The sequence below is a fragment of the Ammodytes marinus genome, assembly GCF_949987685.1.
Source record: "Ammodytes marinus genome assembly, chromosome: 1".
NCBI classification, from domain to species: domain Eukaryota; kingdom Metazoa; phylum Chordata; class Actinopteri; order Uranoscopiformes; family Ammodytidae; genus Ammodytes; species Ammodytes marinus.
Genome location: NC_137230.1, coordinates 7521299 through 7665477, shown reverse-complemented (window position 1 = coordinate 7665477; position 144179 = coordinate 7521299). Strand labels below are relative to the sequence as shown.

The window sequence follows — 144179 nt, the reverse complement described above, 5'->3', positions numbered from 1 at the left end:
GTATAATAAGATACTGGGAGATGTCCATTTTTTCAAAGTCAAATTGCTCTTATTTACCCTGACAGGAGCGGGCCGTGATATAGATTTGTGGATACATGGTTTTGTTTGTAGCTATTTGCATTTCAGCCTCCCCCGTTTTAAATTCAATCAAAGAGGTGGGACAGAAGATAAATGACCACACTCACAAACAAACAACATTGACATTTAAACCAAGATGATGCTAAAATCTGTTGTATTGTCACAACAGGGACTGATACCATCAAATTTAACAATAGAACAAATAGAACAATTTATTACTAGCTTGATTTTGCGGAAGGTTTAGGTAAAATATTTATGTATTTATTTGAATAATTACAAATTCAATGCCGTTTCTAGGGTGCTTGTCTGATCAAATATAATGAATTATACAATATATGTTGGCAGTTCCCTTCAGGATTCATTTCAGCGTGTCCTTTAATGGATTATATTTAAGGTCAATGTAAATAAAGAACACAGAAAAAGCTTTTAATGCTCAGCTCTTCGTCAATGCCCATTCTACACTGAGTGGCAGTCAGTCATTCTCCTCCTTTGCCCACGACCCTTTGTATCACACAGAGTATAGCAACAATGCTGCTTCTCCTGTAGTTGCATCTGTATTGTATGCTGGGAGGGTAGGTTGAAGCAGAAAAAAGCAAAAGTTGTTTGTAAAACAGGGCGACTGTGGCTCAGGTGGTTAAGCTGGTTGGCCAATGATCCTAGGGTTGGCGGTTCGATCCCAGCCCGGCCACTTGTGTCATGGTCGTTGTGTCCCTGGGCAAGACACTTCACCCACCTTGCCTCGTGTGAATGTGTATGACTGCTGTATGTTTGAGGTGATGGTCGGAGGGGCCGATGGCGCTGAATGGCAGCCTCGCTTCTGTCAGTCTGCCCCAGGGCAGCTGTGGCTACTATGGTAGTTTACCACCACCGGTATGACCGTGTGTGAACAAATTGTCTGGAACCCTGTAAAGCGCTTTGAGTATCATGAAAGGCGCTATATAAATCCAAGCAATTATAATTATTAATTATAAAATGTGTTTCATTCAAAGGACACATTTAACTTAAAGGTGATGAGTTTACAGATATTAGCTCCTCTTCAGTGTGCTGAATGCTGAATTGTGATATAACGAAGGGAGATAGGATGTTTTCAAATCACACACATGCTGTTGGGAGGTAGAGGATATGTATGTGTCCATGTGCATGTGAACTCTGTATATTAAGCACGTAAGCATTGTCTTGTTTTAAACTGTTATTTTCACATCATCAGCGATGTCTCGCCCCACTCAGGATCCTTGGCCAAAGTTCAAAGCTGTCCTTCGTGTTGGGGTTGTGGGGAAAGTGTGTGTGTGTGTGTGTGGCACGTGGGTGGTGTGTGGCAGAGTGTTGACGCCACCCTCCCAGTAAGTCAGCGGTGACTCCTTCACTTGCACCGACACTGACTCCTTTTCTCATTCTTAATCTCTCTCTCTCTCTCTCTCTCTCTCTCTCTCTCTCTCTCTCTCTCTCTCTCTCTCTCTCTCTCTCTCTCATGCACACACACACACACACACACACACACACACATACACACACACACACAAAGTGAAAACATTAGAACAACCTTATCTGAGGCACACCAGCCTTCTAAAAAGCACTGCGACATGCCTAATGAATCTGCATGGATATTTATTTTTGCAGAGCCAAAACTGCTCCTACAGTACGACATCACTTTATGCGTTTTTGTATTTGCCCTGTTATATCTTGAAGCATCATCCCGACTTCAACCCAACAACTTCAATTACTAACTAATGATGACATGAAGCTTGAGGCTTTGGCACAGCTAACCTCCACAAGTGGCTTATCTATCATGCTTAACAGTAAAGATATACAACATAAAAATTCACCCCCTCTACTCTCCAACTCCTTGTCTCCCTCTTTCCCATTCTTCACAATGTACACAGCCTGATTCCCTCTGACGACTGCCGATAGAATAGAATAGAAACGGGAGCAGCGCCTAAATTATGCACAATGGGGATATCTACTTTCCTGTTTTTTCTCCACAGATAACGGCTTGTTGTTCCATCCTTTGTTATGGACGGTGCGTGCCTATGGGATGATTAGTAGAACAAAGGCTGGGGAGAAAGCAGACCTGCTTGTAGTTCAAAACAAGGTCTCCAGCACACGCCTTTGAAGATGCGCACTTACTTCAGGCAAAAAAAAAAAACTAGGCTTGGTAAGAAGTGTGCGTGATGTTTGACATACTCACACACGCACACACACACACACACACACACACACACACACACACGCACACACACACACACACATACACTTACGATGCGTAGTAGAGTGAGTACCATGACCTTTGACCGGTTTGATCCTCCGAACCTGCTGCCGGGTGACACGCACACATCAATTAAGGAAGTGCTTGAAAGGGGATACAGATAGTGCAAGACCCTCAAGTTGAATGTTACGCCAGTGTTACTGTTTAGCAAAGATATTTGATCCATTATACATTGTTTGTGTCTACAGCTGGTACAACGGGTATGATAAATATTGTATTAGCCTTGGGACCTGCATCTCCGTCTCCCAGACAAGTTCATAACATTCTCGGCAGGGGAGGGCGGGACCTCCTGTGGCTTTTTCCCAATTGTCTTCTGTTCTCTCCCCCCTCTCGCTCACCCAAGATCAGTGCTCTTTACAACATGCAACACGTGCAGCACCGCTCGGCAATGCAGTTGCATTTTTCATTTGGCCCTACGAGCAACCGGAACACCGGCATCAGCAGCTTGTTAAAAAGGGCGATCGCTTTGTCACAAATCAGATTGCTGCTGCTGCTGCTCCCGTTGCCTCTCAATCCCACTGGGGGTTTTGGCATTTGTCATGTAGACATATGGCAGTGTTGCAGTGTGAGGTGTGTACTGTACGTTGGCAATTAATTATACATAAGAAAAAGTTGAGTTGGATACGCTTAACTCTTGTACTGCTGGTTCATAGCGTGTCTTTTCTCTCTAGACTATAGTCATCATCCCAGTTCAGTAAACGGAACACACATGACCTAAGTACAGAATATGTTAATGATTGGTCGAAAAAGGTTAAAAAAAGGTCAAATCTCCATGTCAGTTAAGGTATATAGAGGATCCAGCTTTTGCAACTGTCCCTCTCTGTCAGTGTGGATTTCCTGTGTTTTTATTTTATTTTAGTGTATATGAACTGAGGTTAACATTCATACATTGGTCAGAAAACATTAGCCTTCACCAAATATAAATCAATTTGCATGAACACAGTCTCAACAGTTATACAATGAAAACCCCAAATGACCAAAATGGTCCCCAGAGGGTTACATTGTTCTCAACTCAAAACAACACATGATCAAGTTCAATATGCTAACAAGTAGAGTTAGGGTGCATTAAGATCACACCTTCTTACTACTTTATGTGTAACAGTTAGTTCATTGCCCTTATTACAGGCTATTGCTAGGCCTATGTGGGCAGGTTTAATAGGTTTGAATTCTGAAAATGTAATCTTACACTGTAATCAACAAATGAGTTCAAACGTGCCAGAACCTCACTAATATTGACTGCAACATCAGTCTGATGTTTCCTCACAAGGCAACATTTTGTGTCATGAGCATTGGACCAAAATTCTGCTAAGCAATGGCTTCAACAAGCTTCCAGTCAGTCTGCACACTATTGGCTGGTTGGGCAGTCAGAAAAAGATGGATAACATCTCCATACTGGCTTAGCATTAGGTGTATAATTGATATGTATTCATGTTGCTACGATTCAGTGCCTTGATTACCCCAATGTTACTGTGCCTACTACAACATCAATAATTATTCCTAATTAATGCAGTAGTGCTTTTGCATATGTATGCTGTCGACCTGCATCTGTGGCTAGTCACAGCTCCTACATAATGGTGGATGATATTCACCATGTGTGTGTGTGTGCAGTCGCCAGTCAGCCTTGTTTACAGGGAAACGCCATGACAAAGGTGTTGACATTGTTTTGCACCGTTGTCTCACCTATAAATGCCTTGTCATCAAGAAGCAATTTCATTGTAGATAGCAAGGAGGGAAAGTGCAACAGGCCGAACAATCAGTACGAAGTGTAAAGACCGCTTTGAGAAAAATCTTGTCATTTTTGAAAGTGGCTGTTAAACCCACGCCTTGTGAAAAGGAAATGGATAACCCTTATTTACTCTGAAATGAACCAAAATGCCAAGCAATGACACATTCGGTTTATACTATACTATTTCGCTCAGTGGCATTCAGTGCCAGCACAAGAAGTAATGCATGTACTTCTAAGAAAAGTAAGGGTGTGAAGGCCAAGATGGCAATTGGCAACCCTGTCTGCTACAAAATATGGCAAGATGTATGTTGTGAATCTATCAAGTTTAATGCAATACTGGCATACTGCACATACATCATACTGAGGGGGAGGCAGGTTATCCACCATGTATTCCTTATAATAGCAATAGTGAGTTTGACAATCCTGACATTTTATTTCCAAAACACTGAGTTTGATTCAACTTACACATTTCCTACGAGGAAGTTTTAAATGTTTATGACACTAATTTATCCTGTGATCATCATGAATGTCTTCTCACAGCAAAACAGAACTTCAGCTAAAATAATTGTATTTGTATACAGTTATTATGAATACCTTTGTTTGGGTACGATCTCACTTGCTTCCTTAACAAATTCACGCTATGGAGCTAGAGCTGGGAGTTGATAAGCCTAGCTTGGCACGGTGGCTAAGCTAGGAAGCAAAGTGACCACTCTCTAACTCACCAAAAAAATAACTACCAAGAAGTATTTTGCTGGAGCAAAGTCCCTGCCCATGAATGAAATACAGGACTTTTTTCGTTTCACTTCTGCTAAAATACAGTTGCTGTCCGTGTGAGCAGTAGACCTGTGAAAATGATAGCACTTAGAAAATGTCCTGGGTCATGTTCATGTTTCATTATCTAAGAGGAAATCCAGGAATATGGTATTTACCTGTGGTCCTCGGCTATATACCAAATAAGATAACTAAAATGTCATTTCCCTGTGCAAATATGTGTGAAATTAAATACACAAAAAAGACAGCTTTACAGACCCTGGATTTATCCCCGACCATATTCACTTACTATTTCATTGCCTGTTCCGTTTAAGAGAGAGAAATATCACAAATGAGTTTATGACTTTTCATGTCTGGGTGGTTTTGCATTTCTGTGTTGGAGGCTGCTCAGTATAGGAGATATGGGATAAATAGTTTTCTATTGGCAGTGATATACCACTCCATCACCACCGTCCAAAGGAGGGTTGTGATTGAAACAAGCCACAAAGCTGCTAAAGTACATTTCTATATCAATGATAAGTTGTGTGTGATAAACCGGTTGGGTGCACTGCGTTTTAAATATCATCGGAGCTCGGGCATGGAGTTTTCAGAGGAGCTTACAGTCCCACGTATGCATCACAAGTTGAGCCACTTACATGCCAACTTCTCCTGGTTTCCCAATCCATTTTTAGTTAGTCTGGATCGTCTTTTCTTGCCCCAGGACGTTGCCAGCTACAATCAAAACTGCCTTGAACTTTTAACCACTCCAACTATTTTCACAAGCTCCATTTTCTATGTGAGGTGGCAGGGGCACACTCATCACTTGAACCTTCCGGGGGAGTGTTTTTCATATATACATGTTTTTTTAACAATGCCTTTCAGCTTTCATAGCCGATTCAAGTTTTTAGAGTGAAACTGGCACCCAATTCCCAACCCATCATTCGCTGAAGTCATCCCGTGGGTGGTTAAACACGAGGAAATGTAAATCACTGGCTCCAATAAATACATGTAGTTAAATGCTGCATAAATGGCAAATGGTCCTAGGCAAGCCTTCACAAGTAAATCAAACAACTGCCTGGAGTGGTGGATAAAATCAATACGCTGTATACTCTGAAGAATTTTTTCACATTACGGTGTCTCTCAGACATTTTCCCCTTGAAGGAAACGATGACCAAAAGTTGAGGCTTGCGTGCTTTTAACACATGCATGTATTCAACTCCTTAAGCCATTTATTATAACGACAAAACCTTAAGGGATCAATAAGCACAAACGAGAAAAGAAAAGAATAATAGCCTCTTGCACCAAAAAAAACAGTATGACACCGAATGAAAGAAGGTGCTATACAGCTCCAAGAAGAAGGAGAAGACAGCTCAATAAGTATTTGGCAGCTATGTATCTCTTTCCCCCAGCAAAAACTAAATTTACCAAATTAAAATCATACATCTGCACTTCCTAGATTAATGCAGTGCAATAAACAGTGATTATAGGCCCAATTTCCTCTGGGAAGCCCATGTAGCGCCGTGCATATACAATTCACTTGATTGATCAGTCTGAATAAAAGGGAAAACTAATCAAACTTTGAATAATGTCGAATAAGTCCCCTGATGGAGCCATCTATTGAATCATTCTGTGTACTTCCTAACATGCCTCGCCTTCATAGAATATATATCTCTTCGTGTGGGGGCTCTCAGCGGAGGATCTGATGCAATGGATGTAAACAGTGACAATCCTCCCCATTGCCACACACAATGGCTGTTTGATTGAATTTCAAACAAGTTTATTCGAGAAGGTTACAAAGTCAGTAACACATGTGGTATTACGTCAGCAGCCAGACAAACTTTACCAATGATCAAGAAAAGTTAGCTTTTACCGAATATGAAATGGTATGATAGCGATTTGCATGGGAGTCAGAATCTACAGTTAAAGGAGAAGTAAGTGATATGGTCCTTTAAGCTAACTTCCGGTCAATGATTGGAGTTAGCAGTCAGTCCCCTCCCTCGTCCCTATGTCACCACCACATGAACACGCAGCAGTCTTTATCAGATAGTGCCGCTCTCCACAGCGGGTAATCGTTCACGGGCACGGAGACCCGCCTCTTTATAGCGCTCTGTCTCCTGATTAAATAACAACTTTATCTCAATTTTATCTGGCAATGACTATGACTGGGAGACCTGTGTTATGAACTGTGCATACTGTTTAAGCGATTGCTGTAATAAAGAGTGATGTAACATGTATATTAACAACAAAGTTGTGTGAAGTGATGTGTTAAAGAGAACTCTTCAGTCTCCACTTTATTATCCAAACACCAAATCAGGATAAATGTTTTTTTTGTATTGTTATGTACACTGAAATAACATAGCAGCACAATACATCTACAGAACAGGAGACACAGGGGTGAAGATGTTGGGGTTCATCCTCTTGCCACATTTTGGGTATGAGTTGATCAATACACCACACTTGTTAAGTAAAGCTGTTAAGTTTAAAAACCTCCAAAGCCTCCCTTGGCAATGACTGTAAAAGCATGCCACTTGCTATTTTGGCCAGCGTCGATAAAAGGACACCATCAGCAAGCTAACATAAGCATTAGTGTAAGTGAAAAATGATTCTGGGATAAGGGGTTTTCAGCATCTTATATATGTCTGTGTGAGTGAGTGAGTGAGTGAGTGAGTGAGTGAGTGAGTGAGTGAGTGAGTGAGTGAGTGAGTGAGTGAGTGAGTGAGTGAGTGAGTGATATAGAAAGACAATGGAAGACAGACCCCAATGTGAGAGAATGGGAGGTGGGAAAAAGAGAAGCAAGAGTAAAGCAATTTGCAGGTCTCTCCGCCCACAGCGCTGCCAGCTCTGTGATGTGAGGGTCAGAGTGTGACTAACCTGCTAGCTGTGGCTGGCCTGCCCTTTCTGTCTCGCTGCACCTGTTTCACCACATTAAACACTTCACAAAGTTCCTCCGAGTCCACACTGTTCTTTATACAATCACGAATATGGCCTCCAAAAAGATGCTCATACACACACATATGTAAACACACACAAACACACACACACACACACACACACACACACACACATGCAGGGCTAATGTAGGGCTACTATAAAATGGAGTGAGAATGAAGGTCGAGAATAATAAAGATGATGTATTGAGTAAAGGTTATCCTGTCTCTAAGATGCTAATTGTTCTGTCAACAGTATTAATTTGCCAGGACTCCCAAAGGGCATGCATCCATTTTGTTTGTTCCAAGCAGATGGGTTCTCTTTTTAACTCTCTCTCTCTCTCTCTCTCTCTTTCTGTGTGTGTGTGTGATAGTGATAGTGTTAGCTCTTTGTTGATATGTGTCTTTAGTTTTGCATATGTTGTGCGTTTGTGTTTGCGCTGTGCACACATTAAAATGTGCCTCTGTGTACCAAATAATGCAAGTTTAAACTCAAGGCCTCTATATCTGAACATGTTTGTATTAAATCCATGCGTGCAGTGGAAAAAGAGTGAGGATGTGTGACACTCTGACCCCTAGTCTCCAACGGAAAGTGTCTCGCGAGTCTGTCGAATTCTACGCGCAAAAAACAATATAGCTGTAGGGAGGAAGAAAAACAGCTTGTCCCAAAAAAGGGCCACTGTCCGGCAGGTTTTAAAGCTCCATTATTATACACTTTTCGGTTCTATTATACACCATATTATATGGTCTTAGTGGTCCCTAATACGTTGTTCTTTAATTGTTTGCTGAAAAAAACTTTCAGATAATTTATTGTACTATGCTGATGTTCAGCTAATCTCACAATGGCCTATTTTTGAAAAAGAGCTGCAGCTCCCCTCGTAAATATACAATCTTTGAGCTCCCCCCGCCCCCTGTCCGGAAGCGAAGCCAGATACGCCTCGCCCTCTGTCTGTTTGTAAACAATGATGACGTATTTGCTGAGCCTGTTAGCACAGTTAGGTTTAGCCTGGTTGAGAAGAACCAAGTCTAGTGACGCACTTTGAACAGTTTAACATGACCTATCCTTGTCTACATGAAAGACTATGTTCATACAGATGCACTGACAGCCACATGCTAATGGAACGGCATGTTCACAATAAAAATGCTGCAAAAGATAGTGGCTACTGCGAAGCTAGCTCGGGAGCTAGCTGGGGAGCTAGCTGCTAAAAATACCACTAAAATCACTGAAAAAATTATCTTCAGAGTCAGACTTCTTCAGTATACCTTCCAATCCTTTGTCCTGTTAAAAACGAGGCATTTCCAGACTGGTGTGGGGAATAGAAATATGTTTTTATGAGCAAAAGCTGAATGCTTGTCCCAAAGCTAATAGCTATACACCAGTCAGGCAAAAATACCAATAAAAACATTTATTTCAGTTTCACTGTTTGAAAAAAAGCACAAGTAGCTTCCTATCCGTTGTGTTATTAAAAATGAGGCTGCTGTGGTTAAGATAAATTAGTGGATTATGCAACATTCATCATGCTTTGCCGTACTACAGGCATCTTGTCGCTTAGCAACAAGCAAACAACATGGGGGTGAAGGAATATTTTTCGAGAGGATCTCGGGGCCGTGGACCAATAAGAAATAGGGGGGTGGACTGCACAGTGGAAGCTTCTGGCTTTCCAGTTTTTGACGTCAGAAACGGGGAGAATTCTGACTGGAGTATATTGGGGGGAGAGGTGGAGGGTTTCAGAAAAGGGGAGAGTGAGAAAAGGAGAGAGCTTTCTTTTTTTTGATACTTTGGCAGTCTGTAGGCACACCGTAGACCCATAATTATGTTCAAAAACATCGGAAAAGTGCATTTGCACAATATGGGAGCTTTAAGCAATCACATCATTTGGAGAAAAATAAGTTACAGATGTGGAAAAAAGAAAGAGGCGAGAATGAAAGCACTCAACACCCAATTTGCTGGCCATGTTGGTTTTAATGTTGGAGTGTGCCGTGGGTTTTCTGGCCAAATAAGCTACTGTAACATACGTAATACTGAAAGAGATGAATTGCTCTTACATGAACAGATTGTGTGAAGTGGTAGTGTACAGGGGAAAACTAGATAGATAGATAAACTAGATAGATAGATAGATAGATAGATAGATAGATAGATAGATAGATAGATAGATAGATTGCAATTCTTCTTTTCCGTTCATCAACTGTTCTGGAGACTGGTGGAGGCCTTATTATTTCTATGCAAAAAGGCAGATAGTTGAAATCCTTTATGGCTGCCAGCGGGAGAATAACTTTTAACCCTATGTCCGGTCACTGGTTGCCTGTTCCCATTGCTTGGCATGTTTAAAGCAGGATCTTGGTTTGCATGACTTTACATATTTGATGAAAAGAGTGTGTATGCATATTCCCATCAGATTTAAAAGGCAGAGTGAAAGGCATATACTGAGTACTGAATACTACTGAATGAAGAAATGATTTTGTGTGAAGTGTGCATGCTTTTGGGTTGCTTTTTGTGAAGTGTCACATACATTACAACTAGCTCAGGTGTTATACTGTGACGGTCGTAAAAAAAACAATTGATTTTTCACAACACTTTTTTATTGCATTGTTCACACTAGCCAAGTCTAAGCAAGCCCCATCCCTTTATATTCAGTATTAGCCAGACATTTTTGTGGCTTTTTCTTCACTGCATTTCCTAAAGATCACTTGTCAATCCAACAGATGAGTGTGTGATGTCTTATTCCTGGCTTCTCTGTTGAGTTTTTCTCACACTTTTCTTGGTCAGATTACTCCAAAATATATCCAAATTGATTCAATCAATTGTATCTCAAATTAATTCACTTGTGCTTTAAGTAACAAATATTGCAATTAAAATACCGCAACCAAACAATTTACGTCGAAAAGGTCGCCGTGGTATATACAAGTGCTGCCTGCTGTGCATGTAGCTAAATGTCATGCATAGGAGAAGTGTCCAGATGAATGCCAACTAGATACAGGGCCTATAGTCTTCAATTCGGTGGCAGTGTGTTCAGAGGCAGGGTTGGAAGTAATGGCTTTTGGGAACAGTAGGTTAGTCCCTTTGCCACCGGCTTGCTTTCAGTTAAAGAGGGCACTCTGTCAGAGTGTGGACGGTAATGAGGGGGCACACAGTGACACAGCTCACACTTACACTGTACAGTCCTAAGGTTAAATGATATGACAGGCTCTAACTAAGTCTTTTTTGCCTTAAAGGTCAGCTGAATATTTTATTGCCAGCCGGGGCCTGGCAGTGTATTGAAATGGTAATGTAAATATCACTACAGGACAGCTTCAGTGAGGGAGGTCCCCCGAAAGGTCAGCCAGTCTCCGCATACTAGCTCCCTCATATTCATACACACAGAAAGCCACACACACTTTCACACAAGCACGCTGAAACCATCACAAACACACTCATTAAAACCTCTGGAAACCTGGTCTAAAATAGTCAAAAAATCAGTATACAATATCTAAGTTGGGTGTCTCAATAATATTTTACAAAAATCTGATTCATTATAAATCCATGAATATTATACAAGTTATTTTAACCCTTTGGTGCTCTTGGGGACGTTTTTGTCCTTTCGCACTTTTTTTACGCTCTTTTTTGTGTATAACTTTGGCTGTGCTTATGTTAGCTGAAATATTTTTGGCCAGGGATTTTTTTTTTTCAAATATTTTGTTTATTTCTACTCAGCAACTTTGTACCATCTATTATAAAGGCTGTACACTTTTTTGTTCCTCTCAGCTCCCTAAGGACGTTTTTGTCCCCTATTGACTCCCATTCAAAATGGCCTTTTTTCACCAATTTGATCCTGCTGTCATTACAGCATAAAATATTTTTTTCAATGATTTTATGCTTTCATCCTAGACACAAAGCATCAAAATTGATCATTTTCAACACCATCAAAATTTTGAGCCATTTCCCTATATTTGGCATAGGGTTGAATTACAAGCAATTTTCCAGGTTTTCGGTCCTGCCCCCCACAGTGCAATAGAAAAAAAAATTCAACCTAAATGGTGTGAGTGTGATGGTAGGGATGTTAGTGTGTGGTGCATATGTGTGTATTGAGAAAATATAATGTGTGTGTTTGTGTACACACAGCCAAACTTTACAAACTCAAACGTGTATGGAAAAAATGGCCCAATTTAAACTTTATTTTTTCAAACCATAGCCATGATGACAAACACATGTAAATGTGATGATATTAGGCAATAATCCAACACTTAAGACACCAAAATTGCTTTTTTAGCCCTATCTAGCTCAATCATTTATTTCCTCCAGTTTTTTTTGAGGATCAAATATGCTCCCTAAAACCATTTTTGTACTTTTTTGTAATTTTTTAGAGTTGCAGGCCTAAACATAAGAAATATGAGAAATTAATGGAAAGTGTGGATCCATATGGATACCTTAGGGTTGTGTCTGTGTGTGTGTTGTGAAATTACTGTGTGTGTATGTGTGTGTGTCTTTGTGCGTATGCATATGTGTGCAGCTGTAATGTGCAATTTGTGGGTTTTCAGGTGGCTGCAGGTTTACTTTGTTACTTTGTTGACATCATCAAAGAAACTGGAATTAAAAGGTCAAAAGCAACTAACAATGAATTAATATTTGATATGTATGTAAAGAGGTCAAGTGGGATAAAAGGTTTTAAAAAAAAAGTAGAAAAAAATATTACTGTATAATGTGTTTAGGGCAGTTTATAGGGAGAGGATGAGAGGGAGTACTTATTTGCATCTGTGACTGCACAAATACTAAACATGTATCAAAAGCAGTTTTATTGCAAATCATTAACATATCCTAGAGTCTAATTATCCCACTCAAAAAAATCCACTTTGCATCTATTATATGAGAAATTTTTCAATTATTGTGTTTTTTTTTAATAAAAATGGCTCACGTCATCACATAAGCATGCATGTAAAGGGTTAAAAGCAATTACAAATGAATGAATATTTGATATGTATGTGAAGAGGTCAAGTGGGATAAAAGGTTTTTAAAAAAAAAAGTAGAAAAAAATATTAATATATAATGTTTTTATGGCAGTTTATAGGGAGAGGACGTTTTTGTCCTCTAAGGTCATGAGAGGGAGTATTTATTTGCATCTGTGACTGCACAAATACTAAACATATATCAAAAGCAGTTTTATTGCAAATCATTAACATATCCTAGAGTCTAATTATCCCACTCAAAAAAATCCACTTTGCATCTATTATATGAGAAATTTTTCAATTATTGTGTTTTTTTTAAATAAAAATGGCTCACGTCATCACATAAGCTTGCATGTAAAGGGTTAAAAGCAATTACAAATTAATGAATATTTGATATGTATGTGAAGAGGTCAAGTGGGATAAAAGGTTTGTAAAAAAAAAAGTAGAAAAAAATATTAATGTATAATGTTTTTATGGCAGTTTATAGGGAGAGGACGTTTTTGTCCTCTAAGGTCATGAGAGGGAGTATTTATTTGCATCTGTGACTGCACAAATACTAAACATATATCAAAAGCAGTTTTATTGCAAATCATTAACATATCCTAGAGTCTAATTATCCCACTCAAAAAAATCCACTTTGCATCTATTATATGAGACATTTTTCAATTATTGTGTTTTTTTTAAATAAAAATGGCTCACGTCGTCACATAAACTTGCATGTAAAGGGTTAAAAGCAATTACAAATGAATGAATATTTGATATATATGTGAAGAGGTCAAGTGAGATAAAAGGTTTGTAAAAAAAAAAGTAGAAAAAAATATTAATGTATAATGTTTTTATGGCAGTTTATAGGGAGAGGACGTTTTTGTCCTCTAAGGTAACCAAGGCGTAGTAAAAGTTAAGGATACCCAAGGGTTAATAAAACTGCTCTATTACTGTTTAGACTGTTTGAGAGGACATTGTCGGCGTGGCGGTATCACATGGTTTCCACTGCAACAGTGATTGTTTTATAAGAGAACTGCCATGATTGGTTCAAAATGCCTATTGTGTAATAAGAACAAAAGCACAGCCCACCTCATCTAGACATGGCAATAACTTTAATTCAGATTAATAAATATGCCTAACTCATTTCAGATGCTTGCTATCAACTCCCCAAATTACATAGTGAGAAGGATTTGGTGGATGTGGGTTTACAGGGGCTTTAACTACATGTGGATACAAAGGCAGTTTCTTACTCAGATGTGTTTTATAAGGGGTACACACCAACACACAGGCCCATAGTTTTGTATTTGTGTACTTTATTAGTTTACCCCTTCTCATTTCCATTACAATCTGTTGTTTAACTTGAATGCTCTGTTTCATTTTGCTGCATCATTAGAGCACAAGACAATTTCCTGCTCAGAGTCCAGTCAGGACATGATATGAAAACGAGCGTCTGTGATTGGCTGCTGTAAAAGATGTAAGCTTAAGGGCAATATCTCAGCTCGTGACTGAAGAGACTCATTTCTCTTTTAATGCGGGAGGTGGGGGTCAGAAAGTAATCTAAAAGAAACCTCAGCTTTGATCACAGTGGGGAGATTTAAGTGGTAGACGGAGCAAGTGTAAAGTAATGCAAATATAGGCTCAAATGACTTGGCGATATAGGCGTTTCTGTACCTTTTCATTGGGGGAGCTGCTTGATCTCAATGGTACATTAAGTTTGACAGGTGAGAATGATGGTGCTTTATGTTGGATAAGGGACAGTTCAGTGGTCATCAAAACGGTGAATTCTCCAGTATGCATAGAGCCAGTAGTGCATGTATTGTCATTTTTGAATAGCAGAAATAAGGTACTGATCCTTCCTACAATGGCCACTCATCTGATGTGATTTGTATGTATATGAATGTTCCAAGGTGCTGCAAAGCAAAACAGATGTGTATTTATTGAGTGTTAAGTAAATCCACATTACACTTTAGGTGGCTATCTCTATCGTGTTAATTGATTGAAGTCATTTCAAAAGTTCTTCTCAAATTTTGGAGGTTTACACAAATAACAGAAACTTCATACAACATCTAATTTTTTAATATATTGCAACGCAAGGCATTTGAAAACGTTATCACAGTCACACTGTTGTACACAAGACTGCACTGGCTGTTATTTTCAATGCTAGCTCTTAACATGTTGTCATAGTCCTGTAAAAACCCACTTTTAATGAGGTAGAAAACACAGCTCTCCTGTGACTTCATGCACCTTTTCAGGTAATTCAAAACGTGCATTTTTCTCAAACCAAAACGGGAGCGCTTTATTCTTGTGATTATCCTATAATTCACATCACCAAATATGGACATCCACAGTTTTCAATGGACAGTGACGCTGGTGTTTTGAATGACGCTTACTTTTAGAATTTGTAAGGATATTCTTGCATTCCTATTTCATATAAAGTCAGTGGGGATTCATATTAATAATGAGAACACTCATTCGTGCTCAGGACTTCATTGCAGCGGATCACGTCTCCACTTAAGCTTTAGTTCAGATCATGTTATAATTACAACCGCTGTGGGTGATTATATGTTTTCATCATTAGACCACCTTGAAAGATAAATGGAAAAAGGTCAACCTATTCTCTAGGGTCATTAATATGCTTCCATCAAAGTTGCAATACACCATCTATATGTATTAATTTGTCTTATATAAATGTATTATGTAATTAACTCTTTAACTGTGCTTCTGAGCTTGAGTGTGTGTGATATGTGAAAAGTGTGCAGTGGAAAGAAACATGTTATTTTTTTGCGTCAACAGACAAGAAATCGTTAAAGTTTTACTGCCACATTTTAATCCTCTGAAAACGGAGGCCTACACCCACTTCACACACACACACACACACACACACACACACACACACACACACACACACACACACACACACATACACCACAGTGCTCTCTCTCCATTCTCCTCCTCTCTTCATCCCTCACCTCCCTCCATTTGATTTTGTCTGGGGTCAGCAAAGCTTCCTCTGCTCTCTTCCTCATGGATGCGTTCCAAGCTGACTTTTCACATATGCTTGGTGGTAGGGAAAGTTGCTGACGCTGGTGTAACAATGTGGAGCCCTGTAGAGCACATCTGTGATTTGAGCCCTCACTGAGACCATGCAGCGCAGCAGAAATTAACCTACTATTGTACACACTGGCGGAAAGGCTAGAACCAGAGTCAATTTTTCCCAAACACAACCACATTTTTTTCTGGCTACTATTGATTTTTTAAAGCTGCACTCATGTCCAACTGCACCAATTTAAAATATACTTGAAAGACACACCCTCCCGGCTCACACTCCATACTTGGGTTTATTTCTCAGGGTGATTCTCCAATGCTATTTATGAACACCATTTTTCTTTAATAATTGTTTAATTTGAATGTAAGAAGTGAATCTCTCGGCACGTTTCATAAATCCTTTGGTTTATGACATTGCAGAAAACTGGAAAAGTATGTGTTTTTTTTTACAGATGATGCATTGCTAAAAAATACTATTGAGAAATGAGCATGCCAAAAGTCTGGCTCATCCTTTTCACAGATCTGCATGTTTGCTACGGTACTGAGCCAAGCATATATATTTCAACGGATAGCGTGCGTAATAACATAAACAACCACCTTTGGCTTCACCACTATGTAGTACAACTTAGAAACATATAAACTGGTGACTGGACTGTTTCGTCAAGCATGTTGAATCAGAAATATTTCAAAAGCTAACTTATCAACTCTGTATTCATGATGTGAAGAGAGTTACCACCTTAAGCGAGCCCCTCCTCTCTGGTGTTTTGTGTTTTTTGCCTTAGAGCCTTCAAGGCAGCGCTGGTTAAGGTAAGGGTTAAGGTATCCTATCCCATATAGGGCCTTCCAGGCAGTGCTGCCTGGTAGGCTCCATTCAGGGCACATAACACCATCGAGCCTCCTCTCCCTGACCCATTTTTTTGTTTTTTACAGTATTCATACACTTGTACCACGCTGCTTACAGTTGCAGCCAAAAGTTTCTTTAAGGAAAAGGTTTGATACATCCACTGTTTGTTCATAAAAAAAATAAAAAAAGCAGACAGGCAAAGTTAGCGAGCAGCTGGTGAACAAAATGGAGCATTTAGCAGCTAAAGAGCCATACATTTCCCCTAATGAGTTGGCGTTCAGAGCCAACAGAGCTGAAAGGAGAGTGGAAATACTGTAGGGCTCACATAGGCAGAAAAGAAAACATGAATTACTTGCTTACAAGTTTAACCACAATCAATTTAATGAATTAATTGTGGCTATGTTTAAATTGTGCATTTACAGGTTATTCTGTTTCACCAGTCAAAAGTCAAATAACATGATATTCCCCTTTTTTCTAGCTCTGTTTTTGGTTTCTACCAAATCCAGAGGGGCAGGCCTGTGCCTTTAGCCGTTAAATGCTCACCACTTAGTTGCTCACTGTGTCTGTCTGCAGCGTTCACTGAGTTTTTTGAGAGTTTTTTTTTTAAATCTGAAAACATCTTCCTGCTGGGCGGGCACTGTACATCGATTTATCATTGCTTTTTCTGCTAAAGACAGCAGCTTCCTGTGACTGGTTGGTCAGTGCAGAGTGTGTGGGCCAAAGAAATAAAATAAACAACATGGTAAAAGCCTATGGTGTATGGCTTGTGCTTTATGGATTTGTTACTTGACATCATCTTCATCACCATCATTGATAGTACAACATGTTGACATGTGCCGCTATAAGAACAAACGTCTTACTAGTAAAATAGTAGCCATAATGAATCTGAGATAGAGCACCTGAGTATTTATTAAAGCACTAAACCTTCTTTGCACCCTTTCCTCCAAACAGCAGTCCCGTGGCCACACATATTCAGATCAATAAGACAAATAGGGACAGTCTGAAAACAAAGAGTGTGCCGCCCAAGAACTCCATGAACCTATTTATAACCGAGGCTTTGTCCATCGGAATAATGATCCCAGTGCCAGGCTCAGCCATCTCCCCAGGCCAGGATCCATAGCCCTGTTAAGGCTGCCACCGCTGCAGCCAAACACAGGAGCTAGGAGCAACAAGATAACCCCTGGGACTGGCCTTTGTCATGTCTTACACATTATTCAAACATGCACCGTGGGCTTCATCAATGATGGGAAAAAGGTTGTTTGTTATATTTGAAACTCCCCAAAGCATGACTTTTATCAAACCTTATAGCCAGAGGATTCGGTCGAGTAGAGACAGCGATTTGGTTATCGTGGAAATAAATAGCAAAATATCTAATTCACACAGCCGGGCTAAGTGAAGTAAAAAGGAAAATGCATTTGAGAGGAACGGCTCCACGCAAATGTTTCATTTATTCACCGAGTAATGTGGTTTTCAGGAAAGACGAGGCACTTAAATATTAGTAAATTCAATAGATGGTCTCATCCACTGTGGTCTCTATGAGAAAGCAAACACAGGAAAATTGAATTACATACTGTAGGTTTTTGTCTATATTTGCGTAATGTGGACCTCTAATGGAATTACTTCACTAAGAGCGGGATTTTCATTTATCATTTGGAATTCAGACGGGTGCATTGTGGGGAAACTTGCTGACAAAATTGAAACGCATAAAAATTGAAACACAAGGCAGTTTCACCCCATTTAATTAGAGACAGCACATAGGAGGACGGGAAGAGAGAGAGAGCATGAAGACATTTAGAGTGTATACTAACAGAGGAATCGTAATAATCTCTGCTTTTCTAAAAACATACTGCGGAAAATTAAGACTCAATTATTTAGCTTGATCTCTATGATGTTGGGGACAATACACTGAAACATAAAACAATTGGATGTTTAATGCAGCATCTAAAAAGATCTCATTCAGCAAATGCATATCTTTTCAAATATTTGAATTGCTGTGAATGATTTATTTTGTCAAACAAATGTTATGCCAAGGACACTCTTATTCAAGGATGAACTGGTTCGATTAAGGACGTAATAGGTCAAAGTTCAAAGTCACTGTTTATGTCGAATAAATGCAGTTTCTCAAAACGGCTTTAAGGGATTTTTGCCAAATTTGGCATAAAGTCACACTTGGACTCAAGGGTGAACTCATAGTATTTTGAAGCTCAAGGTGACTGCAATATTACATATTGTGAGGTCTCAGTGACCTTATATCATATTGTACCTTAGGAGCTTCATGTTCCTCTAATGCATTGTATCACTGTACTTTATCACTACACAATATAGCTTGTACAACAACAATGTCAGTTTTGAGAAACAGTACATGAATATAGTGAGGATTACACTTGCATGTTATTGTTATGTTTATAGTAATTATTGCAATTCCAGATTCAATACCCCATGTGTCATTTATACTATGTAAACAACATTAATTTCATACACATAGTAATAGGGTTAGCTTTTTTTCTAAGTCAAGGCAAATATTAATATTCCTTGCTTCGCTTTAAAAACAAATCAAATACACAATTCATCCCTGCTCCCCGCCCTCATCATTGTTTTACAGTCAGTGCAGTGAATGATGCGTTGTGTTCTGATCATCATCAGTGGTAATGATTACTGCAGATGCAAGCTCATCAGAAACGTGCTCCAAAGATCACTATGGTAATTATAATAACAGTGATTTTCATAAAACAACACTAGACCTTTGGAACACACACACACATGCACACGCACACACACACACACAGATGCACTATACACAAACGTGAAAACAGATTCTGCAAAGTGCTGTGTATGGAGAGCGGCACGCTGCAGAGACACAGAAGCACTTTGCACACTTAGCCAATCAGTGGACACTCACTTCAGTTCTGCTCTGCCGCCTCGCGCACCAATTCATGGCACATTCTGCAGTCATCTAAGTAATCAGTTAGTACTCACCCTCCACACACACACACACACACACACACACACACACACACACACACACTCCCCGAGCTGCATTTAGAGAGAGTGCGCTATTTAGACCCAGAAGAACACAATTAAAATGTAGATGGCAAGCTAAACTCTTTGTGCTTTCTTGTGTTACACTTAGCCTTGTGCAAAGATCCCCGATGATGAACGTTGTAATTCAGTCCAAAAAATCAAAGCATCCTGGAGTTGTTTTGCAGCTTTGGTCAAAGCATGACATTCACATGGCATTCATCAGACTGTCTTCTCAAAAGCAATCACGCTGCAATTAGCACAGCCTCATGTCATGCTGTTGGTGTCAGGAGAGTGTTAGACATGTCATTCCATTCACTCTCTATTCAGAATTTCTTTCTATATTCACAAACTAAGATGTATTGCCCACTAAGTCACAGTATGTATATGGCAGGTAATGGAAGGGACTTTAAATGGGCTCCTCCTGCTTGAACGGGGACTCCACATGGATGCAAACATATTTCAAGCAAACATCCCCACAAATTTGAGCAGCAAACGTTCCCATCAACTACTTTTTAGGGGGCCAAGCCCGAGAAGGGCTGGGACCGCGTTTTGCAGAGCAACGCGGTTCCCAAGCCCTGCGGGGCAGGGAACCCTATTGTTTTTGTAAGGATTATTCTTTATTCTTTATTCTTTATTCTTATTCTTCCATGCGTAAAAGTGGTGCTGCAGCCCAAACCGTAAAGGGTTGGGACATGCCACTTGCATGGCTTATCCAGGTCCATGGTACGTACGCAGAGGAAAAAATTCAGACATCCCGGCCACTAGGTGGCGCTACAACAAAGGAAAAGGCGTTTTGGGCTATAACTTCCGCACCGAAAGTCCGACAGTCAAAAACTTTATATCCACAGATGCACACAAGTTAGATGCATCTTTTGAGATAGGCCACGCCCATTTGCGTATATATACATTTTTCGCTATATCGCAAAAACTGTGTCAGTCACCAAAACATACTCCTCCTACAGTTTTCGCCCGATTTATACGAAACCAAAAACATTATGCTCTACCAACTCCCACGAGCAAAAGTTGGTCAAATAATTTTTCTACGACCATCGGAAGACCAAACGGTAGCGCTTTAAAGATTTGCGAAAATCCGTAAAAAAAAAAAAAAAGAGGGATTTTCTTGAAACTCAAGGGAGACTATCATGGGGCATACCTGAGTCTATAAAAAAAATATGGGCAAGAAATTCCTATGTATGCCGGACTTATTAAAAAAAAGAGTTTTTCAATTTTTTGGCCTTTTTTCGCCATTTCCTAAGTCTTTCGGCGGGAAAATGGGAAAATTCAAAAAAGTCTCTTTACAATGGAGAGGTTCACAATTTCATTTTGCTCATAACTCCCCAACCAAACATCGCACATTGAAAAATGTAACATCCACTTGTTCGGTACATTGAGCTGCATCTTTCTATCAAACACAGTTTTGCGAATGTCATCCATAGGGGGCACCAAAACCACAAAAAGCAAAGAAAACGCGTTTGGGCCTATAACTCCCACACCGAACATCGCACATTCAAAAACTTTACATCCCCGGATTCCGTGAAGCGAGGGGCCGGCGCCGCGGACGACGACGCCCGATCCCGAGTCGCGTGGGAGGCTTGGCCCCCGTTCACAACTGCTTGCAGTTCTAGTATGCAATTGTTCTTTCAGTGATATAATACAAACCTATGAAAATGCAGTCAGAAACTCTATACCTTTGTTGCATTGGTATGGTCTCTAATTAATTTTTATGATATATACTTTCTGGCAATCATTTATTTCCTCTGTCCCCACACAACATGTGGTGTTCTTTGTCTGCATGCCGCCTACTCATTGTTTATGAATTGTTCTTCCTTGTGTAGTGAAGCAAGGTAACCGTGGGGTGCAGCAAGAACATAATGCTGTGTCTGCAGTAGACGCAACTAAAGCAGGTCCAGAAACATCACTGTTAATGTAAAAAAAAGCATGTTCGTGTCCGTATTCACATGTAGTGTGTCCCTTTCTTGCAACAACACTGTCTGTGTGCGTCTACATGAGGTAGGCCTTTGATTGCGTACAGATTTGATACATTCTGCTGTACATCCAGGTTTTTTTTCCTGAGCAGTAGAATCAACAACTGTAACATTCCTCTGGCACTTCTTGTGATTTTTCTGAGCTCCTGCACGAGTAGTGTGAGGGGGTTACACCAGTTGTAAAAAGGCTGCCATACTGTGAAATACAGAGAGAGTTTTGTAGAGCTAATAGGCTTAATCAACTTTGTGTCAACTCGTTTGGTGACGGCTTAAATGTCAGATACATTACTTTTATGAAAAAGTTACGCACAATACAAAATCCTGAATATTTTCACAAGAAGGTGTAGGCTACTGAAACCCTAGGTTTAGGCTTATGGTTGTGGTCTATAACCATACTATTTAGTATAGGACTAGAAAAGGGGCTGGGGCTGTTGTTGAATGTTACAGCCTACAGGCAACACCTAGTCACCTCTGATGGTCAAAATAATTCTTGCATTGGCATTGAATGTTCTAGCTGGCTGTTTGCCCAAAACATAATCGCTGATGCAGAAGAGGTTGTGAATGTGACTTTTAGAAGAGAAAGGCTTTCCTGTTTGAGGCTACAGAAGCGGCCGTCAGCATATGCATGGTGGTACTGTAGCAGCATGTTAACATTTATAATCTGATTTGTCTTCACATTATTTCCACTATACCCCACTTTTTTCCCCCGCTGGTAATGAGTGTGTAAATAAACTCATATCCACAATAATGGCGCCAACATCAATCTGACCTTCTGCTTGTGGTGAACAAGTTAAAAGGTGGAGTCAGCAGAATGCTTGTTGTCATACAGTGTCAATACAAAGTCTAGGCTCTTTAGACTGGCATGTTGCAAGCTACGATGGCCCCCTTTTGTATATGTACCAGTTTACAGAGCCTAGGCTGTGTATTAACAGTGGATTTTCTTTTCACAAAGTATATGGCCAGGTGGCGAAACGTGAGGAAATATTCAGGGATGTTCTCGCTGAGCCAAGCATATATACAAACCTCAACACCCTACCTGACTCCAAATTTCGGAAACCAGGAACATTGTTGGGGAATGTGTTTGAGGAGAATACAGTGTTTCGCCCTCTCCTATTACTCATCACAGCATACCAAAATGGCATCTGTGGAGTTTTGGAGAACCTACTTCTAGAAGTATAGAGGAGGCCTGACTGCCTTCATGACCGCCTTGAACTGCAAAGCACAGAGAGCATGTTTTATTCAGATCTCAGACTGAGGTGGAATCGAGGTTCCTCTTCACCTCCGTCTGCAGCGGAGAGATAGCGGGGATTGATGAACAATCAAGGGAGGAGATTTTCAATGGAGTGGAAATCATTTCTCTCTCTTTCTCTTTGACTTTTTTGTGCCTTTTCTTCATCTCTTTCGCTCCCCGAAAAAACCAGCAGTGCTCAAACACACACACACACACACACACACACACACACAGCTGTAAAAAGGCTAAGGCGGACTTTGGGGGGGGGGGAGGTATCTGTGAATGCATGCTGCTTTTGTTGAACGAAAAGAGTCTATTACCTGAAAGAGAGAGAGAAAGAAAGAAAGAAAGGGGCCTAGGGGGTCGCGGGGGATAAAGAGTAAGAAAAGGAGGAGTAAGTTAAAGAAATATGAGGTTGAGAGGAGAAAAGCGGAAAAAAGGTTTTGAGCGAATATAGAGGAGAAGTGCCGTTGTCCCCAGGGACATAATTAGGTCTAAGAAGGCAAATGATTGGACATAAAATACAAGCTCTCTGCCTGTATTAACATCATAACCTCTTCCATTCAATGCCATGGGGGGGATGGAGGACTGCCTAATCATTTATCTGGTGTCACATCACTCTCAAAGAGCCTGGGCGGAGGGCGGGTGCTTTGAGGTAAAAAAAGAAGAAAAAAAAAAAAAAAAAAGATCATTGCCATCAAAAGGTTCCAAGAATCAAAATGCATTTCCAAGTGCCCCTTTCTCTTTTTTTTCTGAACTTCAGCTATTAGGAGATGTAATAAGAGGGGCGGAGGGGAACATGGTGAAAGTGTGATGAAACCTATACTGTCTGACAAATCATTGAGTCATTGCTCATATGTTCCGCCTTCCTTCCTTCCTTTCCGACGACTGTGTTTTTTTGTATCTGGCTGGCGGTTCGGTTCCTGTATAGCTTCCCTGCTGCTCCGTGTTGCGTAGGCAGGTACTAGAACATTTGCAGGCTCACCGGGGTGTCCTTATATCTCTCTCTCTCTCTCTCTATATCTCTCCCAGTGGCCACATTGGAAAAATATGAGAACATATTTGTGATGATTAAAAAATTGCAGCGGTTATAAAAGATTCAAAACATTTTCTTTTCATTTTTTTATGGAACTTTCAATGTGTTTCATCAATTCAACGTTGTTTGAGGAAATGAGTTTGTGTAAATCATGCATGGACCTGAGATGGGTCAATAATGAAACAAGCGGGCTGTTCGTTCCCTCATCATCATACTGTATGTATAGTCGGGGTCAACACACAGCAGCAAAAGTGAAAGCGTTGACAGCAACATCATCCCGACCAGCTTTTCAGTGTCTCTGGATGGCAACATTTGGCCTGCAATAACCTCAGGCTCCTATTCCCTTTCTCCCTCCGCTATCACCCCATGTCTGCCTCATTCTCTCCTTCTTCAAATACCTCTCTTTCAGGCTATATCCTTCCCCGATAAATCTCACCTCCTGCTGACTCCATCTCCCTTGGCCCCTGTCTCGTCTTTTCACTCTCTTTCTCGTAAAATACAATATTTATCTCGGTCTGTTTGAGTTCACTCACCCTTATCATTGGGTGAGCTCCCCCCTGGCTCCCGAGGTGGATTAGTCTAGGACTCATTGACATTACATTGGTCATGAAATATGCATAGCACGATCAAAGGTGATCGCAAGAGAGAGAAGGAGACGGCATCTCTACAACAGGGGGGCTCACAAACCTGGAGATGATGTCGCTCCTTGAAAACCATGAGTGGCGCTGGATCGTATTGTGGGAAGCTGCAATGCCAGAGGAAAATTAATTGAATAAAATATAACTTGAACGGATTGATGTGAGACAAAAAAGACTGAAGAGAGAGAGAGAGAGAGAGAGAGAGAGAGAGAGAGAGATAGAGAGAGAAATATATATATATATATATAGAGAGAGAGAGAAAGAGAGAGAGAGAGGGACTTTTTTAATGCTAATGGCAGCATGCTTATGTGCTCAAACTGAGAAATGTGAAGAGGAAACTTTAATGTTTACCATACATGAATCTCAAAAGTCCATTAAAGCTGGAGTCCACAATTCTGGAGAATGATTGTTGTCAAAATCACTTGTGTCACTATCTCCTCATGATCCGCTACCTGTCTGTACTGTGTGTGTGCGCTGAAAATAAAATCTGGTGTCATTACACTGCCTAGGCTCTGTAAAAGGGCATGTTGCTAGCTTGATTGTTTAACATACCAGTTTACAGAGTCTATGCTGTGTACTTATACCAGTTTTCTTTCAGCCCACATACAGTACGGACAGGTGGTGGATCATGAGGAGATATTAACTGATTCACTGATGTTGACAAAAAGTTATTTTGACAACAACAAACATTCTCCAGAATCACTGACTCCACCTTTAATTGTCGAGACGTGAAAATAAATCCACCCTGATGGTGACAGTCGAGGAAAAAGTTAGATTCATCCTCCAGTGAACATCACTGTCTGCACAACATGACACAATAATCACGCTGACAGCTGTCTAGATATTTCAGTCTGGACCAAAGTGGTGTATCGCCCAAACCGAAGGCCTATCATTTGAAACCCTCGAGCTATGCTGCAAGTGTGCCTTAAAAATATAGCCTCCAACAGTAGAACCATAAGGATGCTTTGTTGTGTGCTTCAATCTTGAACAGTGACACTTTGTTGGATGTACACATCTGTGTAGACAGCCTTTGATAGTTCGTATTGTTCCGTGTCACAGAATTTGCAATTCAGAAGATGTATTTTTGATATCATTCCCTTTGATTTGTCTAAACTTTGTCGCTGTCAAATCATTGCCCGTCATAGCAAGCTGCCCCCATCTGTCACGTAAGTTAGTTATTTGAAAAGCAAAAGTCAGTTCTAAATATTTCTGTGGCAGAGATCTTTACACAAATAGACACTCAAAAATACACTAGATCACAGAATGAATAGACAATGTGGGTCTGAGTCATGTGGCCTGACCGAAGTGGCTTCAATAATACAGTATATGTTTCGTCTATTATAACTTTGGATGCCCGAAATAATAGCAACATATATTTTAATACAGGATGTTAAAATGTCTGGTTCAGAGACCTTGTTGAAGGGGTGGTCTCTAGATCCTACCCAACTGAAGGAATAATATGTACTGTATGTGTGTACTAAACAAGTTGCCGTACCCAGCTACGCTATGCATGATGGGATGAGGGAGACCATCTACTTTTTGTGGTTTATTTCCGTAGTTTTCCCACATGGAAATTCTGACCAATTGTAGAGCAGTTCAGGATCTACATTATTCCTCCCACCCCAGACACATCTGACCAATGAGTGAAGAGAACGTTCCCACAAGGCTTATTATGGCGCTGCATTTTGGTTCACTTCATCAACTGATTTGGACCAGTGGAAAGGATAGGTGTGAAAGAGAACCAAGCCAATTTACAATACTTATATCTGGTAACAATTAAGCAGACTAAAAGCAGACTATCAGGTCTACACAAGCCCTTAAACATGGATTAAGATGGCAATCGTAAAATCCTCCATGCTCTCTTATGCTCTTATTTAGTCTTTGTATAGTGATTAAGAGTAACGTGCATTTATTATGAGAACATGCTGCATTATCAATTCATTATCCAATTAAGGCCCATTATGATAAAAGGGGGATATTTGTTTCATCTGTGTTAGATGAATGACATAACACACTTCGGAAAGCAAAACATTAGTTGAGGCCTAAGGCAGTATGACAATGAACACTGATTAACACTAATGATTGGAAGTGTACTAATTTAGCCCATCAAATAGTGAAGCGCACCTATTAACCTTGATGTTGTTCTACACACTGGGAAAAGTGCTGCAAACTGATCAAATACAGTTGTGAAGGTTATAATTGTAGATTCAACAGAGACAAACAAGATGTTAACATGTAAGGCAAAATATGTTTTGTTTCTAATTCTAATGTTTGCAGATAGATATTGACAATGTTACTTCAAGGGCAGTTTAATTAACCAACTCTCTAAGACAAAAGTATAAAATTTTAGATGACCGGACAACTAAAACATTGAGCTGTAACCAGCCAAACAGGCTCTTCAGAGCTGAGGGGGACTGTCGATTTCTTGGATTCATCACTATGAATGACCCCTTTCACATTAGCGTATTAATCTTGATCCATTGTTTACATACAGGTATTGATTATAACTGCTTAAAGGATGTGAGTGTGTTTCTGGCCACAGTGTTTATGTGTGTACCAGTAGACTTAGTCAGTCATAAAAAAAAACATTGTTGTCCCTGTACAGAGTTTTGCAGCATAATAAAATATACAAAAAACACACATTATACTAACAATGCTGTGCAATTCATAATTAATATATAGGCTTTATAATGAAGACTGTTATTCTTTGAATGCTGTTCAAGCTTAAAGAAAGGAACTGCATATGTTGCTGTTAAAGGTGGAATCAGCGCTTCTGGAGGATGCATATCATCAAAATCACTTTTTGTCAAAATCAGTAAAAATCTCTTCACAATCTGCTACCTTTCCATACTGTGTGCGTGCAGAAAAAAAGTGTTAATACATATCTTAGGCTCTGTAAACGGGCATGTTGATGGCTACGATGGGCCACCTTTGTTTACACGCCTGTTTACAGAGCCTAGGCTTAACAGTGGATTTCATTTTTCAGTGCACACACATTACGAACAAGTAGCAGATCATGAGGAGATATTAACTGATTTTGCCAAAAAAAAAAAAGATTTGTACAGCAAACATTCTCCAAAAATTCTGACTGCACCTTTAAGTAACCAATTATCACCGACAGCGTTGGGTCAAACAATGCTAATCCAAACACAGCCCCATGCATCTGCTCATGACACTCACTGTAGTCCAGCGGGGTAACACTTCCATCATCCCGTGGACAGCTGTGATAAGGGCCAGACAGCTCAGGAACTGATTGAGGTCCCAGTAGTTATTTGGCTGAAGCAGAGTCAGCGGTGCACTGCAGTAACCGCAGGACAGTACGCTGCAATTCTGCTGTCTGTGCTATCCAACAGCAGAGGTGCTAATTAATGCTAATTGCAAGAGGGGGTCAATTATACACTCCACGATGCATGATTGGTACCTCCGTGTTCGAGAGCACTGAACGAAAACAACATCAGCTTTCCTCCCATCTGCTGAAACCAGAAGACAAAAAGAACATAGTGGTGGTAAATTAAAGGTGTAGGAAGAGGGATTTCCTCCTCCACCTCGACACACAATGAGCATATTTCTCCAGGGGGGGGGGGGATAGAGGTTTAACTCAAAACCAATACTTTAACTTATTTTTTTTTTCTCTGGCTTTCAAATCTTACTTTCCAGTCCGTACACTTGTGGTTTGAAACAATATCTTTACACCCACTCCAATGCCATGAGAGTGAGGTTCATAAGTATACTAGTTCACACCCAGTATTTCCATGTGCGTGCAGGTGATGACACATTCAAACACATTGTCTATTCACTTGACACATATGATGAGTTTCTGTGTCTACATTATGAAAACATAATTACTTATATATATATATATACAGTATAGTATTTTGAGTACAGGTTTCCAAAGATCAATTGAGAGACGTGAGAGAAGGGAAGTTCTAACTGTAGCTTTACTGAATTAGCTTTGGCCACGCAGTCCTTCATGTCACCGACACTTTGAAAACTAGCTAGCAGAATGAATTAGGCCAGCAGCTGCTGCCATATGGTGTTTACGTCGTGTGGCGGTTCAGTGACCAATGGTGAATAAACACAAGATTGGTTGGACCATTAGTGTGATTCCTTTCCAGTGCAGAACTTTCAATGTTAGGCCCCCGAAGTTATTGGTCCACTTTGGAAATAAACTTTTGAGAGAGCCTGCCTTTAATCTTTGATGATTTTTAATCATCCTTTGTCCAAGTCCACCTTATCTGGCGTGTGTGTACTGTATTACCTGCACCTGATCACACTGTTTACTTTGATTTTCTTTTGTAGTGATGTTGGAGAACCTTTTTTCTCACAGCAACCTCTGAAGATGAAAGTGGACTAAATTAGATTATGTAAACACTGTTTGATGAAACTTAATTACAAAAGTTACAGTTAAGGTTATTCTGCCTGAATAAGTTCAATCATAATGAGGGGAATTAATTCATATAACACAGGAATTGGTTTATTTGTGAATTCTGTTGGGACATTGTTATTGAGAGGAAAGGTAAGAAAACTATTATATATCGAAGATAAATTGCACAGGTCTGCTCTTTTAATGTAGTTCTATGTATATGCTGGTCGGGTCTAATTAACTACTTCTAATTAATACAAAGCCTTAGAACAGTGTTGGGAATTATAATTCAGATGAATAATAACCTATAGTCGTTTCTGTATTCTAGAACACCGGAGTGGGATATGTTGTAATAATTCTCCTTTAAGCAAAAGAACGGCCCCCGAAGGCACCAGTGTGATTGTTTCACTTGGGCAGTGATCATTTAATTTGTATATATTGCTAAATACATTATACAACTAAAGTGACCCTTAAGGAACAGTAAATGCAAATCACAAACATGTAGATTGTGATGTCTATAGTCGTTGAAATGGCTTTGAGATTTTCTCCATCAAAATATTGAAACACAATATCTGAAAATTATACTTTGAATTAAGTATGACATTGGGAGTTCTATGTATACATTTAATATTTGTTTGACATAGACTCTTGGTCATCTTTATGATAACCATTTAGAATCTTCTAAACACATAATAGATTGGACGCTCAGCCATGCTGTCCAGACCAGTCCTGATTGACACAGTTTACCACCAACCTACCTCCATTCATCTTCTCAGTCACTAACTAAGTCACATGTAAACACGTAGACATCATACAGACCTTATGACTATAGACAGAGGTGTTAAGACATTATATAAAGAGAGAGAGAGCACAATGTATAACTTCATGCAGGTCGGATCATATAACTGTCACGTTTGGACAACTTTTTGTAAACCATCTGATTTATGTTGTGTGCAAATGATGCAACTGTGCCAAACATGTAATCAAATAGGCATGAGGCTAACAAAACATGGAGGTGTACTCTGGTTGTATTCAGAAATGAATCAACATATAACCTCAACATGGACGTTTCAAACAGACAACCTGCCTCTCTTATAACGGCATCTTAAAAACATTATGCAACAACAGCCATGAGCTACTGTAGCCTGTTTTCTGTCCATAACAATATAAACACTGTCATCAATTGTACTGTAGCTGATAAACAAAGAGGCTGGTGAATTATCCAGAGTAACAGTAAAAATAAATAAAACATATGGTATAACAGCAACCTGTAAAATCCATCAATTAAAACCAAGCACTGAAAGTGGTTTTCTTTGCACCAACGTTTGTTTGCAATTGACTGCATCTCTTGCTAGGCAACCGTACATTACAGTTTCTACACCACGCCAGCCCGAGCCTCAAGCCTGCCTTCTCAAAATCTGTCAGATATCAGCAAGGAAAGAACAAGTGCAAGGGTGTCACCCCGGGGACACTGCCATTACGTGACAAAAGTGAAAAGATAATTTGATTTACTTTTTTAGTTTTCCGCAGCCTCTGTCAGAGCCGCAGCCGTACACAGCAGTGGGAGGGCTGCATGAAGATTGACTACAAATGAGTGTGCTGACCTGCCGGGGTCGCACATTCCGGAAAAAAAACAATTTGTGCTATCATTTAGCGGGAGATAGCAGTCGGTAAAACGTGTTCCTTGGCTGATTTCTGACTAATGGATCAGGTGCAAAAAGATATCATGCTCCAGGTTTTAACATCACTTTACAGCTCCAGAGGGCAAACGCATTTGAAGCACAAACACCACTTTGGCAAGTTTGCGAAAAATGAAGACAATATGTTGCAATGTGGATTCAGATGATAAGATGTCTCATAGTTCAGATTTGTGACACAAAATATGTACCCAATCTTTGAGACTATACTATCCATGTTCTTTTAATTCAAGGACATTATTATTATGTACAACTGCTGTCCCCTGTTGTGTGTGTGTGTGTGTGTGTTTGTGTGAGAGAGTGTGTGTGTGTGTGTGTGTGTGTGTGTATATATATATGTGTGTGTGTGTGTGTGTGTGTGTGTGTGTGTGTGTGTGTACCATACAAGCTCTAAATATAGGCGTTCGTGCCAGTGGATTTGTGTGTTTTTGAGTTCACTGAGGCATAGCCGTTAATTGATACGATCAAAAGCTTTTGTTATTTATGAGAAACCTCAGTATCAGATAAAGCTAAACAGAAGTCTAATCTCTCAACAAGATTAAGAGGAGACAATGTTCAAATAGAAATAAAAATAAAAAGGGATATTGCATCATATCTAATCTTTTACTCTAAAATAAATAAATAACGACACCAGAAATAACATCCCAGACTAATACATATACAGTATAATCAGGGCCTTTTATCTTCCCGAATACATGCTCACTGAGGTTAGCAAATCAGGATTAATACACAATGATCTGTAAGCCTTATTTTTCTTTTTTCTTTGATAAGACATAATACAGTATATAACACAGCGAGTAGGTTGTATCATTCTAATTAAATAATATGTTAAAATAATGTTTACAATTTAATATAATGTCTTGAATGGTGACAAACTAATTGACAAGAATAAGCACCACATGTACTTGCTTGTTGGTCTCATCCTTAACTTCCTTGTGACCATATTTTAAAGCAGTGCTATGTTCTTACCACTTTGACAGAGACATGTGTTTGCCATTTCTGCAAGTTATTTGAACAGCACTGTCGCTCCATATCTTTCTGAAAGTTGCGTTGTCCCAACTTCAAAATGTCAAACAGATAAAGCACATCCCTAGGACAGTGTATTTTTTTAACAAGCAAACTGGCAACTGTTAGGGATGAAAGGTTGTCTTCAACATGACAGACTTGTTTAAGCCAAGGGAAAGCTGCAGCAAGCGAGGAATGGTTAAGCATTCAATATTTGTATGCCCTGTCTTGTCAATGTGTTGGTACTGTAGTGCGGGTTACAGTATGTCTTAAGCTATAACAATGCCATGTTGAATCAGATGGGTTAAAACTCCATCTTACATTCCACAGCAACACGAAAAACAGCTAAATTGACTTTTTCAGCATGCTGGGAGTGCATGGCCAAAATGTGCTAGGTGACACAAAGAAGAACGGTGGGGGAACTGTTAGGCTTCATGGATGCTTTTGTCTTCATCACACTGCTTAATGACAAAAAAGCCTGCAAGAAGCATGTTAAGAGACTCAACACAACCATCATGATGTTTTGTGCTTTCTGCGTTTAGGCTCTGTTGCAGGATATTATCCTTTGCATTCAAGGCTGTTTGGCAATTGTGTGATAAAATGTAGCAATGTATCTTGTTGCTGTTTATATCTGGATCCACTTTCAGTTAAACTACTTTTGCATTTCAAGAAACCACCAAACACCAAAATAGTCCAATAATTCATCGCAAGGTACGACATGGTGTATTTGTGGATTGTCACTTTTGGTGGATTGTAACTTTTGGTTGTATGGTTAATGTGTGTTTGTGATGTGTTGATTGTGATGGGGAATGTATGCTGCTAGCAAGTTAGGTCAACCTGAAAAGTCCCAATAACAAGCTAACAAGCTGAACGCTGCTGAAAGTGGGCCCATCGGCCCCTATAGTGGGGACTTAGACACACGTTGGTCATATTCCCCTCCCATGCTTGTATATTGAGACAAGGACAGTAGCCTAGTCCTACTAAATTTCAAAAGATTCAAAAGTCCCGTTCCTATGTTTCCCATAATGCAACTAGAATCATTTTGTTAGGTCCTCCATGGCTAGAAAATGCATATACAGTATATTTCAAACTTCACACCCCGAGTTTAAAGGAATTTTCCAAGCCCAAACCCAGATGACCCTAATGACATCACTGTGACATCATCAGGGTTATTTTTTCAAACTTTGTCAAAAATATGTCCCTAGTACTCATGAACAGTCTCTGTAATTGTGGTGATCCCCGTTAATAGTGTTACTGTTCTATCTGCAAATTGTGATTGCCCTTGACCTCTCTGTTTTGCAAATGAAAACCACACCCATTCAGTAATATTTATAAAAATATATTTCACAAAGTAGGAAACAATACAGGGTATCTTAGATTACAGTACAGCGAGTAAATAATTGAACATACACATTTATAAGCATTAAAGCACAGTAGAAAATATGATCTGCATGTAGGACTATTTCATATATATTTTTTAAAGTCTACCGAGAACTGCCATAATACTGTATCAATACATACTGAGTATGCACGCAGCTGAAGTGCCATTGAAATTCTCGTTATGTGCAAGAGCTAACGTGCAGAGACAAAACCTACCACCTCATTGAAAGCTAATGACGTTAGCGGTTACTCTATGTACAGTACAAGTCTTTTTTTTAATTGATATCATACAGTGTAAGCAGAATACGCACATGGTTTTGGATTTGTGTCTTCATTTTTCGTGGGCTAATGCAATCTGTGTTTCCTTGATGAGATCTGATGTTTGGAGGGAGTCACGTACTCGGGACTATTGTGCTCAGACACTCACTGGTGGTACTTCAGAATAAATTACGAGACACGTTTTTCTTTTTACAGAATTAGCATGTACAATGTCCCGTTCCTGCAGTCCTAATTGCTAAAAAAAAAACATTTGTATCGTTACAATAAATTGGAGCTCTTGTTTACCATCTTACGTGTGGTCTTTTACGAACAACTGCAATAAATTCAGGATATTGTTTGGCTGTTAGGAAATAGTGTTTTCAAGTGGTTGAAAAAACAGCGAAATGTGAAATAACCTTATCACACTCACTTCAAATATTCTGCACGGAAAAAAGGTGATTTAAGAATGAAAATACAAAAACTCAAAGAACATTAATGAAGAATCAACACTCTTTGTCAAAGAACAGTATAGATTACAATTGTATTTAAGTTGCTTCTGTAAAAAGAAGGCCTCAGAGTTTCTACATTTCTCTTTTTTGTCTTCGCGTCAGTCTTTATAGGCTAGTAACACTCACCACCCCACACCTGTAGCGTGTAAATACAAAGAGTTGTATAAAGCAAGCCTTTTCCGGGCTTTAGATAGTTTATAAATGTGTCCACCAGAGAAGATATCAAATGATAACAAATTCACTTTAAAGCCAATACTGGTTTTGTCTTTTTGCTTTTTCTCAAATCATACATACATTCATCCTTCTAATATAGACCATATATTGCTTTTTCATTGTCATTTTGTTTTCAGCTGTGTGGCTTAGGGACACGCAAAACAAGAGTCCCCTCTGCAGCGTTTGAGGTTCAGCTTGCTGTCCATCTCCAGCTTGTAGTATGGTGTCCGCTGAAGCTGATTATTAGTTCCTTTCATTGGGCCACTACCAGCAATCCCAGGGCCTGCGCTGCTACTGGCAGTAACAGCAAATGACTAACACCCAAAATACTGCTAGACACTCCACAACGCAATCTAAGATACACTCCACAAGAATCATAGATCTCCTAATAAAAGACATTGTTTGGCTCAACAGTTACAATGCGCTTGACGTAGTGTGGATGACGACTGCTAGACCTCACTCTAAGAAGAATACAAAAAGGTGGCCTTTCCCTTTGTCATTAACCGTTTATTTTATTCTCTTTTTCAAACACCTGTTTCTAAAAGCCAGCAACCCCCCCGCCGTCCCCCTCCCCCTATTGTTTAATACACAAGTATGTGGACCGAAAAAGAATGAAAAGAAATCTGAAAAGTCATTTCTTTTCCTAACACAAACCAAAGGGTCAGGTCTCGCGGTCGCTCTCGCCCACCGAGTAGAGCTCCCCAAGTCTTCTGAAGCGCGGGCCCCACTCTCTGAGATAGTCATAGTTCTGGTCTGAGTCCGACGAGGCGGTCTCCAGTGAGCTGAGGGAACCCGCGATGGAGCCCCGGCCCTCGTAGCCGTAGATCTGGATGGAGTCGTAAGGGGGCGCCGTGGGGTCGTGGTCGGCCTCGTGGAGACGTACGTTGATGAACTCGTCCACGTCCACTCCGTTGGGTCCCGAGCCCTGGCCGGCGCGGGGCATGAACTGCAGGTCGGGCTTGATGTCTTTGCGCGGCAGGAAGCCGTTGATGCCGTCGGGGTTCTGCAGCGTGGCGATGTCGAAGGCCTCCGTGTCCTCCTCGCCGCCGCCCTCGTCGTCGTAGCGGATGATGTTCTCCCGCACGTCCTCGTCGTCCTTGATGATCAGCGGCTCGTGCTTGTTTCTCCGCAGAGTCACGAATAGTACAACTATTACTGTCAGAAAGAAAGATCGGAAAGAAAAGGGGGAGGAGCAAAGAGAGGAAAGTCTAGGTCAAGCTTTGACAAGTGGATTTCCTATGGTTACGTTCACATCATGCCTTGTGCTCAGATTATTAAAAGGTCACGTATAAGGATCATTTCCAGGTTCACAATTGAAATTTAGGTTTCTACTAAAAACAGTTGTCATGGTGTAGTCTCCAAAAAAATTATTATATTTCCCACTTGCTGAATCTCCTCTTTTCTGAAACGCTCCATTTTAGGGCTAGTCTCTTTAAGACACACCTTCCAAAAAGCCCAGTCAGCTCTGATTTGCACTGAATCTAACAGTTAGATTCAAACCAGGTGTCATTGGTATTTGGGAGTGTGCTTATCAGAGGTTAGATACTGCAAAGTTTGGTTAGTAATGGTGGGGCTATCTTCTCCCCTTCTTCCGAAAGGTGGAGAAAAAGGGAAAGGCTTGTTTTTTCTCATACTTTGTGAGTCTGTAGTCACAGCAGGGACCCATAGTAATGTTGAAAAACCATGTCAGTGTGCATTTTGCATAATAGGTGACCTTTTAAACATCGCATGTCTCTCTGTGAAACCACTTAAAGCTACTACGAGTAAGTCGGCACGTTGGTGACACCTTTGAACAAAAGCGGTAGTATTTTTACGACGCCAGCTGTTTTCTAGCTCGTGCGGGGAGAGCAAGATTCAAATAATCAGGAAGCAATATGGTGCGTGTCCGTGTGTTGAAAGTGTGAGGGCACCGGACTCTTTTCGGCTTCCAGAGAGTGGTTAGTGACACAGCATCAACTAATGCCAGTAAGTGCTAAACACACACCTGATTGCAATGAGTTAATGCATTGTCACCTCTCACGTAGCTGAACGAGTCCGTGTCCGTGAGATGGCAGTTAGTTAGTAGTCTATGGATCACGATGAGGTAATGTGTTTATGTTGTTGTAAATAATGACTATTTCAGATGAATAATGGTCATCTGATGATGCTGGTGAGGCAAAGTAAACTGTGTTTTAGTAGGCTACCGCTCATTCATTTAGGAGTAAACACTGCAGTCTAGGTTCGCTCCGTGAAATTGTGTATACGTTGCTTGGCAACGCCCTCCCGCCCGCCTATCACTCTCCCTTTTAGCTTTGCTTCATTGCATTTTCTTTTTTTTCTTTGATGGTTCAGCCCCGTTATCAGTCATTATGACTACAAACAACTGTCTCAAACAAGGCTCCCGCTCCCCTTCCCTCACCTGGAGCCATAGGCTTCTCAATTCACGTTGCTGCGCCACACTGAAATCTGCGACCAATGCGGATATGTGACCATAGAGCATGCACGCGTGAACCGAAAATCGGAGTGGGTGTACGACCAGATCAAATGCAGTAATAAAAACTATATAAAAACGTCTTTCTTTGCACTGATGGTCTCGTTTGCTGTTAAAGGTAATTTATGATTATGAGAGGAAACATGAGGCTGTTTAAAAGATATTTAAATGTTACTCGTTGCCGCTTTAATGGTAACATTGTCGCAATGCAAAAAAGAGACACCTCACCTAGCAGAAGAATAATGCAGGCCAGGATGGCGATGAGAGCTCCCATACTGAGGCCAATGGGTAAGACGTAGGCTTCCACGTTGCAGGACTGGACGATGCCTTCCTTACTGCACCCGCAGACTCTGATGGTCAGGGTGTTGGTGCTACTCAACGGCGGGTTCCCATTGTCCGTCACAATGATTGGCAGGAAGTACATCTCCTGTTTCTGTCGTCTGAAGGTATCATGCTTGGCCAGAACACTGATTGAGTTGTCTGTCAAGAGAGAAGAGAGAGAGAGAGAGAGAGAGAGAGAGAGGGAGGGAGGGGTAAACCCAAATATGAATTTACAGGATGTGTGAAAAAGACATTATTATTCATGGTGGCCCCAGACTGAAGTTCTATTATTAAATTGTGTGAAGATCAGTGCAGCGTGAGGGTAAACTAATTTCACATCAATCGTCACCAGGCTTTTCTAGCACTGTCAACAATTGCAATGATGGGATTTTCAGGCACCCTCGTTGTTTTTTTTCTCAACAGTCCAATTTGGGAATTGTGAAGGAAGGCGAGCCCTGAGTTTCCTGTCCCCCCCCCCCCGCTCCCCCCCCTCCCCCTTTGAAAGGCTGAGGAAATGAAGGGGACCACGGCAGACACGACACTGACTTAGAAGATGGCACATGTCGACCCAGAAAGGTGCCAGCTGCTCTTTGATGACACTTCTGTGAAAGCTGTCTGCTCATTAGCTGGCTCTCCTTACCCTGAGCACAGTATCAAACACTCCCATTCCCATAAGAATCATCCACTACAGCTGATCTTATGGAACATGCACAAGATTTTCCTGATAGTCTAACCTTTGCCTCTCTCCTTGAGGGTGTACTGAAGAGCGAGGGGGGAAAATAGATCTGGGGATATGCCTTACTATATAGCGAGACGTGTTGAAACATCGGTGTGAACTGAATCAAAAGGTTGGAAGGCTTTGCGATAGAATTATTTGATTTGCACAGTATGTAATTGATGTGAACATATGCTCAGATTTATTCTCTTATGAATGCTGCCACAAAGTGCTACGCAGTGCTATGTGAGCACCAACTTGTCCTATTTCATTTGGATCATTCAGGAGTGCATATAGTGAGTATGCAAGTGTCTACTCTTACAGTACTGTAGTAGACAATCAGTGCCTATCTTCATATACAGGTCATCTTTATTTTCGTGGCAGGTATTGATGGTTAAAAAGCAAGACAGAATTAAACATTTACTGCCTGTCAGCCCAACCAAAGAAGACATCTTCAACTAAAAGAAAAAGACAGCTGTGTGGATAAACTTCAAAAATATTGCACTCACAATATTTGTATGATATTTTATTTATAAGCGCAAATTAAAAGTGTTTCATCTAGTGACTGATGGATTTTGATGAAAAAAAAACCTGTACATTGAAACATCAACAATTACCATAACAAAAGGAAACTCCATTTGCATTCTATTTTTCACCATAAATAACTTAATATGTGGGAAGGACCAAATGACAGCAGTGACAGCAGTCTGAAAACTTTCTGAACGGAAGTCTCTTAAGATTATGTGAGCAACACACAGCGCAGTCAAGAATGTCAAAACAGCAGCGCTTGAACGCTTTAGTATAGTAACATGATACCGAAGGATTGGTAGAAGCACAAGTGGTAACTCAATATTGTTGACAGCTTGTATCAAAATATCTCCCTCCACTTATCACTTTACGTGTGTCTTTCATTTCTTCACACTATCTAGGGCATGGTTGTTTTTATACGTGCAGTGTTATTGTGCGGAATTAAAAAAAAAGTGTCAGTTGGACTTATCTTTGTAGCATTTACTAAACAGCAGCATTTGCGGCCAAAAGCGAAATACAGTATATATTAGATAACGCTAAAGGCCAACAAACGGTGTGACATTAGCATCAGTTGAAGGGATTCATAAATTGACTCAACTAGCTCAATAATATCTGCCATGGTGGCTTCGATGCCACCACAAGGTCTGGGTGATACAGCAGACCAAGTTGAATATATGAAGCTGAATGTATTGAAGTGAGCAAGGGTGTCAAGGAGCAGGGTGTCTGCAAAAGCTTTGGCACTATTTTGAATGTATGGGAGTTTTCTCAATGACTGAGAATGGGATGCTGTGCTCTGTTGCAAGCCGTCAGAGTGCTCCAACACCTCTATAGAACTGTCCGACCAGCCTTAGCCATTTTCCACAGCGAAAAGCGAGGACGACCCCTAACCTCTTGAAACCCTGTTCAATCCCTACAATTAGACTCATCATCGCAAACAAAGGCAGCGCGCACACACACAGAGGCTCACAGGAGGCCGATGCTCTCCACTGAAGTGTCTGCCACAGCTGCCGGTTCGGATAGAAATAGTCAGTGAAGTGCACGGGGACGTGGTGAGATGGGGCTTCTTGTCTCTGTTTGGAATTAGCAATGCAACAGACAAGTGGTTGGTGCGGTATGTAATATATAGAGCTGAAGCACAACACATTTGCTTTGGTTTCAAGCAAGTGGGTAAAAATAAAGGCATTTCTTTGTCAGGGTTAACCCAGAGAGAGAGAGAGAGAGAGAGAGAGAGAGAGAGAGAGAGAGAGAGAGAGAGAGAGAGAGAGAGAGAGAGAGAGAGAGAGAGAGAGAGAGAGAGAGAGAGAGAGAGAGAGAGAGAGAGAGAGAGAGAGAGAGAGAGAGAGAGAGAGAGAGAGAGAGAGAGAGAGAGAGCTGTGCAGTGGTGATACATTTGACGAGGCCGTGCCTGTTAAACAGCCCTTTATTTTTCACTTTAACATTTCTCACAGTACTCTTGCGCATACTAACAAAAGAGAAATTAATTTATGTAGACCTGAGCCATTTTGGAATTTACTTTGATTATCACAAGTGTGCCTCAGGTTTACCTGCTGTTTAAACAATAAAGCCTTTTTATTTTCTGTCAAAAACGGCTAGTCCATTTGATGACCTAATTTTGATATTTTTTTTTTCCTCTGTCAGAAAGAGGGCTGCAGTCAGTTAGCCTGCAGCCTGTGCGTCGCAACAGAAGGCCAGTACCATATGAAGAGTTGTTTAAGCCCCGAGCTGAAAGCATTACACAATCTTATAATGAACGCAGCCTGCTCAGAGCCAGTTATGGAGGGGAGGAAAGAGAGACCAGGAATGGAATAAAAAGACGGCGAAAAAAAGTGTCAAATAAAACAAAATCAAGAGTATTTAGCAAATAAATTCAGTGCCATCTGCCACGCCGCAACAGCTTCTGAAAAAGTCACCCTACATTGAGCGGCGAGACTAGCAGGGAAAAGCCATTTAGATCCCATTCATTTAGTTTCCCTCAAAACGCACTGGGGAGTAGAGAAAGAAGCTGGTGTCCGGACAATTTCACATCTGCTAACTGTGAGCTACGCTGATCCAACACATTTCAGCTCGAGTATACGGCCAACAACGCCTTGGGGTTTTTTTTGGAAAATTAGACCGGAAAAAGTCCCATTGGAGAAATTTACAGAAACTTCAATCATGTTGCCACCAAGTATAGCTACTCCTCCTTGTGATTTCCTTTTTTTGTTACTCACCTTGATTGTTTTTGATGGTGAAATTGGGGTTGTTGAGCATCTCGGGGACTAGTCTGTAGTCAAAGTAGTGGCCCTGGATTGGGTCATCTTTGTCCACCGCGCTGACAGTCTGAATCACCTGTGTGTGTCGAAAAAACAACAAATAGACGATGAGAGATATATACAGCTAGATAGTGGGGCTCAAAGCCATTACAGGAGGCAGCCTTTTCATTACACTTTTTTTTTGTTTGTTTTGTTGCCAGCCACAGATTGCCTCAGTTCTTAATACTGGCTGGTTGGATCACACCTGATGAAATATATGCACCGTTCATTCATTGCCCGGGATTTTGAGATTATTATCAATGAGGTCCTGTCGTCTAGTCTGGCACACTCTCGAGCTGCCGGCTCTATCCGTTAATCTGTCATGGTGGGGTCTTATCGGGCCGTACGTTCTGTGTGATTGATTGGGAAATTAGAATTCAGGTCCTGCGGAATAGTTTCAATTTTTTTTCTTTTCAACACCCTCCCTCCTTTCAATAGAGCTCCCCATTGTATCAACGCAGGTCCCATGAATGAGGGGTTGATTGGTGAGTAGGAGAATGCTAAGTACTTGTCCAGATATTATAATTTTCTTTTTGTTGGCCAAGGGGCAAAGCATTATGCCATCTGGAGGAGCACATGAAAGACAAGTCTTGAATTATGATCCACTCTGATCAATCCTGACTGCTTCTCATTTCCCCTCCTTTGCAGTGCACACACACACACACACGCACACAGACACACACACACACACACACACACACACACACACACACACACACACACACACACACACCACAGTGTCAAGGGAGGACTGCAAAGGATAAAAGGACTGGTATACTCCCACCTCTGTAGTCTCCCGTTGAAATAAATAGGAGAGAAAGAGAGAGAGAGAGAGAGAGAGACATACATACAAAAAGAAAGGGAGAGAGATTGAGAGAGAGACAGATCACTGGTTTGATGAATGAGGCATTAGATTCCTTACCTGTCCAGGCTTTCCATTTTCACACAGAAAGGCCTCGTACTCGGTGGCAAATTCTGGGGCATTGTCATTGATGTCCATTACTCTGATGGCCACAACTGCCCTGGATATCTGGCTGTGGTTTCCTAAGATAGATAGATAGATAGATAGATAGATAGATAGATAGATAGATAGATAGATAGATAGATAGATAGATAGATAGATAGATAGATAGATAGATAGATAGATAGATAGATAGATAGATAGATAGATAGATAGATAGGAAATCAAGAGGGGAGACAAGAGATAAATTAACTGGAGGAAATACAGCGCACCAACAGGTAAATGCAGTGACCTAGTTTGAATTTCCTTAATTTTTTCCTCCTATTATGCTCCATTCATTCATTTCCTGAGCTGATGGGGAGGACAGTTGATAAAGTCACATCAATCTACATATTGGCTGGTATCAGTGATGCAAAACAGGATTCCAGCTCGGCAAGAAAAAAAAGAAAAAGAAAATCCCATTCAAAGTGCTTTTGAAAATCCCCTGTACACTGTAATGTTTAAAACATGAGGGTTAAGGCATGCATATTAATGAGCCATTGGTAACTCAAGTCTAAAAAAGACAATAAAAGGCAGTTTAATTAGATTAGGCCTCCATTGGAATTATTCATCGGCGGTAATTGACAGTCCCTTTCGAGAGTCCCTCCCTAACGCTTGTATTTATTAATCAGTAGCGCAAATGGCAACTTTAAAAAGCAATTATCTATTAATGTGGACCCAGTAGGGCTCTATCGCCGTGGCCAATGACACTGGTGTGTTTTTCTTTCTTTAACTTATTGTTACATTTATTTATTAGGATACAGCTTTATGAAAGGTGCGCATGCAAAGGACAGTGAGTATTTACTGATGTTTTGGGCATGAAAATAAGATGTATTAAGCAGAAAAGTTCTCTCACCATCGGCAAGAAATAAGACTCTTGGGGACTTTTCTCCTTCTACCGAAGCAGTTGTTGGATCATGTTATTCTGGACAGTGTCAGCTATTAATTAATTTGGTTCAAAACAGCAAGTTTTAGCACAAGACAATGGCAACTTGAATGTTCTTCATTTCCCACGAATGCATTGAGTAAACTGCTTTTAAGACATTGTCATGTAATTTATGACCTGGTAAAATCTATTGTAACATGACCACAAACGGAAAAGGAAGTTCGGCAAATACACTAATTTAGTAGCTAGTAGCTTTGAAGCATACTGTATATCTACAGGTTGCTTACATTAGCTAATGGTAGCTACCGTCAGCATGTGGTCCTATGAGCACAAAAAGCTGTAGCATCACACATCCTGATACCACTGAAGCTAAGATGTGATGTAAGATTTGAGAGTGTTGTATTCCATTTATTTGTTTTAATTGTAGTCTTGAATTACATGACTAGTAAGCTACAAGAATAATCTTGTAAACATTGTATTGAATTAAATCATGTAAGGATTACTTTTCAGGCCCATGCTTGTGTGTTTATTTTGAATATCTTTATAATTCTTCCATTATAATTAGACCTTAACATAGGGGCAGTGAACAGGACACCTCAGTAATTCAAGGACACACAGGATGAGTTCAAAAAGAGGTAAGCGGTGAAGAGATTGGAAATTGACAGTCGGATAGACAGTGATAGATGGATTAGGGCAGAGGGAGACAGAACCCCCCCCCCTCTCTCTCTCTCCTCCTCCTCCTCTCTACAAAAGTGACTTTCCCCCGGCAGCAGCAGACAGGGAATAGAATCTGATTAGTCAGATGTCAACCGGTGCGAGGCGGCAGAACGCGTCGCCTCCGTTTTGGGTGGCAAATGGCATCGGGATAGAACTGGGAACACATCTATTCCTCTTCACGCCACAGAGGACACCATGCGACTCTCTCTCTCTCTCTCTCTCTCTCTCTCTCTCTCTCTCTCTCTCTCTCTCTCTCTCCCTCTCTCTCCCCTATCCACGAATAACAGCAAAACCACCATATTTATTTTGGAGCAATTCCTATTAGGTGTTCTCAGAGATGCCACTATCGCCTGCACACAGTTACTTTGCCAAGAGGCATGAAGACGCGCTTAAATGTATGGGCGTGAGAAAATGACAAGGCATGCCGGCTTATCAAATGAGGCACATTCCAATTCCTACAACGGGCTTGCTGTATTATACGATGGTTGGGATGTGTCTGTGCCGCAGCGGCCAAATACATTATAACAGCGTTCAGGCTTCCGTTTATTCCGACAATTAATGTGTGTTTCCTTTGATTAAGGGAAGAAAGGGACAGATAGGAGGATGAGACAGAGAGAGAAAGAGAAGGAGAGAGAGAGAGATAGATAGAACGGAAGAGGACCGAGAGAGAGAGAAGAAAAAAAAATAACAAGCTGTGTCAATTTCGATTCCAATAGCTTTAAGGGGTACATTAAGCTTTATCACAACATACAGCCCCCCTGAAACAATCTGTATGCAAATAAAAAGCCTTACATATGGTCGGAGCTGTTTGTAGCTCTGCCGGCAAGATTTCTTTTTTGTACGTAGTCAGTGAGTTTTTTTTTTTTTTTTTTTTTGGTTCACAGATGTTCTTTAATCTGTAATGGATGCTGGCGTTTGGAGCAATCCACTCCAGAGCATGTCTTTTAAAACTGTTTTATTTGATGCGTCTTAATGTTTCTTGCACTTCCACAAATTGACTACTGAGCTGGTTCGACTCGATCAAAACTCAGCAACAGTCAACGTATTCCAATGCCTCTTTGGATTCTAAATGTTAATTGTTTGTGCCATGTTCTTGGAGCGATTGAAAGCGCTGTCTTTTTTTTTTACAGATTATACTGTGTATAGCAGGCGAGTGATTCATTCGTCTGAGTCGGTAGAGCAAGTCAATCAGAACGAGGGGATGATGTTGTCACGTGTCTACCTGCAGTTCTCTGTTTGTGAAAGTTAAAGTGTATTTATATAGCACATTTCACAGATATGAGTGTGCTATTACTTCATGCGAAATATAACATACAAACACAATTAAAAGTATTCTTAAAATATAAAAGTAAAATTAGCAGCCAACAGAGCCACCGTTCGTATTTAAAGCCTTTAAAAGTAGTTGTTCAGTGAATATTGAATGGTGAGTTGATTTTAAGTAAAAAGGGACATTCCAATGTTACGAGGACCTCCATACACAGCGGTGGGTTGAACCAATCCGAAGAGGTTATTTACTTACGGACTTCCGTGGCGGTGACTGTGATGTTGTGCCACATGTCTGTCTCCCGGTCCAGAGGTTTGGCCAGTGTGATCTTCCCATCGTCCACGTTGATGTTGAACTGCCTCTCTAGGTCCGTGTGCCGGTCGATGAAGTACCTGCAGAAGACCAATGCATCGTCAGAAATTTGATCTGAAAGCCCTTTAGCAAAATCCTTGGGGTGTTTCGGCTAGCGTATCCATCAAAGGGGAAAACTGTAGATTAATGCAGATTAAAAACAGTAGGAAATCAATAAGTATTCAAGGAATAATTACAGTCCTCACACAAGCAGCAGGGGGGGCATTTCAAAACCTAATAATGTCCGAAAAAAACCAAAGACTACTCCCTTCTGCCAAAACAAACCCCATTAGAACATGTCATGTCAGGGTAAAATATGGGGTGTTGTTAACCCTGTTTGGGATCTGTCAACACTCAATGGCTCCCAAAGGCTTTGCATTAATGAGTTAGGTTCGGCTTTGTTTCACACACAAGCCCCCGGACAACACAGAGGGGGGGGGGGGGTGTAATGGATGTAATGGAGATGAACCAACCATGATCCTGTTATGCGTGACCTTGTCTGATCGCAGGGCAAAATGAATTAGTTTTTTCTTATGAAAGCCCCGAATGAGACTTTATTTTAGAGTCTGTCAATAAAGCAGCACAAAATGAATCACCGTTCCATCATCGTTTTTTCGTATTTCTCTGTCACCCTGCCGGTAACAGACTTTTTGAGACATGTACAGTCAAAAAAAGTGGCCGGACATAAGACTTCCCCCCCAAAAAAACCTCCAGTAGCGGGTATGAAATTGGAATGCACATAAAAGGGAATTTTCCGATAGCACTAGAGGCTGCAAAAATCCCTCTTTCATGTTGCGACACGGCGCACAGCACCAATTCCAGGGGACAGGCCCACACTAAAACGGATTGAAAGAGAATCCAGTCATCGTGGGTCATCTTTTGGTGTCACACGTTGCATTTGCCATTATGCGTGACCGTCATATAAACATCCTACTACTCACCCAAAAGACAAGGCTGCAACCATTCGCGTGAGCTCATTACACAGAGTATCGTGCAAGCGATTCCTAGCCTTCAAATCAGGACGTACTGTCCTTGGTCCTTTCTCTCTTTCTCTCCTTCCTTCTCTCTGTCTGTCTCACTCACAATATCTTCCTTTCGCTAACAGTCAGACAGTATATGTTTTCTTCTTTTCCAGCTGGGTCTCAAGCTATTCCTAATCTAATCCCCCTATCCAATGTTTTGCAGACCCCCTTTCCCCATACAGACATCCCTCGGCCACCATGCGCCCCCTCCCTGCTCACCCATGCTGTCTCCCTTCTTCCCTAACCCTGGGTCTGGTACCATCTCACAGTGCAACCGCTCATCCCTATCAGGCCAGACCTGTTTGCAGGAACCCTACAGTGGTTTGTATGACAGACAGAGGGGAGCAGAGGTGTAATGTAGTAATGTAACTAAACTACATTTACTCAAGTACACTCATAGAAAAAAAAGATGCTATATGGAACCGGGAATGGTTCTTCAAGGTACAAGTCTGAGGCACTTCTGTTCTTTTCATGCTATATTAGTCTTCTTCTCCACTCCACTTCAGTTGGAAATATTCTACTATTCTACCCCATGTATCTGATAACTTAGGTTACTAGTTACCTAACCCAATTAAGATTTCCGCTCACAAAACATATGACGAGTTTATAAAATGTTATATAGTACCCACCAGTATGTTTGCCTACAAGCACATTTGAAACATAAGTCAATAAAAACCTGCTTTTACATGAGTAATAATAATACAATATATGATAGCAGTAAGGTATGTCTCCTCATACTCGAGCAGGATTTCAGGTATTCTACACACCTCTGGAGAGGAGAGAGGGAGTAAAGAAGGGATTCAGAAGGATGGAAATAAACTAAAACAGAAGGAGCACTAGAAAAAGCCGAACACAAAGTCACAACAACACCAATTTATATGAAGGAGGATGATGCGTATACAAAGAAAAAATGGTCTGGAATGAAATAAATAAAAGGCACTGGCCCAGATTTCCAATTGTTGGGGAGATGTACCGAGCCGTGACATTTCCATTTTTGAGATGAAATGGTGTAAAATCCTCCAGACGCCGGGTGCTTGGGAGAGGTCCATGGAGAGACCCCCCCCCCCACACACACACACATACTCAACACACACACACACATAATCAACACACACCCCAGCTCCCCCCTCTTTCTCTCTCTTTGCCCCGCAGACACAGAGCACTTTCAAGACAGGCAGACAGCAGCGAGCCACCTGGGAGCAAGCCTTCTCTCTCTCTCTCTCTCTCTCTCTCTCTTCTCTCCCTCTCTCTCTCTCTCACTCTCTCTCTAACAGACTGAGTGGATCCCAGTCAAACTCTGACAGCCTCACGTGGAAAGCGGAGGAGACAGACCCTGAAATGTTCTGCCACCTGTCACTCAAACTGACAAGGTGATGTGAGAAGAATTAAAAGCAAAAACATAAGAAATAAAAATGATATCCAGCGTCACACACATACACTGCTATATCCTGAGAGTGATCTGAGAATGAGTGAGTGTGTGTGTGTGTGCGCATTGTCTCCTTATAACAGGCCTCCTAAACAGCATTGGGCTGACCCCAGTCTTACAGTTAAAACATCACACCGAGAGGCTGTTTTTGTTGCCAATTTGTTTTTTTAAAGCAGTGAAGCAATCCTTGCAATTGATGCAATTGGATGTCCGGTTATAAAACAAAGACGTTACGCTAATCAAAACGCATCACTCCGACTCAAGCTGTTCTGTGTTTAAAAAAAAAGAAGAAAGATCTATGAGCTATGTGATCAGTGGGAATCATTATTCTTTTCCCCAATCATTTATGCTCCAATTGGTGCATTGACGTGGCCTGTCCGCACTGCGTTTCTTTAACAGATCACCGTGTCAATCAAAACAGTATGGCCTGGGCATCCACTCTGTTAGAGTTTTCTGTGGGCGGCGCATCCTTTGTCTCTTTAGCCACGCTGGCTATCAATTGCTCATGCTAATTACCCCAGTGTTGTTTTTCCTCTACATCACATAAAGCGTGTCAATGAAATGATTTTCTCCAGGACGGATGTACCAGACAATACAGCCAGCAAGTGTAACAGCGTCCATCAACTATACACGCACAATAATAAGTCTCAACCGCTGAACTGAAGTGAACATGCTATAGCAACAAAGACATCTGTGATCATGAAATATGTCATTCATTTAAAGGTCACCTTTTATGCAACAAAAAACGTTTGCGTGGTTTGTCAAAATGAATACGGGTCTAGAGAGTCTAGAGACTCCCAAAGTATGAGGAAAAAACAACCCCCTCTCTTTGTCTCCACCTCCACCTTTCTGAAAAGCTGTGTTTAATAACCCCAGTAAGATTAATCTCCCCGTATGACATCATAAGGGGAGAAGCCACGCCCCCACCTTACCAACCTCACACAGCACTATCTCCACCTGTGATGCGCCATGTCCCCAGATACCCCTTAATCAAATATGGCATTTAGATTCAACCCTGCAGTTAGATTCAGGGCCAATCAGAGCAGACTGGGATTTTCTGGAAGGCTGGGCTAAAATGGAGCGTTTCAGACATAGGCTGAAAAGAGGAGATTCAACAATGGCACTATGAGAAATATGATGGGTTTTGTGGAACCCATACCATCTTACATCATAGAAGAACATTGTACTTGTGATCATGTGCATTGAACATATTATTGAGTGATCACTTGGATGCACACACAAACTGTACCAACACACTTTTTAATTCAATACTTGATTTAAAAGGGAGAATTATTGTTAATTCTTGAAGAAGTGACATAGTGTGTTGGAAAATAATTGTGACCATGACAACACTGTAGTCTGAATGAACTGAATGTCTGTGATTTCTGTACCTCACGTTCTCCATACTTAACAGCCTCATACATATGCACTATATATATATACTGTATATATAGAGTCTGACTGATAAAACGCTGTAATTAAAATGTTAGTGTGAGGTATGAATGGTAACAACTTAGGTTAAGCAGCCAAAGAGACGTTTCTGTAAATGTGTGCCTTCCTGTTTTTTCACACGTGTGTATGTGTGCAAAGTGAAGTACACTGGGTTTTATCACTATTTATTTTAGTGCAAATGTGTGTGATTTTGCGCTATTGAGCGACTGTACAAGTTGGAGAGAGATGAAGTGAACAGATCGAGAACAAATGCTTTTTTTTCTAGCGAGAACAAAACGCCTGTGTGCCATTCCTACTTCTTATTATAGGGCAGTAATTCCACTGGGACGATCACGGATAGAACTCATGCTAGCCTTATGTTTTCCGTCCCCTAAATGCTGACCAGTTGTGTTTTAACATGATTCAGGTCATATCAAAGGCTTTTTTTAAATTAGATTTTTCCCTCGAGAGCCCAAAGTAAATAAAAAACAAAGAAATACAAGGAATAGGCCTTTTTGACATTTAAATCATTTTCATTTCAAAGCCATCCCACTTTACTTGACTGTTTGTATTACATTGTGCAGCACCACAGCTGTCAGTTGTGCTCAAACAACATAAGGAACCCCCTTCAGGAAAAACAAGCCATTCATTAGGGTTCCTGCAATTTCACTCCACAATAACACAAAAACAAACAGGAAGGCAAACTCTTTTTAAAAACCCAAACCAGGTTTTGACTGTGATCGTCACACCGAGTATACACTGCTTGAAATACAAACACAGTCACAGCTATGCTATGGAATCCAGCGGTTAGTTTCGTGTCTTGCTGTGTGGTGACTGCCAGATGTCACATTGTTTTTTATTTGTGATCAGTCAGGTGGAAAATGACAGAGTAGCAGCACAGACTCCGGAGAGAGAAGCGAATACTGAAGGCACTATTTCACGGAGTGCACCTGAAAACGCTGCTGGTTGGGTGCATTAAGTACAGCTAAGGGCTTTGCTTGTCTCTGGAGTTACAGAGGACATGGCAGCCCACCTGAGCACTCTCTCCCCTCCCCCGAGTGCTTCACTCTCTAGGCTTGTTCAGTCTGGTCCAGCCGTGGGGGGGGAACCAGACAGTGTGATTCTAATCAAAGGGGGTCGAGTCAAAGCCCTCGTTCAGATGAGAATGTCTGCTGCCGTAATGCTGCTATTACTGCCGGCCACTCCTCTACCATAGATCCAGCTTCACTGACTACAGCCTTTCCTTTAAACAGAGCTTCTCTTTCTGAAAGAGAAGGTTTAATAATGATACATTAGAAGGGTACAGATGGGAGGAAAGGTGAGAATTGCAGTCTGTTAAATATAGTTTACGGGCTATTCAGGTAAACAAGATCAACAAGCTGCAACTGACACATTAACTGCTGTTTTCACAAGAATGCTGTTTGTTTCTCACTCACTTTCTGGACCAGTATTGGAATATGTACCAAAGGGTGTTTCTATAATAATCGTTCTGTCCATGTCTGTTTGATTCATCATTGTGTGTTACTTCAACCTAAATACAGACTAAAAGACTGACTTTGCATTTTAGAGCTATGACAATACGTTGATTACTGGTTCAGTCGGAGGACAGGTAAATAGACATTATTGAATTATTGCTTTTCTCAGTTGGAAACTAGTTTCTGCTCCTTCATTGTGATAATGTACTGCTCTGGCAGCTCTAAATATCTGTAGGCTTTGGTCTGGAAAAAAACAAGACATTTGAAGACGCCACCTCAGACTACAAAATGGTGACAATTATTTTCTGATGTTTGATAGAATAAAGGATCAGTGGATTGATCTAAAAAATGATACTCAAAACAATGATTAAAGCAATAGTGCGTAACTTCTGTAGAAACAACAACCGAAACACTGTCGGGTGGTGACACCAGTGTAAATGCTGCCATACTGAGAAAGACAGAGGGAGTTGTGTGCGGCTGATAGGCTTATCGACTTTTCGTCAATTTGTTTGGCAATGGCTTGAATGTAACCAACATTCATTCATATGAAAGAGTTACACACTATAGCTTTAACTTTTTTATCTACATTAACTTTCTGTCAAAGTCTTAGTTTTCTGTCCAGATTGTTCATTATTTGGAACATACTTGTGTTCTTGTACGAGGCATTATTGAGGCTACAGCCTTCTGTCAGCGAGTGTATCTGGAAGGATTAAAATCTGCCATGCTGTAATCATTTTATCAGCCCGGGGCTCAGAGTTACAGGCTAAAACATAAACCCTGGCTGGAAGGCAAATCAAATGGTCTTTGGTGAGGGATGATGCGTCATATTAAGCCCTCCGTGACAATAGTTTGTTTCATCTTGTGCCCCCACAAAGAAAAACACTTGACATCTGTGATGGATCATGCTGTTCAATACGATTTGCAGGGGAGAGGGGGGGGGGGGGTGAAAATGTATGTTTGCACTTCAAAGATAAGTCACATGTTGCTGTTTGGCAATTTGCTGTGACAAAAACACAAACTGGCAAGAAAATGTATGGCTGTGTGTGTGGTGTCTGTCTGTGTGTATGTAATCTCTGAGCACTTCTTCCCCCCCCCCCCCCCCCCTCCAACCCTCCCCCCACCCCCGCCATGATCAGGGGCCTTACAGGAGTTGTCAGATGATAGATGCATCATTATATTAGCCAACTTATCACTTCTTCTTCTCCTCCTGTCTCTACGGGAATACAATTGCAAGTTTGAGAACGATCTGTATTGAAGTAATCAAACTGTTTTTGAGAACAGGGCTACTCAGACTGAATGGTGGATTTACTTTTCTATTATTTGTTTTGGCCTGACAGTCACACAAAGCCCTCGAGCAGCAATCCATTCTGAAAATAACAACTTCTCTGCAAGAAAAAAATTGTAAAGGTTGTTAATTAAAGGCATAATGAACTCTGGGAATGTAAGTGAATGACCTCAGGACAAATGAAAAAGAAAGAAAAAGACTGCAAGAAGACAAACGACCTGGTATATAAAACATGGCGGCCTGCATGTGCAATCAAAACATGGAACAAGTGCCGACTTATCTGGACAGTTTTCACTGCAGCACATGCTCAAAGAGATCATAGGCGGTGGGGTGCTGCCATTCACGTGCACACACATTCATTATCTGGTCAGTTTTTGTCTTTCAGTAATGATGTAGCCGATGAAACATAATAACCAGGAAGTGGGCATACTTAACTAGCTATTGATTAGAATCCTTAGGATTGATGATACACTGGATTTGTATATACTTACAAAAACAAGACCAGTAACTTTCCAACTATGTCTCTCTACCATCTAATGCACAATGTAAAAGACAAGCTTGCTCAACTAACATAGCAGCACAATGACACAAACTAAGGACATTAAGATGCAAAGGTGTCATCATACATGCAATACACTCCTGTCTTTACCAGGGGAGGGACATCCCACTGCCTCATGCCTCAATTCCCACTGGCAATCACATCACAAAAACATGAGGAGGCCATCGGGACAGGAATATAAAAAAAAAATGTGAAATAAACGGGCTCTGCTCTATAGCCACCGCCAATCTATGAAAACCCTAGCCTGCCTCTCTGCACGCCAAGCAATTACACACAACCTGTTGAGTGTTGCCCCGGGAACGCGGTCAGCAAAGTCACTGGAGAATTAATGAAATGCCAAGAAGATGGAGAGAAATTGCCTGTATATCCTCAAGGTGCCCTTGTGGTGTTATTTCCAAGAAGACAAGCCACACAAGAGGGGAATATGGCATGGCTGCACACATGTTGCCTTCAACTCATGGTCTACTTTTTTTTTCCTCTTCTTTGCACCTGTGGAAATGAGAGCAATCACTGAGCCTCTTCCCCTCATTTCCAACGACACTAGCACGGCCTCCAAAGGTCACAGGCATGTGAGGATTTAATTGCATGCCTCAGTGTCAACCCTTTTATTAAAACAACTCATTATGGCCCTGAAAAGACTCATTTTTTAACCTATGCTAACCATCACTTCTTGAAACTGGACTAACGAGTCTTAACCCTCTTCAAGTTTTAGTGCCGCTTTGCTCTGTTCGGTCAGTGGTAAATGTTTAAATATTCCTCGTTTCCATTGAGCTGCACAGATCGGTTTGGCACGGCACGGTTCAGCAGGGCCGGTAACCCTAGATCTGGCTTGCTTTTCCACTGTCCACAGCACCCTTACTTGGTAGGGGGCGTTTATGCCGGATGGAGATAGACGCATTAAGAGTATATACAGTCAATGGTTCAGAGCCCTTCAGCCGTTGGGTTACAACGAGTTATCTCTAACACAGAATTTACTCTGTCGGCCAATGAACGGACTGTAGTCTGTAGCCCCACCCCTTCGGGACGCCTTGGTAGCCCAAACCAAGGGGTGACAAAAGGAGGTACAGCTTGGTTTGCTTCTTTTAGAAGGATTTCCAACATTTGACAGTGGAAACACAGGTAAATGTGTATTGAACCACACCAAAGCACACAGCTTAGTGGAAACGAGGCTAAAGTAGAGGTTGATTTTTTGTTTTCTTCAGTAGCTCACTCTTAACTGCATGCCCACTCTTACCTGACAAGGCTCCCAGAAGAGTCTGGATCCCTGGCGTTGACCGTCCCTATGACTGTGTTGATAGGGGCGTTCTCATTGATGTCCAGCAGGTACACTGGTCTGGTGAAAACAGGAGGTTCATCAGAGTCTTCCACCACAATCTTCACCGTGGCGGTGTCCTTGAAGGGCCCGCCGCTGCTGGGCTCAGAGCGGATGTTGGTGGCCTCCACTTTCAGGGTGTAGGCTCTCTTGCTTTCATGGTCCAAAGGCTGTAGGCGGGGGAAGCAAAGAGATAAGGGGTTAAGGAATGCAGGGTTGTTCTACAGAGGTGATTGTCCTGCTATCATACCTGTCCAAATCAAATGTATACAATCCAGCGGTGGAGAGAACATACTCATATGAATTAATAGAGTGCATTTGTGAGGTCCTTAGGTGAGTATTTAAAAAAAATTAAACATTTTTTTTTTATATTTGATAGTGTTCTTTAAAGAGACACAGTGGCAGACAGCAAAGCATACTACTCCTCACAATCCAACCAGGGCATTGAACTGATCTATGAGCTGACTAAGCCTCCGCACTAAGCATCCATTTCTTTTTACTGAAAATAATCATCTCATCATAACCATTTGTAATCACATAAAAAAGGTACACACACTGCAGTCTTTAATCTGAAGAGACGGTGTGTGTGTGTGTGTGTGTGTGTGTGTGTGTGTGTGTGTGTGTGACTGTGATAGTCAAACAGAATTAATTTGATCATCATTTTGATTAGAATCGATACAGTTGTGATTTTCTGTGTCGCACAACCTGAAAATATTTCCCCAACCTTTATCGGCATGAAATAACACAACGCTCCCTGATAATTCTCTCGGTGGCAGCATGTTATTAGAGCGTTCATTTCTGCTGTTATCAGATGAATACAATACATGAGAACAGGTACTGATATAAGGCTATTTAAAAGAAGGTCATTTTCCCTCAAAAATAAATGAATAAAAACTGTTATTGTCATAGTGTATTTAATTGCTCTTTTTTCACTTGCTTTAGGCATTCCCAATCCCGTTACAGATGGCGTATCATTAATATTTAAAAGGGAAAGAGGAGAGCCACAATCCGACTCTCTCGGTATCTCCGAGGGACATTCCGGACTGTCACAATTTCATTCTGAATCACTTCTGGTCCGCTCTCGTAGCTACCAGAATAATGGGATCAAGTCACTTCCACGCTCCATAACCGGGATTTATAGGGAAATCAAAACTGGGCCTATGCCGCTCCAGGGGATAGACGAGCCGGGCTTGGGGAGAAAGAGAGAGACAGGGGATGTGAACAAAACGAGAAATGTAAAATGTATTCCGTTTCAGAGTATAGGAAGGCGACAGTGAGAAGGGATTGTCCCAGCAGGGTCAGACAGGGCCGGTGCTGAGAGCTCCTGGGGCCCTGGGGGGGGGGGGGGGGGGGGGTAGGGGGCAGGGGGGCTGTCTGGGGGTCCAGCTGTAAGACACTGGAAGCTGCCTTGGGGGACCGGGGAGGTGACCCGGGGCTCTGGTAGATAGATCGAAATCCCCTGAAAGTCTTTCCCCCAAGCCCCCGGCTATGTGGAACGCTTTCATTATTAACCTTCCTTTTTCTTCTCCTTTTACTCACTCCTGACCCCCCCTCCCCCCACCATTCCATTCTATTATTTATCTCGCTCCTTCTCTCTCTTAGTACGGTCTGTGGCTGGAGGTGCTACATTTTAATTTGGAGGGTAAAAGGGAGTAGGAGCTTCTACTATGAGATTGTGGCCGGACATCCAATATGATTAAATGGAAATTGAAGGGGAGGGGAAAGGCCTTGATTAAAGTTTTAATATGAGTTATTATTTCAAAGTAATTTACTGGTTCAGACATTGGATTAACTGGTTGGTGTCCAGCAGGGGTCTAGAGCTAATTGGCCCTTTACTATGATGTAATGATTTAGAATGTTGGAAACTTTATTTTAAATTGCTCATTACTGTTACATATTGATATTGCAATCACAGTCAATCCTTTGGGTTATTGAAGTGAACCAATGTGGTGGCCGAATCCCCCATGGCGACCAAGACAAAGGGCGAGGCCTGGACAATCATCATTGTGTTTCAGAGAGGTTTATTTCAGGAGATTCATCAGGACATTTACAGAGGATTTCATGGAGCATCGAAGCAGCGGGCTGGAGGCCGCAATGGCACTACTCATTAGTTACAGAACAGTGTCTTATATTCTCATGTGTGGGGGGTATCCAGTGTATCATATCTACAAATAGACAGATACTCGTCCTTCTAGGGAGGTTCTCTACTCCTTCCCCGGGACCTTAACCTTTAGACATACACAGTCAGCAACTCTGGTGAATAGAAGCTATTCAAATATACCACACCAACTCTGGGCATTAAATTGTAAAAAAAAAGTGACTTGCTTTTCAAATTCACACTAGTATCATCTCAGGGAAGAAAAACAAGAGATATTTTTCCTTCACAAAAAAGTTGTGGGACAAGCTGTAAACACAAAACTGAAACACTATAATGAAGTTGTTTTGCCAAAAAGTGTTGGCAAACATTTACCAATACATCCAGCAGACACAAAACAACATTAAAGGCCTACTTCACCGGTTTGAATATGAAGGTGTATTGAATTCTGAGATCCTATGTAGTATAAATGTGTGAAAAAAATTAAAATCGGTTCATCCTAGCCTGAGAAAAGGCAGAAAGAGTGTTTTTTTTAACTCTATATTTCTCTTTCTCGTGACATCACAGAAAGAGAAATATAGGGTTAAAAAAAACGTACTTTGTAAATATTACTGTGATGTGTTGAGATAGGCAAGAATATTGCAACTTTTCATTGTACATATCTTGTTCTTAGGAGAATGTGAAATGTATATTTCTTGTTTTCGTAGGGAAAAGTATGATATTTTTAATAAGACAGGCAAGGTAACAAGTGACCTTTAATATTAAGGTAGAATCACTAAAAGTGTTGTATTCAAGTTATTATCCTGAACTATATACATAATTGTGAATTCCTAAGGCCTCTCTGAAAAGGCATGCCTGGGCTTGTCCTGGGACAGGTCAGGGGTGAGAGAGACAAGGGGGGCAGTGGGTCCTTGAGCTGGACACACACACCCTCATCTTCCCCCACCCTCTCTCCTCCTAATACACACACCCACTCTCTCTGTCTTCAGACTATATAAAGCCAGGGTTTTGAGCAAGAAGTTGAGTTTTTTGGAGAAGGTCTGCTGTTGGTTTTTGGGGAAGTTGACTGTTCCACTTTTTTGTTCTTTTAGCATGGACGAAAAACTTAGAAGAAAAACTCGAAAGAAACACTCTGAATCTTTTTGAGTGCAAAATACTTAGAAAAATTGAGGGGAGTTATTTTTTTCTTTTCAAAAAGGGGAAGAGGCTCGGAACCAATTCTTCCTTTTCTATTCTGAGAAGTTTGGTAAGGGACCATTTGGGTTATTGATGGGAACTAATCGATGAACCAGGTTGTAGAATAGCATGGAGTTGAGGTTGAAAAACTGTTGAACCAACTTTTCCTGATTGTTGTGTCGCAAAATCAAACTTGTCATAGCATTTGAAGATATTCAAATATATATGACAAGATTGAAAGAGTCGGCCAACACCCAGAACTATTGAAGTTGTGTAGACAGTGGACAAACTTTTACTCCTGATCTCTTGTGGATCAACCAAATAAACTGTTGAACCAACTTTTCCTGATTGTTGTGTCGCAAAATCAAACTTGTCATAGCATTTGAAGATATTCAAATATATATGACAAGATTGAAAGAGTCGGCCAACACCCAGAACTATTGAAGTTGTGTAGACAGTATAGCTTTAAAAAAAACAAACCTGAAGATGAGAATACTCCTGATCTCTTGTGGATTGGAAATAGGAGAACTCATGAACTAAATTCAATGTGAACACAAGACATACAACACATAAGTTAAGTCTTATACTTCTCTACATATATTAACCACTTAAATGGGAGTGTAGGTACTTATTTTCCTTCCTTTCATTTTATTTTATTTTTTTCTTTTTATATTGTGAAAGTATAATCTTTTTGTATTGGTTAAATAAAATTTCTTGAAAAGGCTATAACTCTTGAGTCTGAATCTTTAGTTTAGAGTTGGGAACAAGGACCTAATTAGGGTTTTTCTTTAAAGAGACCGCGGCGCCTCTGAGGTAAGCAATTCAAACCTACACTACGGCTACACTACTGATAACAAAGAATACACATCCCATAAACACACTCCTTGAATTAGGAGGGAATTGCATTTATCTATTGGCCTAAGCTCATCCAGGTGTATGGACTTAGTGAGGACTTAACGGTAGTCTTTTGAAGCTAGGGGTAAATGTGAGGTATTCATCCACCAGAAAACTTAAAAACCTATTATCTAATCTCCTCCTTTCTAAACACTTATCAAGGATAAAGGTCTGAAATCTGGACTTAACCTAGGATAAAATTAGAAGAGACAATTGTAAGGGTCGTTAGGGGATCAACACAGGGGGAGATTTGTAGATAGGCAGGGGTCAAAGGGTAACATGCTTTAAAACCAGAGCCTTTAAGGTAATATATGGTGTGAAGGTTTTTGGTGAAAAGTAAAACCTTTTGGGAATTGTGTAAATCAGCTTTTGGTCTTTGTTTGCCATAAATAAAGAGCAGGGGTCGATGAACACATAAACTTTATAGTGGAACAGGTTCAAACCAGGAACAAACGAACCTGGCAGGCTATATATACACACAAACGTCCTGATATTAATTTAGGGGTGTTTAAATCTGGTGAAGGGAATACCGGCATAATCTTTAGATGTCACAGTAAAAGACATCACAGTAATATTTACAAAGTAAGTTTTTTTTTAACCCTATATTTCTCGTTCTGTGATGTCACGAGAAAGAGAAATATAGGGTTGAAACGATTTCAATTTTTTTCGCACATTTATACTACATAGGATCTCAGAATTCAATACACCTTCATATTCAAACCGGTGAAGTAGGCCTTTAACTTCCATTTGAACTCTTGTTGTGGCCACCTGGTGAATGCAAGTCAAGCAATAATTTCCTCTTCAAATGTATTTTGTTTTGATCAATTCCTGACAAAAAAAATGCTAAAACACTCTGTGGGATATATCCTGGGCTGGGCGTAATCAGCCACACATAAGAGATGGATTTGGAATTGTAAATTGCTTGTATAAAATGAATTATTGCAGCTTAGAGTTGACTAGTTTTTTGTGAGCTGCTTTTCACTTTATTAATTAAGGAAATATAGTTCTCCACATTACATGTATAGTATAAGGAGGTGTGGGGGGTCCTCTTATTGCTTTGCTACTCCCATACCAAAACATTTCAGTGTTATTCCCCCATTACAGCATGTAGAAACAACTCACTACATTAGCTTCCAGTGTCCTAACAGAGAATTGGAGAGCAGGGAGAAGGTATATCCCTGCTGTTGGCAAATTTAATTACACCAAGTAAAACATGATGCTAAACAGCTTAGCTGATGAACCTACTTAAGTTTGATTAATTATTTTCAATATCAATTTCAAAATAATAAAAAAAACATCCATGCAAGCTACTGTTTTAAATAGTGTTTAATATTGCATCCAATTATTAATTCAATACACGCACATTGCACTTTGACTGAGTAATCCAGGAAGGTTTTTGGTTTTTATTAGCATGCATGTTGGTTTACAGAATGTTGTACAGCTATGGTTGACTATCAGGACATTCATAAGTGCAAATAGATAACAGTGGACCTATAGTATGTCATGGATATTTTAAGAGTCAAAGTTGCATATTTTTATTTTTTTTTTAAGTTCCCAGTAAACACAATGGCCTAAGTGAATGAGGCTACATTTCTGAATGGGATGCAGCAGACTTAAACTGATGAACAAAGAGATATTTTGGTTTCTCCTGTGTAAACTCTCCCTTCAAACCGCTGTGTCCCAACACCCCAACCCTCCCATGTTTGGGTCCCTCTCAAGCGTTAGCATCAAATCATTATGTACACACAGGCCTTTTTAGAGGCTTCAGAAGTTGGTGCGTGGGGCTGCAGGGGTGAAAGCTCAGCATCCCGCTAACATCCCCTCGACAGGCCTGGGGGCTGGCAGATAAAAAGCTTAAGACCCAAACAGCAAAGAATCTCTCCCCTGGTTTGTTCCTCTCTAGCCCCAGTCAGATCAATGTGTCTTTAACCTTGCCTGAAAAAATATCTTCAGTAATTTGAATTTCACGTGTGATGCAAGTTTATAGACCCATACAGCTGTTTTTGACGGGGACAGGGTGTGTGAGGGAAAAGAGATAAACAGTCCCTTACGTTCCAAATCACATACTTTTTTCCGTTCACTATAGTAAATACGGTACTATAGCATGAAGGTTTGCATACTGCAAATTACAAATGTGATGTATTAGGGCATCCAGGTATTTTTTAGCATTCTACATTTCACATGCATGTATTTGGCCATCCTAAATCTTTTTTTTTTCTGGCATACTTAACAGTATGGAAGTAAAGGAATTGGAACGCAGGGTGGATCTTTTTTTTCCCCCATCAACCTGGTTTGAGGAAAACACTGGTGGGACTACAGAACTAAAGAGCTAAAAGCATGTCAACTGTTTCTTTTAACGCATCCCCAAGTTGCATCCCTGCCGCCTGGAGGGAAAGCAAAAAACAGTAACAGTGTGCAAATGCCTTTGCTACTTCACCCAAACTCATTAGCATCTATCTTGCTTTAGTGAAGGAGGCAGCCCCTCTGACTCAGTGCTGCAGAGAAAAGCTGAGCAGACATGGGGGCAAAGCTAGGACTCTCTGCGGGACACGGAAGTGCAGGTTTGCCTAAAGGACTAACACATTTGACATTTGCTTTGTCAACACTTAGAGATTTTATGACTTTGCGTCGTTTGTTCTCTCCCCTACTGTAGCACTGATATTTTCTTTAGTGGCAGCGAATTGAAGTCCCTGCAGATTTGCCTCGGCTCTTATACATCCCACCTTCCAACGCGGTTCATTGTGTTCACCATTTTGACAAAGTCCCAGCGTGCGTCCTTGGGGGTAATGTCATTTGAACATCACAAACACAATGGCATTACGCATTGTGAGTGACGTATAGCTTTTCTCGACTGACACTGAACCAACCGTGACTTTAAGACTCGAGAACGCCCCATCCATCAGTCATGTGTACCATTCAATACATGCAGACACACGCAGAGTTGTATTATACAGAATGTGTATATGCATGAATAGTGTGTGCCTTGCCTTCATAGCTCAGTTGTCAGATGTCCCTGAGTCTAAACTAACTTGCAAATCAATGTGTGAGGAAAATGCATTGCGTTTTTTTGAGTGAACATTTCACACACTTTTTTTAATAAAGCAAAAAGGCTAAGTATGTGGGTTGATTGCTCCAAATGCCTACAGGCAAGCAGTGATATCCAGTCTCAAACCGCTACAGCTTTTATCCTGGAGGAAATATATTATTTCTGCATGTACACTTCTGCCTTTGCCATACTACATAATTCTCTGATGATAACAATGCTATTGATGGGAGCACATGCTGTACCAACATCACATTGTACCATGCCATTATACGCTAATGCGATTGCCTCAAGGTTAGATATTCAGGTGTTGTGACAGGGATGTTGCTAGCTTGCTTTCCTCAGAACGATACTTCTGGGATTATCTTGATGAAAAAGTTTAATGAGCATTGTCTTTTCTTCTCTGAACAACCTCTGCTAACGTTCCCTCGAGCAAGGCAATTAACCAGCAACGGCTTTACTGAAGTTGCCTAGGGGCCAGCGGTAGAAGACTGCAGCTCTCACGTTTGGATGCAAAAAAATCAACTGGCAACTTTAGGTTAAGTCCATCTGCTCTTCTGTTGATGGTAACGTGGGTGTCATCAAAACAGAATGTAATCAAAGCTAGAATGAAGACTGAAACCATTTACAACATTGTAGCAATGTGCCTTCAGCTAAGACAGCGACAGCTAAACGAGCAAGACGAGCTGTCATTTTAAAATATGGTTTTCTTGTGATATTATTCAGACCTAATAGTTTCAACAAAGTTGCTGTATTGGTTTAAACATATACAGTAGGCCTACAGTATATCAACAGGTAAGTCTTCTTTAGCCTCCAAGATACTCCAGTTGCTTAACATTAAATGGTATACTTCTGTAATGCCTTGTCTTAAAAGTTATGGCAGATAATAGTGGTTCTTATGTTAGCAAGCCACTTTGAATTATTATTCATTTCTAATACTGTATGTATACTATAATCTGTGTCTTTAAGCCATTTACTGCAGCAGCTTGATGGGTCAGATGAGGTACGGGTTTTAGCCCTGAAATCTTTAAAGTAATCTGGGGTCATTTGTTGATCGATATATATATTGCAATATGAGTAAGTGCTAAGTCAATAAACAATTATGATTATTGTTATTGTAAGTACTTCACTCAAACTGTTAACTGTCAATTGTCTATTGTCTCCTTTATTGCCGCCTTATAGAACAATAAATTAAACAAGATAAAATCAATATGATTCCAAATCACCAAGGTTTATATAAGTACCATTAAGCAAAATTAGCATATGCCAAGTTTTACAGCAAACATAACTAAATGCTCCGCCCAGTTCTGAACATATATTCCATCCACTTTATATTTGAAAAAGGAGCTGGTTATTATCACCTGCCACTGAATGAAGAAATGGGGAGATGTGTGATACTTTATTAATGGACACTGTCATCTGGCAGCTCGTGCCTTTTTTTGGGACATGTGGGATGGAGCGAGTCAGGTGGTCTGCAAGCTGAACTCAGACACTGCAGGATAACTTTAGCCCTATTACTACATATACATGGTGGTATCATTCACTAGGCACATTGCATTTTTCACTTTTTAAGCACATTGGCCAGCCTCTGTTGCCCACCCATGACATGATGTAGCTGCCATAGCTAGCTAACAACCAACATGTTTTTATTCTGCATCCTGTAAAAGACATTCCAGTACAACCAGGGTAACCATGCCTTTTGCCAGCATGTTTCTAGGTCTTACCCTTTTCAGTTGAAGGATGCCTTCCTGTGTCTGCGCGTCCGTAACAATCTCAAACACGCGTTGCTCGTCTCCTTCCACTATGCTAAATGTCGACTTTGAATTCTCCCCGATGTCTCTGTCGTTTGCTTTCACCTTGCCGCCCATCTTGCCCATCGGTAAGTCTTCAGGGATCACAAACTCGTACAAACCTGGAGAGGAACCAACACAGCTCTTGGGTGTCAAGAAATCAAATCAAATCAAATCAAATACAATTGTGGAAGTTATTACAGCACTGCATCTCCATTAGACATCGAGAGTTAGTTCACGAGGAGCTGGTAAGATGACATTTTTCAAAATAACATTTATTTTTTTCAAATTACGACTCATAATCAATACTCATTTAGCGTGGTGGTCATTTTTTTTTACGCTCTTGATTCTATTTGGGATATCCTCAAGCGACTTACTTTTGGAGAACTTTGGTGGATTGTCGTTGATGTCCGTTAGCGTGACGGTGACGGTGGTGGTTCCGGACAAGCCGCCCATGTGACCTCCCATGTCCTTGGCCTGGATGACCACCAGGTACTCCTCTCTCATCTCCCTGTCCATCCCGTGGAGAGCCACTTTGATGGTCGCTGGGGGGGTTGGAAAACAGTTCATAACTCATTAGTGCAATTACAAACATGACTGATATACCCTGCTGCACATCATTTTAATGACGCCCAGGCAAAGCACGCCCCAACGAGCAAGCACAAGCGAGGCATACCGTAACCTTCACGCTTACTCCCCGGTTTGTAAACTGCATTATTTTCGAGCACGGCTACGCAAAACAACAAGGACTCCCTACCAAAACAGAGGTAAAGACTTTCCCCTTTAGGTTTATTCACTGAAAAAAAACAGAGCTGTGTGATCATGGCAAGGTGGGCACGACTGAGCCAGCGCACGACACTGAAAAAAATCAGCTGTGTTTGTGTACGCTCCGCCGTCTGCAGTCATTTGTATTCTGATTGAGTGTGAATTATGCTGTCTGTCTTGTATAATCTTGAATATTGTATGCAGAATGGACCTTATTGACTCTGCCACGGCGCTGAATATAAAAAGGGCTCAGCAACCGGCGTATGAGGATAATCCACTCAGGAAACAGAGGCCCGCAGGATCATCAAATGAATATAAAAGCCCTCATAAAATGCCAGGCTTTGGCATGACACCCTGCCTGCTTTGGTCCTGAGATACACAGACAATGGGAATATGCTTCGCTATGATGAAAAATGCGGGAAGGGGGTAAGGATGTTGTCTGAGCCTGCATTTTTCTATTGCTTGAGAATGAGATAGATTTTCCTTAGAGATGCAGCACCAATTTCAGGGGCAGTTTTTGCAGTTGGAGGTCACACAGAACACCAGTGATATAAACAAATAGAGGGTGTGAAGGGGAATAGTTTTTTAAATAGCAAAGCGAACCCCATCAGCAAGACTGCATCGGAGAAAGGAGCAATAACCGTCTTGTTCCAGATAATTAAATCAATAGGTAAATCAAATCAAATACAACAACCTTTTTCTTTAACTAATCTGTCACTGGGGGGTTGAAGTCCTTTTTTTTCTCCAGCTCGGGCATTACAATTTGCTGTTACCGTCAGCCCATGTCAACACAATAATGGCCAAAAAAACCCATCTCTAGACAAAGAATTGTTAAGCACAAAAATGTATTAGCACTTTTCACATGAGTGCGATAGAACATTACTTCCAGACCCAAGACCACATGTTAACTTCAACATATCATGGCTCAACAATTCATTATACAGTATATAGACCCTTCTGTCCAACAAGTGTGATGTCTGAATTTGACCATTGTTTTTTGGGTGTTGTTTGGTCATCTATGGTTTCACTTCCTCATTGCTTCAACTCCCTCAGGCCCCACTGCTTTATGTAATATTAGTAATAACAAATGGATTAAGCCATTTTTCCTAACAAAATACTTTTGGAGCTATACGCAAGACATTGACAAGGTCAAGTGCTCCTCAAGTAATGCATGCAGTACCTTTTAAGGTGCTCTTAAATTTTTTTTTAAATAAAAGGTCAAAGAAAAGTGTGTTTTTCAAGCACTCTTAAACTGAGCAAGACATATTGAATATTAAATACCATTCAAATGATCAGGTGTACAGACGAGTTGTACAACACTTTTAGTAAGTAGTTTATTATCTCACTTGTCCTTGGCACCCATGGTTCACACAAAAAGATGACCAAGAAAAATGGTGAATGAACACAAATATGTGAAATAATCACATTTTGCAATACCGTTTCTCCTCTTCTTATTCAGAACTCTGCTCTCATCAAACTTATACACGTGTATGCTTGGCGTGCGTAAGCAACTTATGTACTCTACATACTACATGCTGTCTGTGGTCCAACCAGTACAAGCTCATAATAATGAGTCTGAATATAATGGGAGCTCTGACTTGCATCAACAAGGCCTACCTCTCCTCTAGTCAAGCACAAATGAACCCATAAATAGAAAGAGCAACACAAACAAGTCACTCATCCTGCCTCTTCCACCGCTCACACACACACACACACACACACACACACACACACACACTATTTCACTCACCCTGCTAGAAGCAACATTCTCATCTCTGTTGATCATCATCGTCAATTATTCAAATTAATTCCTAATCACTGAAAAGGGAGGATAGACAAACACTCATTTCCATAGATATTTGACTCAACTTTCTCTTTTTTTTTTTATTCACCGACCATTAACCAAGTGATGAATTGGGGCATGATGTTTATTTATTTACTGAAAGCTTTTCATTTCCAATGTGGTGTCGTAAGTGTCAAACGCATTCTAATGGCCTGTTTTTCACCCTCACCTTTTTATTTTTCATTAACATTCATTAAAACATCTGGCTCACTTGAATGAGCCATCTGCATGTGCTCCGCAGTCAACACAAAGCATGAATGCTAATCCTCAAAAATTGTTCATTGGTCTTTGGCCACATTACCGATATGCTCAGAGATACGCGGCGCCCCACGGCAGTGAGGACTAGCCCGATTGCTATGTTGTTTCTACGAAGCGTTCATCCTTAAATACATGTACATACATTTGGAGACTCCCTCTCTTGAAGCTTGTTTATCGTTTGTTGTTTTTTTCTCCAAATTGTGGCAAGTCGATTTCCATCTCATTTCTTATTAATGTCATTTCACCATTATTTAATCATATTGCTTACAGACACATGTTAAAAAGTCGGCGGGGAAAAAAAGCAATTAAAGATCCAATCTGGAATCTGTTTGGAGATAACTTTATGCATGGTGACGCTGCTCGAGCGTTTGCTTTGTGCGAGGAAGAAAGTAATTATTGTTATTTTTTTACGAGTTCATAGAACAATGATGTTAGACGGCAGCATGTGTATGAGGCACACACTGGCCCATTTAGCATTGAGGACGGACAATCAGCTAATGGAAACACGCCACTCAGTCATGCCCAGCTCCAGCTCATTTGAATTTTTATAATTTGATAGTGTTAATAATGAATTTCATGCAGCCCATTGTTGAACCGTGGAGTATATCACTGAAGATGGGTTGACCTAGCTAAACCAGGACTGTCTTGAACGCATCCCATTATATATTTTTTTTGTCCTCAACCTCCGACATGCGTTAGCCAATAACTTCCTGTTGTGAAAGCTATACAAGAGTGTCAGTCCTATTCAGCAGCACTGCCCTGACTGCTTCAGTATGATGTCCATGTATCATGCAGATTGCAATCACCTCTGAGTAATATTGTGTGTGCATATAATACTTTCCATTTGTTGACGTCATTAACTGTTATTAACTGTCTGACAAGCCTGACAGAGATTTATGTAAGAGAGAACATTTATTGGGAGTCAGTGACACAGTGTACATATCTTATTTCTGTTGCACTCAGTATATATCAGTTGTGCTGTGGCCGTCACAGAGGGCATTTTTAAAATGATTTGACAAACAATCATGGTTTGTCTTACCGTGCTGCTGCATTATGTCATGTTTTAATCAAAGCTATACTCACTTCACATTTCAGTTGCGGTGCCCTCAGTTATACACTTTTTTTCCTTTATTTGTTTTGCCCCAGTAAACTGTGCTTTTTTTGTAACATAAGTATTCAGTTGCAGTAGGAGTGAGTATAGAAATGGAGCGAGCCTTAACTCTTAACAGCAGTGTCACGCAGCGATGATCTACAAGCATTACAAAAAAAAAACAGATTGGCAGTGTTACCTGCAGTCCTCTTTCTGTAACACAACTTTTCTTAAGCAGTAGCCGACATTGTCAGCTCCCTTTTTAGCATGCTGATGCTATCCCTTATGGGTTTGCTTAAAAGAGGGCGAGGTGACATATTAATGTGGACATTTACACAGTGGTGAAGAAAACACACCCATAAATATACAAAGTTGGTCTTTTGATATTACAATGTAAGTGAATGGACATTTTGCACATTCCTTTTTTGTCCTTTCAGAAAATTGTTTGTTTGTGTATTGGTATGCGTAGCAACAAGGGGTCAGATGTGTTGTACTTGTAAGGACACCATCTTACTCACTGCTGTCAACACTTGCTTTTATTTTTCTTTCATTTCAATTAATAGTATCGGCAGCACAGAGAGCTCTACTGTCAAAACATGCAAACATGTAGGTGCACACAAACTAAAACTACACCATAAATATTGCTGAAATATTTATGAACTATAAATAATTTGTTGGTTGAATCCTTTATAGGAGAATGAAGGTCCTCTGGCTAAAATGTCATACGGCAGAATGTACATTCATGTAAACAGGAGGTGGAGGTCTTGTTGATGGAATATTGAAATGATTATATTCTTTATAGTACAGTGAGCCTTTCCTAAATGTATTTGATTTACTGGAGTTCATTTTGATAACCGTCAAACTATTTAAGTTAAATCCTAACAATCAGTTGGACTACTTACTGTACAGAGAAATTAGCCCCGTACTTGACCTGAGGTGACTGAAAGCTCATTTATCTAAGCTGAATCATAATGAAAAACCGACGGCTAGTTAAATACTAAATGCTTCTGGCCTGATGTGCCTGGCCCCTGTCTGGAAGAAAAAAGCCCCATTGAAATCATTTTTTCAACGTAATCACTGTCCCACTGTAAAGCCTATTTATTTGCCCTTTTTTAGTCCCATTATGGGGACGGTATTCATTCATTACATTTTGTAATACATTACACTCTCCATTGGTTGGAAACAGACAAAGGGGATTTGCACACTGTATTAATAGCTCCCATTAAATTTAATGAAGCAACGTTTCGATCTCGCAAAGATCTTGGTCAGGCTTTGTCAGGCTAAACAATGAATAACAGCACAATGAGCTTGGCTTGGCCCAGCAGCGGTGTCCTCCTCTTTTAAGAGCAATCACACTGGACAACCTTGCATTATTGTCTGTGTGGCATTAAGCCTGCTGTCTGTAGTGCACTACTTCAGTTGTTTGCAGGAGGCACAGGTGACACTTGAATCCAGTATGTCCTACTTGCTTTGAAAATGGCCCTCCAGAGTGTGCTGCTTTGTATTCCAATCAACTTAAAAGGTGTAGGTATAGGAACACAGCCTTCACAGCGCTTGTGTGCCCACTGAATAGAGAATAGAGATGTAAGCTTAAGATTCTAGAATGCACACACATACACACATACACACACACACACACACACACACACACACACACACACACACACACACACACACACAGACACACACACACACATACACACAGAGCTGCACTTACCTGAGTTGGGGTCTATGGAGAAATAGGGCTGTCCCTCCAGAATGCTGTAGACTAGCTTGGCGCTGTTCCCGTACACTGGATCGTCAGCATCTGTGGCGGTTACCCGGGTAACTGGAGTACCTGTGGGGCAGAAAAGTGTAAAGACAGATTTATGAACTATTCCACCGTAGGTATAATCATCTCCACATAGCTGGGACCTGGTATGTGGCTGTGCCGAGCCAATCAGGGTGAGGCTTTTTTCCGGCCCTCGCTGTGGTTGATTTGTTCAGAAATCAGACACTGCTTGTGTGTCAGTCATGCTTGATATTTGCGACACATCGCCAATGATGTTGCTCTGAAATGCTAGTGTTCATGACATCTGCGTGTTTGTTTTAAATAAATGTTTTTAATTAAGTAAGATTACAATTATCAGGGCAGCTGCAAAGCTATTTTCAAAGAAAGCTTATTTCTAAGAATAATAAAAATACCCCAAAATAAAATGCTATTTTTGAATTGCTACATTTCATTTGATAAGGGAGTATGTAAGATGTATAAATCATTTAAGATGGCATGCTTTTTTAAGTTTAATTTGTAAATAGAACAATCTCAAAAAAAAATATTCACATTGTAACTTATGACAAACATAGAATTGCGGGTCCCAAACATTAGAGCCACTCTATTGTTCTACCAAGAGCTATAACAGTTATAACCATGCTGGGCAAATAAGCCGGGCACAGGCTGCAGCACTGCAAAACACAAAGGTAGAAATAACATAGAAAACTGTTGTGAATTTTTAATAGCCATGTCTGCTCTACCAAAAAAGTTCCACAATAGCCTCCCTTCAAAATAAATAAAGTAATGCTAAACCCTTTTGTCCCTACCCACTCTCTAGACTCTCACTTGACCATTGTGTACAGTCCTTAACAACACGGATACAAGAAAATAATTGAGTGTTTGAGTAAACTAAAATTGCATATTCGAGCAAGTGAGTGTGTCCATAAACAAACTGTACCTTGAATCACGGCACCCCGTGTCCTTTATTCCTCTACCAATCATGTGCCTACAGTTCTGCCATCAAAGTGCCAATTACCCGCGACAAATGTGATGTGACTTCAGATGAAATATGGTATAATGGCCGTTTGGCATAAGTGAGCAAAGCAGTCATGTCGCTGTTGATTAGTCATTTAGCCTCTTGTAATGCTTTAGCTCGGGCTGGATTTGTCCTAGCTTGTGCGCAAATCAACATGACAGTGATGAATGTGTCAAATGTATGAACAGCCGGGGCAAAGTAAACCAAGTTATGCATTCAAACATGCTTTTCATGAATAGTGCGCCTCGAGAACTGCATACCTTTGATGCACTTATTGCTGTTGGTGTGAAAACACTCTGTTGAAGGTTATAAGATAATCAAAATGTGTGTATTCAAACCACTTTAAATGAAGTAAACTTTAAGCCTTACACACACAAAGAAAGCACTTAATCTTCTGAGAAGAGTTGGGCGCAATTAAAGAGTTTGGCTAAGGTAACGCAACTGTTGGCACATGATAATCAGATATATCTCAATGCACGTAACACAGCAATTAGCTGTAACCTTCACAACAACAACAACAACACTACTTAGTGTAGCAGAAAAAAAGAGCTTTATTTATTATTAAACTAGCTTGTTTGCCAAACCAGTTTTTCCAGAAAATGTATGCAAAGGACCTTCATCAATATACTCACTGTGCCAAACGCTCAAGGCAAATCAGAAAATGCTTTATTGACCATTCAAGCCCACCATTTACTGCTCCATTATGAGGTATCAGGGCTATGGAAACGCTCCTGGAAAAGAAAAAAAACTGAATATAGAGAGACTATTAACGCAATTAAACTCATCCATTCTTAATTCGCAGTGACCGAGCTCCATCAGTTTGGAGTTTGAGCGACTGTGTGTGCGGCAGAGAGAGAGAAAGAGAGAGGGACAGAGAGAGAGAGAAAGAGAAAGAGAGAGAGAGAGAGAAGGAGAAGCTGACATGCAGACAGGGAGCAACAAGCTGCAGATGGTATGGTAATTGTTTCAGTGAAGGATGTTCAGAAGGTGTTCCGACAACAAAGAGAGACGTCCCTGGTCGCAGACGGCACAGGGCCATGCCAAAGACAACCTGAGTCTGTCCACTGCAGATGAACAAGGCTTGTAGGAACGAGTGCTAGTTTTTTGGCCCCGACATTGTGATCCAGTCATGAATTAAAACATGACAATAAGAAATGCCAGATGTGATAGAATGGAAACACAGTTTCTTGCGATGTGTGTAACCCTACAAAACCAGACATGTGTATTCCCCTGGCGTATCATCTTTGTACTGCCTCCACAAGCGCTGAGACAACACCCAAATGACCTGCTGACAAATCAACAGCACGCTAATGACAGGAAATCAACATAACCTACAACAATCCAGAGAAATCATATGTAATTTACGCTGGGGACATGTCCCCCACCACCGTTTGAAATGGCCAACTATGTCCCCACTGCTTGTTAAAAGTGTGATTTGTTAAAAATGTCTGAACGGGGGGGTGGGGAGATAGGGGGGGCGCTTGTGTTGTAGTGAATGCCGTTAGTGATTGTGGTTACCAGAATGCGGGAAAACCAATATCTTTGAAGCTCACTTTTTCAAAACAAAGCGACGCCCATGCTGGGAATACATATTTATCTCCAATCCAAAGCGCTCCAGCATAACCACTGCTAAACAGAAAGGGCCTTTTGTCAACAGCACCATGCCAAAGACTGGGTTTCAGATCTACAGTTTTCCTACTTCCATCTTTGTGACGCGTGCGGGCTACCTGTGTGTCAGCCATTGATTAATAGCGGCCGCTGTGTCTGTGGTCTTGTAAAAGCGAAACGAAGCAAAAGCCACCTCTGCACTCCAAGCCGAGTAGCAGTTTCACTGTTGGCAACCCAATTATTTCACAGTGAGAGGGAGCCTCAAGTGGTCCTCCGAGACACAGGTGCTCTAGTAATTCATAGTCTTATGATGACCCATGCTGTTGTGTTGCCAGAGCTTACCTTGTAAATTTCAAAAGCGCCGTCTGCAGTGTTTAGATCACAGCAGATCAATGGGCTCGCTTTCTTTCCTGGGTTTCTTTTTTGCGATAGCGCCTATACAAGAACACATTTTAACTTGATGCCAGCTGATGATCAACACAGCGATTCTGGAGAACGCTTGTTGTTAAAATCACGTTATGTCAGAATCAGTGAATATCTCCTCACAATCTGCTTACCTATTCGTACTGTGCTGAAAAATAAGTGTTAATACGGTATGGTATGTTTCTAGCAACCGTTGGCACCGTGTGTTGACATCCCCGTTTACCGCGATTGTTTTATTCAGCTTACACACAATACGGCCTGGTTGTGAGGGCATATCTCACTGGTTTTGACTAAAAGTTATTTTGATAACAAGCATTCTTCAGAATCGCTGACTCCAATGTTTACATGCCATAAGCAATGAGCTTGGTAATCCAGTCAAAAATTTTGAAAAGCCATTAGAACTGCATACCATTATGGGGGCGCCCTTAGCTCAGTTGGTAGGGCGTCCCCCCCCCCCTGGGCCGGGCCCATCAGCAGACCCGTGTTCGATTCCCGCCATCGGTCGTTCTCTGCATGTCACTCCCCTCTCTACCCCATTTCACCTCTGTCTCTCTGCACTATCAATAAAGCATAAAAATGCCCAAAAAATATATATATATATATATAAAAAAAAGAACTGCATACCATTGCATTGACTTGACTCACCATTCGCTACACACAGTATGCATTGTTTGAATCTACATACCACAGTAGGATGTCAACTCAGTAGGTTATCCATGCGTGCTTTGTACACACAATTCTGCCTGGCATTACGTGGCAATTCCCCTCCTGCAAACGTGTTAGATGAGTAAATACAATATCAAATGAATTGGTTGACAGTGTTTAAGGAAACGTAATTATATTCCACAGATGTGGGCAATAATCCAAATTGGTGAACTCATACAGCAGTGCCGGGGAAGCAAATTATATCCTGTGTGCCATAGGTGTTTGCCAATTGTCAAATGAATAAAATGAGAGACAGCTAAGGAAATTGCAACGCCTTTCCTCAGAGAGATACAGAGCCTTATCTGCCTTAAAGTTAAATTACTACCACTACAGAGGGAGAAGGCCTCGCCATCTACACAGCCCTAATTATGAAAAGTACCTTCGCACTCATAAAAGGTGTCTGACTATTGCAAACGTGATTTATAAATTCAGTTACTTTATGGATTGAATGGGGTGAGGTGGAGGGGGGGAGTATAGGCTGAGAGAAAATCTTCATAAAAACAGTAGAACTGGTGAAGCGTGAAATAGCTCCCTCTTTCTTTCCGTCCCACAGGGGGGCCAAATGCTCCTTACCACCCCTGATTAAAAAAAAACGAGGGATTAGGAAAGCCAGTGTTTTGGTCCTGTTTGAAATCAGTGCAGATTAGCCCCATCCTTTCCCCTTGATAATGCACAAGAAAAAAAAAATTCAGGGGACACTGCAGAAAAAAAAGAATGCAGCTGTAGGCCGGGCTGCTGGGGGAACAGAAACTCAATTGCAGGAGGGATATTGTGTGTGGCTTTTATTGGAAGCCTGTAGCATTGTGGCGATTACAATAATAGCAACACAACACCTATAAAACATCCAGGGATGAAAAAGGCTACAATGGCAAAATGAAAAATGTCCGCCCAGAATGCAACTAATGCCCTGGTGCAATCTACTGCTCTAGGGTTGTTGGGGTTTTATTTTAAACCAAAAAAACAGTCTTACATGCACAGCACTCTTGGTCAAACCTGATAGAGATGTGCGAGTAGGTGCAATCATGCTATTTCCTGTACAGATGGATTGGTCTCACTTTTCTCCTGCTGTCCAGCAGATGCCCATATTGAAATCTCCTTCTGTTGGTTCAGAAAGCAGCCCTCAGATTGCCAAACAATACGAATGTATGAAAATACAGCTTTGCTTTTACGTCTGTTTTACCAACTCTAAGTGTAATCTTATTAATCACATCCTAAAGTTCACAGGGGTTTAATTCCACACCAATACTCATGTTCAAAGGATGGCATTACTGTATGCTGTATATGAGGCATTATAGGGCTATCTCTGGCATACTAATAAATGGCTGGTCTGCCAGTACTATGTAGCTAACCAGCCCGCAACTCAGCAATGAAAATATCTTAAATTTAGCATACAAGTGAACAAATATTTATTTTTGGAGGTAAGCATTTATATACGTGGCGAAAAAAAACGTTTTTCTTCTGGCTCACTCTGCAACATTACAAGGCTGACTTCTGCTACAGCGACATCTTGGCCCAAACTCATTAAAATGACAGCGCTGACCGCCATCTTCATAAGGTAAAAGACTATTTATGCATAGGTACCTCAAACAACCTGCACTTCCAAAATAATGAACCCTTCTTTCAGCATCAATTTTACAGTTGTTTTTATTTTTAGTTAATGGGGCCTGCGGTTTGTAAAAGGGTCCCATAATAAAGACATGGGGGTCTAGCATCCCGTTTTATCAACTGACAGATATAATAGGGCACACACACTTCCTATTTACTCTGTGCACTGGCTCAGTGATAGCAAATCAATAGGAATCTTCCTTGAACTAGAGCAGGGATAAATTGGGGACTGCAGGCCGATGTGACACACAATGGCTGCAGAAGGACATTGCAGCTTCATTTTCTGCAACACATTATCCCTCAACCACACAGCATCTTGTCCCCGCAGTCACTTTATTTCCTTGGAAGTGTTGCAAGGATAATCAAATAGTGGAACTAAGATTTAGCTTTGAGCTATCACACGATGATCAGTTGCCAGACACTCAATCTACACTGTAGGTGTCACGGAAATTGAAATTAATTTGAAAATTAAATATGTATTAGTAGTTGTGAGGGGTATATCCACCACTTAAACACCTACATTTACATTGACATACTTATCTAAGATGTTTTAACCCCAGTTGGAGGCGTTCTAAATGCTGCATGATGTACAATTAACACGATTGATTTAAACTGAAGTATGCATGGGCTCATCCAAAAATAAGTGTACAAATGGACTGATTTTAAGCAAAAAAAATATCATGAAAAGATACAACTCACTGTCTTGATTTTGCCCACTAAGTGCAAAACACTGCATTGCACAAAACTATCACAAAGTCTGCATTTAAATCTCCCTTTTGCACTGAGGTTATATTTCCCAGCTAATCTTACACAAATACTAGCTTCACTTTTTTCTCCCCTTAGCATGCTTAGTACAAGTCAGAAAAAGCACACCAAGCGCTCTCAGCTCAAGTACTGTATAATCACTCGAAAAAATGCGTTCAATTACTATTGCTGGAATGCTATTTCTCCATAGCCCCCCTTTATCCAAGCTGTGTAACATCTCAGCTGTGCTCTGCTCGGGCTTGGACCAGCTCAGAAAGCGTGAAGGGTAGAAGACAGGGGGCATTCATATGTATGCGGCTACTGAGCCATGGAGAGAGAAGATAGCACTGAGGCATGGGGAGAACTGTGGGCTGCGTTGGGGCTAACAGTGCCCCGCTGTGAGCCCTACCCGGGTAAAACAATACTGTTTATGTCTGACTGGCTTTACACCGCAGGGGTCGAACAAATAGAGAGGGAGATACCATATATAGGGATACATAAAGGGAGGGACTTGAAGGCAGTAGTTTGAATAGACACTTTATTATTGGAACTTTAATGTAGGCACAAAAAAAATAATCAATATTAGAATGTTTTCTTATATAAAAGTAGCCTGGCTCCGCCCGCCCGCCTACTTCCGGCCAAATTTAATTTTCCCTTCAGTAGTCAGTCTGGGTGTACAGCGCATTTCCCAGATTCTCCGGATAATCTACAATCGTCCAATCAGCGAACAGAGCGAGTGGCTGAGAACAATGACGTCGAAGTCGCGCTCCAGTTTCAGTTGAATACTGCGTTCCTTTATATTCGGAAGAAGGAGATTTCCGACTTGGTAGTTCCGAGTTCCGACCTGTCTGTCTTCCAGTGCATCTGCTCGCGAAAGTATGGACGCCTAAAACCTTTCTCGTCCAAATAACTAAACGTTAGGCTCTAACAACTTACTGTTGCCAGGTACCGGTAGATTCATAGACTACAATATGTAGTGAAGTCGGAAATTTCCGAGTTCCCTGTCCAACTGGAACGCACCGTCAGAAGCCGGCTCATGACACACGTGACGACCAAACGTGATGCGATTGGTTGGCTAATCCAGAGTGGCACTGGGCAAATCCAATCGTTTTAAACTTCGACAGACACCCGCCTCCAAGTGAGTGAACGTTTGCCAATTACAGCACTTCCAGACCTTCTGTACAAATTAAATGAAGTACGATGGTCTGGTTGGACCAGGCTAATATAAAAGGGGATGTTGGCTTACTTTTTGTCCAAACCACTTTTTTTCTAAATCAGTGAATATCTCCTCACAATCTGCTACCTGTCTATATTGTGTGTGCATAATATGTGTTAATACACAGCCCACGCTCTGTAAACGGGCATGTTGCTAGCTAAGGTTGGACCCTAATGAACCAAAGCATAGTGGAACTGTAACAATACATCTCATGGCAATCATGGGTGCTTAAATGAGTCCAGCCTTCACTCAGCCGCTCACTCCTCATTCTCCCTCTCTTGCTTTTTCTAGGTCAGAAAGATTTCTCGCCAAACCCTTTATTTTTTTCTAAAATGGCTGTTGGGCGAGGGCTAGACCGGTCCCCTGATAGCGCCATAGCAGTGACAGCAAAGTGATTATGTATTGATCAGGATCGCACAGACACCGGTGTATATCTCTCTCTCTCTCACTCTGCTGTCTGTCTGTGTGCAGAGGGGATAATAGCTCATGATCAGACAGGGTAGAGACCGACAAGCCATCTCTCCAGGCAAGTGCCACTGAAACACTATTCTTTAAAGGACAGTAGCACCACCAACTATTTGATTGAAATGCATGCGCGCGGATTGGGGAATAGCGCGCGAGAATTAAAGAGGCGATTAGCGCCGCGAGGCAGCGTATCGTCAAATACAAAGTGTGTTTGGAGTGCTTGTGCTGCGGCGTATAGAGAGGCCAAAAAGCTCTCGATAACACAGAAGCGCTTGTAACGAGGTGGAGAAAACAAGCGTGTCGAGGCATCCTTTCATCCATCCATCCATGCCCCGTCCGTCTACTGCTCTCGGAGGAGAAGATGACATACTTGGAGCGGCGCCAGTCGATTCTCCTACAGTACTCAAAGCCAGTTTTTCAGATTCCAGGGCTGCAGATGGGCATTTATGGCAAACGCTGCAGATGGGCATTAAGGGGAAAACCCTTAGACAAAATAAGCATGCTCATAAACCACTGGGCATGTGTGTGTGTGTAAAATGTGTTTGCTATTTGCCAAGGCAGCCTCGGAAAAACCTCCCATCCCCACTTCATTCGTCACCATTTGGGCCAAAAGGCTCTGTTTGATCTAAAGCCCAGGCATTGATTCTAAAGTGGTGGTCCTCCTTTACTACGATGGTTTATATATTAATATCAGGAAAATGTGTGAAGTGCTTCAGATTACAGGGTGGCACAGTAAATAATTGCAATGCAGGAAGAAAAAAAAACATGGCCGCCCATCAGTCTCCATAATAGGACTAATGCATACTCTCACTAAACTGCATGTTTCAGCAAAGGCCACAGAACACAGCTGAGGAACGGAGCAAATGAATGAGGAGCAGCCCTGCAGAGGCAGAAAAGAGCAGGATATATATGTGTGTTTATTTCAGATCGTTAACATACTTTTCAAAATGAGCCCTTGGCCAAATACACACACCATGGGCCAGAGGAGGGGCTTACAACAGGGGGGGATACAAACTAAATGTTGAAGATAAGATATGGTTGTCAGCATCCAAGAAATTGTACCCCAGAGCCAATGATGGATAAGGGATGCCGCGCTTTTGAAGACTAAGGGGGACCGTCACACTTTAGCACTTGTTGTTGCAGTACAATTACTAGTCTTTTTATGAGACGGAGAGGGAGCCATCACAGAGAAATACAGTGTTGGGGACACTGCTGTGTGTGTGTGTGTGTGTGTGTGTGTGTGTGTGTGTGTGTGTGTGTGTGTGTGTGTGTGTGTGTGTGTGTGTGTGTGTGTGTGTGTGTGTGTGTGTGTGTGTGTGTGTGTGTGTGTGTGTGTGTGTGTGTGTGTGTGTGTGTGTGTGTGTGTGTGTGTGTGTGTGTGTGTGTGTGTGTGTGTGTGTGTGTGTGTGTGTGTGTGTGTGTGTGTGTGTGTGTGTGTGTGTGTGTGTGTGTGTGTGTGTGTGTGTGTGTGTGTGTGTGTGTGTATGTGTGTGTGTGTGTGTGTGTGTGTGTGTGTGTGTGTGTGGGTGTGTGTGTGTGTGTGTGTGTGTGGGTTTTCAATACATATCTGTGTGTACATGACATCCCTATTTCAAGGAGTCAGCTACTGAGTCTGTTTCCTCGACAAGCCCGTTTTACAGGAATCGGCTGGAACAAAATAATTAAGAGGGCCCTTTGTTCCCCGGCTGATGGCCGTGACATATGCTGCCATTTTAAAGGGGTTGTGTCATTGATTCACTTTAATTAGTTCACGGGGAAAATGTGTGTGCAACATGCAGATAGAGTTGAGGCCTGGAAAGTGGAGGATGGAAAATTGGGCACTTCACGTGTTTAATTGCTCCCAAGGCGTTTACAATGGCAAGGTAATAACAGAGAAATAAGGCAACGCATATTGTCTAATGAAGAACTTTATCATGGGCAAATGAACAAAATGTTGCTTAATTTGAAGAACTCTGCCACAGGGGTGAGAGTGGTTAATGTGAATTACGCCTCCTCCATTAAAAAAGAAAAAAAAAAGGAAAACACATTCAGCATAATGCAAAACTGTGGTGGGAAAGGAACTTGCGGTAAAAAAATTGTTCTTTTTGCCTCAGAACTAGCTCTGGAAAGTGGTTAACAATGAGACCAACGTTATTACTTAATACCAGAAACAATTTACTCATGTATACACTGTTGCTAAAATGCCCCTTAACGAGGCGTGTAGCCCAATACTGTTCCAGCTGAGGAGCTCAGTAGGCCAACAGTGGGCAACTCCCAGCGTGTGTGCTTAGTATGTTTGTGTAAATGTCATGCTTAGGGACATTATGGAATAACATACATAGATTATTATGTAAAAAACAAGCCTTATAGAATGAAATGTATAACAAGAAGGGAATGAGGAGGAATGGGCCGATATACAATAATAAAAAAAAAACACCATACCCTGCTAACCTAAGCTCCCTGTTAAGGTATTATTGTTTAGCAATATGCTGTGCAGGTTCCATGCTGGTCCATCAAGTTCAAGAATTCACAGCAAGTTAGCAGCACATTTCCACAGTATCAGTCACAACAGTGGGGGGAAGAAAAAGAACAAAATATATCTCAGCAAACATCACTGGAAAAACCTAGGCAAGAAAAAAACTAGACATGGCTGATGCAAGTCAGGGAAGAAAGTCTCACCCATTCAGAAAGGAGAGAGCAAAACCAAAAGAATAAGAAATCAATTGAAAAATACTTCTGCCTCGCCAAGTGGAGTGAGTTACAGTCATTTTCCAATTGTAGTATTGATGTTAGCTTTTCAGTATTCAATGTAAGAACCAGAATACATGTATTTTTCAATGGGTGTATCATTATGTTTTGCACCCCATGTTTTTTTTTAAACATGGGGTGCAATCTCTGACGAAATAATCTGCCAAAATTAAAAATAGTTTGGGGCATTTCTGCTCTGTTATCACTGATACACTAACTTATGCATTACTTGTTAAAAAATGATATATTACGATGCTCTACAGTCCCTTTCAAATATGTGGGTGTGCTTGTCAGCTGTCTATAGCAGAGAGGAGTAGCCTACATAGTCTGTAGGTTCCAGTGTGAACATCCCCATTATTCCAGCATGTGCTACAGTATCTCCATATTCTGGAGGTAGCAGCAGCAGCACTGATGATGAGGTTGCATTAAAAACAAAGGGGATATAGAAAACGTTTTGCCAATGACACCCAGGCTGCTGCAGTGCAAGGACAATGTTCTCAGTCAATTGCATACGTTCCATTCTTACAGCTTGACAGGCAAAAAAATAAAATACAAACAACCTCAAGCATTTCAATGACAGCGGCAGGGCACACAAGCCGGTATAGCCCATAACCCCATCAACTGCCCCCCCCCCTCCCCAACCCCCCATCTAAAAGCAACGTGTGACAGAGGTCGACCACCTCCTAGCGCCCACTGCATTAAGACACTGAACTCCACCCAATCCAGCCCCTGTGTGCCCTGTGCTTTAGCTATAGCGCCTTAAGAGCAGCACCTTCTAAGTAATGCACTGCGTCATTTGACAGCCCGTCTCGGAGTGGGAAAGGGTTAAAGCCTTTTTTTCCCCAGAGGAATGTTGGAAACGCACTCTACGTGACTGGTGACTTAATGCCTTATTCAGCCCGGTGAGGAGAGCCGCTATCCTGCCGACTGACAAGCAATCCATCACACAGACAGAGAACACACAGACGGAAAAGCCGCACGTGAAGTGTCCTGCACGACAGACACAGCTAAAATATATACGCCTACAGCCAAACACCTACCACTACCGACAAGTGACAGCTAGCATAGCATTAAATAGACACACGTCCATGCACTTGTTAACGCACTGACAGTACTACATGGCAGCAGGATAGACGGTAGATCCAAGCGCGCTTTAAAATACTGAGGCAAACACCTGACCTACTCGTAAACTGTCAGAGTAGGTGGCCAACAAATAAATAATAATAGTGTGTGTGTGTGTGTGTGTGTGTGTGTGTGTGTGTGTGTGTGTGTGTGTGTGTGTGTGTGTGTGTGTGTGTGTGTGTGTGTGTGTGTGTGTGTGTGTGTGTGTGTGTGTGTTGGGGGGGGGGGGGGGGGGGTTGTTGGATGACAGCAAATGGTGGAATGTGGATTTACACCCCTTGTAATCCCAAGGTTTGTTTACACTCCCAGAAGTGAAGTGAAATTTTTAAAAGGGCCATCTCTCTGTAGCGTGCCGGAGAACAGATTCACCCAATTACACAGCAAGCCCCCAGTGTGACATAGTAAACCTGCTGTAGGATTGACTGTCTCCGTGTGTGTGTGTGTGTGTGTGTGTGTGTGTGTGTGTGTGTGTGTGTGTGTGTGTGTGTGTGTGTGTGTGTGTGTGTGTGTGTGTGTGTGTGTGTGTGTGTGTGTGTGTGTGTGTGTGTGTGTGTGTGTGTGTGTGTGCGTACTTGCCTGTGTGAGTGGGTGTGTGTGTGCGTACCTGCGTGTGTGTGTGTGTGTGTGTGAGAGAGTGTTTAGGTGTGTGTGTGTGTGTGTAGGTGTGTGTGTGTATGTGACAAGACACCAGACTGTGACTGTGGCAAAACCACAAACTGTCTAAATCCATAGCGCATAGTGTTGAGAGCAATACATCTGCCAATGCTGCAATACACAAGCAGCAACAGAACAGAAGAAGAAGAAGAAGAAGAAGAAGAAGAAGAAGAAGAAGAAGAAGAAGAAGAAGAAGAAGAAGAAGAAGAAGAAGAAGAAGAAGAAGAAGAAGAAGAAGAAGAAGAAGAAGAAGAAGAAGGCTGCCATGTTTGGTGCCACAAATCACCCGTCCCACATGACAGCAAGACAAGAGGGTAAAACACAGTAACCAGGAATGTGGTATGGGCCCGCCATAAAATACAATAAAAACAGAACATTTAAAGTCATACCTGAACAAGGAAGAAAATGGTAAAAGTACAGGCACGGCCATGAATTTTCATGACAAAATAAAAGCAGTGAAAGCATGTCGGACGAGTCTTTTCTTTTCTTTTTTCCCCCCGTTCATTGTATCAGACAGCTGAGGCGTGGCGGTGACTGTACGAGCCAGGCAAAGGGCTTTAGTTAATGGGGAGAGACATCAAGAGGAGGGCCTCGAGATTTGATCCTTCAGTCTTATCAGCTTCTTTTTTTTTTCCAAATGACCTTGCTGTACGGGTTTTTTTTATGCCTCTCTCTCCCTTTTATTCTCTGCCGGTGATTGGATGGGGGCCTCTCCAGTCTCAAATCTCTGCCACCTTGATGAATGTGTTCCACCCTCATTTATGTCGCATTCGGCCAATCCACCTCAGCTACAAGCGACTCAAGTGTGGCACTTGAATCAAGGCTGTGGTATTCTGACGCACACACACATACACACACACACACACACACACGCACGCACACACACAGACACACACACACACACACACACACACACACACACACACACACACACACATGGCCATGTACAAAAAACTGCATTAACATATTAGCAGAGCTATAATGTAACTGAGTACATTTACTTTAAGTGCTGTACTTAAGTACACATTTGAGGCACTTGTACTTTACTGAAGTATTTTCGTTTCATGCTGCTTTATAATTCTACTCCAATAGAATTCAGTGGGAAATATTGTCATATTTACTCCACTACATTAACCTGACACATTTGTTTTTTTTTTGCACATGAAACATGGGGTGCAATCCCTGCTTTAAATGTTAGCTAGTGAATGCTGCTGGATGCTGGCTGCCTGCAGGGTCCGAACGGCTATGGCTGGTAACTCAGACAATTAATAATGCAGACATGGAGGAAAGGGAGTACAGGGGATCCTGTTCATACTGCCATACAACTGTAAAAACACCTGAAGCGGGAAAAGTGAGCAGAGCCTTCCAAACAAACACACTCACATACACCTACACAATCACACAATCACATACTCTCTCTCTCTCTCTCTCTCTCTCTCTCTCTCTCTCTCTCTCTCTCTCTCTCTCTCTCTCTCTCATGTTGACTTTTGGCTACAGAGTTACAAAGCAAAAGTTCTTGCTTTTCTGAAAACAGTTAATAAATAAATAAGAGTAAGTGGAAATAATGCACCACACCAAAACAAGACAGAGCAGGAAGTAGACGCAAAGGAGCAAAGAGGGATGAATGCAGAGCAAGAAAAAGTGAACGGAGTAAAAAGCGCCTACAACACCACATCAAATATCCACAACTCTCTCCATGAATAATGAATCAGTGAGTGCGCACAAGGCTAAGCGTGTGTGTGTGTGTGGGGGGGGGGGGGGGGGGGGGGGGTGTGTGTGCTGAGGAATGCGTATGAGAAAGCATCCTGGCAGATATGAGTAAGCATTTGCCAACTTGGAGGTGCGAACCGGAGCCCTTTCTCATTTGTGCCTGGTTCTATTAGCGCTGATGCAGAGAGAGAGAGAGAGAGGGGCCTCCCACTCACCAGCATGACTTCAAACAGTCTCTTGTCACTTCTGGCTGAGATAGAACACTGCTGATAGGGACACACACACACACACACACACACACACACACACACACACACACACACACACACACACACACACACACACACAGGGAAGTCAAATTACTTTTGCAAACCTTCGAAATGTAACTGTTAAGAGTGTCATACTGAAGGATTTACCAACGGAAATCTCATAAAGTGCATGGATTACGTTCTGTTTGTATCATTAGTAATGAATGTATTCCCCATATAGTAAATTAAAGAGCTTATATCACAGAAGTATGTGTGTACGAATGGGTGAAAGAAGAAACATGGAGGCACACAGTTATCTGTTAAGCACTGTAAACACGTTGTACAGTACTAAGCAGCGTTGCAGAGAGGAAATGCAGTGAATGATCCTGGCTCAGTGTGTCATCTGTATAGAACAGGGGGCCGATAGGCAATTAGTGATTTAGTGCATGACTGAGTGAGTGAGAAAATGAGGGTTTTAGCGGCCCTACACCAGCTATTTCTCCAGTAAGATGTGATAGATATATATGGCCCAATGAAAACAGCTGGTGGTTTTTTAGCAGCAATCGTCACTGATCTCATGTACAGGTGGAGCGTATACACTCTGTCATCTACATGTCAAACAATGATATCATCACAGGCACAACAATGGTTTTTCTAATCAAAATATTTGTACTTCTATTGAGTTTTTTTGTGGAGGAGATATACACGTAGCATGTATCATGATGCAGTGAAAAACAGAACGCATGAAGAGATGGTTGTATGTTGTATATGAAGCAATAACATACTCAAGGTCATGCTTTAGTGTGTGGTACTGGGGTGCTGGGGGTGACAAGGGGCGCAGGCTAAAGGCCAGATGTTGTAGATCAGTGCTGGTTGACAGCTTTTAAAGCAAAAAGTGTAGAGTGTAAAAAGCTTTATTTGTACCTACCACACACACACACACACACACACACACACACACACACACACCAGAAGATTTTAGACCTGTTTTTAACATGTTTTAAAATATGTCCAAGAGGGGACCTGACAAGCGTCCACTGTTAGATTGGTAGTCCCCTGTTGGTGTGAGTGTTATGACAGGTCCACTGTTACCTCCAGTTGGTTACACACACACACACACACACACACACACACACACACACACACACACACACACACACACACACACACACACACACACACACACAGAGAAAAATGTGTTAAATCCCGGTTAAATCCCTTAAAGATGGAGAGAAAAATGTCCTATCCTGTCTTGGTCTACTTATTTGTACAGTAGCAGCCACTCTTGGCTCCAGTATCAGCATCAGAAGGGCTCTGAGTACAGGCTGTCTATAAGCTGTGGTGGATGCACACACAGACACACACACAAGGCGTGCTTTCTGACAGCTGCTTCCCTCAAATCATTAACTCAAGTGTTAAAAGCTCAATTGCATAGCACTGGATTAACAGTGAGGCTGCACTGAAAATGGGGGACTCCACCAATTTCACACGCAAAAGTTAAATTACAGCTGTATAATGTATACTGAGATTGGCATAAAATAAATCTATGCCTTTTGGTTTATGAGACTACGCATTTTTAAGCAGAAGGGATGGATTACTTGGAGTGTAATGTTCAAAAAATGTGTGGGCATTTACCATGCAAGTAGTGCCCCACACAATCTGGCCTGCTGGGCGGGGCCAGCAGATTTGAACAGCCAATCATGAAAGGGAGGTTGGGGGTTCCGGGAGTATCTTTGGTTGCTACATGTAAATACAATCACTGAAACATAAGTCGTGACAAAATTTCAATCCCAACCAGCCTTCAAAACGTTTTGTTGCTAAGTGACCCCCAAACAAAAATAAATGTTAGAAAACGGTAATGCAGTTTGCTATTTAAGTAAAACAAATCGAAGAGTATTCGGTAGGTTGATCAAACCATCTTCAATTCCAGAAAGGGATGCGTTGAGATCATTTCACCCACTAACTTTGCATGGCCAATCATACTCTCACTTTATGCGTGGGCCAATCCTCTGCGGTCAAAATCCAATCACATCTTGATTGGTGCTCGACAAATGACAAGGCTACTGGCCAGAAGGTCTCGCCTTGGCTATAATGCTTCAGCCATATTAATGCTAAGCAAGGGCTTCTGGGTAGCTCACATTGCCATGCAAGAGGCTGGGTTGAATTATCGGAATAGTAAGATCCAGTGTTTTTAGAGCTTGAACCAAACAAGTGGCAAAGATTAGGATATATTGGTCACCCCTGCATCATAATTATTTTTGATACATCTATTGTACCTCCACAACTGTATTGAAGTGCTATGTCACATTGCTGTAGTAGTCTTCTAAGATTAAATTAATAATTAATAATTAAGTCTCATCAAAATAAATGTCCCTTCACAGTGTGAAAGTATTTTTTCATTGTGCCCAAGCTGTCTTTATTCACAGATACATACAGACGCCTAGCCTGGTCCAACCAGACCATCATACTTCATTTCATTTGTACAGAAGGTCTGGAACTGCTGTAATTCGCAAACGTTCACTCACTTGGAGGCGGGTGTCTGTTGAAGTTTAAAACTATTGGATCTGCCCAGTGCCACTCTGGATTAGCCAACCAATCGCATAACGTTTGGTCATCACGTGTGTCATGAGCCGGCTTCTGACGGTGTGTACAGGGAACTCGGAAATTTCCGACTTCACTACATATTGTAGTCTATGGATCTACCGGTACCTGGCAACAGTAACTTGTTAGAGCCTAACGTTTAGTTATTTGGATGAGAAAGGTTGTCGGCGTCCATACTTACGCAAGCAGATGCACTGGAACACAGACAGGTCGGAACTTGGAACTACCAAGTTGGAAATCTCCTTCTTCCGAGTATAAAGGAACGCAGCATTCAACTGAAACTGGAGCGCGACTTCGACGTCATCGTTCTCAGCCACTCGCTCTGTTCGCTCATTGGACGGCTGTAGATTAGCCGGAGAAAACTGAGAAATGCACTGCACACCCAGACTGACTACTGAAGGAAAATTAAATTTGGCCGGAAGTAGGTAGGCGGGCGGAGCCAGGCTAACAAACGCCTATTGATAACAAAATCTTTTCCATCCATTGTGGCCCGTTGAGACAATTACAATTAGGGATCCAACCAGTGATTTACTATTTACATTATTGATTCACCTGTTGTATGTTCTCTAAAATAATCAATTTATTGATTAACCATTTGATTGGTTGGACATAACATGTACAACAAGTAAACAGATGCAGCACATGTGGAATTAGGGACCCTTTGGCATGTTTGCCTATAAAAACAAATGAGTCAATATCGAACTAGTCGCTGATCAGTTTTCTGTTGATTGATGAATCGGTTCAGCTTTACATACAACAATAAAAGTCTATGCATCTGGATACAGTGTGTGACACTCGGGCTAGTCTTTGTAAACTAACCTACAGTAAGGATATCTCCCCACTAGTGACTATTAGAAGTCATTGCAGTGCATTTAGCAGACAAACCGAACCAGGATCAGTCCATACCCTCTCTGTACCCTATACAGTACTGCGGAAGGGAGGATGCTGTGTCCTTGTTTTTTTTCCTCTCTCAGATTGATTAACTGACCTTGATACAGTGATCAGCAGTATGTGACAGCTTGACAGCGAAAGATGAGCCGCACATGCATTTCAGAGCTGCAAAAGCTTCAATTACAAACATAATTAAACGGGATAGTATCCTGAGATGTTAGGTTATTTGATTTTGACAAAAGTAGTTGTATTGCTTGTGATATTCAACCTTGCAAATATTTTAAAAAAAAAACGTATTCGGCCAAATCATTTAAAAAGTTGAACCTTTTCTTCCCTCACGTCCCGTTGTGCCACCGTCGACCCTGTCACATTAAAATCCATTTAACCACATCCACCCGGTGCGACGACGCAGAGGGTGGTATTCGTGACAGCCTTGGCTATTCACATTCTCCTCCAAATCAGTATGAAAACAGACACATGGCATGTGCTCTGACGAACACATGTAGGCACACACACTCATTTGCCCTCCCTTTCATAACGTTTGTCTGATATTTGCCCCTCTCCTTTTCAATGTCCTCTCTTTCTAGTTCATGGGCAAAGCAAAATAAAATATCAACAACGCAAAAAAAAAGTGTCGACTTGGTTTGGGAAAACGACTCTATGGCTCAGGAGAAGGATTCTTTGTGTGCTTAGTCGCATTGAGAGTATTTTTTTTTTGTTGCCATTCATCGGTGGCAAGGCGAGCGGGCCGGCGCGAGGGAGGCAATCTTATGCAGATCACATTTAAGGGCTTCATTACCTAGAAGCCAGCTCCCTTTTTTTGTGTTCTCCCTCAAGGGAAGAGAGAGAGGGCTTTAGCTTATAGCCAAAGAGAGCGAGGCCAGAAAAATGGGCAGAGAAGGAGGGAGCGAGGGAGGAGGAGGAGAAGAAGAAAAAAGTGTGTGCATGAGAGAAAGAGAGAGGGGGTGAATTACAAATAGAGTACGTCTCTGCCGGCTGCACGGGGGAGCAGCAGCAGGGACAAATTACACCTGAGCAACAGCATCTTTAGCACAGTGCACGGTGGCGGCTTTATGCTAACATGGAGTGGTTGTTTGTGTTGCCGTGCTCTCATGCACTTCTATGCCACGGCTTTTGCACGTGTGAACTGCTAGTCTGCATTAGAGACACATTGCATTTGCGTGTACAGTGTTTGTATGCCTGCCTGCCTGCCTGCCTGACTTGCATGCTCTACAAATATAATTGCCCCAGGAGGCTCTAAAGGCCTTATATTACAGTATCTGGACCAGTGACTGATGATGTTACATGCATAATTCAGGAGGTATACACTGGATAATAAATAACATTTTGATGAATTAGTAACACACATTTGTACGTGATATTGAGCAGTTGTGACTGGGCATGTGTGCAGGTTGTGTACTACATACAGTTAGTGTGTTCTGGGGAATATCTGACTGGCCTTTTTTCCCCCTTATATAGGCTATGTGATGGTGAAAGTGTGAAACAAAGAGATGCTGAATTAGCAAAGACTCTCTATCAGCTGCTGGGCGTAGCTACAGGCAAGAGCAGTGAAACATAATGGATGTACATGGGAGAAGGAGTTACTGGGTTATTGACAGGTGACACAGAAACAAACGGGTGAATACAAAACTGGCCTACAAATAGACGCACACACACACACACACACACACACACACACACACACACACACACACACACACACACACACACACCTACCCACAGGACCATGCACATACACACAGATGCTTAAGTGCAGATGCTGGTGCCAAATGAGGTGAGATGGATAGGAGATAGCAGGTTATTTACAAAGGGAAAAAAAAACGGCAGCATGTCAGTTGAATCCCTCGCCTGCCTCCGAGGCCCTGTCCTATCCCCATTTAGCACGGCCACGGGAAAAGGGCAAGCTGGCATGCACTCAGAGCCTGGCAGTTAGAAAGGGCCTGAGAGAGTCAGCGAGCCTTGGCCAGGTTGACTGCTTTGACCCCCCCCCCCCCCCCCCCCCCCCCACACACACACACACACACACACCCCAACCACCACCACCACAGCCCCGGTCTGCTGCCGCCCATGCCCAGCCCGGGAGCTCGATCGTCAGATGTGCCCTGACCTAAGCACTGGCCCAGCTCGGGGCCCCAGCTGCCCCACTATGTTAAAGTTCCAAAGTCCCCCCCGCCCCTCTGCCACTAGGCCCATCTGCCAAAGCTGCAGACCATGAGGGTAGGAACCGGGAAGAAAGAGACCACACCAAACACCCTCACTCTTCTCTTTTAGCTCCCTGCCTCAAAAGCTCACCAGAGAAATGCCAGATAAAAGATGCACCGTTAATGTGCTTCTTTTTTACTTCCATGTGAGCTGCTGTGACCTTGAAAATATATTGCTAGTTTATCCAAGTTAAATGTCATTAAATGCATTCAGACTCACTTTCCCCAAGACCCGAGATCTGTTTATGATTCACACTGCAAGATCAGCATAGCAGTGCTGTACAATAATATTTTCAAGTATTCCCAAGGCAGGGGATTTTTTATTTTTTCTATATAGAACATCTGACCCAAGTGGAGCGTGAAATGCTCTGAAAATAGCTCAGCGTTCCCTGTATTGATCTGACAGATGTCAATGTGTAGAAAAATGATGAGCAAAGAGCAATATGAATAGATGATAGATGAATGGATATGGGAGGCTGGTTAGATGGAGATAGATAGATAGATAGATAGATAGATAGATAGATAGATAGATAGATAGATAGATAGATAGATAGATAGATAGATAGATAGATAGATAGATAGAGTAGGTAGTAAGTCCACACACTGACAGGCACAGAGAGACACAAGCTTTGATGGAACATACAGCAATGTGTATAAGTGTTATCCTTCATGCCGGATTATGTAGTATCTATGTATCACCTATACAGCTGTGTGTGAGTATAAATGGTCTTGTGATCACAGCCAGCGTTCTGCCGCGGTGTGTTGTTGGAAGCGAGAGTGGCTCAGCTCTTGATAAAGGTCTGTGCCTCCCCTTCTCGCTCATTTCCATACGTCTCTCCCTGATCAAGTCTGTTCATTTATCCTCCAAATCTGTGATGACAAGCCTTTACTTATTTTCCCCATGCTGCCGTCGGTGATGAGAGCGTAATCAGAAACATCATTAAGGGCCGCTCCATAGACGTTGCTGTGCCTGTTAGGGCCGCGTTATAACACACCCACACACACACACACACACACACACACAGACACACACACACACACACACACACCGGTAATAACTCTGAAAAAAAATGCTAATCAACTCCAGGTAATCTATTAATGTCACTTCAATTTTATGTCCGCGCTCCAATTTAGCAAGATCTTGACACATTTGGCGGAGGATACGTGCTTCCGTATATGGGTATTCATTTTGCGAGGGGTTTCGGAGAGCACAACCCTTGTGCGAAAACAGGAGATGGGCCATCTGTCTTCGTACCGCTTATTAATCGCTCCTGATAATGAAGCACACACACACTCACACAGTCTACTACTCCTGGGGGGCATCTCTCTCTCTCTCTCTCTCACACCAGTTCCATCCGTGGCAAAAACAACTTTTCGCAAGTTTGTTTCGCAGTGTAGTAATTATTGTCCCTCACACCCCCCCTTAGCGCGGGGAGGGATGAGGCTAGCGACCTCATGCTAATTACCTGAAGCGTCACTCGGAGCAGACTTTGTCATTTCCAACTACATCACAACCCCCTTGTTATCAGCAGAGCCTAATAATTCCAGCATATGGTCGACAGACATATGGGGGGGGGGGGGGGAGAGGGTCTGTCAGCTTGTACTGGCCTCGAAGTCGAAGACCCCATTAACAGGGAAACAGGATCTGCTAATCCTGGGAGATCAGTGCAATCCTGCAAATAAATTCTAATTTGAATCGTGGCTATAGGCCTGCAAAAATAAGCCACCAAGTCTTTAATTGAGATGAAAAGTGAAACGACAATGATCCAATACGTGTGAGACTAAGAATACAGGAGATATACAGCAAATCAAATATTAATTTGATTAAATGAGTTGATAGTTTATCCTTCAATTAAAACAGTAGCCCACACTTTTACTCTGCCTGAAGATTAGAAGCAGAGGATATTACAGAATTCATGGATTCATAAAATCAAATCAATTAGATAATCTAAAGGAAATGCCCTGTGTGGTTAAGGCGGCACTAGTTAATATGTGTTGTATTAAAGTGAGTGATGAACCAAAAGAGATCCAACTCTGCAGTTCCCCTTAATACTATACCCAAACACTGTCTACAATGAATTGCATTGCCATAGCTCCGAGTATGCAACAGCAAATGGGATTTTGAAAGGCTAGTGTTAAGGTAATATCTATGTGACACATTTGTACAATGTCACATCTGAAACTAGCATAGCCATTTTATTTTGTTATCAATGAAGAAGACAACACTGCCATTGGTCCCAGTGTCCTCTGTACATTTATATTGTACTGAGTTGGACTCAACACATTTTTTTTTCACTACTCCTTCATGCCCTGTATTTGAGCAAGTTGCAGTGTGTTCTCCAGGCCAACTTGATTTAGCTACAGTTCATTCATGGTCTTGGTTTTGTAGACCGCAATATCAGTTCCATCCATGACAGTAAGCATCCTCTTTTTTTTTATAAATAAACAACTGTGCCTCCTAACTAGCAAACATTTAGCAGCATTAGAGAGACATATATTGGTCAGGTGGCCAGCAACACGACTCCAAATGCATGTTAATGTGCGTGTGTTGCCAAATGTGTGAAGATGTCAGTTCTTGCAACAGCTTCATCATAATAACCTCATTAGGTAATGTGAAATCGACGTGCTAATGTGTTCCACTGCCGGCCAAAACATATCTAGTACCGCTTTAGAAACTTTTTTTTTCATTTCACTAAGTAGTAAAAAGAAATAAAATACATTTTGGCGATTCATTTTTTTTTCTCCCATTGTCAACAGCAGCACATACCATTCAAGCACAGCGGTCACCACATCTCTACTGATAATAGACTCATCCTTGGCTCCTTAGGCTAATGAGATTAAACTCTAGTGTGGCTGGCTGGCTGGCCGGCTCTCCTTCCAGCAGCCACCTTTTTTTCCTCTCCCCACTTCCCTCTCATTGTCCCACTGCACTTTGAGGAGTCCATCCGGCTAAACAATTAAAATGGTAGCCACCTCCATGCTCGGCCATTCAGTAAAAAATGAAAGTCAGAGAAAAGTCACGGTAAAAAAGCCACACATCTTATTCGACTGGCCCTTTTAAAAGGAAGAACAAAAGGTCTTCCTCCTTCATTTCCCATTAACCTCTATGCTCCTTCGCACACAGGAAACATGGCGACCTCGCTGGCTCATGTCACATATCTCATCCGGGCTGTGGGGTCCTCTTCCTATGGGTGTGTGTGGGGGGGGGGGGGGGGGGGGGGGGTGGAGAGGGGGGGTGACATTCAGTAAAGGTTTTTTTTTTTTTCGTTCTATCTAGCCGGTAAGTCCTTGACAGATAAAAGGTGTGGGTGTTGATATTTGTCCCTGGTCTCACTGATACGGCGTGGATACACTCTTGATAAGCGGAGGAGCCAGCAAGACATTGATGAAGACCGGAGTGAAACTGACAAGCTCTGTAAGTGGATAACATCGTCAAGAGGAGCAGCCTGTTATAGGGTGTGGATTAGATTTTTGATTATGAGACGCAGGTGGGTTCTCGCTTAGCAGAAGAAAAAAAAAACACATTGGCACACTCAGCATTGTCTGATGTCGGCACCAGACACAGAGTAACGCGCCGCCCCTTAGCATGTTGCCATAATTACATTTTAAAGGTGGAGTCAGCGGTTCTGGAGAATGCATGTTGTCAAAATGAGTTTTTGTCTAAATGAATCTTCTCACAATCCACTACATGTACGTATTGTGTGTGCACTGAAAAAAGCCATCTGGTGTCACTATAGGCTCTGTAAACGGCTTGTTGCTATGGTAGGCTACCTTTGTTTTAAATAACAGAGCATTGGCTATGTGTTAACGTCGGATGGCGAGAAGATATTCACTGACTTTGACAAAAAAGTGATTTTTGACAACAAGAATCACTGACTCCACCTTTAACGCTTGGTGATAGAGATTTGCTCATATGAACATTCACCAACGTTGGTTTATTTTCTGCTCCCACCTTACTGTGGGCTTTCATTGGCTATCCACTGCTCAGCTCAGCACACTTCCAGTAATCCACTGAGTCCTATACAAATCCTCATTTCAACGCAGAAAGAGACGAAACCAGAGACCAATGTAAAGCACTGCAGGATTTATGAATATGAGGCGTATGAGAGATGAATGACTAATTAGTGTTTGTTCGTCCGGATGCGTGATGTGATTCTTACCCATAATGCCACAGCACATGAAAACTTAACAAGAGGAAAACTTAGTCGCGGAAAAGAAAAAAAAAAAAGCCTTTCATGCAAACAACTGAGCGTTCGCAAATGTTTAATTAATCAGTAGTGACAAAAGGGAACAACAATCAACAAAGAGACGCCGATTTCCATTTCTTATGCATTATTCCCACCGGAAAATCACGGAGTGCTGTCAACTACCACGTTGCACTCTACCCCGTTACTATGGCTGTCCCTACACGGCACTGCACTGCACTGATGGAACCCCCTCGGAGATGCTACAGTACATTTCATCTAAAGATCTAAAACAACGAGCGGTGTGGATCAAGCAACAAGAGAGTTCACTGTTATTCTGTGTGTTTGTACATGGATTATTTTGCGTTGTGTTTTGTTCCTTTTTAGCTTCCACCACAGCAGCAGCAGCAGAAACAATCTTATCTCAATGATCATGAGAATCTGAAGCTAAATCACCGTGGTACCTCCAAGAACTGAACGCAAAAAAGGCTGCAGACCTACAGATGGGATTTTCCAGCAAACAGATTTCGCTACATGCCTAACACCATCTGCCCCAGCGTGTTGTGTCAACGTGGTGACAGGTAACAAGAGGAAGCTGGATGAGGAAACACAATAACAAGCGCAAAAAAACCACCCAACAGCAGACCCCGACACCCCTCTCTGAACTCCTTCCAATGTCAAAACGGCATAAAGACACACACTCTGATTTGCTTCCTGCTATTGAGGGGAAACATTTTCTACAAGACTCCCACTGCTCTGGGGTCAGTGGTGTGGCTCCCCTGAAGAAGAAGAAAAAAACAAGAAAAAAGCTGCCGTGTACCGATCCACATAGAGGGCTCTTGCCAATAGCGAGATGAGCAATACATTTGAATTATGTGATCATCACGCAGCGGTCATTCAAATGCATGGACGGAATAAGAATGTGAATATATGAATACATTAGCATACAGAGGAATGGAAAAGTGTTTGCAGCGGCTTGTGTACCAGTTTTTTTTTTGTGGGGGGATTGGAGGACGGCAGCTTGGGGCAATGGCATCAGTCAGTGTTGTTGAGCTAATTGACAGTGTGGTGCTAACAGCCAGTGTAGATGCAAACCCTGTATGCTTATATACTGTATACTGTATGTACATAACTCATTGTGCTTCCTCAATTATGATGCCTCCTGTGATCATAAACACATGCAACTTGAATGAATTGTGTTATCCCGTGATCACAAAATTAAATATTTCTTAATCACAGAATAACAGAGCCAGTTAACCCATAGCTGCATCTACTGTACATGGCTTGTTTCCACTAAGGGCGTAACACTACATTGATACGATATATTGATTAACTGGTGAAAGATTGAATCGCATTGATGAAAGGCCCAAAGATCGATGCATATCGCCATCTTTAATATGCTCTCTTATTTTGACATTCTCTCTGCACATCGGTGTGTGACACTATTTCCACTAAAGTAATGGACTGTTATTTATAAACTATTTGAAACAGCTTAAGAATAAATGGTCCAATCATATGTTAGTTGTTTTACTTTGAGTTGATGTAAATGCAATGTGCAGAATATCATCTCATGTTGATTGCTACTGAATCGAATCAAAGTCGTAGCGCGGTAGACTTTGTGATGTTGTTAAATATCCTATTGTTGAACAATTAATCGATCTGATAATGCATCATGATGAAACCAGTGATTTACACCCTGTAGTTTTTTCCAAATCATTATTTCTAATATGAGGTCCTTTTATATCATGATGACGAGTTTAACAAGAAAATAACTTTTGTTTTGTCGAGATCATGAGGTAATGAACATAAGAGGAAATAACCTTTTGTTGTGATTATCTCAAGACTAGAGATAATGGCGGCAGCTCATAATATAGGTTATGAGTAGAAATAAGCTTTTATTATACCATGATCACGACATAAATATCCTGTGAAAACCAGTGCTGGTATCCCATGGTCATGCTCTTGGTGTCTAAATGATATCTTAATATCCGTACACAGATTTTTTTTTACACTGAGTTGTTACGAGGAACAAAAGAATAACCAATTCCAAATGAATCTGATATGATAATCAGGCAGTTCATGTTGGCTTCTGCTTCCAACTGTTTTTTGTTGTCTATAAAATGTCACATTCGGAGCATTCCAATCCCTCTATAAATATTTGATCATATAGCGATCACATAACAGACCGCCCGAATGGAAATGTTAAAGAGTGTTATAAAAATGCCACATCTCCCGAAAAGCTTGCAATCAAAATAAGTGACTTTTGGCCTACACAAAGTGGAGAATAGCATTTGTGTTATGCTCGCAAGAATGGCAAGTGGTGTATGTAGCCTAATACGTATGCTGATGTCGCTGCAGCTGTCTGAATTGTGCTGTTTCCGCTTGGATTCAAGTTGTGTGGAAAGTGTGTGGATTTTCAATATGTAATGTCCTGCTTAACTGATGGAACTGTAGGCTACCTATGTATTTCTTCTTTTACAATTTCTAGATTATTTGGACTGAGTGGGCTGTTCATTGGAGGACCTCACGTCATCCCGAGTGTGTGTTGACACTGACACCATATTGTTCAGCTGCAGCACTGAAGCTCTATGGGTGAAATTCCAGTGATTTCATCAGATCCATCCCTCTTGTACTTTCATTTGCCGAGACGCTCTTACAGCGAGCAAGCATGTAAATAGGGCATAATCATTTCCTCCTTGTTCTTAGTCACTCATTATTTATATGCGATAGCCCATTAAGTTTGCGAGTCTCTTGAAATCTCCCACACTGATTAGGAAGCTGCTGCCTGCCTGTGTGAAAGTAAGGAAAAAAGCTAAAATCTAAGTATATTGTCTCGTGTGACTCACCGACTGCGGACATTTCAGGAACGGAGGCTCGGTAGGGGCCCTCGATGAACTGCGGTGGATTGTCGTTAATGTCCTGGACTTTGATGATGAACTCGGAGGGCGGCTCCAGGGGCTCGTCTGTGTCTGCGTTGACCACCTGGGCGGTGAGCGTGTATTCGGCCTTCTCCTCGCGGTCCAGCCGCTTCATGGCGTGGATGTCCCCCGTCATCTCATTGATGGCGAAGATGGTGCCCGCCCCCTCGCCCGCTAGCACGTACTTGATTCTCCGGCCCCCCACGTCCAAGTCTGTGTGTAGCTGTGAAATAAAAGAGATAGGAGAAATATTTTAGATGGAGATACAAAAAAAGGTGCAGCAGGGTCTGTTTGAATCCATTGTGTAAAATGGAGGTGGTTCATAGATGGTGTGGAACTCATTCCCCATGAGGAATTTATTAGGAATTACAACAACTTGGTCAGCGCATCTACATGAAGTAAGTCTTTTGTGATTGTACTTGGATTGTGTACCTTCTACTGTACGTCCAGGTTTTGTCTTGGCAGTAGTATCAACAACTGAAACATTTCTTGGGCACTTCTTGGGATTTGTCTAAACTCATGCACCGGTGTGTCACCCCCTGACACTAGCTTAGTATGTTAACGCTACCATACTGAAAAAAAAAAGCGTTTTGTGGAGCTGATAGGCTTAATCTCATTTTGCTCTGGAAATGGCTTGAATGTAACATACATTCATTCCAATTAAAAAGTTGCGCAGTACATCTTCAATCAATGCAAGCAGATATGCTTAGCATATTCTGGAAGTTATCATCCTGCAAATACAGATATGGCTACAGTATGACTATATTGTGGTGTTTTTGCTGCTGTACATTGCAGCAACTAGTGCAGCAGGATTACTAAATGTGGCTCAACAAAGCCCACACTTTGCTAAATGAGGCCCGGTGGGGACAATAACTTTACAAGTAGCACAGGAAATGGACCTTAGCCTATATTGTTCTTCGTTATACATTGCAAATACATCATACAAACAAACACACACAAACATTGTGAGGACTATTGCTCCCTGCAGTCTGAAATTCACAGCACAAGGAAGCTAAAGTGCTTTGAATTTGCATTCCATAACATGGCAACAGCGGCGAAAATATGAGAATCCATTAAATAGGGAAACTCTGTAGACGATGATTCGTGCTCACAAATAACTAGCCTCAAAGTTACTGGACGATACGGCGTGTTCCTCATTATTTTGGTAATTACAGTTTCATTAGACGACTAAAGCTGCATTACGTGCTAGGCTGAGTGGCTGGCTCCCGCTCTCTGCATAGGCTGAGTATAACTAATGAGTCTGACAATGCTACATAAGGCTGCTTGAAACATCTGTGGACAGAAGAACGGACAAATCCCCCTCCGCTGTTTCGAGTTTTTAAAAAAAGGTAAATTGGAAGGGCAGCAGATAAGCGGCGCGGAAAGAAAGAGGTCAGAGAAGAGAAGAGAAACACCAGGGCTTTGATAGCAAGCAAAGGACCTTGCTTTTATTCACATAAACATAAAGAGCACTTCTTCTTTCACGTCTAAGTCACCTTCCATATAAGCCTCTTGATCTCCAAGGTGAGTGACTTTCAGAAGGGAGTAGAGAACATTTACTAATCCCACACAATGTTCACTGTTGCTGTGACACGGCTGGCAGCCCTGCTTTTTATTATATGTATTAAAGTTATATTGCGTAACTTCGGCACATCTACATGAAGTATGCCTTTGGTGATGGCGCATGGATTTTCTACATTCTGATATACGTCCAGGTTTTTTTTCATAGCAGTAGAATCAACAACTAAAAATATTTCTCGGGCGCTTCTTGGGATTTTTTTCTGAGCTCATGCGCCAGTGACGGAGGGCGACACATGTTTGTAGATGCTGCCACACTGAGAAATACAGAGATAGTTTTTAAGAGTCTGATATGCTTAAGTAACTTTTGTGTCAACTTATTTGACTATGGCTTGAATGTACGCGGTATTCATTTATATGAAAAAGTTACACACTATAGCTTTACTTTTTTCTTTTTTACATACATGCCTGACAAAATCACAAAGCCGCATACACACACACAACAGAGCACAAAAGTCACGCATCAAAACATCTGTATTCAGCAGCATTCATCTAATTTCCTGCCAGAGTGTTGCAACAGCAATTCCCCCATGGGACTGTGGCAAAGGTGCAGAACAGAGCGAGGTAAAAATTGGTTGTCGGAAAAAAAATATCCCGACCTCTAAACCCCCCACAATGTTTTCATAAGCCGGCTTTTATGCATATGCTGTCTCAAAGGTGTTGTTTGCAGACACTGACAAAGCACATTCACTTAAATTGTCACACCTTGCACTTTTGTTTTCCTAATTGTGCCATCATTTCACATGAATGATGCAGCTCATTAACACAAATGCCTCGCAACATCCTGCACACTGAGAAACTCTTTAAATGAGCTCAAATTAATGATGGTCTGTCACTTTTTTCCTTTGTGTGACTTCTTGTGTGTGGTGGTGGTGGTGGTATGCCTGCAGCTCTGCTTGTATGACCGCATGTGGTTATGTTTCCCCTCAAAGGGGGTGCAGATGGACTATTTAAGCTTGCATATTGGTTTTAGTCATGCCATGTATCATGCATATTTTTAGCAACGCATCAACGGTTTTAAGCCTGCTGTGCGTGGTGGCCCTGATGCTCCACTTCTTCACTTGGCTCTCACACTGAGGTCACCCATGTATACAAATGTATGCAAAATGACATTGAAATAAGTGTGGATATTCTAATTCAAGAACGGTTTTCAGGGTCAAAACGAATTGATGAACTCAACTCCTTAAGTCAGTCAGGTTAAGTTGAAAGAATTCCTACAGTTCCATGGCAACTGTGCAAACCCAATATGTTTATGATGTCCACTTGACATGGTCAAAAGCTCCAGAACAAGCAAATAAGTGGAAATGGCCATTGTTTTGCTGCTGTTTTGAAGGTCAGGAATAAACTATCTAGCGAAATCATGTCGATTAAGACAACCATGATACAAATGCATGTACCCAAATGTAATGTACTTGTATGATATTGCCTTTTCTGGTTATATATGTGATATATTCTTATATGATAGATATTCTGTCTTGGCCTTGTAACACAAGTCTTTGGTAGACTATTTGAAGAGGCCTTAGTTGCATGTAAGTCCCCATCGTTCTCCTCCTTTGTCTACTTTCAACTATAAAATCGAAGCAATAAAGCATAGAAGCCCCTCAAAATAAAGGAAAACATGTATGCATTATTAACTCAAGGTTCACTTGGCACCTTAGACTGTTTTGCCTTCTTTTAAAATGAATCATCAACACAAGGCCAAATAAGTCAGTTAAATAGTTACATATCAACACTTTAACTGCTCTTAAACCAATGTTTTTTGTCCTGCACTTTTGAACAACTAAAATACTTGTTCATAGATGAATGAAGTTACCACTTTCTAGAACTGTCTCTGTAGCATAAGCCATGGTGCATTCTAGCTAACAATATAACAAAGAAACTACAGGTGAATGAGTTCTACTTCACACACATGGCAAGTTGTGCGCTTTCTTTTGTAAAAGGAAATGAGAAAAAAAGCAATGCAAGAAAGCACTTTGGTAGATAATGCCACTGTTAACTCTGCATTCCTTGAAACTTTGGAGCGACCTGGCTGTAACCAGCTGCAGTTCTCTACACTGATGGCTCCTTAAATGGCCCGGTCGCCCACCACTCAGACAGCCTTCACACCGGAGTGCACAAATGGTCATCAACGAGTACAATTACTGAAGGGGGGGGGAGTCAGTCACAGGTCCCTGTCATTAACTGAGTTGCCTGGGCAACTAAAAACAGCACCAACAATCAGTGACATGGACTGTGACATTCAGGAAACAAACAGATAATGGATAAACACATACTGTCGTGATGGTATGTGTGCTGCACTATAGACTGAAATCACAAAATAACAAAAACAGTATTTTTTTTTCAGGTTGTTTAGAGACAATGCCTATGTTTATTTTCAGCACAATCTCTCATTTAGAGGAAATATACAATCAGTGCGCCCAGCATGTATATTATTATACAGGTCTGGGAAGTCATTATGCCTCTTGCCTTTGCCTCTGTTCTCTGAACTGAAAAGACAGACTTACATTTATTTTGAAGCAGATTTTTAGGAAGCCTTGGTTGACTGAAGAAGTTGTGCACACCAACGCCTACGGGTACACACACACACACATACATGCATACATACACGTGCACACACCATCATTTGCCATCCGCAGCTCCCAATCAGGGCCTGCATGGGACTGCTCATACTCTCATCAGAGGAGGTAAAATATGTCAGTGCCTGCTCCAGATGAGCTTTTTACGGCAATCACTTGAACAATCACCAGTGGCCTAATGAGGAAGACTCTTACTCCCACCCACAGCCCCCTGCCTTCGGGCATGGCTTCCTTAGACTTAAGTGTAGCCCTACAGAGGGAAGCTAATGATTGTGCTCCTTTTCCAGGGCAAATGATAGATATGACATGTGCTCCTCCTATGTATGTACCAGGAGTAGAGAGGGAGAGAGAGAGACTGAAGAAAAGGAGTGAGAGGGAGGAGAGGCTGTCACCGTGATGAAGCTTGTCAGATACTGTCTGCTAGAACAGACGACACACACAGTACGTAGGACTGCCTGCTCCAAATTCTACCTCACTTAGTCCTCGCTAAGGGTCAGAGATGACTTGTGTTCCTGAATGTAATCGCAGAAAAAGTCCCACACATACAGAAGGCATACTGTTAAGCTAAGGGGAACTATACATCACTATGAGGATGTAAACATACTTTGCATTGAACATTCCACTTGATACATACATATGACAGGGTAAATTGTTAATGCCTAAGTAGCATTGTACTTGTGTAGATAGGTAGAGTTTGTAGGTTAAGCCTCGGCTTGTTTGAAATATGTAATATAATAAAGTGGTTTAGGCCAGATGTTTCCTTCCCAGGAGTCTGGGTCATCCAAAGGGCCACAAGATACATATTGGGGGTCATGAGATCATGCATTGGGTTTCGAATAAGAAAACAAGTTCAAATGAGTTTGGCTACATAAAACTGTATTATTTGTTGTTATATCTTTGCTTTTATGGAGAAAAAAAAATATATAGGACAATGTCAGCTCTCAAGCTATATTGTAAAAATAAATGGTGAAATGTGTCTTTGGTAAAACTGATAACAACTAACACTCATTTGGAACACCTTTGATAATATAATATCAATGAGCATTTTATATTTCTATGTACACTCTTAATCTTGAACGTAATTAGTAAGGTCACATAAAACATGGAAACACTCAAGCAAAATACCTCCCACTACCTTATTAGAATAGTTGGGTATTAAGTTACTTTCCTCGACTGTTAATTATTTATAAATACTATGAATCATGTGCTGTGGTACAACAGCATGTGCATGTGCTGTATAATGCATCATGGTGTTAACTCTAAATGTTATGTTTGGTGCAATCCTGAAGATGACGGGTCAGATTAACCACGGTTGCACGGCCAGACCAGGTGATGATACTTGGGGGGGAGGGGGGAGGGGGAGCGATCTCATGTCTCCCATTGAATATGCAGTAGATTGCATGTTGTTATGTAAAATGTATGGGAAGCCCAAGGCTATGTGCTGTGCGGACTGGTTAACATGGCACCTTTTGTAACAGCCAGATGTTCACCCCGTTTTCTATTCGGCTCAGTCAATTTTTATGACCCAGTTTTTTCCCCTTATCTGCCTAATGTGATCCAGTCCCACAGAAGAAAAAATCCAAAGAGTTCATTCAAAAAGGCTACTTATTGTAATGAGCGATCAACAGGGGGTAATTCATTGCCAAAAAACTGGTAAAATTAGCGCTACCATTTTTTTTTTCTCCCCATCTGTACGGCCCTTAGGCGACTGTAGCCTAAATAGTTACTCCGGATAGATTCTGCTCAAACATGTCTGGAAATTAATAGCGGCTTCCTCCCATTTGTTGGATTTTGACTCCGTTAATTACACCTACATGAATAATCTGTAATTCTAAATATTGCAATAACATTTTGAATGTACGGAACAGATGGCGCGATGCATGATATATGATACACTTAGCTATTCTTGGGAACATTTTCCCTCCAGTCTGTCTCGTGGCACGGAGCGTTTCATCAAATTGGACAGAAAAGTTCCCCTTCTGGTGTGATCCACAACACACTCTATGTGGAAGAAAGCATATATTGAACATACAACTACTGCGGGAACCATGGAAATTTAAACTAGCATTGAGAAATAGTTTATAGCCTGTAATTATAGGCTCCTCGATTTTTCAAAACACAAATTAGGCCAAATTTAAGGGTGTTAAAGGTGGAGTTGGTGATTCTGAAGAATGCTTCTTGCCAAAATCCCCTTTTGTCAAAATCAGTGACGATCTCCGTGCTGAAAGAACATCCAGTGTTAATACAAAGCCTAGGCTCTGTAAACAGGCATGCTGCTAGCTACGGGGGGCCCCCTTTGTTTGCTTACCTTTTTTTACATACCAGTTTGCATAGCCTAGGCTGTGTATGAACACCAGATTTTTTTTCCAGGGCACACACACTATAAACAAGTATACAGGTAGTAAACTGTGAGGAGATATTCATTGATTTTGGCAAACAATTATTGTGTCAACAAGCCGTTTCCAGAACTCTGACTCCACCTATAAGTAAATGCTTAAAAAGCAATAATATTCTTTCTTTTTTTTACTTCAGTTGTGTATACATATGGTTGTTGGCTGGCCACAAAGGAATTCAAACTGTGGGTGATTGGTTGGCACCTGCCGCCATAGAAACAATAATCAATGTTGCTGTTGTGTGAGGTCAATACAGTATTTATGGAGGGCCAAAAAGGAGAAAGAGATCATTACATGTTTTGCCGTTCATCCATTATCCCTGCTGACACCCTTCCCTTATTGAGACAATGGGGAAAGAGATGATGTCGTGACCCGCCTACGCGCAAAGGTGACGCTTTGTAATTGAAGCCGGCTCCACTCACAGAAAGGTACAGTAATTACAATCAGTAGGGAGACTCCCAGTGTCATACATCCTCCATAGTCTCAGCACTGAAATATCTGCAAGCTTTTTTTTACATTCCGCATTCATTCTGCTTTATTTTCCCCTCGTGAATTAATGAGACACACAAAAAAACGAGACAGTTTTGTCCCGGATTTGTGTGCAATCTTTACCAAGGTCAATCAGGGCTAATGTGTTCCGTGTCCATCGCTAGCACGTTGAGCAATGGCACGTCGTTGTGTTGGATACACAGCCACCGGCGCTATTAATGCTTCTGCTGGAGAATAAGTCAAAGTCAAAGCAGCTATACCTTTTAGTACACAAAAGAGCCACACAATTAGATTTAGCCACCCATGAAAGCCTGTTGTTTGTGAGTGTGTGTGGATGCAGTGGGAGGATGCATTTTAATCATAGGACGGTGTACCAGTGTCACCGCCAACACCCAGGGAGAGGGAGAACGGGGGAATAAAAACAATTCTGCATAATGTGTTCGGGCTGGCGGTGCTACATCGAATCTCCCTTCAAGAATGACCTATTGTATGCAAGCAATCTTCAAGTATGGATTTTTCCTTTTTCCTACCGGCTGCTCATTACATGCAGTTGTAACAACATGAGAGCATTAGGCAATCAGTCTGTTCATTGGGGTGTGCCTGATGCGACCCTCTCAATGCTAGAAAACAAAGGGGAAAAAAAGTAATAAATAAATAAACTAATAAAAACGACTGCTGCTATTTAAAGCATATGTCCAATTCATGACATGGGCTCCACATGTGTCCTCCGCTGATAGAATTAAGCTGGTGAAGAAAAAAAAACCTGCGATTTGAGCGAAACAAACAAATAAATGAAGAAAAAAAAAACGTAAAAGGTACAATAAAGAGACAGAGCCGTGAACAAAGTGTATGAGCTGGTGCTACGGGGTGCTGTGGCGCACATGCTGAGTGTTAAATAGAGGGAGCTTTCTCTAGCATTAACCTCATCTACACTGTCATTACCTTACCTGTGGGCCTAAAAGAAACTCATCGGTATACACACAGCATGCCCAGGGCTGGGTGGGTGGGTGAGTGGGTTGTTGAGGGGGGGCACACAACAAAACAAGCTTAATCAAGGAGCACAACAGTTTTTTTTTCTCTCTCTCTTTCTTTCTTCTGTGTGGCTGACCTAATCAAATCAAAAGGAATGAGATTGATTTCACGAGGTGCAGATGGATCCCGTAGCAAGTCTAATCCAATGTGCTGGCTTCTCTCTCTCTCTCTCTCTCTCTCTCTCTCTCTCTCTCTCTCTCTCTCTCTCTCTCTCTCTCTCCCCTCCATGATGTGTGTTTTCTCGGTCCAGATGGTGCCGCTCGGGTTTGTAATTCATATTTCAACATTTGACTCCCTCCCTCCCTCCCTCCCCTTCCTCTCGCCCTCTTTCTTTCACTCTCTCACAAGATCCTTTTTCTTTTCTCTTTTTTTCTCTCTCTCTCATGCCCGTAGTTTAACCAGTGAGTGGGCTTAATGAGTGTTAATGCGGGTAAGTATCACAACCTCGTCTGTCGAACATGCGATCGTGTTAAATGTCACAAACAACACATGGCGACGTGGTGAGTACCATATAGTAGAGATGCCTAGGAAATGCCAAGGCAAGCTGGTATAGACTGACAATGTCTTATGCCATGCAAGCAATTGCATGTAATTTTTCATTATTTGTTCCTGGTTCTAAGTGGATATTATATGGCACCACTCCATAGCAGTATAAGTAATAGCTAAATAAATGGTTTTATCGAAAATACCACTTTCACCTGTGCCAGTGTGCATTGATGTATGTAAGGGCAAAAGTCAATGTCTCTTTATCTTTTTTTTTTGGCTGTGATTATTGGTGGTGTATATTAAAACCACCATTAAGATATCAGTTATTTTGACTTTTCTTTTTAGTTCCTAAAATCAGCTTTTCCCCACCAAAGTACTGAACCTTAAACTATTCTATCTACTTTCTAAACTGTGAAGGTGGTTAAATGTATTAGAACTCATATAGTATAAACTCATAGTTGGTTTTGTAGGAGAGGTGTTCTTAATGATCCACTACTCTAAACACAGAGGAGTAAAAGGTGCAACATTTCCCTCTTAATTATAGTGATAGAGAAAGTGTTAAGTGGAATTAAATGGTAATATTATAGTGAGGTGCAAATTCTCACAACTTTGCACATTCCATGTTGAACCATATACATACAGTATATACTGCTCCCAGATGTTGGGAGAAACATGCAGGGAGTAAGGAGTTATACTTTGGATTTTCCTCTGCATTCCAATCAGCATGTTATAAAGGTGTCTCACGTATAGTATATATAGACACACATTTCCATAATTGGAAGTCATGCAGTGCTGGAGCCATTCTTAGGGGCTTATTCCTGCAGAAGAAAAAATGCAGATGTACTCCACAGTGCCTGTTCAAGCTGTCAGAGTCATTGTTCTCAACCTGAGAAGCCTTGCAAATTAGCCCGTTTCAATGCCAACTGCCGCTGCTCCGAGAGGCATGCATTGCTGTTGTTGAGAAAAAAAAATCCCTGCTGCTGGTACACAGTAAGTTTTTTCTGTATACGGGGAGACTTGAATAATGGGCCTGTGACAGCTTTTTGCTGAGTACTTTCTGTTTGTCTCGTACAGCACTGCAGGCTATAGCGTTATTTTTTCATCAATTATTGATGGGCAATAAATGCAGGTGATCAGTCAAACCTTTTTGCAAACTTTGAATGCCAACAAACTGTGAGATGTATGCACAAGCTACAGAGGAGGACCAATTGATGCCAAAGAGAAGGATTGTGACCTGTAAGTGTAAACCTTCTACTGATCTCTTCTCTGCTAGGATCAATATCCCTGCAACATTATTTTGACTAAGCATCTTTTTTTTTCATGCCGTAGTGGCTTATGCCAGCATCCTAAACTGACAAAAAGGAGACACGCGCACACACACACACACACACACACACACACACACACACACACACACACACACACACACACACACACAAAGGCTTTGTATTGACATATCGGCTGCAGTTTTTACACTTTCAAAGCCAACATACATCTCTATGGGATGGGTTTTTAATACGCAAGGTATTGGAAACGCGCTATAAATTTGCTCAGACTTTAAGAACAAAAAAAGCATGTATAAATGAGGGCTTCATTGGCTTTATTAATAATCATCTGAGCCATTCCTTTGAGAGAGAGAGAGAGAGAGAGAGAGAGAGAGAGAGAGAGAGAGAGAGAGAGAGAGAGAGAGAGAGAGAGAGAGAGAGAGAGAGAGAGAGAGAGAGAGAGAGAGAGAGAGAGAGAGAGAGAGAGGTCTGTGATATGGAGTATCATTAGACATGCAAATAACAGCTCCAATTTTCCCCGTCCCTGGGATTATAGGGAAGAGAAAAAAAGAGAGAGAAAAATGAAGAAGAGGCACGGCCGTGGCAGAAACAATTAAGCTATCCTCTTCGCGGAAGCACTTGGCAGCCGGGCTCCAGACCGGTGTGTGTGTTTGTGTGTGTGTGTGTACGTGTATATATATGTGTGCGTGTGTGTGTGAGAGAGAAAGAGAGAGAGAGAGTGTGTGTGCGTGTGGGAGGGGAGGGGGTCCTTTGGCTATACGCTGCAGACGTCAACGCGCTTGTCTGAGTCAATGTGCAATTGCGCAGAGCATGGTTTCAAGATGTCAGATCACCTTGTGAGTGGACGGCATGCTACGAGCGCTCAAGCACTCCTTTTGTGTGTCATGATGATGGCACCATATACACGTGTTTCTCACACACTCCCACAGACAGAGGCAGAGGGAGAACAAAGGAGCAAAGAGCAACAGAAGAGAGACAGACCGACAAGAGAGGAGCACAGAGACAGTCATCTCTCTGTTGTCTGAAGTGTTGGACAGACATGACATCTTTCTCTTTTATCCCCTTCTCTTCACCCCCCCCCCCCCCCCTCCTCACATCATGGGCAAACATTGAGTGTATTACCACATCGCTCACAGACCAAAATCCCCCCCCAGCCTTTCCCTCTGCCACATTAGTCAAATAACCAAGGCCCCTCTCGCTCTGCCTTACATAATCCTATCCTTTAGCTAAACACAGGCTGACTTCACCTCTCCAATAGCATAGCCAAAGAAGAGGAGAGTAAGATACGGAAACCAAATTCCTGGAATGCCACACATGAGTTCAGGTATAACTGAATATTCAAGGTGAGACAGCGGTAAAAATATAGTTTTTTCAAGCGATGGTCAATTTTAAGATTTTGTCTATTTGGCTTTCATAACATGTTATCTTAGATACTGAAAAATAAAAAGGTCCAAAGTGTGCATGTGTTTATTTAAACGGCCATTATCTTAATGTTATATTTTTTTCAAAAATCTGAACCAAACATATCAACTTTCTAAAGCACTTTCATGAACTTAACGTTCCATAACCATGTGTAGCACTATTCTGAAGGTTATTGCAGAATGACTAATTAATATTTTGTTAATTTTCCGATTAATGATACATTTTGTTCATAAAAATGTGCGCAAAATGCATTCTTGACACCTGTTCATAGTTGGTGTGCTTGGACATTGCCTGTCATAAACCATTTGCTTGATTCCTTTTACCTTCACTTCCATTCCAAGATATCTTCATCTATCCTCCCTGCTTGCTTCCACATAACAGACGCTTCCAAAAAAAATCAATCAATCTCTGTCTTATAAAAGGTTACGTAAAGAAAAGTAAGAAAACAGGTCAGGCCTATAGGGAGTATTATAGCTGTGAGATCAGGCAGCTGAATGCAATGTGGATTTTTTTTAAAGCCCAATAAAAAGCAGCTATAGTTTCTCCATGGCCGACTATAACAGAGGGAAAGAAGAAAACAAATCATTAACCATGCCAGATGACAATGAGAGACTGGGGGATGAAAGCACTGTAGAGCTACTGAGTTCAATCCAAGACAAGACACTGAGCCAAATAAAAAAGTAAGAAAGTCAAAAGTGAGTCCCTGAAAAGGCATCATGTCTCCATCTCATTCGCTCCCATATTCCCTCTCTTTATCGCTCTCCTCTCTCCTCCTGCTCTCGCTCTGTGTCTTCTTCTGGAAATGGCCCGTCGGTAATGTCAACAGAGATTTCACGGCACAGTGCCGGTGCATCAGCCGCGCTCACATTTCCCCTACCTGTGATTTACATCAGAGAAGAGGCTCATGGGGGATTTTTCATGCCAACAGAAGGAAGGGTGTGTGTGTGGGGGGGGGGGGGATTGGAGAGGTGATGTGACGGTTGGCATAGTGGTGATGATGGGTGGTGTGTGTGTGTGTTTTATGTTGTCTGTGTGAGTGTACTTGTACAGGTATCCATGCGAGGACCAGCTTTAGCTTTTAACCATCGGAGAGAGGACCTTTTTTAGAAAGTGAGGACATTTTTGCCTGGTCAATGCATGTCCCCAAAAAGATAGCAATACAAGAAAATATGTATGTGTGTGTGTGTGTGTGTGTGTGTGTGGGCGCCTGTGTGTGTGCCTGTGTGTGTGTGTGTGTGTGTGTGTGTGTGTGTGTGTGTGCGTGTGTGTGTGTGTGTGTGTGCGCCTGTGTGTGTGCCTGTGTGTGTGTGTGTGTGTGTGTGTGTGTGTGTGTGTGTGTGTGCGCGCGCCTGTGTGTGTGCCTGTGTGTGTGTGTGTGTGTGTGTGTGTGTGTGTAGTACCCTGGGGCTTGACGCAGTAAGGCACTCTAACAATGGTGGCATGGCGACCACCCAGCTGAGAGATGCTTTTTACTGCAAACAGAAAGCTGCATGACTGCATCCAGCACATAAGGCCCCATGCCCCTTAAATGTCACCACCATCCACCTCTCACAGCACACAAGTCTGACTAATTATTTTTTTTTCAACACATTTTGGAATAGGAGCACGTCCATTTTTCGCTCGCCAGACTCCTTGTTTGCGATGTTGCGATTGAAAGTTGACGTTGAGATATATTACATTTAGCTTTGACAGTACACACAGGAAGACGGGACAGCGGATTTAGTGGGATATATGAAGATCAATTATAGGGGAAGCATTCACTCGTTTGTCTTTTGGCTGTAATACTAACCCTTAAGTCTTCTTTGAAACTCAAGTTAATTTTCTTTTTCTCAGAGAAAAGGGTAAAAGAGTAATTATGTCAAATGGACACCCGCAAATGTCCGAAAAATGTGAATACATGTCATTTGTAAAGAATGTGTGTTCAGGCTGAAAAAGGGGACTTTGAGTTGCTCTTTGAAAACTAATCACACACTTTGGTAAAGCACAAGGTCCAGAGACTTTGGAGAGAAGTGCAAAGATGAAGTGGTTGACTTGATTAGATAGGATTTTGAATCATAAACCTGTTTATATTACCAGCATGCAGAGCTGGAGACTAAGGGTTAGGTCATCAATACTTCAATTTCATTCATAATAATATAGTGTTATATGTACCACATTTTTAAGATCTCTAAATATTTCTTGAGATCGGCAATATGCAACATGTTGGTGCAAGGAGGTATTGAAGAGGATACTAACTAACCAACTAATGAGCAAGCTAGTGTTATACCTGGTGTGTTATTGTGTGTGTGTTAAGATGGTCATGATGCAAAAGGTGATGCTCTCTTTTGATTGTTCAATAAATGCAATCATTGACGTCAATGAACATATAGAAAAATGAATGTATTGTTGTATTGTTGTTCCTCTCATTGTAGCAGCTGTACAAACTTAAATGAATGTACATGTATCTCCATATTAATCGAAAAAGCCTGAACCATTATCATAGCAGAAATGACACCGTATGTGGCTTATATTTATTATTTAATATCATAGAGTGGAAGTGCAGGCAGGTATAGGCTCCACTCCCAACAGCAAACACCCAGCTCTAACTGATTCAGCGTCATTGGATCATGAGGATTTATAATAGTCCAGTTAAACTGACTGAGACTAAACCAAATATTAATTTATCTGTGACAAATGCAAAGCAGACAAGGACATCTTATATCACTGGCTATTGTCTGATATTCAAGAGTTATGAAAACATATCTATTGTAAACATGCCCAAAACGTTGTGTTTTCCAATTTGTACCCAGATGATTATGTTAAAAAAGGAGTGAAGAAAATGGCTGATGTGTGTGTCTATTCTTCAAGACACTTCTCTCTTTGCTGAAAAAGGATGTACTCCTGTTAGTCGCGGGCCTAAAGAGCTTTCTGTGTGCTTTGCCCTTGAAACGTTTGTATACGCGATGACAATGAAATAAGGCAAATCGCATGAGGTTTGGCATTCCTTTCTTGCTGTATATGCTTGGAGAATTGTTAACTTTCTCAAGAGTTCATCTGTGTACTTTTCTCCAGCCTTAGAGAGTTGAAAGGCGGTTACAAGGTGTATTTTTTGAAAAATAACTCTGACAAATACGTGTTACATAATACTGTACATGCTGATGATGACATTCTGAATAGCATCTGTGCGGCCAAAGTGCTACCCATGTTAAACCGACAGAGGAGAAGGACACAGCTAAGTGGCATGGTTGTCATGTACGAGTCATGTACGGAGCTAACAAGTGGGGACATTGGCATTGGTTTGACATGCCATTTGTCTCCCATAATAAGACATGAGAGCTCGCGGACATTTGAGGGAAGTCGGCATTGCAAAACGACTCCTTTCCTGGAAACACACACAGTGAATCTTGCCAGGAAGGCTTTTTTCATTTTTCATTTTTCAGTGTGTGTGTGTGTGAAGTTTGTGCACACCTCACTGTGTGTGGCAGATATACGTGTGCATCCTTGCTTGCTAAAATGTGCGGAAGACAACAGGCTGCAGGGTTTGTGTTTGTGTGTATGTGTGTGTGCGTTGTGTGCATGTGTGTGCATCCCTGTTACAAATGCCCCCTCCCCCCCTCCATTACGGGCTGACTGGTAGATGGATGCCGGCTGTCACACCTGCCTGACTTTGTTCCTGCCAGATGCGGTGGGGTCACAGGGAAAGCGCCCAAACACTCATCAATCTCAACCATTGTCCCAACATTCTTTCGGGCTCCGGCAACAGCTTCCAATATCCATTTAGTGGCTCCAGATGCAGGGGCGGAAAAATGCTTACATACACAGAAAAGGGGGTGGCCAACCCTATTGACCTGCACTGTCGCTGCGGGCAGATGAAAAAAGGCTAAAGGACGTCACAGGATCATGGAAGAATCTCAGAGAGCTTGTCACAAATAAAAAAAAAAACTTTAACTTTGTGCAATTACTCGGCTAGGTCGCCATAGTCGTTAGGCTGGCAGTGATATACATTTCATTTGGTCCGTTCCCAAAATGCATTTGTTGGAGTGTGATGCTAGAGAGTAAGTGCCAGCTAGTATAATCCCCTGCAAACCTGAGGTCTTTCCATTGAAGCCAAATGGCAGAGATGGTGAGTGACTTTGGGTGGGAGTGGGGGAAGTATGCAGGTATAAAACAAGAAGTAATCATATGACAACCAGTTCCAAGTGATTTTTTGGAAGAAGGTTGAATATAGCTGTGTTAAAAAGTTTGGCAGCCATTATCCAGAAGCGAAATCAATTTGCATTGTTTGTCACAGACACGGCATATTTTGCCCTTGTCGACGCAGAAAAAAAAATCAATTACATTTGAAATACACTCCTGGACTTATATACGGCGGGCACAAAACACACAGGGAGTCCAGAGCAAGTCATTTCCATCATTCTGGCTCATGTTTTTGTAGTTCCCTTGATAGAAAAGCATGCACTTCTTGAGCAGCCCAATCCACTAATGTAGGAAGGGGAGGAGGGGATATTGAGATAGAAAGTAGGAACCTGACACAGTAAATCTTATCCTAGCCGGAGCTTTTTGGTGGGGGAAAAAAAAAATACATGTGTTTGACCAGATTGTGTGTAAAATATTTATGGACAAAATATGTAATAGCGGGGGAAGCAGTGAAACAGAGGGAAACTGCAACGCAACTGAGCGAAACACAAGCAACCGTCATGTCTCCTAGCACAGAAATCACTTTCGGTTGTGTTCCTAGTTTTTGTTGGTTAACCGAGATCGCTGTGGGTCACGGAAAGATGTTTTCATGCCCGCAGCGCATCACTGTTATTTTTTTTTCCCATGCAGTTACGCGGGGTGCTAAAACGCTCCATACAAGCAGTGACGGTGTGAAAATAGAGCATCTCACACACAGTCTGTCTGCCTCCCTCTGTCTGCTTGTACTCAGAAGCGTTTTTTTTTTCTGTTAGTGTATCTTTTTCTACATTTCCACTCTTTCTCTTCCTTTTCAACTCTCCCTCTCCTCATCTAGGCCTCCTGGGGCTCGGCAAATAATGTACACAAACATAACAGGCGAAACAGGATAAGCACTCATGTTGTTTACGAAAGGAAAGGGAGGAAAAGGGCTAGATAAAGAGAGGGAGAGAGAGAGAGAGAGAGAGAGAAACTAGGAGGAAATCATCACAGCTTGAGACTCCATTCCCCGCACCCACTTTAATTGTGAAAGAAATCAGAAAGTTTCTGGAGAATTCCCCACAGTATGCAGATGCACTTTGATGCTGTCACTCAAACCGTGTGTGGGTTTTTTTTTTGATTAGGCCTTTTTGCCTGTGCACACGGAGGCTCGTGACCACACTCGGTAAGAAGGAGCCATTAAAATCACAGCAACTATGGCTCCCTCTCCGTACTGTGTGTCTCGTTGTCTTTCTCTCCCATCTCTCCCAACTGGGTCACCCAATGCAAGAGAGACTTAATAATAAAAAGGTAAGAGCATTAATAACTAGCGCTTGTTATGCAACGGAAATGTGACAGTGAGTTAACATTCTGCAAGGAGATTAAGAAGAACCAAACACATTTACTCCGGTTCTGAACTTTTAAAAACCTGGACTTTTCCTGTACTTGAGTATCTATTATTCACTTGTTTGACAGCAGCTCCTGTCTTTACACAATACAATGTTACACCTCTGAAATACATAATACGTTTACATAGATTGAGACGCTGTAACAGATTAAACTACCTGACAGTGAATCAGTTCAAAAGAGTGTCTCCTGAGTGTCTCCTACTCCTCTTAAAACTTTATGGATCAATGATAATATCCCAATAATGTAATACATAAAATAATACAACACTCTGAAGGGGGGCATTCTGCATATATAGTGCTTTACTCTTGATGCTTTATGAACACCTTGCTGCCACATAAGGTACTTTTTCCACTCTATAACTTGGTTACTCAGTTGGAGTCACAGCCTAATTGAATAACCTAAAGCATGATGAGATACAAAACTATCTCCATCTCATCAACCAAGCATCATCCAACTGGAGCTTCCCAGTAGCCTAGCAAATGAGTAGTATAAAAGACAAATATGACAGGCATGTCAGGTGTTGCATGTCATCCTTAGACAGACTAAATGTGTGTGTGTGTGTGTGTGTGTGTGTGTGTGTGTGTGCTTTGTATATTTTTTAAGGTGTAGTTGTTGCTGTATCTGTACATGGAGGCTTGAATTCATACACTATACAGTGACTGTGTGGTATTCATTTACATACAATGGCAAAAGCTGAATGTTTCACCAATTGGTGTTAAGTTGTTATGACAGACACAGGTATCTTACCTAGCGCAGACCCAGTGGACTGTGACACAGGTATCTTACCTAGCCCAGACCCAGTGGACTGTGACACAGGCCTTTAGTGAGGGAGGGTAAAAGCAGCCTGAGGGTTCAGTGGGGACAAAGAGAAATGTTTGTGCATGTGTGTGATCAAACATTTGTCTGGGTCCATGTGCCAACAGACAGACACACAGGGAACCATAGACACAGAGTGACACTTACAGAGAGAGTATGACACATCCACTCATGCCGCCCACTCCTCTGCACCAACACACACACACACACACACACACACACACACACACACACACACACACTTCCTCCCTGCCTTGTGCCACAGTCCCGGGGACATCTCCCATACACGCTGGGTGTCAGAGCAGACGGATGACTAGCTGCAGAAAGCACCATGCCATTTCCTCTTCTCACACTAAACTGTCACACCCCCCCCACACCCTCCTCTGCTATGCCTTCCTGGCCTGCCGGGCCTCACTTGCTTCTTGGCCCGGAGTGAGATTCACACATACACACACACACACACACATACGCACACACACTGACCGTACATACACACTTTACGCATGCACACAAATGGATGACGCACATATTCAACCATGCACACTCACACAAGTACAGACATCCACGCCTCTCTCTTTCTTCCTGTGATTTACACTCAGTGGGACACAGCGCGGCCGGTTCACAGTCATCCCACTGTAGGCATCTCCAGAAGCCTCTTCTCCTCCCAGGCTGAGTGAGTAACTCCACCAGATTTCATGCATGACTCCAATGTGAAAGATCACCACGCTAGATCGTACCCCATGCGCAGCAGCCCTTATGGCTCAAGCCAACAACAGCAGGGAATAACTGCTACGACACTCATTTCAATATATTTTTTAAAACATGAAATATAAAATGCATAAATGGTCAACTATTATGCAAAATTAATATTTTCATGTTTCTCTAACATTAATATGTGTGACTGGAGACTCCCAAAGTGTGAAAATCTCTCTATTTTTATCCACCTCCACCTTTCTGAAAAGCTCTATCTCCCCTTATGGTGTCATAAGGGTAAAAGCCAACCCCCACCCCCTTTGCCATCCTAATTTAACACTATCTCCACCTGTGAATAGCACAGTACCCAGATACCCCTGTATCAGTTAGATTCAGGGCCAGTCAGAGGAGACGGGTCTTTTTTAACGTTTAAAGAGACAGGCTCTAACACGGAGCATTTCAGACAGAGGATATTCAGCAATGGCTTTGTGAGATGTTTAAAGGGATTATGGACATGACACCATGAAAACAATTTCTGGTAGAAACCAGAATAACCATTTTGAACCTGAAAATGTGCACAACATGTGACCTTTAACTATGTTTAAAACCTTACACACTTGACCTCACATGACTCGTACAGCGGTTTATGAAGTATAAATGCTGGATGAGTTAAAGAGCGACGACTGCAGTGAATGAGGACAACGAGAAGGCCTTTCCATCCTGCATGCACACTCACACACCCTTAGGCTGTGTGCCCAGGCAGCTCCCGCTACCAGTAATTATTGTTGGGACAGTTGCAACGGCTGCCAGGGAATTATCATAAGCAGCCTATTGCTGTTTCCTCATGCCGTCCAACTGACTGGAGCATAAACCTCCGGAAAAAAAACACCAAAATCGAGCATGAAACAAATGCTACCCCCCAAGACAAAACACAACACACAGAATAATCAAGAGAGGAAAAAAGTATGGAGAAAGGGATAAAACATGTCTCAGCCCGAAGAATTTCAAGATTTGAAAGCAACACAAATCAAAGATCGCCACACATTTGCTCTTGTTCAGATTCCCGAAGCGGCTGGGCCAATGGAGGCTTGTTTGTTGTCCCCCCTGTCAAGGGTCTGGAGGGTTCAGAAGCTAAACCCTGTGACAAAACATGCAGAGTTACTGTACTGGAAAGAGGGGGCTTGCTCCACCAGCACTGTGGAGCAACATTCATTCTTATCAATACTCGTACATTAGAGTTCATTTGCAAAACCGCATTAAGGCTTCTGGTAAAAATCTCCCCCTCCTCCCTCTCTATCTCCTTTATATCTCCCACATATCTCAGAGCATCCATTCTCTCTCCAACCAGCGTCATCGCAAAAAGCCACACTTTTCAATTCCTGAGTGAGTGAGGAAAGGGACAGGGGGTAAAAAGCCTATTCCAGTATTACATCTTTTCTACTTTATTACCAGTCTTCTGGGGAAAGGGGGTGGGCAGCTTTGCAGCCTAGCTATCTGTTTACATTTTCTGTACAAGACTATATTGGAATTATAATTGTGTTCTATGGCGCCTTCTCTTCGGTGCCTTGCTCCGTTTAAAGGTCCTGTGGACCCGGGGAGATGAAGAAAAATGGCCTCCTTTTGAGGGATTCGATTACTGAGGGAAGAAAATGCAGCTGCACACTGGCCACTTTTTTTCTTCTGCCTTTTCTGTTTTCCTCCAGGTGCCAATCTCTTGGGATGCTATGCTAACGCTGTTATGGCAGGGACAAAATAAATACACACACACACACACACACACACACGCACACGTATGAACGCATTTGGAAATCATTTAGTTCTGCAATTAAAGTGGGAGGAGACAAAATATGTAAAATTGTGAGGTTTTCATTTCAAGGTTACCATAGGTCACAGTGTTGAAGTGTTGCATTTTTCTGGTAGATTTGACAATGCTTTACACTTAAAAGAGCAGTGTGCTATCAAGGGATATACATATATAAGTAACATTAAACATATTAAATGCATATACACAGAAGCCTTTGATTTATTATTCAACAGAGGAAATCTTGTGTTGAGACAAAGAGGTGTGAACGGGTTGAAAAAAAAAGTCCAATAAATTAAATTCCATTTTTGCAACGTATACTTTGTAGTAAGCGCAGTCATCCCTGTAGTTTTAATATGATGTATTACTGTAACAACACTATGTGAGAAAGGAATTAGTTTTCATCATATTTTTCCCCGTCTCCACTTCCACTATATGTTTGGACTAGAGAGAGAGAAAAAAAAGTTTTATCACACAGAGACACTGTGACACGCAGGTAACAACAAACAACAGCATAAATATTTCATCACAATATGGTTAATTGCTGATACTCCTGCTGCTCATTGCTACATTGCGCGGCGCAGTAGACTGAGACAGTGAATTTGTATCCTTAATATTGTTTGGGAATTAATTAAAATGCAAAGCCACAAGCCCATAGTGCAACCACAGGTGGCGGTGAAGAGAGCGCAGTGGGAACAGCCGTGATGAATGCAAGCAGCCATAAGTCATGTCCATTTAACCCCATGCTCTCCAATGCATTATCATTTGCATCCTTATTATTTGTTACCACCATTTTTTGTTTAAAGAGATGAGTTTGCTTTTTTTTTAACAACAATATCCTGTCTAATATCATTTTATCAATAAGTAATTACTTGCTTGGCAAATTGTTGTGCAAAATGTTCATCGGAGGGGCGGGGGGGTGGTGGGAGGGGGAGAAGATCCATATCTATTGTTCATTTACATAATGCAAATGATTCTGGGGAAAGGAAAAACAACTTTGCTGCCATCGCTGACAGTTGGATACCAGCTTGGCCGCTGAAGGAAAAGCAGAAGTGACTTAACTACAGAGGAGTACAAAGGTCTGCAGCATCTTGATTGCTGTTTGGAGCAGTAAGGAGTCCAGACAACAATTTATTTGAACACATTTTTTTCGGTTTTTGTGTACAATTTCAAATGGCGGTAGAAAAAAAAATGCTATCAATATTTGACAAGTGGAGCAGTACACGGGGTGTGGGTCTGAGCTCAGGCATTATTGAGAGGATGAGCTCTCCGCCACTCCATTAAGGCTTTTCCCTTGATAGACTAACACCATTTTAGCCCCCCCCCCCACCCTTGTTTACTTAATATGCAGGATCCGGCCCCGTCTATTTTCTGCTAATCAACTGATAAGACGAAAGGCCTTTTCTCTGTGTGCCTGCCCTGGGGGATGAAAACCAAACTCCTAATGGTCATTAGTAGCAATTATGCTCCTTAACCGGCGCACACACACCCTGCTCTTGGTTTTTTTGCTGCGTCGGCTGCTCGGGCATGTGTGGATCTAATGGGATACGCAGGGGACCCTGAATGCATCTCCAGACCTCCTCACAACAACAACACACTTTCACATGCCCAGGCTGACCACAGTTCATTTTTTGATAATGGACAAGTTTAGTTTCCTGTCCGATTGCCTTCTAACCGTTGTGTTTGGGATAAGTTGCTTTCTGCGCCCACGTGTACACAGCTTTAAGTGTGTGTGTGTGTGTGTGTGTGTGTGTGCGATTGCTCTTTTCGAAGGCACGGGTAAATTATGTCGACTCCTGCATGACTCAAATAGCACCCCTCTCCTCTCCTGCACTCTGAAAGCATCATTAACACAGCACTCTTGACTTTTACCATAATTGCGGCATTGTCATCTCGAAAAAAGACAGCTACATGAAGTTATACAGTGTGTCCATCGGAGCACACAGTAGCACGTAGCCAATTAGCTATATAGCTCCTTTATGCTAAAAGGGATTCAGGGGAGACTTGAGATTTGTTATGCAAAATACCTCCAAGATCAAACGGCCTCGCTGCCCTAATCCTCCGGAGTCCAACCTGGTGAGCGTGATCCTTATCAGGCAAACGCTGAGCCGGTGTGTAGAGTGGGATCCCATTACATATGCACAGAGACCTTTCTGACATGCACTTTATTTCCCCCCACAGCACCAGTGATGCAACACAGGCAAGAATCCCGCTACGTTTTCTTTGCATTGTTAATGTTAGGAGACTACATATTGTGTGCAAGGAAATCCTACTTAAGGCACCTGATCTGAATTCTACCTTGCTGTGATGCGCTATTTGCTGAAGTAATTCAGCACGCACACAGGTATACGATCAGTTTAAATCCCCTCCATCCTATTTTCATCTCACCGTACGTGTCGGACTGGATATGATGATGTGATTTATGAATCCCCTTGAGATCATATTCAGAGGAGCTTGCTCCCATATAGTATAGATGGATACCTGGATAGTATAAATGGCATATTACATCATGGGTGCAATGACCGTTGTTGAGCTATAAACTGACATACATAAATAGAAGCACCACGTCACACACTCCAATCCGTCGTCTTTATCGGACGTGTGTGAACAGCAGCCGCGTGGGATGTAGTGTGCGGACGGCTGGCTTACTCTAGGATTCAGCTGTGTAAACAGGTCAACAGAATTGCTGCCTCACAGACACAGACACACACACACACACACACGCGCAAATAGCCCTCACAGTGACGAGGACGGCCATTGTCAGAAAATTAATAAAGAAGCAGTGTGTTGCTGCGGCTGCGGTAATTGCACATCGCAGGATATCAGCACGGTATTTATGAAAACACTGGGCATCAACAAAGAAGGAAAGGTCATCAGGACAGACACGGCATTAGCATTTTGACTGCACGCAAAAATGTGCAGATACACGCGCACCGACAAGAACTCACGTGTGTGTGTGTGTGTGTGTGTGTGTGTGTGTGTGTGTGTGTGTGTGTGTGTGTGTGTGTGTGTGTGTGTGTGTGTGTGTGTGTGTGTGTGTGTGTGTGTGTGTGTGTGTGTGTGTGTGTGTGTGTGTGTGTGTGTGTGTGTGTGTGTGTGTGTGTGTGTGTATGCACAGGTACACAGGCGGACCAAAGAGATAATGTCGTGTTTCCTTATCTGGCCACTCAATGAGACACATAGACAATGTGTGTTTGTGTTTGCATGTGAATCTGTGTTTATATGCCTGTGTGTGCTACTGTGTGCACAGAGAGAGAGAGAGATAGAGAGAGAGAGAGAGAGAGAGAGAGAGAGAGAGAGACACTGATAAACACGCCACATCTTGGCAAGTGGTGATTCAAGCTCGGGCGCCCGCCTTTCTGTAAACAGTGCTCAGTGCTGCACGGAGATTGAGATGGAGGCATACGAGGGCCTGTGTTTGACTCCATTCTATCCAGATGGAGGCTGAGATGGTTTTGGAAAGTGGGGTTGTCCCGGGTAATTTTCAACCATTGACGAGGCCATTCAGAGATCTGTGGGAGCATTGAAATATTGCTGCCTCGCCACATGCTCCAGCTACTCGTCTTCATCAGCTAACAGCACGGCAGCGATGCAGCGCGGTGCCGCAGATGAAGCACAGAAAGCACAGAACGTATCATAAAAGGGCACTGTGCCATTTGGCAGTGTGTGTTCCTCTTCTTGGAGGCGAGGAGAGTCATCTCATGAGACTCCAATGGGGGTTTCCCACCAAAACACAGATCCTCCTTTTTTTATTGTGAAATTCAATGTTTCTTTACACTTCTTCTTTTCACTGCCAGGAACCCACAGAGAATTTAGAATTCTTGGATTTTTCAGTCCAATGAATTGCTCATAAAGGCATTGCTAATAGGACAAGAGAATAACAAATCCAGGATTCAGCAGTGTTTACTTTTAAGGCATAGGCCAATTGCCATAAACATGCGCCCCCCAAAAAAACATACATTTATAAAGGCATTAAAGACTTGTTTTCCCTGTGTCTGCTCCAGTGTATTCCCACAGACACGCAAGGTTAACCGGTGAAAAATGATTACTTACTGTACATGTTAGGTGTGAATTTGAGTGACAATGTGTGTGAGCTTTGCAATAGCATGGCAGCCTGTGAGGGTGTACCCCGCCGCTTGCCCAGTGCATGCTGGGATAGGTGCCAGCCCCCTTATACCCTAACTCTGAACAGGAGATCTCAATTATTTCTATCTTATAAAGGGACAGAAGGCTTTAACCATAACCGAAAACCCAAGGTTTGTTGTTAAGGTGGATAAACACAAGAAAGTATGGTAACACTTTATAATAACTATCCGTTGTAACTCGTTAATAGATCATTAGTAAACTCTTAATTAATGATTATTAATGATTTGTTAAGTATTTGTTAGCAGTTTGTTAAGGATTTATAACAATGGTAGATAGTTAATAGCTTAATAATTGAATCAGTTCATCTGGGAGGTAATCCGAGATACCGACGAGGCTGAAATAGGCTATAGACTATACACAGTGCATGGGCAACTGAGGGCAGCCCCATTTTCAAATATTTTTAAATAAACTCAATACACACTGTGCATGCCATGGACTTGAACGTGACGTGATCAGTTAAGCTATTAACTATCTACCATTGTTATAAATCCTTAACAAACTGTTAACAAACACTTAACAAATCATTAATAATCATTAATTAAGAGTTTACTAATGATCTATTAACGAGTTACAAAGGATAGTTATTATAAAGTGTTACCGAAAGGATGATGTTCTTCAGTTAGTAGTAGCTCTGAAATATCAGTCAATTTCTGCCACAGAAGCATGGAGCTTGGGGGCTTTTTTTCTCAAATGTGTACAGAAATGATTGTATGGTCTTTAACAAAACTGAAAAATATGCAAAATAGCCGCAGTTTCATCATAGTTTATTTTCCCTTTCACAAAAACATTTTAGTTCTGCAGTGGATATCTGCAGGGTAGGGTATGTTTGTAATTTCTTATCGCGACAGGCTGTGTAATAAAAAGCAGCAAAAATACTAATTAATAGCGTAAATTACTAAGTGGAAAGGAAAATGGCTTAGTAAAGGCCAGTAATACTATGGTAGTAATTAGCCTAGGTTAAGTAATATTATATCAACATGATCGAAAGGCTGCATGGAGGATACGTGGCTAGCCAACTTGAATTAACTCAACATTAAAGTGCTGCTTGGGGATTAAATCAGCATTCCTTCACAGGAATATCTGTAACTTTCAGAGAACAGGTGAGTGGTGTTTACTGAAGATATGTATGTTGACCACTGGGTGAAAAAAAGCATTTTATAACATTAAAACATAAAAATATGATTTGCAACAGTGCTATCGTGCACACACATCCAGCATTGAAGTACTTCTCATTGCTGAGTTAAGTAAGGTGTGGGAGTTCGATGTTTTTTGTGTGCTCCCAGCGCAGCCTTCAAGGCAGCGCTGCAGGCCCTATCCCTTGACTTTATCCCTAACCCTAACCCTAACCTTACCCAGCGCTGCCTTGAAGGCTTTGTTGGGGGCACAAAACACCGGTGCACGAGGAGGAACGCTACTTTTGCAGTTGGGCTTTCAACCCACAAGGTGGCTCTAAAAAATACATGCAAGACAGGGCATTTTTTTCTTTTGGAAACTGATAAGTTATTTCTAACTCATTTAATTTCATTAATAAATAAATAAAAACTTGACATAGCTTAATGCTTTCTAACGTTACCAAGTCATGAGGAAGCGTCTGAACAACACCCTACAGCAGTACATTCAAACACGTAACTCAACTAAATGTTCACACGCGTCTCCAACATAACACCAGTCCAGCCTTTCATAAAACTCATCCGAGATAATGTCCCAGTAATTGGATGTTCTATTATTCATAATAGCACCAGTATTCCTCGGAACTGGTGCCTTTCATTAAAACACAATAGAGAGAAGGCCGGGTTTGGGCAAAGATTTGTTAATATTTCATCAGACAGACCGTCAGTGCTTGGTCCAATCTACAAACACAACAACAGGCTAGGCCGCTAGGGTAAATGCAATTAGCCAGACTTGGATAACAGACGGGCCTCCACGCCCTAAAAGCTTTTCACATGTCTTCTGACGTCCTCTGTTTAGTGTCCCTCAACACCTCCTGTCATGGCCAGAGAGAGAGAGAGAGAGAGAGAGAGAGAGAGAGAGAGAGAGAGAGAGAGAGAGACAGAGAGACAGAGAGAGAGAGAGAGAGAGAGAGAGAGAGAGTTGCCTTGACTTGCCTGGTCCCTCGCTGTGCACACACAACGCATCTCACATGCACCAGGGATTCTTTGAGAACAATTTCAACATGCTGCACTCTTTGCCCATGATTCCCATTAAGCATTCATGATTCATCTGGATTTTATATTATAACGTTTTGAATTTTTCATGCATGTACCCCCCCCCTACCACCACCACCACCACCAACCCTTTGTGATCTGACTTACAAAAAAAAGAAAGAATTAATCAAACATCGGAGAAAGGGGGAAAGAATCCACAGTGTCATGTTCAGACACACAAAGAGCCCCGTGTTCTATCATCGCCACCTGCTTGTGACATCCAGGGTATTTTCTCTCTGGAAGTCAGTTCATTTATAAGAAGCTAGAGGCATGGTGTGCCCCTTGGAGAAACAAAATCAAGGAAAGAGTCGTTATTAAAGGGATACAGGTGTCCTTCTCAGGTAGTAAGTAAGGTTGGAGAATGAAGTATGGGGTGTGTGAGTGCGCTTGTGTGTGTGTGTGTGTGTGTGTGTGTGTGTGTGTGTGTGTGTGTGCTGCCCTTTTACAATATGTTCCCACCACCTTCTCCTCCCTTGGCTATTATTTCAGCTATCTTTTTAGTTCTTTCTGCAGAAGGGATCATTAAACCCAAATAATTCATGTGAGAGAAAGGTCAAAGCCGAAGTCTGTTGGCACCCAGATACCAGAGTTTTGAGTGGTTGCATTGAGAGAGAATGAGTGAAGAGAGCAATGGAAGGAACCATTGATTATTCTGGTGTTTGTATGTATGTGTGTGTGTGTGTGTGTGTGTGTGTGTGTGTGTGTGTGTGTGTGTGTGTGTGTGTGTGTGTGTGTGTGTGTGTGTGTGTGTGTGTGTGTGTGTGTGTGTGTGTGTGTGTGTGTGTGTGTGTGTGTGTATGTGTGTGGGTGTGGGTGTTGTGTGTGATTTCAGTGTCAACTCAGTGATTGAGGTTAGCAACCCCCTCTGCCTTCCACTCAGCAGTGATGATAATCATGGTCTTTAATACCTGTTATAGGTGAAGACACCGATCTTCAAGTAAATGTCACATCCACTGTTTACTGAGGCCGCGTTGGTGTTATTATTTTGTGTGAGAACGGTGAGAGGAGCTACGCTGCAAAAGATGGCTCTACAAAAATAATAATACACAGAAAGGCAATACAAGGTGTGTTTCACTTGTTATACGTTTTAAAAAAGTCTGCCAATGGAACAACTGACAATTCATTTGGTAAGATTTCTTGAAATAAGATGAAATATTTAAGCCTTTTGAGATAGGATAAGTCCTGATATAAGCTGGTAAAACTCATGTCAGGCATATTCTCTCATGAAGTGTTATCATTGTAAGCATGTAATGCTAAAAAGCAGCATTCTTCATTTCAACCCTAATTTAACTTGTTTCAAGTAATACGTTAGTGGCACCTTTTTAGATTTAAGATAATCACCCATTTGAAAAACGATCATTCAGTGATATGTTTGCATTCAAATAATACATATCTCGAAGTAAGCTAGACATAGTCCTTTTGAGCAACTGTTACTAGTAGTAGGACAATGTTTTGTTAAGTAAGCCCGCCTTGCAATCCTCATTTCCAATACAGGCTTTTTGAACATACAAGTCTGTATATCTCACTAAAACGTTGCTTGTCTTGTAAGTGTCATGAAATATTTTGATTAGAAATTAGACCAATACACTGGGTACGATTTTGAATGTTCTGCAGTGTAGGGAAGGACAGAGGAGGAGGGGGGAGTGAGGAGGAGGCAGCGGAAGAGATTTGAGGACTGTCATCTTTTTAAGTGCCAGAAATAGGCACTCCCCCCCAGCCATCCAGCCACCCCCCTCCCCTACACCCCCTCCCCCCCCCCCCCAATCCAAAACTCCCTTCACCCATTGTCTCTGCATGCTCCAGCCCACGTGTGCTTGCTCCCAGCTAAACCGTGAAGCCCAAAAATGCACATCCAGTCGCAACAATAACAACATCCATTCTTAACAAGATTACTCTCGGCAGTCCCAGTTTGGCTGATGGGACGTGTATGGGAGCAGAGGCACAGGGATAAGCCGCCTGCATGCCGCTTGCAGCATTTCACATACAGTACAGCTAGCTGGGCTCTATCCATAGGAGAGAGAAGCTGCCTAGGGGGGACTGAGCCAAAACATCAAGCCCACAAGAGCACACTGGCACTGGGAGCAGGCAATCTTTATAGCTGCTGCTTCTGCTGCTGCTGTGGCTTATGCCCACAGATACTATGTCAGAGGCGAGGGCCAATTAGCAGGTTTCAGCTAATCATAATCTTTTGATTTGAATAATCTGATTTGAATAATTGTAAACTCATTAAGTGCTACTGATGCCTGGCTGTGTGTGTGTTTTGACTGGAACACACTGGTCCAGATTCATAAGTAAGCAGAATGTCCAACATCAGGCTCTTTAGTGTTGACTTAATTTAGTCATCTGTTGTTGTCTGTTTGTAATATGATTATACAACACACGGGCGGCTGTTTGGACTAGGATATCAACAATCATTTAAATGGCAGCAAAGTAGAAAGAGGTTTAAAGCTATGATACGTAACTTATGTGGCCAACCCCCCCTCCCCCCATGAGGAATTCTGAGTAATTAAAATAACACTGTCAGCGCATCTACATGAAGTAAGCCTTCGGTGATCGCACATGGGTTTCGTATTTTCTGCTGTGCAACCGTTTTTGTCTTAGCAGTAAAATCTACAACTAAAACATTCTGGCAGCTTTTTGAGCTCCTGCACTAGTGTCAGGTGGCGAAACCAGTTTGTAAACGCTTCCATACTGAGAAATACAGAGCGAATTGTGTGGCTATGGCTTGAATGTAAGCAACATTTATTTGTATAAAAAAGTTACACACTATAGCTTTAATGTAGTCCTCTGTCGTCATCTGTTTTGAAATATTATCACACATGGCTATTTGGACTCAGAAGTGAACAGTAGTTTAAATGGCAACACAAGATGACAAAAACAAGAAGCTTAAGCCTGTGAATTTCAAATGCATTGCTTAATGATTTGAGAAAAATAATATTTTCCAAACAAACCAAAATGTAATAAATAAAGCACCTTACTAATTAAGCCAGAGCAGCTCTTGTGCCAAGCATTTAGTACACCAATTTAATTCCTATAAATTAGTTAGAGCAAAGTTCAGGGCAGAGCGCCAGATTATTTAGCCCTTGCTAAGCGCTCCACCTCCGCACAGCCATCCCAGGCCAAGCGCGGTGAGCCAGAGAGAGTGTGAGGGAGGGAGGCAGAGGGAGATGAGAGGAGAGCAGAGGGGAAGGAAAGTAGTTAAAAGGGAGGGAGAAAGTTGGACTTAATGAGAAGCGAGGGGAGGTGGGGGGGGGGGGCTTGTCTGGATTTTTCCACTGGAAGGAGTTTGACACGCTTGCTGACTGACAAACAAAACGCAAGCGACGCCGTCCAAGGTGAAACCATAAAGGGCTCCGTTTCATACGAATTAGCAACTGATGTTTTGGAGCTCAGGAAAAGTGGCCCCCGCGTGAGCTACTCACTGTACAACATGGATTTAATCACGCCGAGCCACAGATGTGAGTGATAGCAGCAAGCTTGTTATTTTGCTCAGGGACTCTGAAGCCTGCGTGGATGGATGTGCCTTCCTATTAAATTATAATTGCAGCTGATGCATGTACACAAGAGAGCTTTTCAGGGATCATGGGCGGGGAACGCGTCATGTTCCTCCTTACTAGACCCTGAACGGAGACATCATTCCAGCTCCCCGACGGAAAGACACACACACACACACACACACACACACACACACACACACACAGAAAAATACAGGGTGTGATAGATTACACAGCGGTCACTCTGTACATTGGAGAGGAAGCGACAGGACATCGCAAGCTGCAGTGTGTTTACTCGTGTGGGTGTGTTTAGTGAAGACATACGAATAGGGAAAGAGAAATAAGTGACATTTAAAATGACAGACACATTTGCCAACGGTCAAATTCGCACCTACTCTAGAGTGCTTCTATTAAATGATTACTGGCAGGCTGGCAAAAACAAATTTACTTGGCAACAACATTTAAGACGCCAAGCCGATGAGGATACGTTTCTCGGAAAGGTAATAACGCCAGTGAGGATAGGATGAGGTCACCCGTAAACTATTTTGAAATACGTCCAGATTTCAGACTGCAATTTCGTGCTCAACACACAGATAGAGCCGTTTAGAGAGAAATATTTTTCACTGATATGACTGGCGCTGAAAACCCCAAGCAAATGTTTGCAAAGATACACCACCGGCTATAAAGCTTTATGAAACAACCCTGTATTTACCGTTACCACACACATAACCCTCATGGCTAAATATACTCCCATCCAAAACCTGTGTGTTCCTCTCATATCATTTTGGTTTTATAACACTCTCTGAATGGACTTTCTACAGTAGTACCACACACACACACACACACACACGCACACACGCACACACACACACACACACACACACACACACACACACACAGCCATGTTTTCATGACTTCTGAGGACATTACAGTGTTACATTTATTTCCTGGAGACTTGCCCTAACCATAACCACTGCTTGCCTAACCCTTACCCTAAACCTACAGTAAGTATTCCCTTACCATAAAGCAAGTCTTAACCCTAAAACAACAGTGTTTACATTATGGGGACTTCAATTTTGTCCCCAAAAGCATGGCATGTCCCCACAATATCACTGTGTGAACAATACGATGTCCCCACAACATCACACATACACACCCACCCACCCACACACACACACACACACCCACAAAGACACACACAGCTTGTTAATGGGAACCAGGACGACAACACAAAAAGCCATAGACAACCTGTCAAGCTCTTCCAGGGCTGCACTAATGTGATCCCACAGCTCTATCAGAGCCACCGCTGGGCCTAGTGTTTTATTACAGACCTGGAGGGGGGACAGACCCGGGGAGAGATTGGAAAGACTGTGACCATGGCCCATTGATATAATGGCCCTGCTAGGCATGGGTGATATATACTATACAGGTGAGCTTTGCTTCAGGGGGAAAGGAGAGAGGAGAGGAGTGTGTGGTATAACAGAGCAGTGAAAAGTAGCTAGAAGCGGATATAAGACCGAGGGATGTTTGAGCATGTTTGTTTCCAAATTACGCAAGAGTATGGGAACGGAGATCTGAAAGGGCTGTGAGAGACACAGAGGAGCTGCTGCTAGATACTGCAGCTCAATACGCACTGAGCTGTGTGGCGCTGCTGCCTTGAAGAGAGATTACAGAGCTGTGTAGTCCAGGAGCTGGCTGGTGTGGGTGTGAGAATATCCAAACGGAAACGCAAATGAAAGTCCAACAAACATCGATGTGGAGTTTTTCTTTTCCTGGATTTAGTGACAGCTTCTTTTTTTTTCTTTTTTTTATTCAAGCCACCCACCATGGCACCGGAACCAGTGTCTAATTTGGAAGAGAATTTATTATCTCCCCAGCCAATGCTTATAATTTACGTGTCAAATTTGCCATCAATCACTGGCAATAATTGGGCTAATATTCGCCTTTACTCCCACTCCTCATCCATCCATCACAGGCAGAGCCAGATATCTTTTTGGTTAGAGCTAGAGTAAATGCAGATTAAAATGTAGCATCCCTGCTTATCAGAGGCCACATCCACATCTTAAAAGGTGCACTATGTAACTGTGTGTGTTTACAGCAGCAGGGCCCACACTTTGGTTTACAAGTATATTATAGTCCTAAATTTGTTTCCATGTGCCACAAAATAATTCTGTTTTTAATGTATGAAAAAATAACTATTCAATACTAAGAATTACATATTTGAAAGTAAACAAACTCAAGCTGCATAGTGCACCTTTGATCTGTGGTAAAGCAGCCACAGTGGGGCCTGGACGTCTCAGGCTGCTACGGGAGCTGCATACAGGACTCAATCTCATTTTAGCTTTGCCTCACCTCCGTGCACCACCAAAGCCCAACACTTGGAGACATTTTAACAATGTCATCGTACCACACCCCATCGGCCCTGGAGGCAAGCTTACGTGGGCTCAGGAGTCACTCGCTCTATAATCACCCCATCAAAGAGAGAGAGAGAGAGAGAGAGAGAGAGAGAGAGAGAGAGGGGAGGGGAGGTGGAGGTGGAGGTGGGGGACAGACAAGAGGCAATACAGTCTGGCAAGAAGTAGCTTGCATCAGTATTTATAGACTGATGTCCCACATCTAGTACTGGCAGTACCAAAGTGCAGAAAGCAACTAAAAGGTCTGAATTGAATTTCGGAGAAAAAAAAAAGATTCCCAACTAAACATGGTTTACTCCGGTCTTAACCAAGGTGGTATATATATATATATATATATATATATATATATATATATATATATATATCATAGAAAAAACATGACTTTTTCAGTAGATAAATAAATACTAACTATGGGCACCGAGGAACTGAAGCAATGAATCTAAGCTGTGATCTCTTATCACCTGAATGTATCCCTTAAAGGGGAAAACAAGAAAGAAGGATTGGATCATTTCAGACAGTAGAAGGTACTAAAAAAAGGCTCTTCCATATCGGGGGAGCCTGGCAGCAGCACATTAGCTATATATTACAGTATATAACCTCTGCTTCTAGCAAAACACCCTGCGGATCTACATTACACCAGCAATCAGATACCACTGACTCTAGCCTTTTTCTCCTGTTGGGATTCCTGTCAAACAGCTTGTTTGGAAGAATGAAGCGTGTTTTATTTTTCCCCCAGAACATGCACACACATAGACACACATAGAGACACATAGAAACACATAGACACACACAGACACACAAAGAGATTTTTTTCTTCTTATTCTACTGATCCGTTTCCTTTTGCTGAATCGATAATCAAAGCCCTTTTTTCTTTCTGTATCGCTTGTCAGTCCTCGCAATCTTGCCGTTCATCCCGAATTGATAAATATTAATGGATGATTATCAATTCTCTTTGTAGCAAAAAAAAAAAAGCACATACAATACAATGCTGAGGCGGATAAAAGGCTTTGGACAATGAGGGATGAGGAAGATCAGTCAATTGACCAGATCTGCACTTCAATTCGCCCACACTGGAATCCATCATTATCAATCCTCACCGCTCCCTGTTATGCTAAATGACTGCAGGCTAAGTAGAGGAGTCCAGGAAAAAGTTACTTCTTCTGAGGCTGTTAGATTGTACCAACTGTCATGAATCTTTCCTGGCACTACAAAGGGGAAACACATTGGTATTTGTCCAGGGTGTACACATAGCAATTTGTTCACTGTTTGTCTTTTTTTTTGTTCTGAAGCAAATGTCTTGCCTTTAATCTACTGGTGTAAATGAGTTGCCCTCTTTGTACGTTTGAATAATTGAAATAGCTTTGAATGAAGAAGCGTTTGGATCCGGTCTTCATTGATATATAACAACAACCTTATATACAACATTTTAAAATGTGAGTAATGCTTAAAATCATTTTCCAACGCTGTGTTTTTCATGTATTTTTTTTAAGGCTACAGCCGAGCAACAAGCTTTCACAGCTGCTGTCTCCCGTGCTTGACTTTAACAGGTATACTGCATGCCTGTCTCCCCCGACAATGTCAACTAGACTGACATTGGGGGGGAGAGGAGGGAGGGGGGGGCTGATGAAAGAAAAACACACCACCGCTGCTCACTGAATCCCAATGTCGAGAAAAAACGACAAACTGGAGAAGAACAGCAAAAGAGAAGGGGTGCTTGTCACGCCTTGTGGTGGCCGTCCTTCTCACTCCTCTACACCTCCGCCTCCTCCCAACCCTCATCCCCCTCTCGCTTTCCTGTGTTTATGCTAATAGTCTCTAGCTGAAAGAGAACACAGTGAATGACATTACGTGTAAAAATCGATGGTACAATCTCTCCCTCTGTCCCTCCGCCTAACACTATCTCTCACTCCGGTTGTTGGTGTAGTTGAGGGCGGGAAGCCGGTCGCACAAAGTTGGGTATGCATGCATGTATGATTAAAGCTGTAGTGAGTACATTTTTCGTATTAACGAATGTTGGTAACATGTTCGCCAAAGAGTTGACCCATAGTTTGTTAAGCCTATTAGCTCTACATACCTCTTTATGTATTTTTCAGTATGGCAGCGTTTACAAACTGGTGTCGCCCCCCGACACTGGCGCAGGGGCTCTGAAAAACCCCAAGAAGCGCCCACAAGAAATGTTTCAGTTGTTGATTCTACTGCTTAGAAAAAACCTCAGCGTTCAGCAGAAGGTATACAATTCATGTGTGATCACCGAAGGCTCACCTCATGTAGATGCGCCGACATTGTTGTTGTAATTATTAAGAATTTCTCATGGGGGAAACAGAAGTTACGCAATATGACTTTAAAGTCAATGCGTTATGCAAAACTGTTGGATGAAAATAGTCCAATCCTGGCCTAGACTAACATTGATAATAGGCCTTATAATAACAGGACAGAGGCGGCCTCATGCAGTGGAGGAAATTGTGCAGAAATACACAGAGGGCTGAAGGACCCATCTGCATCACACCTCCATCCCCATTTGATTCATTTTTTAATTAAGCATGAGAAACACAGAGAAAGGGAGAAGAAAAAGGGAGAGACCAGTACCAGTGAGAAGGAAAGAGAGAGAGAGAGAGAGATTTATAGTCTTAAACCAATACAGTGCCATCTCAGTTTAACATAGGACTTATCTTAGCTCTGCCAGGCATACTCATGAGCACTTAACCTTGCTGTGAACGCAACCCATCATCATCGCCTTGCTGTGCCCCCCCCCCCCCTACCTAGAGCCCCATCCTCGCATGTCCTTCAACAGGAAAATGCTCACATACCTATGATGACTAAAGTATCCCAAAGACAGCTTTTTGTTACAAAGTGTCAAAAGGGGCCTTGAGAGAAAGACCATGACCGTAAAACACAAACCAATGGTGTGTCACCAATACTCAAAAAATCTGTAGAACATTTGAGGGGCAGAGGCACTCATCGAGGTATTTTCAATAAGGCTGTTTGCAAGCTCGGAAGTATGAATCGCAACTCTCGTTTGATATGATTAAATGTTTTCTTATACTTGTTTGGCCTTTTGTTAACCTTCTGTTCTAGTTTAAAAATACATTTTAAGTTAGATATCAAAATGAACGAGTTAGTCAGGTAATATGTCAGATCTTTGAAGGCCAACATCTCCCAGCTGAGACCTAACCTTTTGTATGTCGAGCTCACATATGGTCACCCCGGCTTCTGCGCTGAGTGAGTGTTTGTTTTGTTTCAGTGTTCTCATCAGCTACCATTGTGGAATCCAGCAGAGGCTGCCTTAATTGACTCGTTTGAAAAATTAATGCCTCACTTAACAGCATTTTTGTGTTTTCGTATGGTATTTAGAAAAACACAGGTGCAACTCCCGCCCGGTGGCAAATGTTTAATTGATGCAACAAAAAAAGCATGTCACCATGCCCAGGATAGAAGTGCCAGAAAAAGAAGGAGTGAAATTATAAAAAGCATTTGCTTGGAACACAAGTGACTTTTTTTTTTCTTTTTTTTCTTGTGCAACAAAAATGTATCCGGCTTTTGCCTGCTTATATTGCTGTCAGCTGCCACCACTGACGGAGTGAAAACATAAAAATTCACTGCACTGCAACGGGCAATGTGTCATGAACAAGAAACGCATACCCGCCAATTATCAAATATTCGACATGAAACACTGTGTGCAAAAGCTATTACCGAACAAGATCAAATATTACGCTGGATGGCCCTGCATTCCTGCCTATTGCCAGAGTGGCTGGGTTATACAGTAGTATATTCTAGGGGAGGGAAGAGAGCGTGGTTGCTGCCAGGCTGACTCTCCCCAGGTGAGTCCCTGCAATGAGCTGTGAACAAGCTGCTTTGGCCGGGCTGGAGCCAGAATCTTTCTCTCTCTCTCTCTCTCTCTCTCTCTCTCTCTCTCTCTCTCTCTCTCTCTCTCTCTCTCTCTCTCTCTCTCTCTCTCTCTCTCTCTCCCTCCCCTGAAACCTGCCTGACACTTCCACACAGGCCAGGGAGCAGGTGGCCCCTTAGCCGCAGGATTAGCCCGCAGCTCTGTTCATTACAAAGGTGCAATGGGACAAACTAGGCACTAAGACTAAAATAGCGCACTTTTATCCATGCTCTGCAACAACTCCTTCAAATTGTGCCTTCATAGGACAGACATTAATGCGGGTGACAAAGGGCAGTTCAATGAAAAAAAGAAGAAAAAATAGAACTGTCATAGAACTGTAATTTGAATGGAAGCTAGTAACTGGGTAAAACAAAATAAAAATGAAAAAAAATACTAAAAGTGACATGACAATCAGTGTGACTGCTACGCAGACACTCGGCTTTCAAGGACATCCAACAAAGCCAAACAAACTGTTCCCAGCCTTATTTGATGTAGGAGTTAAATCATTTCACACAATCATTTTTGTGATTGCCCCCCCCCCCCCCCCCCCCCCATATCTCTGCTTTCCCCCTTGACAACCAAAACCCTCCCACCACCCCCACCCGTTCATGGGAGAAAAAAAAAGGAGGGAGCATTCAAATGGGCAAATTAATGTTTCCACATGATAAGCGAGCTTAATGTAACGCTGACAATCGACTGGCGCACACACTCACCCTGCCGACCAGAATTGGATCGGGTCCAGAGAATTCCTCCAGCACAAACATTTGATTCCAAACCCATCCTCTCTTGGCGCGGCTCAGTAATCTTTGTCCTTCGCCAAGACCGCCGCTCGCCACCGCCACAGCCGCCACTGCTGCTGCTGCATCCGACCCACCACTAGCAGTAGAAGTAGTTTGTGTACTTTTTGACTGGCCCATGATGGGAGTCATGGACACGCAGGGAACATAAGTAATCCACACCAGCAACAGGGACGTCATCCACACATCCACCAGCATCTCCTTTGCTTTGCGCTTTGGCATCCTGTCCGTTTGAGTGTGTTTTTTTTTTAAGTTTGTATGTGTTTGGTCTGTTTTGTTTAACAAACTCAACTCCTCTCTCTCTCTCTCTCTCTCTCTCTCTCTCTCTCTCTTCCTCTCTCTCTTCAGATCAGCGGTCCCCTTCTTAGATAACAAGAAAAGGTTACTTGTGTCCTCTCTGAGCGTCGGAGCTTGCATTCATGGCGCGATAAAGGTCACTGGCATGGCTTGGCATGCGTCCATCGCAGTTGGTAAGGGGTCGAGGCGCTCCGCGCAGCATCCATTTGGCGTTATTCCGAGTGGTGGAGGGAGGGGGGGTGTGGGGAGGAGACCTGTACGGGAGAAATCACAGTTTGTTAGTCGTCCTTTATTAGTCTTGCGATAACTTGTCAGGAGGCGGGGATAAGACATTTAAAATGGAATAAACATTTGAATGATTAAGATGAGATACACATAATATGAGAAAAGGAAAATAGATCTCTTTCCAAGGAATAAGATAAAGAAATAGGATTAAAAAAAAAACATTCTCATTTTATTATGATAAGTCAAGATGTCAATTACTCATCACAAATGATATGTAGCAGCCGTGACCCTTTTGTTCCAATCTTGTTTTCATATCACTCATGCTACAATCGAACAACTGATGGGTATATGTCTGTACTCTGAGGCGATTCAAGCCCACAACATCCCATTGTGATTGCTTTAATCTGTTGTAGAGAGGGATAATCCTGGGAAAAGATTTTGAACAATTACATGTTCCTTATGATTACTGTTTTCGACAAGACATTTTGGCATACAATAGTGTAGCAGCAGTCAAATCCCCTTGAAGGTCCGTGCACGCATGCATTGATGTGAACAGAGCCGGCTTTATAGACGGAGAGGGTGGCTGCAGGTGAGCTCTGCAATGTCAATAGCGCTGCAGCTCCAGATCAGATAATGGTGGAGGTATTTTTCAAGACATGCTCTATCGCTCTATCAAATAATATTACATAGGGAACCACTGTTTTCTGATAAGCATGGACATATATTATTTTAACACTGATAAAAAAACAGATAACTAAATTTCATAGCTGTAAAATATGTTTGAAATGACGTAGCTGAATATCCAGCTTGCCCTTGTATAGAAAAGTGTTCAAGCCTTCTATCATTCTAACTACCTCAGTCTTCTCAGTGAACAATACACCGATGTGTGCTGTTCCTCCCGGATGCATAAAACAGCGGAAAAAAAGCATCACACATACACAAAGGGTTGGCTTTGTGTTGTCCTCATGCTATAAACTGATGCAGGTGGACAAGCTATCACAGCAGCAAATGGCTTGCTTTCAGCACAGTGTCAGTGTTAGTTCCGGTAACTTTAAGTGCACACAGTATGTCACCGTTGGCACATGCTGGTGTGGTTAAAGCAATGCAATTCCAAGGACAATAAAGCTGTAACCTATTCCACCTGTGTGGAGTGATCCGGCTTACAGTGACATTCTGCAACAACTACAGACACTAAGCCGCATGGGCACTACAATATGCATATTAATGTTAATACAAACAACAAGACAACATAGGAGATAACATATAAAATTGTTAAAATTCAATGTATGTATTGTATCAAATTTGACCATTATTAACTCACATGAAATTGTATTTCTTCCTCTTTTTAGTGCATTTTAAAGGCACTGAGGCGCGTGACTAAAACAGGCGGTTTCAGCACCACGGGGGTAGGACAGCTCCCAGTCAGAAAGCAGCTGGTCCAGACAGCACAGCCGAAAACCGAGCACCGGCTACGGAGGAGCTGTCCAAGGTGCTCCGCTCATTGAAGCATTTCATTTCTAGACGCCTGGCAAACAATGTAGATAAAATAAATAAAATCTCGAATTAACCCACAAAGTTTGAAGCTGTTAGTTGCCGTCTATACGCCTCCGCAATAGTCCGCAGCACAGACCACGAATACCCAATGTCTGCCTCTCTCTCTCTCTCTCTGAAGTTTTATACCCTTTGAGGAGACACTGTTTCCAGCCAGTCCCTTTTTTTTAGTGCATCAAATGTGGCACCAGAGCGCACAAGCAGTCCAATGTACGGGCATCCTACAGCCTACGCGAGTCATACCGGCGGCGGAGTCAAGTGCAATGTGAATAAAGAAGGTATATAGCCACCTAAGTTGCAGACCTTTTCTGTGTGGACTACTGGACTTGCTCTGTCGCTCCGTGCCCATCTCGCGCCTATAAATGTGCCGGGGAGGAAATGTACCGTAGCCTATTCCCGCGATGGAGAAAGGAGGTCTATAAGAAGTCCTGTTAAAACCCTCCTTCCACTAAATGCCAGCGTAAATCATCAATAATACCTGTTAGGTTAGAAAGGTGACGGGCTATACTTACTGTGATGAGACTAGTGCGTCCTTTCCCACAGCTGCTGCTGCTGCATCATTTCATAATTGTTCTTCTTTTTCCTTAAAAAAATACGCAAAAGAAAGTCCAATGCGTTTCATACGAGGCGGTGGTGGTGAAAATGAGCACTATGTACTGAGAGGCTGTAGCAATCCTTTCCTGCAGTCTGTCAAGGCGTCAGAGTGAAAGTGGCGTCGGTTGGGGCTGTGTAGTTCTAGGAGCTCCGACAGGCTTGCTGGCCGACTGGAAAAGTGAGGAGGAGATGGAGGAGAGAGATGCGCGGTGGTGAAGAGAGCCTCCCCCCACCCCTCCGCCCGCGCGCTCATTGGGTTGATGGGGAGCGCGGGTCAACAGGCGCACAAATGAACGCATGCCGCTCCTCTGCCCAGCCAGCCAGCCAGCCAGCCAGCAAGCCAGGCACGGGCTGGCGGACGGACGCACGCAAAGGTTATCAAATAGCCAACGGTCGGACATGACATAGGTGTGCGCACTTAAAAATGATCTCATTAGTGTTTTTGTCATCTAACATTCTAAACTATTTTCTCTTTGTTGAAGCAGCGGAGCGTGAGTTGGCCCCTGGCACCGCACTCCTCTCCGCTTAGGCTATTAGTGAAATGGAATATAGGGCCGGCCGGGCGACGAGCGGAACGAAACAGAGGGCTGCTCATTTTCACCGTCATTCGATATAGAGGGTTAAGCAATGATCAGATGGCCCCACATTGTTGTAGCTGTGCCGGCACAAGTGACGTATTCGACGTATAAGTATTCGCGTCATGTCCCAAGCCCTTAGTTATACTGACAGTTCTAAGCTCGTGTTTATTGGTAGGCTATTGTTGACACATGGATGTGTGTGAGAATAAATACAATGCATGAAAATTTCAAAATAAAATTAAAATAAAGTCCAAACTATTAAAAAAACAATAAGTGTCAAGTTAAGTGTTTAACAGGTCTCATTAAGAAGGCCAGTGAAAAGACCATCATTGCACAGCTGTGTGTGTGTGTGTGTGTGTGTGTGTGTGTGTGTGTGTGTGTGTGTGTGTGTGTGTGTGTGTGTGTGTGTGTGTGTGTGTGTGTGTGTGTGTGTGTGTGTGTGTGTGTGTTGTAGAACGTGTGAGTGACAGCAGAGGGGGCTCTTGTTGCCTGTCCATGTACAGAGCCCTCTAGTGTTAGTCCAGCTCCTTGGCAGCATGCAGGCAGCCCTTGGGGGGGATAACTGATTTGATTAGCGCAGCAGGAGAGGGGATGGTCGGTACACAATCTGACTGGCTGTGTGAATCTCTTCTCACATATCTCACAGCAATTTACATCAGCCCACCTCCAATTAAACACTGCCTCTGCAACAGGGTGGGCGGGCACAGACGTTTTGAGGGGGGTGCAGGGGCTCAAGCCAAAAAGTTTTGACACCTTCTTCATTGATGTGCTGTGCCTCTATCTGACTTGTATTTTCCACAGTTTGTAAGTTGCCCGGCATGACAGGGAAAACGGTTTAATGTAATTAGACGTAATTGAGTAGTAGCAAGTACAGACTGCAGAGGTTAATAATAAGGAAATTACAACCAAGTCCCGCTGACATACTTAATTTTTTAATTTTCTTTTTTTCTTTAATGGATAACATTACAAAGTCATTGTTGTTTTGTCTGGTTTTGTAATTAAAACAGTGCCAAGCTGAGTGATACAATTTGCTATAACAGAACCGGGGAGGGGCTGGAGGGATGCATGCTTTCTATGAAAAGTCAGGACAAGTTGCAAAGTTAATTAAAGAGGGCCTGGTATGCGGAGAACTTCCTAAATTGTTAAGGCCGAATGTTTTCCATGTATACTACAATACATGTATTTCTTCATATTTCATACATCAAAATTCTAAATATATTCTGTATATTTGTATTTTTTTTTATAAAAGGCACCTTTGGACCCTGGGGGCAAGAGCCACATGCCTGCTCATCAAACCTTTGTTCCAATGTTCACGTCCCACTCCCCATTCCCACCACCTCAACCCAGTGCTGACGTGTTTGTAGTACATATTCTGTGATGGCAAGTCTTAGCCGAAGAGTGAAATAGTTTTATTTCTGTTTTTTGTGCATCAGCAGCAAACACAACAGAGCTCAGACGTTGCCTGGTGGAGAGGCCCCTTTGACCCCAGTGCCAGAGATCCCAATTAGCAAAGACATCAAGTCTACCATTATTTATTTCTGTACCATTTAATCTCCCTCCCACTCGCACTTTGATGTTGCAGCTGCGTTTCAGATGGGAATTCTCCAATCATCTTTTTTTTAAAAGCATCTTCTGCATTATACATTAGACTGTAAATGTTGAGCCATGTTTCTCTCTTGCACGATGTGAGTGAAGATTTCATTGACGGACACTCGGGGCCCCTGCGGATATGTCTGAGTAGAGTTGAATGTATTAAAAGAACGGCTTGCAGGGGGAGGAGGAAGAGGGGCGTGGGGGGGTAAAAAACCAAATGACAGTAAAACCAACCTGTCGGCGTGGTTGTAATTATTTTTTAGATGCAGTCTAATTGCCCCCTCTCTCTCTCTCTCTCTCTCTCTCTCTCTCTGTCACACACACACACACACACACACACACACACAGATGCGCTGCCAAACACAACACAGTAAAAGTGCCAAACTTCAAAGCACCAACCCTGATTCATGCTTAATCCATCTATGTTTTCTGTTATAAAAGCGTATTTATGTTGTTGGTGACATGTTCCTTTAAAAGATTAGGAGGGAAAAAATGGCTCCATTGAAATCGTGTGAATCTGAAACCAAACGAATCATTCAAAATCACCTTCCCCTTGAGTAAGTGAATTGTGGTGCAAATGTGAAGGTTCCAGATTTAATTTAGTGATTAATTCCACGGACATGGCCCCTGCCAGCCATCAAAAATATCAGATGGCTCTGGAAAAAGGCAAAGCAAGTGAAGGGGAAATGGTCTTTTGGAACACAAGCATCTTCAATCGATCATTAGTTACTGCTCTTGTCAGTGGTATTAATCACAGGGCTGTTGCAGTGTGTGTGTGCCACAGACCTCCACGTCGAAAAGAAAATCTGAACAGCAGGCCGCCTCCACCACGGGGACTGTTTTGTTGCTTGATTTAGATTTACTTGCGTGTTATTTTGTCCTCAGACCAGTCCCATTCAAAGCACAAGCTCTGCCCACTCATATGGATATTCAGGGTATTCTCAATTGTGCACATATAGCCTGTTAGAGCAGGTTTTTTTTAAATGACCAATTTTTGCAAATAGCCCCACCATCACCTCTGCTGCCTCCGACGCCACCCCCGCACCCTAATCTGGCCAAGGTTTCTGTCTCAACACCTATCAGTCATTTTGATGAGCCGTCTACCTTGAAACAGCACCCAGCCATCAGGTTGAGAAAACCAGCAGCAACCTTAAACTCTTGCTTTTAGCTTGATGTTTCCCTTCTTTACTTTGATGTACTTCCTTTATTGCTGTCGTTGCTGCTAAGCCCCCCTGCTGTGGGGACCACTAGCTCCATCTTACAGCTACAATTGGCTCAAGCTTAACAGTGGCAAACGCAGTAAAAAATGTTTTTTCCTCCTTGCCTTTAAGACAAAACCGTCATAACGAGACAAACGACTGCGTTTACTTTTTTCTCTTGACCATGACCCCCTCGTGGTCATGACAATAATGAGTCTTCTCAGAAACTTAGAGGTTATTTATATATTTTAAACACACACCCATTATCTTTACAACAGCTCAAACAAATCATGTTTCTCTTTATCTCCTCGACTCCACAGTGTTCTCATATCACCCCAGCGCCGGTTCCGTTACACTGCCTTCAAATTTAGACTGAAGTCAAAATCCTGTTGATTATTTTCAAGCCATTGGCTCCACCATTTGTAAATGTGCAGCTTATCGCAAATAGGTCCAATCAATTATAATATTAATTTGGATTAAATCAGTGCAAATTAAAAATGTATGTATCCCTGTTTTAAAAAGTGCTTTAGAAGATCACAGCAAATGTTTTTCATCATTGTTTGGTCTTTTAATACTTTTTTTTATTGATTAAATCAATCGTTTTGTCTACATTTCGCAGTGCACATAACTAAACACCAGTATAAACTAAGTCATTGTTATTTTTGTGAATAAATGCCAATGGAGCTAACACTGGAAATGAAACAGGTGATCGATCGGCTATCTAGTTATAAGCTAAGGTAATGCACACGATGATGTTGAAGCTATATAACGCATTATAGCATTTATTTGTAGACACTTGACATAATGTAATTAAGAAAACCTGAAGGTGATGAAGTTACAGTAAGTGTATCAGGCTAAACAAGCTAGCTAGCTACTTACATACACTGTCTGGAATACCACCGCAACGCAAGCTGGTGCTCTACAAGGTCAAGATGGTTTGGTCCACTTCAGGGGTGTCTGAAATCATTGGGAAGTATTTAAAAACTGGTAAAAAAGATAGATGTTTCAACTCCCTGAACTGCTTTTGACCTCTTTTGGGGAGGGGGTTGTCTTTCATATAATGTTGAGGGGGACACATGTAGCTCTTCTGAAAATAGAGGGGGGAATATCTCCTGCAGGCTATTCCCCCCAAAACAATCTATGCCTATGGAAGTAGCACTACATCGTTATGGTGCAACAACATCTTATGCAAGTGTGCAACCTGGAGACCACAGGTGTGCATCCCGTTCCATTATAAACAGTCAATGGTGGTTTATTTCAAACATGACCACAATCCTTCACTAACCTCAATCAATATGTTTGCCTATAGGCTTACTTACCTACCTTACCAATCATTAAGCCAAATGTATGTGTTCTTTTTGTAACAATCATGGGTTGTGTTGACAGTCAAGGGAGACCTCTTGTACATATTGGTGATAGGTTTCGGTTCAGATTTTTTATTTATAAAATTACAGCACTTGATACATTTGGACTGGACCTGTGTGATATATCTATGTCATATGGACAACATATTGCAGCAGCTTTGAAGAAAGTGGGACCATTGGGACCAATTCTCCTTCACTTCCTCCTCCCAGAATTTCCCAAGTGATCAAGAGATTGAAACTGTACTGTAATTTCCCACCGGTTACAAACATGTCCCACTAATGTCGGCGCTATAGTACTGCTACTAACATTAAGGCAAACGGAAAAGGTTACATTGACATTATCAATGAGTTACAATGCAGTCTAGTGAGGTGGAGGGGAATAGCCCTTTGTCTAAACAGACTACATTGTCTTCTTCGTCTTCTTCCTCCTCCTTTTCACCTTGCCCCTCTCGTCTTGGTCAATAAAACATTGAAATGACATATCAGGCAAAGTTCTCCTCTCAATTTGCATGTGTCTGGAGGACACAAAAAGGTTTGGAAATATCCATTGTTCTTCATTGTCTAGTGTTGCCCTCTCCATTTGACAGTATAATATTAACAGCACAATTAAGTGCCCGGGCTGGCTCCCTCCATTCTGCTCTTTCACAAAAACCCGCTGTGGCTGATTTCACACAGGTTTGTAAAAAAAAATCCCTTTTTTTAAAGCTACTGTGCATTGTTAAAAATGTCAAAATATGCAAATGGCTCCTGACCTCTCTTGAATGATAAAACGCTGCATAAAATAATCAAACTTTGATTCAAGTTGAGTATGAGAAGAATATGAAAGAAAAAAACACCCCTGCTTAGACACTTTGAATATTCCTGTTCAGACATGTTGCCCACGTGCCACATTTTGAGTGACATCTGTGTTTGAGCATGGCCAAGATATAAGTACACAGCATGTGGCGCACATTAGCATTCCTAAAAGTCACACTTTAATTGGTCACAGATTGAAGTTAATTGATTTTGCTGATAGTTTTAAAAGCTCCCCGAAAAAAGATAATGAAGTGAAGTGTTGAGAATTCTGATATGTTGACATTCTGAGAATGAACAGCGTGCGACGTGGCGGGGGTACAACACAACGTTAACTAACATCTTAATCATGCAAATTGAAAAACACGGACGATTTAATTATCGCCGGCCGAATCATTGGTCCTCATTAATTACACTGGGGGTATTATTTATTCACATTCACATATCTATTCCACTTACTTTCCAATTATGCAGGACAGTCCTCAGACCCCCGCTGATAGAACAAACAGTCATCCCAGCCCTGCTTCGTTAGGCCGTGCATGTAATGAGACGCAGAGGGGACGGAGGGAACACACACGGATCCAAGGTTGAAGACGAAGATGCAACAACACAAATTCCGCAAATCAGAAATGACTATATGACTTTCCTAATACTCACACATCTTATACAGTAGCATGTATTGCATCTGATGTAGGGGTAATGGAATGTGTGCTGGGGAGTCTCAACATACATCTCCAGAGGCACATATGGATTACCCCACCCACAAATATTAAAACTTTGCAATTCTGAAATTGTAATTTGCAATTTGTATTTGTTGTTAACCTACTGGGGAGATTTACTGAGTGAAGTTAACATGACTCATTTCATCAATAGAGCTGTACCAATTAAATGAGTTAATCAATGTGATAAAACACTATACTGTGCTTTCAGACAAAAATGATTTAACACAACCACTCTAGTTTCTAATTGTCTATTGTCTAAATCTTCATTGGACAATATGCTGTTCTTTGGATTTGGCCCAAATTATGATCTTGTATATGCATTCACAGCCATTTTAAAAGCCAAAATTCCAGTGTAACCTTGACCCCAAGACACAAGGCCTTCATGCACATTTTAGACAACTTTTAGCTTTTTATTTTATCCTCACAATTGCCCACAACAGGCGTCCATGACAGTGGATGTTTGGTAATACTGTGTGTTCAGTCAACTCAACTCACGATCTCTAGTTGAAGTAAATATCCAGACAGAAACCATGTTAAAAGCACAAACCCATTTGTTCACATTGACTTGATTAAAGGTGAGTTTGTTTCGCTAACTTGAACAAAGTTTTTTGAAGGCAGGTCTGTATGGAAATGTGACGGCCCATTGGCTGTATGACAGTGTCGCTGTTAGCCTGGCTCTGCTCTACCTCTTTCACATTGCCCCTGACAAGCTGGGCATGCATGAGGAAACTCAATAGATAGTTACATCAGAACTGTACCTGAAGCGGCTCTACTTATTAACATCAGGCTGTCTCTCCGTGTCTGTCAGCCATATGTGACACTTGTGATGCTTTATGGGCTTGCGGGGCTACAATAGCAAAAGTGAATGTGGCCAATAAGGGGAAGCGATCTGACATTAATCTAGTGTAATGTGAGAGGGAGGTTATATATGAAGACAAGTGCTGTAGCAGAAGAGTTCTATGATGATATGAAGACAGACATGAATGGACATTGATGGTTGTAATGAATAGACAGAGTGAGGCGGTAATGACACTTTACCTTTAATAGTGCTCATTAGGAAGACTAGCCACTTGGTTAACGCGGATGAGAGATGAGCTCTGCCATGTGTCGCCAGGGCCATAGACAAAGGAAGGGTCGTATGAATTACATATTTGATGAAGCCGGAAGGGTTTTCATAGTCAAATGCAAACCAAGACCCACTCTAGAAATGCTTGAATCAGGGAAAGGATAAATGGCACACCCTTAAAGAAGACCCAGACATTATCAATTTTAAAAGCAGTGCTTCTAAGACTTTTGTAAAATGCATCGTGAAGAGTTAAATAGGTTGTCTCTGTGTAAGAAATGCCAACTACACAAAGTGATATATTCTGTCTTGAAATAATAAATCTTTGTTAAGATTATTTTGGGGCATTTTCAAGCTTTATTTGATAGTATGGAGAGAGACCGAGTTGAATTGGGGAGACATAGAGAGGGGGGAAGATATGCAGTGAAGGTCCACGGGTCAGATTTGGCCGAAATATATTTGTTTGCATAGCCAGGACACCTATACAATTAGGGAATAACTACAGCAACCTATAGTTCAATTAAACGTGTATCTATGCACCCTTCCTTAAATATCTAGGTTAGATCTACAGTATGAACATGATTCCTTGTGTGCAATAATTATGATTGCATATAAAGTAAGCAGCAACATATGAAAATGTATTTTGACATGACAGATACTAAGAGCTCTGATGGGCCATAAGTTTCAATACATTGGCCACTTTGCTATTCAATTAAGATTAATCCTAACCACAGAATCTGTGTATAGCAATATTCTATCATGGTTTATACAAATAGATTAAATGAAACTACACGTTTATTACTTTGTGATGCATTGTTGGAAGAATTCAATAACGAAGATTCTCCTGTTTCTTGATTCTTTTAATTATATTACTCTCTTTTGAATTGCCTTTTTGTATGTATTTTGTACTTTCTTTTATATTTGATACGGATGTCCCTTTTCTAAAGCACATTAAATTGCCCTGTGTACAAAATGTGCTGTCAACAGAGAATTATCACCTGAATCTGCAGCTCCCCACGGCTTTAAGAATCTGTACACATCTGCAGTTCATTTACTGTTTACTCTCACCAAAAGGTTCAGAAACCCAATTGGTCACTAAACAGCAGACATGACACAGTTAGTGACTGGATGGTGGCCACAGTGGAGCATACTGTATATCAGCTAAAGACACCTTCATTTCCCTTGGGAGTTGGTAAAGATCAAAACCAAGAGGTAACACATAATGATTATTGGATATTTCATTTGCCAGGTGGCCAGAAACACACCTCCAAAGTGAATTCTAATGTTCCTCTGACCTCTGTAACTGCTGGATGTGAAAAATTGATTATTTGCTAACAGGTTTTTTTTTCACGTCAACTTGACAATTGTTTTATGTAATTATGATTTATAACTATAATGAGTTTTCTTCCTTTTTTTATAGTTTGAGAATTGAAATATGTACAACCCAGTATGTGTGACTAGAACCCAGAAGTAAAAGCTCATGTGACTGCTACCTGTGTGTACATGCACAATATAGTCTGAAGCAATATGTTTTGATCTATCCATCTATACATCTCTTGTGGATTATTGGCAGAACACCCCGGATTTGAAGATACACTTGAAATGTTGATTTCAAGCTCGGCAATTATGGGACCACCTCGTTCTTTTTCTTTTTTTTTCTTTCATTCACCAGGACGAAATCTCAAGAGGGATTTCCAGCTTCTAATTAATAATTGGTTTTATACGAGGCTGACGCTGAGCGAGATTATTTGAAGTCATTAGAAAAAAAAACACTGAATCTGGGAGAGAGAGAAAAGAAGGCGACCAACTCCGCAGGGAGCGCACAGCCGCACCAAAAGTGTTTTGTTCGGAAAAAAAATAATTGCGGGATCTACAAAACTTGTTCCTGTGAGTATTACAAAATAATGACTCTGTTCTAACATGAAATTAAATGCAAAAAAAAAAAAAATGTTTTGTTTTTTTTCTTCTCCAGGCTGGAATAATCTTAATGGAAAAAAAAAATATTAACAGCTAACACCCTAAGTCCTGTTGTTTCTCAGTGACTTACTTTACTGTTTGGCGATAAATTACCACTTGTCCCAACCCTCAATCAAATTCCCTCTGTGCTTGTGTTTTTTTTTTTATTTTATTGTCGCTTTCAAGGTCCAAAAAGGCCTCTCCCTCGGCGCTGCATACAGAAAGTTTGCTTTGTTCTCTGGAAAAAAAATAAGAAAAACAGACAGCTCACTGTGAAGTTACTGTTTGAAGACAAACACGGGGAAAAAACACTGTATCGTGGCAAATAAGAAGACCACGCAATTTGCAACAGCTTTTAGATCATGTCTTAATGAATTAACTTAAAGTTGTATCATGCAGTTTCAAGGGAAGGGGATTTGTTTACATTTGCAAAGCTTACAGTTCATTTACAAAACATGGTTTCCCAACATGTTATTAATAGTGT

General features: G+C 41.8%; 1 protein-coding gene across 1 annotated transcript; it reads right to left on the bottom strand.

Moving 5' to 3' along the window:
* Positions 1–34535: 34535 nt before the first annotated feature.
* On the bottom strand, positions 34536–131983 carry cdh8 (cadherin 8; the record flags this gene model as incomplete). Its single annotated transcript, XM_080039226.1, has 11 exons — positions 34536–35029; positions 36573–36824; positions 40119–40236; positions 41122–41243; positions 44322–44458; positions 52850–53097; positions 61860–62047; positions 62303–62470; positions 67599–67718; positions 94639–94933; positions 131678–131983. The coding sequence occupies 11 exons, from the start codon at positions 131981–131983 to the stop codon at positions 34536–34538; spliced, it is 2448 nt and encodes an 815-aa protein (XP_079895352.1).
* Between the last annotated feature and the right edge of the window lie 12196 nt (positions 131984–144179).